The sequence below is a fragment of the Hemicordylus capensis genome, chromosome 5 (assembly GCF_027244095.1).
Source record: "Hemicordylus capensis ecotype Gifberg chromosome 5, rHemCap1.1.pri, whole genome shotgun sequence".
In the NCBI taxonomy this organism is placed as follows: Eukaryota; Metazoa; Chordata; class Lepidosauria; order Squamata; family Cordylidae; genus Hemicordylus; species Hemicordylus capensis.
The window spans coordinates 112,947,177-113,091,355 of NC_069661.1; the positions used below are offsets into that span (position 1 = coordinate 112,947,177).

At 42.4% G+C, this 144,179-nt stretch overlaps 3 protein-coding genes across 6 annotated transcripts; 1 reads left to right on the forward strand and 2 right to left on the reverse strand.

Moving 5' to 3' along the window:
• Positions 1-21,637: 21,637 nt before the first annotated feature.
• Positions 21,638-109,473, forward strand: CCDC149 (coiled-coil domain containing 149). Of its 4 annotated transcripts, none has more exons than XM_053257497.1 (13): positions 21,638-21,828; positions 34,092-34,253; positions 34,569-34,607; positions 46,013-46,120; positions 68,085-68,201; positions 69,232-69,404; positions 71,592-71,664; positions 73,049-73,133; positions 78,257-78,401; positions 81,205-81,281; positions 90,946-90,978; positions 95,837-95,941; positions 101,722-109,473. In XM_053257497.1, exons 1-13 carry the CDS (start codon positions 21,781-21,783, stop codon positions 102,288-102,290), a joined length of 1,734 nt encoding a protein of 577 aa, XP_053113472.1. In that variant the 5' UTR covers positions 21,638-21,780; the 3' UTR covers positions 102,291-109,473. The 4 variants fall into 4 exon arrangements, with proteins under 4 accessions (XP_053113472.1, XP_053113470.1, XP_053113471.1 ...); XM_053257495.1 differs by lacking the exon at positions 21,638-21,828 and adding an exon at positions 21,953-22,176; XM_053257498.1 differs by lacking the exon at positions 21,638-21,828 and adding an exon at positions 22,073-22,327.
• LOC128327999 (metallothionein-1-like) lies at positions 67,593-67,778 on the reverse strand. The gene has a single exon (XM_053257499.1). It carries the CDS (start codon positions 67,776-67,778, stop codon positions 67,593-67,595), a length of 186 nt encoding a protein of 61 aa, XP_053113474.1.
• A 1,517-nt stretch (positions 109,474-110,990) lies between the features above and the next one.
• On the reverse strand, positions 110,991-113,475 carry SOD3 (superoxide dismutase 3). The gene is made up of 2 exons (XM_053251710.1): positions 113,319-113,475; positions 110,991-112,114 (listed from the first exon to the last, which is right to left on the reverse strand). The coding sequence occupies exon 2, from the start codon at positions 112,094-112,096 to the stop codon at positions 111,356-111,358; it is 741 nt and encodes a 246-aa protein (XP_053107685.1). The 5' UTR covers positions 112,097-112,114; positions 113,319-113,475; the 3' UTR covers positions 110,991-111,355.
• Positions 113,476-144,179: the final 30,704 nt, after the last annotated feature.

A 144,179-nucleotide genomic window follows, 5' to 3' on the forward strand; every position in this document is an offset into this window, starting at 1 on the left:
GCCCTTGCGGCACTGGGCAAATAGAAACAACAAGGCATGCCCTACTGCAGTGCTTGTATTACAGGGACATTCATGTCACCTTCATTCTACCATTACTACAAGACTACCCTGATTGTACGGACTAATTCTACACCTCCTTGCTGCTTTCTGATAGCAACCCTGCTACCACCTACAGAATGGCCAGATTCTGCATGGCAGCTATTAAAATTCGGTGGATGATTACCTCCCCCTCATGCCTAGTGCCCAGCTTTATGAACTAGAGTATAGTCTCAGATGGTGCCTCAGAGCTCTTCATGACAGCCCTACATCCATTAGTTCCCCAACTCCTGGACCTTTGCTTTGCAGACCTATAATTCCCCTGGATGACTATGATGCATCTGGATTTAAATCTAACCTCATGCACACTTTATGTCTCCATTTGGTATGACCATCATCTGGTTTTTACCTGTTTCTTAATTATGTTTTCATATACTTTTCATTTCTTCATTTTATACTTATATGACTATCATTTTATAATATACTTGTTAGTTCTTTTTATAATTCCTTTTAATGATGCCTCTTTAGGAAATTATCTAAATTACACCTATTATTATTACACTCTGAAATTATTCAGAAATTATTACACTCTGTTACTAGCAAATAGTAGCATATCCTGGCTCTTAAAATGTAACGTACAGGTTTTAATAGCAACTGCCGCTTTGGTTTTAGGTATTGTATCATCTTGGATACTTCTAGTTACTTTCTCTTTTAATATGTAATCAACCTTATATTTTATGCTGGTCCATGACTGTAATAAAGATTGATTTGATTTGATATATTTTATGTATCATTTCTTTTAGCAGATAAGAAATTTTAGGTCACCTCTAATGTAGCTAAATTTTGCATCTTAGCTTCTAGACTTGGGTGTCAGATGATAGCCTTGCTCTAATTTTTACTATTACATGTTAAGTATTATTGTATGTATTCTGTTTAGTTGTACAATCTGTTTGTTCTTTGTGCTGGTCTATGGCTGTAATAAAGACATTGGTAGCAATGTGGTGATTATCTTTTTTTTTTTTTTTTTAAAGGATGCTGGGATCGGATGGTGGTGCTTGAAATGTAGGGCTCCCTCCGCTACTCTTTCCCCAATGTGGACAAAGCTGTTTCTGACATTGACTCCTGTTTGTGCTTAATAGTGCTAGATATTCTAAGCACTACCATTCAAGCAGAGGGAGGGAATCCCTAGTGAGTGTGTGTATATGTGTGAAAGAAAGAGAAAAAGAGAGAGATCCCCCTACCCAGGGACAGTGACATACAACTGGGAGTCTTAATACTGGTCGTCTTTCTCCTGCCCTCACTATTTAACATTGTTATACGAATATACCTGTATATATTCTGTACATATATATTTCCCAGAACTGTAAGTATATATCTCCTAGAACAAGGAATGTTATTGAAAAATTATTGAAAAATGACTGACTCTTTGTTCTGTGACTCTAAATTATAATCTTGTGTTCTGAGCCTGATAAGCCTGAACTACACAGGCTGCTGATACGTTTCTGGGCAAAATACAAGGTGCTGGTTGTTACCTATAAAGCCCTAAACAGCTTAGGCCCTGGGTAAGAGAACATCTTCTTCACCATGAGCCCCACCGCCTGTTAAGGTCATCTGGAGAGGTTCATCTGCGGTTGCTACCAACTCATTTGGTGGCTACTCTGGAACGGGCCTTCTCCATTGCTGCCCCTGGACTTGGAATGTGCTCCCTATTGAAATAAGAGCCTCCCCATCTCTGACAGCTTTTAAAAAGGAACTGAAGACACATTTATTCACCCAGGCTTTTAATTAGATTTATAGTTTTAATACTTTTAATATTGGGTTTTCAATGTTTTCAATAATTTTAATTGTTAAATTGATTGGATGTTTTAAATGATTCTAATTGTAAACTGCCCAGAGACGCAAGTTTTGGGTGGTATAGAAATATTTTAAATAAATAAAAATAATAATAAGTAATAAGTAATTTCATAGTTATTCTGTGAACTTTTTACTACATCCCAGTTCTACTCTCTTGCAGAACCTTTGTAAATGGTATGTGTTGGGGTTTTTTTAAACTTTGGGGGCTAGCTTATTTTTCAAATGCTGATGCTACTGTGTTAAAGTAAGGATAAAATATAATCTAAAGTAAATAAAATAGAAATCTTATCCAAAAAGATTAAAGGTTTTTTTTTAGCAGAAACAAAAATGAAATACAAATTAGACTGGTTAACATCCAGACTAAATAATTCCCAAGTAATCCTATTGATATTAAGCAGTCCTTTAGAGTAACTCCAGAGTACTACCACTGAGTAACTTAGTCTGGATATCAGTCACTGTGTTTTATATAAACTACGTGCAATGGTGCAATTTGTTTTCATTTTATAAATACCCTAGAGGTAAAAACAGATTATCACAGTACACATGGTACCACTTGGTAATCTTGCCCTATTCATACATCTTATGGAGAGACAGCCATTTCCCAACACTGTTTTATTTAAAGATGTTACATTCACTTATTTAAAAAGTCCTGAATTTCTTTTTTAAAATGACCCTTAAATTTGTCTTAGATTTACACACCCAGCTGAAACTGGTAGATGACACAAGGAAATATGCTTTCTCTGCACACTTTTAAACTACTAATCAGGGTTTTTTGAGGGGTATCTTAGCTCTTCATTACATTTTTAACGTTCACCTAATCAGCTAACTGAATGTTAGCTGCAGCTATATAAAATCTTATACAGCCCAGTAATTTGGCCACATTGTGAATGGCTGTGCCATCATCCATCAATGTCATTGCATGCCAGCAGTAGAGATCCACCATTTTCTAGTGCATTATAGTGAACTTGTATATAATTATTATGCTTTGTGAGGCTTCAATATTTTTTCTTTAAGGGGGCTGTCTTTTATCCAAAGAATGGTTGATTGTTGTGTGACTACTATGGTTGTCAGAAAGATACCTAAGAAGATCCAGTAAAACCCAGTCTTCTGTATCTTGACATTAATAGTGGAAAAATAATGGAAACATTTATAAGGGAGAAGATTGCAATTCAGTTAAGGCTGTGATTTAGAAAGGGACAGTCAGCATGGACCAGTTAAATGAAGATCATGTGTGACAAATGTATTAGGGTCATTTCAGCGCATTACTGAATGGATAGAGATGAAACCATCAATATAATTCATCCCGATTTCAGGAAAGCATTTGTTAAAATGACTGCATTGGAGATGGATTTACAAGGTCAGGCAGCTGAGGACAGGGGACAACATCTGAAATGGAATACAAATTGGTTTAGGCACAAGAAGCAGATGGTGTCAGTAAGACGTAACAATTCATGGTGCAGAAAGGTAGGATATGCATGAATAAAAGTACTGAGCACTGTGTGATTCATCTGTTGTGCTGGGAATGTGGAAACAGACAGAGTTTTGTGTCAATTGAACCAAGCACGTTGTGAGCATTTTACTGGGTGACTGATTGAAAACTATTGGGGCAATGCAAATTTGTCATACAGGAATCCCATGTAGTCAACATACTAACTTCCTCAATGGGCAGCAGGAAATTGCCTAAACTTCACAGGTTATTAACCACCTCTACCTGCTCTTTAGCACCATCTGTGCACCCGATTAAATACCAAATAGAAACAAATGCATCAAAATGTGGGTCAGAATTGGAACAAAGAGCTATATCACAGGTGCAGAAAACAATACCCCTTTCTATAAATAGTATTTATTAGGTAAGAGAAATCTGGATTTACAACATGATTTATCATTGACATGGCATGTCAGATGTTCAGGCACTTCACATCAAAGAATGTAGTAGTCCTTGCAACAGCCCTGTAAGGTAGATCAGTATTAGCTCCATATTTCAGATGAGGGGAGGAGAACATAAGAACAGCCGTGCTGGATCAGACCCAAGGCCAATCCAGTCCAGCATCCTGTTTCACACAGTGGCCCACCAGATGCCACTGGAAGTCTACAGGCAGGAGTTGAGGGCATGCCCTCTCTCTTGCTGTTACTTCCCTGCAACTGGTATTCAGAGGCATCCTGCCTCTGAGGCTGAAGTTGGCTTATAGCCCTCCAACTAGTAGCTGTTGATAGACCTCTCCTTCATGGAGTTCTCCAAACCCCTCTTCAAGCCATCCAGGTTGTTGGCTGTCACCACATCTTGTGGCAGAGAATTCCACAAGTGATTATGTGTTGCGTGAAAAAGTACTTCCGTTTGTTGGACCTAAATTTCCTGGCAATTAGTTTCATGGGATGGCCCCTGGTTCTAGTCTCATGTGAGATGGAGAAAAATTCCTCTCTATCTACTTTCTCCACACCATACATGATTTTATAGACCTCTTATCATGTCTCCCCGCAGTCATTTTTTTCTAAACTAAAAAGCCCCAGGTGTTGTAGCCTTGCCTCATAAGGAAGGTGCTCTAGGCCCCTGGTCATCTTGGTTGCCCTCTTTTGCACCCTTTCCAATTCTACAATGTTCTCCTTTGGATGTGGTGACCAGAATTGTATGCATTACTCCAATTGTGGCCGCACCAGTTTTGTATAAAGGCATTATAATATTAGCAGTTCTATTATAGCAATAGCAATAGCACTTACATTTATATACCGCTCTATAGCTGGAAGCTTTCTAAGCGGTTTACAATGATTTAGCATATTGCCCCCCAACATTCTGGGTACTCATTTTACCGACCTCGGAAGGATGGAAGGCTGAGTCAACCTTGAGCCCCTGGTCAGGATCGAACTTGTAACCTTCTGGTTACAGGGCGGCAGTTTTACTACTGCGCCACCAGGGGCTCCCTTTATTATCAATTATTATTATTATCAATTATTATTATTATCAATCCCTTTCCTAATGATCCCTGGCATGGAATTGGCCTTTTTTACAGCTGCCACACATTGAGCCAACACTTTCAACGAGCTGTCCACCACAACCCCAAGATCCCCCTCCTGGTGAGTCACTGACAGCTCAGATCCCAACGTATACGTGAAGTTGGGTTTTTTCATCCCAATGTGCATCACATTTTACACTTGCCAACACTGAACAGCGTTTTCCATTTTGTCGCCTACTCCCCCAGTTTTGAGAGATCCTTTTGGAGCGCCTCACAACTGGTTTTGGATTTCACTACCCTAAATAGTTCGGTGTCATCTGCAAATTGGTCTGCTTACCCCAACTTCTAGATCATTTATGAATAAATTAAAAAGTGCCGGTCCGAGTATAGATCCCCGGAGGACCCCAATTCTTACTTCTCTCCATTGTGTTGAGCAGTTCAGAGTATTCTGGCCTACATTTTAAAAAATCAGAAGCTCAAAAGCCACAGATAATTTCAATGGATTATTGAACATAAGAACATAGGAACAGCCCTGCTGGATCAAGCCCAAGGCCCATCTAGTCCAACATAGTATTTCACACAGTGGCCCACCAGATGCCACTGGAAGCCTACAGCAGGAGTTGAGGGCATGCCCTCTCTCCTGCTGTTACTCCCCTGCAACTGGTACTGAAGGTGCACTACATGTTTTAAGTGGAGCTCTCTGTTGAGGCCAGAATCAATGTAGTACCTCAGACTTGTAGTAAGACCAATGTAGTAGTAGGCCCAATGTAGTAGGCTCAAACTAGACATTATGCTAAATGAACAGCTGCAACTGAAAACAGCAGCCACGTGTTTTGCTCCTCAGCACAATTCCATAATAGAACTTGTCTTTATTCCAATGTCACACCATCCCATATTTCTCTGCTCCTTCTGCCAGGGATGGCCATGATATGAGGTGGCCGTTTTTGTTTTAGGACTGCAAGCTTCAGTTGCTTGATTAATGAACTAAAACTTTGCAACCCAGTCCCAAAAAGATGAAAGCCCCACAGAGGTCACTTGGACTTATTGCCTAATAGCTGTGCATACAATTTCTGCCTTCGCTGATTAATCAATGAGAACAAATTTTAACCAGTGAGGCTCAGAGTTACCATAAGGACATCACCGTCATTTTGTTGAGGGCACCTAAGTTATGGTGTGATACTGGAACAGAGTGTCATAAAATATATTTTCCCCCACAGGTAATTGTGTGGGGGGGATCATTTTGTTATGTCTAACTTCTTGGTTTTCACTCTGTCTGTTCTCTGGAGCTAGTTTCTCACCCTCATCAACCAGGAGCACAGACAGGAAACCTCTTCAGCTGAAGATGTCTTGGCCGCTGCCTTCATGGCCCAGGTGAGATTAAGCACTTCTGTCCCTTGTCTTTTCCCTGACCCTGTTCAGGGAACGGCAGAGGAGCTTTTAAACAACAGCTGCTGTAGATAGAGAAGTGTACCTCAACTCCCTATTTTTACCCTCTATGCCTCTTCTTCCCAAAGATACAGTTGGAGCCTGTCCTTTTTTTTTTTTTTGCATCTGGTCATTCTAAATGTATGTGAGGCCTCAGTTGACTGTTACGGTTTCCCTTCAGAACCAAAACTGGCCTTTGTTATCAACAATATCATTATTTGGAATTCAGATCCTCTTTGTAGGCTCTTCTCTTTTCTATAAAGTCTGAATGCAGCCTCTTCTTTCCTCTAGATATTACATGCTAAACAAAAGATGGCCTGCTGGGAATGGTGGTTCCATGACAGAATGTTATGCAAATAGTATCTCCATTTATCATTTTATGGCTGAAAAAAAGGTCCTTATGTAATGCTGAGTTCAGCAGTACCCATGTGCAAATGTGTGGTTTGTTGGCAATCAATCGTGGGGCTTTAAAATAATCAAAATCAATTAAAGAGAAACTTTGTAACACAACTGTGAGGGGGGAAAAGTTTTGTTTCAATTATACTAATGGGTCTCAGCTGGAATGAATTGATGGGTCCCCACTGAAATCAATGGAGCTGATAATCTGCGGGAGCAGCCTTAAGGATTCTGGGAAGCCATTCAGAAATTGTGGCAAGACTCCAGGTAGCACCCACATCAGAGCGCCAGCTACTATTTGCAATATTCCTCCTAAAACCACTCATGTTAAGAACACATGGCCTGCCTTGCTGGATCAGTCCAAAGGACCATCTAAGCTAGCGTTCCGCTTCCAACAGCAAGCAGACAGAGGCCTTGGGGCATGCCCAACAAAATGTTTGCTTTTATAGGTTGTTTTTCATCTACAACAGCCCTCAAAAATGGCTTACACTAAAACTATTATGCAAACAATGGATCCAAATGATATCCATACACTCACAACGGCATCTCATTAAAAAGTATCTCAGCACATAGAATACTGAGAATAGAATAAGAATGTCTTTACAGATCTCCTAAAAATGCTAATGGAGACAGCCTGATGAACTTCCATGAGGAGACTGTTCTACAGGGTGAGTGTCACCATCTCCAAAATAATATCTGTTTCTGGCAGAAGTTAATCTTATCTAAGCTGGTAGTGACACACTAAGGAGCATTTCTTTATATCTTTCAGCTCTTGCTGGAGGAGAAAGTGATCCTTTTAATATCTGACTTGGACCCAGGTCACTTAGGGTTTTCAAGCTAAAAAACAACATCTTGATTTTAGCTTGAAAACCAGTACAGTTGTCACAAAACAGGTGCTATATGATAATTGTAGGTATCACCAGATAAAATGTGTGTTCTTTCTGGATCAGCTGAAATTTCTAGACTACCTTCAAAGCAGCCCATGGAGAACCCCTAACAGTACTCACATCAAGAAGATATTGGAGCATGTACAACAGGAGCCAGGCCCTTTGTCTCCAGAAAGGGATGTAGCTGGCGTACTAGCCCAAACTGGTAAAAACACTTCTGGCCACAAATGACACCTGGACATTGGAAAATATTCCAGATCCAAACCGCTCCAAAGCTGTAAGTCTGGTTTCTAAATAGGACTGTAACTCCATCAAGGACAGGCATAACTCCCAGATCAGGCTTCCCTGCCATTGACTGAGCTTCAGCTCATAGCTCATTCATCCTTATCCAGGCTATCTATCTATCTATCTATCTATCTATCTATCTATCTATCTATCTATCTAAAATATTTATCCTCCCTACCCTGCCACCACTAAAAAGATGCTCAAGACGGTACAAAAATTAAGGCAATTTTAAAAAATCACTATCATGCCATTTATTAAAAACAACCCCAAAATTGAAACAATCTAAAGAGTAAATTAATCAGCAAATATACAGCATCGCTTACAAACAGTGGCTAAGTAATGAAGTGCTCATGCGTCTAGGGGCTTCAGGGGAGCAATGGGAACCCTTTTGCAACTCCCACTGCCCAAGAGCAGGTGTACAAGAGCTTTTAGATTCCAGAGCACTCCACAGGCTCTGCAAGAATTGAACTAGTGTTCCTGAACTCTGCAACAATGCAATAAAGTCATTGAGGGTCCCTTTCTTCTCTTGTTCTCTGTTGTCCACCACAGAGCTTCTGAAGAGCCAAATGAGACATGGCGTGGGAGTTCAGAGGCTGGAACTCCCAAAGTCTTTCTCTTCTTCAAAAGCAACTATGGGGCTAAAGTGCTTTGAACAGTCATTAGGATTTGCTATCAGATCCTAGACTTCAGTTTGTTTGTTTGTTTGTTTGTTTGTTTGTTTGTTTGATTTATATACCAGCTATCCTAAAGCAGCTCAGGGCAGTTTACATTCAAAATTCAAACCATTTAAAATATTAACAAAAAACATAAAATAAAATATTAATGCAGAACTCTGCTTAAAACCATTTAAAACCTCCAAAAATGTTCTCTGTAGTTTATTGGACAAGCAGTCAGCTGTCTTTGGAGCTGTCCAAGGTCTAGTGGAGTCAATGGTTGACTGGAAATTGTCTCTTTCCTTGCATTCTCCCTGCAGCCTGCTCCTTCCTCCTCACTGACTTCCAGACTTCTATTATTGCTCATGTGCCCAACCAAGACTCAGTGAGTGTTTCCTGTAGCTGTGGCGCTGCAAAGGCCTCAACTGGAGAGTGGGTTTTTAAAAACCAATTTACCATCCTGGAAGTATGGATGGATGAAAATAGATGGATGGCCAAGAGATGATGATGATGATCCTGCTTTTCTGTTTAAAAACTACACAGACTGACTTACAAAAATGAAAAACAAATGTAAGAAATGACATTCAATCACAGCAGCAATAAAATAACATACCATAATAAAACAGCAGTTCAAAATCCCAGAGTAGCAACACATAGGTACATTTCCAGTTTAAAAAGGTTGTTGAAATAATAATCAGTCAATCTTTATTACGGTCATAGACCAGCATAAAGTATAAGGGTGATTACATGTTAAAAGTGAGAGTAGATAAAATGTGATTACATATAAAATGGTACATATTAATACTAAAAGGACTAAAAATACTAAAAATAGTAGATAATACACCAAAAGCATGAAAGCCTAAAAGCCTGAGAAATAGTAAAAGTCATAAAAATGCATGAAAGGAATAAAAAAGGGTGGGGGCATAAAATTGGATGTAATAAAGTTAAAAGACATGAGAAGCTGAAATAATAAGATCTTTCAAATATGTTCAAAAACAATCATTTTTAGCATAACTATCGATTGTTTAGCACTAAATTCAAAACAGCAGATAGTGACTAATGTTAAATAACCAAGGATTTTTAATAAAAAATATTAGTGCTCAAGTAACATATTAATCTGTGATGTGGCTTTCATAATGACTGAGAGAAAGGAACCAACATAAATGAACAACAGTAACTAGACATATTGTCCTGTTGACATACTGTGTTTGGACTAAAGGAATATACAGAGGATAGTACAGCACTTCCCAAACCTTTATATACATAATTTGGTATTCAATATTAAAATTTATTTATTTATTTGTTTGTTTGTTTGTTCATTCGTTCGTTCAATTTCTATACCCCCCTTCCAAAAATGTCTCAGGGTGGTTTACATTAAAACAAAACAATTAAAATCAATTAACAGTTGATTAAAATCAATTAACAGAGACTATAAAACAGCATAAAACAAGTAACCATTAAAACACTGAACACAGTGTAAAAACCCTGGAAAATCAGGTTACAGCAGATTAAAAATATTTATAACAATTTAAAAACCTTGGATGGCCAAGCCAAGCAGATAGGTTTTGAGGGCTTTTCTGAAGGCCAAAAATGAATTCAGATTACGGATTTCTGCAGGGAGTGCATTCCACAGCCCAGGAACAACTACAGAGAAGGCCCGCTTCTGAGTTGCCACCAGATGTACCGGTGGTAACTGGAGATGGACCTCCTCAGATGACCTTAATGTGTGGTGGGGATCATGCAGATGAATTAGAGGTGCATTTTCCTCTACTCACACAAGTTATACATGTCCCATACATGTCCCCCCCCATCACTTTCTGAACAATGGGCAAGCACCCTCTTCACAACTGACACAGAGAACACAGTTAATATTTTCTCCCTTTATACAGGCTGATTACAATTAAACTAACTGGCCCTGTGCAGAACAACTGTGCGCTAGGACTTTATTGCTCTCCTTAAAGCCCCGCCACAGCCCCTGCTTTATTGCTTAGTGTCAGCCACCCCACTTGAAGCCACCACTCCCCTCCCCCACTCTCAGCCACCCCTCCCCTCCACCACTTTCAGCCACCCCACTCACAGCCACCATTTCCCCTCCCCACCACCACCTTCAACCACCCTATTCACAGCCATCCCCTCTCCCCCACTCCCCAATCTCAGCCACCCCACTGACAGCTACCTCTCTTCTCCTCACCACCACTTTCAGCCACCCCACTCACAGCCACTGCCTCTGCTTCACTCCCCCACCATCTCAGCTCACCCAACCTCTGCTCAGTCCCTCAGCTCCAATCCCTGGTCTCTGACACTCTGTCGAGTCTTGACACAAGGAGGATGGCCAAGCCAGGGCAGGAGAGAGTATGGAGGGCCATCTGTGCAGGCTGGATAGGAAGCCATGGCTTGGCCGTCCTCCTCACGAGGAGACTCGGTGAGGCATCACAGGCTGGCAGTTGGAGCTGAGGGAGTGAGCTGCGGCTGGGTGAGCTGAGTGAGTGAGTGATGCCATTGCTCCTTCTTCAGCCCTTCTGCTCCTCCTTGGCAGCACACTGCCCCTCCATCCACTCCCCAGCCTCCTTTCTCTCTCTCTCTGTGTTGTCAGAACTCTCACAAGATGTGCCATGTACCACAGAATTTGTTACATACATCATTAGGCTTTTATAAATGTTTCATTCAGGATGGAAATATGAGATTTTACATTTAAATACGTCAAATGATGGATCAGAAATTGATTCCTTGGCTTCAGTATCTGCAGTTCCAACATGCGAAGGCTCAATGATGTCTTACCTCTGGCTGTTTTATATGGCAGATTTTATAACATCCCATATAGGAATAGATTATGCCCGTGTGGTAGTCTGGAAACTGAATCAGTGTTCCATGTCCTTTTGCTTTGTCAATTTTATCGGGATATTAATCAAGAATTGACTGTTCCTATCCTGCATAAGTATCCAGGTAGATCTAATGGTTCTTATGTTTTTCTCTTCCTTTCAGATAAAAAACCTGAAATTTATCTTAACATTGTTAGATTCTGTGTAGTTTCCCACAGAATTCAGAAGATATGCACTGACCAATCAATATATCAATATGTTAATGTGTCAGTTCTCTGATTCTGTCAATAACTTGTTAATAATGCCAATGAACAGGTAGCTGTTATATTGTATTTTCTTGATTGACCCTCTAGGAGTAGACTCTTTTTAGGGCATGGTTTTATTAGTTGTATACTGGATGGATGGATGGATGGATGGATGGATGGATGGATGGATAGATAGATTGATGGGCTGTTAAATTTGTATACCGCCTTTCATTAAAACAATCTCAAGGTGGTATGTATACATATATACATATATGTATATGTATGTGTGTGTATATAAATAAAATCTTATGTTCTGGTTGCTGACTGTAATAAAATGATTGACTGACTGATCCAACATGCTGATGTGCAAAAATTAATTTAAAACAATGGACATTTACAATACAATATAGTTTGAATTATTGACTCAGAGGATTAAAAAAGGATCAATTAAGTATTACTTATAAATTTACTACTTAGCTAGATATAAAAATGAATGGTTATCAAATGAAATGGGAGTCTAATTTAGGGTAATTGTTTCAGAATTTGAAAATGTCCAAAAATAAAAATTCTTGGAGGCACATTATTAATGGATTGAAGAAATAACTGAGTATCACCAATTTTTAGGTTTTGCTTTATTTTGTTATATCAAAAACACTGTGCTATAGGAAGCTAAACAATTCATGTATTAACTGCTGTTAGACTGGTAATTAGCAGGAACTGGGAAAAGACTAACTCTCAAGAGTGGTTACTTAAAGCATGGAATTCAGCCTGCTTCGTTAAATTAACTAATTGTATGAGGACAAGGGAAGGAAGACAGCAAGAGGATAGATTTGTTAAAAAATGGTCCCTTTATGTTAATTATTGAAATAATACAATTCAAGATAACACACAACCATTTATGATATTAGGAGTAATTTAGGACAAGGGTAGCTGCAATATTAAAAGCCTATTCTCAATATTCTCGCAACCTATCCTGGGGTGGGGTGGAAGGCAGGGACAAACCTACCTCCCCCACAGATGACTCATGTTTGTTGGTGGGATGCACAGATTGTGTGCCCACACGATCCGTGCTGCTTTGAGCAGCACAAATCTCTGGAGGCCGGGACAATGTGTCCCGGGCTCTGGATATCCCACAATGCACCATGTAATGAGTGTAGTGCATTGGGGATTCCCCCATGAGTTGGATGCTCTAGGTGCCCGACCTTGTGTGCACTTGGACTTCGTGCAGCCCAAGCGCACATATGACTCCGACCCTGGGGTTAAGGGCACACTTGTGCCCTTATCCCTGGCTAATGGCTGGAGTAAAAAGTCAGGCTACCTGGGAGGGCAGCACCAGGATCGGGATCGATCCTGGTGCTTCACACAAGCAGCCCAATCTAGGCTGGGCTTCCCTTGTAAGAACAGACTTACTGTCATTAAAGTAATTATAGATGTTATACGATTAAAAAAAATTAAGATAAGGCTAAATAAATCATTTTAAATTGTTTTTTCTGTTTTACAGTATATCTTATTTACTGTTGTTTTCTCTCTTCCTCTCCTTGATTGTGGTTTGTTTTAATTATATGTTTAGCTTAACATTTCTAGTATAATTGGAATGCTAGATTGTTGGTATTGGTATTAGACATTTGTATTGGTATTAGACATTTGTCATATTTACGGTTTTGTATTTATTAATAAATGAGAGTTCAAATAAAATTCCCTCCTGGTATCCCACATTTTCCTTTTCTCAGTCATTCAGAACTCGGGGTAGACCCATGTTTTCCTGGCAAAGGGATTTTCTCCCCACCTGAAGCACTAGTTGCAACAAAGAATCCTGATTTGTTCTTGTTCCTCCATGTCTTGGGATGATTTCACTCCCTATATGGAGCATAGAATGGTGCATCCAACATGGTGACAATTTTTCAAGTTATTCTTCATCCCATCTCGTGCCACATTAGGGTGCCTTGACATACAGACTGAGAACCACTGGTATGATGTATATCTTAAACAAATGAGAAAGCTGAAACAGAACAGTAAAGAATGTAAACCACTTTGGAAACTTTTGTTGAAAAGTGGTATATAAATATTAGTCATATTCTTATTTATAAAGAGGAAAAAATAGGATCAGATTAGAAGACATGATAGAAGGAAAGGTAGATAGAAAGCAGAAAATGAGAATGCTAGTCCTAACGTTATTACAACAAACATAGCATGTTCTTATTTACCTACCGGTAGGTTAGGTAACCTAAGGAAGTATTTATTTATTAACAGACTAACAGAAACTATAAAATGATAATAAAAGATGTCACTCCAAGTCCTTAAAAGTCTCATGCGATCAATAGCAGGTGATTTCTTCATCTGAGAGTACCTCACTCACAACCAGGTACGAGTCAAGAGACTGAATCAATAATTTTCAGGTACAATACAGGTATCAATCTTCCCTCTTCCTGCACTGTGGCTAATAACTTGAAAGTGAGTGCGATTTAAGTTGTGAAATAGTAAGGGGAAGAAGTAACCTCCTTTCTGAGTGCTGAGGCAGTGATTCAGTCCCTCCTCGTGGTTGTTTTAAAATCTAAAACAAAGCTGAGAGATCCTTTCATAGATTTCTCCCACCATATCCAGTTTGGCCCTAATAAGAGTGTTGAGCAGGAGGAAGTGGGGAGGCAGGAGACAGGTGGTGGGAGGAGTGAGGAGAGGGGAGACAAAGAAACAGGAATCTGGGGTGGGGGGTCAGCAGCAAAGGGGGGAGCAAGAGATAAACAGAAGGCTCTGAAGCAGGAGAGAAGGGGCAAAGGACACCTCTTCCCTCAGACTTCCTGCCCCCACAAATCCTTGCAACTGCCCACTTCTCTTTTACTTATTAGCTAAACAAAAACTCCAGATGAGGTTGTCTCCACTTTTGATGGGCATCATCACGATTCTAATAGAAAAAGAAAAGAGAGAAACGAAAAGGAAAGGAAAGGAAAGGAAAAAGGCCTTATAAATAAATAAAGAATGAATTAATGAATATTTCAGTCTGCTATAGTTATGTAGAATGATGTATCAAAAGGGAAGCTATATGGGTCCCCTTCACACCAGTACAGTTTTTAGCATGGCAGTAGTAACTATCCTATACAGTTCCCTGTGCCATTGGCATAGGTGTCATACAGTTCACTTATGCCAATTCCCTGAGACAAGCGATGTTCTAAACTACACAGGCAAAAAAAGACAGTCCACACCTGCCTTTGTATCAGCACTGGCCTACAATCAATAACTCGTGCAGATGTTACCAAACTAAACACACAATCTTTCTGGAGTCCTTTTCATTTTGCACTCATCTCAAACTTATGAATCCTCCTTTATTCCATACATTTATATATGAACTTTTATACTCAAACAAAGAAGGTCACCAAATTTGTGTGCAGTAAAGATAACAGGATTAAAACAGGCCACCTATCTTAAAGTGAAGGGCACCGCTGGAGGAATTTAAAACCTCAGAGAACAAAGATAGTTGGAAGTGATCATAAATAAAGATAACTGAGGAAAAATACAACCCTGCCAGCACGCCAGGAAAAAAGAGCTTGGAAGGCAGAGTGCTGTCTTTGGTGATATTAAACACTTCTAAGCAGCAGGCTAGGGAAATTTCTAGCATATATCTAGGACCAGGGAACATGAAGAGAGTGTCGCATTGTCAATGTACATGGTGCACTACTTTGCAGAGTCACAGAAACAATGTAGATGGGATTCCTAACTCATAGCCCACCAACATTCAGGCCAGTCAATACCCATTCTGAACACCTTGCCCATTCAAGAGTCAGTCTTATGTGTGACTGTTTGGGCTGATTCACACAACTATGTTGCAAATATAAACCCAGGGGCGTATCTAGGGTGGGGCAGGCAGGGCACGTGCCCTGGGTGCCACTTGAAGGGGGGGCGCCATTTTTTAAAATTAATTTTTTTTTAAAAAAAAATTGCTGCTGAAAACAAAATGGCCATGGTGCATGCTCAAATGGCCTCTATGATGCCCTAGGCCATGCCAGGCCTCACAGAGGCCATTTGAGCATGCACGGTGGCCATTTTGTTTTCAATGGCCATTTTCTTTTAAAAAATTTTTTTTAATGGTCACCGCACATGCTCAAATAGTCCCTGTAAGGCCCTAGAGGCCAGCGGGGGGGGGGGGGCAGAGGGAACCTTTGCAAACCCCCCATGGCCTTTAGGAAGCCCCCCAAAGGGGCTACAGGTAATTATTTTTAAAAATTAATATAATATAAGTCACTGTACACATATTCAGATATGTGACGTATGTGACCTTCAGACTTGTATTTTTCAGCTGATATTATGGTAAAGTTATCTGAAAGATGAGTGTCTGGACAGGGGGCGCAATTTCAATGCTTGCCCTAGGCGCTATTTTTCCTAGATACGCGTCTGTATAAACCCATCCAGACTAACCCTGTGTGTGACAAAAACCCAGGGTTTTTGTCACACACAGAGCGGCTCCATAATTGTTGGCAACCCCCCTTCTCCCTGTGCTTTTCCACCCGCAGCATTCAGGCACATTCCTTTGGGAAGCACAAGTGGTTGCAGAGGGAAGGGGAAATCACTGAAAATTGCCCCTCCCACCTTGCATGACAAAAACCCTGGCCCCCATACTGTAACTTTTCCACACTGCTTCTTGTGAAGGTGTATAAGTCTGAGTCCTTTCAGTGAGGGCACTGAAAATTTGACATTTCCTCCTCAGTGAAATCAACCAGGCTCCCTATCTTTCCACATTTAGGTAATTGTTGGAAATCTTATTTGGACAGCTATTTAATTTCCATGTTCTGTCATTAGATGGTTCTATGCGGATGATATTGCAATGTTGACCTTACTTGTTTTCTTGTTTTTACTGTTATTTTAAATGCTGAAGTTGTGCTGTTGATATGCTTTCTTGCTTTGGCATTAACTGTTGTTCTTGGGTTTGTTTGTTTTGTTCCTGTAAGCCACTTTGGCTACAAACCTCTGTGGAAAGGCAGGATATACCTTTGATTAGTAAAAACACACAAATATAACAAGTCTTTTGCTGCTTTTTTGTAACACAAGCCAGTTTTAGAAAGGGACAATCCTGAGTGGAGAAGCAGCAGGGAGAATGAGATGTTTAACTCTTTCCTCGCCTGCTGTGTTATGCTCTTCTCTCATCGAATTTCAGATATTGCTTATCCTTGCAAGGCAGGCACATCTGGAACCAATGGGGAGGAATCTGGAGCTGAAAAGTGGCAGGTGAGGAAAATGTTAAGCACTGCTCCCCTCCACTGCTTCTTTGCTCAAAATCACCCTTCCTTAAGGTGAATTTATTTTACAAAAAACACCCATCAAGTCATTCTTGCACAGATTTAAATGGAACATGTATTTTGCATTTAAAATCTTTACATTTTAAATATTTAAAATTGAGGAGTATTTTGCAAAATGCTCCTAAATGACATTTCTATTGTTTCTGCTGGAGAGTTGAATATAACTGTAAAGACTGCATACTCCTACATCAGACCTGCACAACTTGTGGCCCACTGAAACAAATACAACACTCCAGCCATGTAATAACACCCTGCCTGGGACTCAATAAACCTCCTCCAAGAAAATGAGGATTGTCAAGTACTGAACAGGCCAAATAACATTTTGTTGAAGCAGACTGCAAGTTGTGCAGGCCTGCCTTACGCGAACAAATAGATTATCTGGTAAACAGATTGTCTGGTAAACAATACACCCCTTTCATTTGTATATGTTTATATCAACCAAGGCAGAAGAACAAAACAATTGCATCTCACCTCACTGACTGTAGTTTTAAAGCGCTGGAGGACTTTGCTTAGGAATATATTCAGAAAAGATACAGCAGAACCCTGTCAGGTATAATGTCAGAATGGAATGTATTCAGGAAGAACTATGGGCAAGCAGCTCAGTAATTATGTATGACACATTATGATTCCTCATCACGATGACTCAACAATTGATGACTCACAGGGCCTGCACAAGTTGTGACCTACCAATCTGAACACAGACCCACTAGCAATCTATTATGGTCTGCCTGGGGCTAGACAACCTAACTGTTTTTGCAGATCAGAGCAGAGAACAAAAAGGATGCTTACTAAGCCCACAGTAGGCTGCTAGACATGGCTTGATGAGCTGCATTTGGCCCATCAAGGAACATAGGAAGCTGCTTTATGCTGAGTCAGACCATTGGTCTATTTAGCTTCAGTGCTGTCTACAGAGTCTGGCAGCAGCTTCTCCAAGGTTGCAGGCAAGGTTGCAAACATCTCCAAGCCCTATCGTGGAGATACCAGGGAGGGAACTTGCAGCCTCAGATGCTCTTCCCAGAGCGGGAATATTAAGGGGAATATTTTACAGTGCTCACACATGTAGTCTCCCATTTAGATGTAAACCAGGGCAGACCCTGCTTAGCAAAGGGGACAATTCATGCTTGCTACCCCAAGACCAGCTCTTCTTGAACTACCTTGGTGGTTCACAAGTTGTGCATATGTAACAAGTTGTTACATATGTACATTGCACTTAATGTCCTCATCATGAAATTGTTGGGAATTCTCTCTGGTAGGAGAAAACCCTTTTTCATTATAGCAGAGTGCACAGAGGCACAACACAGCAGAATTTAGTTAGGCATGCGTGTATGCTGAGAGTAAAGTAACTTGGAGCCAGTTCATAGTTTCAAATCAATATAAATGGTATTTATTAGAGAACTCCATTCTAGATAGGAAAGTGAGGAGTTAGGATCTCTAATCTAGCTAATTAGCTGGATGCAGATGGATTCTGCATCTCTGCACACATGGTGCAGGGAGAGGAGCTTGCATGTTGCAAGATAGAAGGAACAGGAAGAGAAGGGAGAGAGGAAGTGCAAAGGAGGAAGGAAGGAAGTTAGTCCCTAAGAGTAGCAATCTACATTCCAAAGGGATAGTGTCAGAGCAGTAGAGAAGGGATGACTAATGTCTTGACCCTCTAGCCCTCTGACTCACTAGTCTGTCCTCCACTGTCTTTAAGACAAGAGACAGCGCAAAGTCCTTCACTTCCAACAGAAATGATAAGCATCCATATGTAAGGCAGCCTCTAGGCTGGTTATTATTGCTTTTTAATCAAATTTAATGTTACAGTATATTCTGAAGAGAATATCTAAATCTAGAGATGGACAAATTTAGATTTCCAAGTTTTTATATCTTGGTCAGAGACATGACTGCAAACAATGCTGACTCCTGAAAATACAGAGATTAACTGAAATAAGCCCATGTTCCTTCAGTTTAGGTCAAAAAAGAAGAAAGAAAAAAGACTAAAGCCCCTGACTGCTAAGCCAAGATATTTAGCTCTGTTGCAGACAGCAATTTCAGACATGGGTATAACTACAGTACTGCCTGGTGCAGTCTTTTAGTTACTGTGAACTACCAATACTTTTAGTTTCAGTGTGTACTACCAACACTCGTGATGTGGCTTGCGCCCACGAGTATAATTGCAGCAGCATTCTGGACCAGTGGAAGCTTCTGAATCATCTTCAATGACATCCCCACATAGCATGCATTGCAGTAGTCCAATCTGGATGTAACCAAAGCATGCATGTCTGGATTCATTCAGGTCTGACTTCTCCAAGTATATGATGATGATAGACACAATTCAAAATTCAATTTCTCTCCCCACCTGCAAGCAGAAGCAGTGCAGTCCAGGCTGTTTTGATTATTCCTTTTAGTTCTGACATGCGAGTTCTATTGCAGGCTGATCTGTCCTGTAAAATCTGGGTAGATTGTGTTGCCTGGCAGCAGTCTGGTGGAGAAGATGATATTGTTCCCTCCTCCACATCTATGCATCACACAGCATCATATTTATATATTAAGATGTTTTCTACACATCTCATGGGTTCTGAGGGTTTAAATACATCCTCCTCTATTTTTAATCAAGTCAATAAGTCTTTTAGGAGAGATGGTGCATTAGGCTACCCAGGAAGCTCTTTGACCTGGATTTTAAAACAATATCAGATTGCACCTATGTGCACAATTATTCATCTGTATATTCCTGATCGTAATTTTGTTGACAATTTCATATTACTCCACAGTCCTTGGATGTCTTCTCAGGAGGCCACTGCTTCTGATGACACTCATCTGATATCCATAGGCCTGGGCCCCAGCTGCAAAAGACTGGGGATTCACACTGCCCCAAACTTAAATATTAAAGGATTTTCAGTACTGTTGGATTGGATTCAAAAAGCTCATTCATTCAAGACATCATTTGTTCTGCTCCAGGGAAAACCTTCTCATGTATCCTTATTGCAATGTGTTCATAACACTGCAGGATATTGTTCTGGATGTTATACTGAGTCAGGAAAGATGGAAACGATCTTAAGCATCTGCTGGAATTACTAAGAAATTTTTCTGAGTTCTCTGGCATGGAGACAAGAAAGGCTTAATTGGTAAAAGTGAGTAATTACTGGGAATAATAGCCCTCTTCAGGTGTTATGTGTACAGTGTAACAGTCATAGCACTGCCCAATAAGCCCTAGCATGGTATAGCCACGCATCCCATCGTCCATAACAGCATCCCCATGATGCACCATGCACTTGTGCGGTACATTGTGGTATCTCTGGGGGCCGGGATGACACATCTCGGCCCCTGACTCTCCCCGCTGCCTGGGCGCACAGCGGGCCTTCTCGGTCGCTGCCCCAAGATTGTGGAATGCACTCCCTGCTGAGATACGATCCTCCCCATCTCTGGCAATTTTCAAAAAACACCTGAAAACCCATCTTTTCACCCAAGCTTTCTCAGCTTCCTAATATTTTGGGGTTTTAATTTCTGGTTATTTTTAAATTGTTAAAGTGTTTTTAAGTTTTTGTATATTTTTCTAACTGGTTTTATGTTATTGTAAACCACCCAGAGACGAAAGTTTGGGGCGGTATACAAATTTGATAAATAAATAAATAAATAATCTGGGCACACGGGAATCATGCCCAGCAATGCCGCTGGGAAGATAGGTTTAACCTGCCTTCCCGGCAGCCTGCTCTGGAGCCCTTCTCACAGATTGTGCGAGAAAAACCCTGAGAGAACATGTGTGCCCAATTTTTCTGCACCGCCAGGACATCTAGGACCAACAAATGGAAGTACTTTTTCACACAATGCATAATCAGCTTGTGGAATACTCTTCCACAAGATGTGGTGACAGTCAACAACCCAGATGGCCAGGGGCTTAGCAAGGTTGGAGTGGGCCCAGAGACAAGATTTTAAAATGCCCCCCATCACTGCAGCTCAGCTCATGAAGTACAGAAATCTTAAATGAGGCTGAATAGTGGTAACAAAAAGCATAGTAATTAACACATATCTCCACGCATACACACCCTTATGTGCCACAATAGAACATCATCCTAAATTATTTTTTAAAAAGTTTTGTAGATTGTGGACGATGCAAGTCATTTAATGGTACTAGAGAAAGACGTGCTGTTCTGGTAGCTCCAAGTCTTAACACTCACATCAATTTTGGAGGATGCATACAACTGAAGGAAGCCCGGGCGGGTGCGTGGCTGTGGGAGTCAGTCATGTGACTTGCCTCAGGGGGGGGCCCAAGGCAGTGGGCCCCCAGACAACTGGCTCCTCTTGCCCTATTATAGTCACACCTCTGCCAATGGCTTTAAGAGGGCTTTGGATAACTTTATGGAGGAGAGGTCGATCATCAGCTACTAGTCGGAGGGCTATAGGCCACCTCCAGCCTCAAAGGCAGGATGCCTCTCTGAGTACCAGTTGCAGGGGAGTAACAGCAGGAGAGAGGGCATGCCCTCAACTCCTGCCTGTGGCTTCCAGCAGCATCTGGTGGGCCACTGTGCGAAACAGGATGCTGGATTAGATTGGCCTTGGGCCTGATCCAGCAGGGCTGTTCTTGTGTTCAGGAAAAAAAGTACGTTGTACATGCTCAGAGGCACGATGCCTAAGGTGCCAAATTATTCCGCTCTTCCCCCCACCCCAAACGCAAAAAGGTGGCAACGCCCTAGGGGCCTAGTTGAGGCTTAGCCATGGCTCTTTCCGAAGAGGGCTCCTCCGGCAAGACACGGGGCCAATTGCCGGCAGGAGCATCAGTGTGCAGGTAGCGGGCGAAGCTCTAGCTCCGGCCCCGCCTCCAGGCTAGCTCGGCGGCAGGCTGCTCTCCTCCGAAGCCCACGTCGCACAAAAGCAGCTAGAGAAGGAGGAGCAGCAAGAGCAGCGTTGAGACCCGCCTGTTTGCCAGCAAGGAGCCGAGGCCGCTCAGTGCTGTCCGCCGCCGCCGCCGCCATGAATTCCAACCGCACCGAGAGCGACTGGCAGGGACTGGTGAGCGAGGTGAGAGGAAAAGGCCCCCGGCTGGAAGGCGGAGCTGCCTTTCCCCACCACCTCCTCCCAAAACAGCCCCGGTGCCCAAACGAGAAGCACCCGCCTACACCCAGCGCGCGCGCGGCGGGAGCAGGGGGGGAAGTAGGAGGGAAGAGAGAGATGCCAGCAGCCCTTCATCAGGCTTGCCTTGCAACCCCTCTTGCCTGCCAGAAAGCGTTGCGGCAGTGGGTTGGGTTCTCCAAGCCAGCTCTTGAAGGTCCCCTTCCTCCCCTGGGTGGGGGGGGGTGCCGGCGTTTCCGGAAGCGGCTAATCCCCTGCAATCGTCGTGGGAATCTAGCTTGCCTGCAGCACGCTGTTGTGAGCTGCAAAGTAGCATGGAGCTATTGGAATGTGGTCTGCCTTTTTAAATGCGGAATTATTGTCGTGCGTGCAACCCCATGATCCCATCCGCGTCTATTTCCTCTGAAGTCCGGCCTCACAGAGTTCCTTGAGGCTAACTCCCATGTTGGTGCGTGCATAAGAAGGGTGGTCGCAGGCTTAGGCATATGACCAAGTGGGCTGTGGGCCAGAAAAACGCTTGCCACAATAACTGTCTTATTCCTTGAAGTGCCACAAGGCGAAACTTTGTTGGTTTTGTTGCAACAGGCAAACGCTGTGACACCTTTGGAATTAATTATGTCTATGGATACTTATCTGTGAGTAAGCCCCAATGAAGTCAGTGCAGTATGCTTCCAGGTCTGACACACATAAAAGAGGGCTGTACCTCTGATAACAAACAGTGTTGCCCACCAGAAAGCACTGAGGCAATACCACAGGCATGCCACTTTTATTCCAGTCTGTATATTTGTGCCTTATATGATTATGGCTCTTTGGCTCAAACAAACTTTTAGACACATTTTTTAACTCTTTGGTGTGTAAATCAGAGATTCACAAAACTTCTCTTGATCTGGAATTTCAGGAGCCCTGTTCACATGACATAACTGTGATGAGGGAACACGGGTGGTATCGAGGATCTCCATATGCTCCGGTACATGTCTGGTTTGCAAAGGTTCCTGGCCCTGTGGAGAGAGTTGTACGCATGTAGAGTCAAAGCAGTATTCTACTATTGAACAAATGTAGGTTAGGATGAGGCCTGCTGCTATAGTCCTGCTTCATGTATGTTCAGTCACAGTGGTTATGTCATGTGAATAGGAATGGGATTTTAGCCTCCTTCCCCATGGTGGAAATATGAGTAAAATGTTAACAGTGCAGAGTCAGAAGCAAGGGGGCACAGTATTTTCAGGTTGGCTCCAGTGTTTTTGCTCTCAGGAGTCACCTGTGAATTGTCAAGCAATGTCCTGTCTCGTGCTGCAAGCTCCATGCCTGAGACTTGGATTCTGGTCATCAGGAGACCTGACAACCTATTTTCTTGCCAAACCTTCCTCCAGAAGCTCAGGTCTTCTCTGGTTCTTTATGCTGGCCCACACTGTTTGCTATATGAGGGGTAAAAGAAAGAGTGTTCTGCCCCTTCTTTTATCTGGTTCAACATAGCCTCACATTTCTCCCTTTGGACTGTCAACAGCTTATTTTTTAAATGGTCCTCCTTTACCTTAAACATGTGTACCTTCATTTAGAAATGTTTAGCAAGTAAAAATTTATATAGTATGGAGAGAAAGTAACTGAGAAAGCTTTGCCCACAATTCCTGTATGCCAAACTGTTGTTAAAAATGCAACAGGGGAAGCTGAAGAAAAGAGCTGAAAATCTAAGCTTGTTCATATAGGGCATAATTCTTGTCAAGGCTAAGTTTCGGGACCTATTTTTCAGTGTTCGAACTTCAACTCTGGAGTGATGACGTGTAAATTTGGGTTAAAGAAGGCAGTACTCTAGAGTGCACTACCCTTGCCCTGAATAGGTTTTCAACACACCCACCCCGCGCAGATTTCTCTGTTCCTTTAACAGCTGCATAATAGGAAAAACTTCCTCATGGCATGCAGAGGGACAATGTCACCTTCAGGGACTGAATTTGCCTGCTGTGTAACTTTTAAATGCACAAAAATCCTGCCAAGTGAAAACATAAATGTAACTCCACTGCTGGAAACTTCATCAAATAATGTCAAACCAGCTCACTAAACACTGTGCAATGGATCTCAACATGGCTGATGCCCTAGGTTTTACTTCAGTGCTGGTGTCCTCCCAGAACTGTTTTCCATTTTTTAAGCTACTGGTGGAACACTTTGGTTCCTGATATCATTGCACCCACTGATGAGTAACAGAGCCAGCCCCTTGATCATGGGGCTAGCAACTCTTCTAGAAAGTGAGCATTGTCTTCCATCTCTCTCTTCACTTTTGGACTCCTCATATTATTTTGGGCCAGCTTTAAGGTCCTGAAAGAATGCCAGGCAGTTGCATTCCACCATTTAAATAAGGGTTATGGCCAAAGGTGGTGGTGCTAAATGTGCATGAAAGAGGAGGAAGTGTGAGGCTATGGCACCAAGCCAAAGACCACCTGCAAAAGATGCTCCCCAGTTAAACTACTGATGGTTAGTATAAAGGTAAAGTGTGCTGTCGAGTCGGTTTCGACTCCTGGTGACCCCAGAGCCCCGTGGTTGTCTTTGGTAAAATATGGGAGGGGTTTCCTATTGCTTCTTCCCGCACAGTATGAGATAATGCCTTTCAGCATCTTCCTATATCGCTGCTGCCAGATATAGGTGTTTCCCATAGTCTGGGAAACGTACCAGTGGGAATTCAAACCGGCAACCTCTGGCTTGATAATCAACTCACTGTGCTCATATTCGCTTTAGAAAACACCTTGCTATTGCTGGAGACTATCTAGTCATTGTCTTAGAAGTGAATGAATGTGTCTTGTATTTCTGGGAATTACAAATCTATTATTTTTAGAGGTGGCTGTTGAAATAACTTTCAAGTGCTGTAGTTACGTAGCCACTTGTGATTTCTCAGAACAAAACAAGCCTATCCATATATTGGCTTATTAATAACTAGTAATTTTTTAAACATTGTTTCTCCCTCTTTTTGGTGCCTTGCCTATCAGCCACTGGTCCACAGGATGGCTTTCAAAAAGACTTGTCCCATGATGGGAAGTCTGTTTTTAGAAGTTGTCTTCACCAAAATCTATAGGCCGATCTTCAAATTTTAATATGGCTTTGTCTCTTTTTAAATCCTTTTTGGATTAATAATGGGTGTGTTCAGTAAGCTGTGGTGGCGCACTGGGGGAGCAGCTTGTCTAGGGAGCAAGAGGCTGTTAAGTTTGAATCCCTGTCAGTGTGCTTTGCAGACTGTGCCTAGTAACTACATATTTGTAGTCACTTATATTGGGCAGCAGCGATATAGGAAGGTGCTGGAGACGGATGCTCACTTCAGTGACAACGGCAAAGGCATCATCTCATACTAAGCGGGAGAAAGGCAATGGAAAACCACTCCTATATTCTACCAAGAAAACCACATGGCTCTGTGGTCGCCAGGAGTCAACACTGACTCCACGGCACAATATTTCCTTTTTAGTAAGTTGAGGCAAAACTACAATTGCTGGACTTGAGTGACAGTCATTTGAAACAAGTTTGTTGATTTTTGAGCCATTTTTCCTTATAAGTCTTTCAACCTTATGCATTGTTTGTATTGCCAAATCATTCCAAAGCTCTTTAACCTTGAAACTATACAAAACCTGAGCTATCCCATTTGTTTGAGCACGCCACAGGGGTGGCAGGTGAGTGGGGATCGGGGCAGGAGGCAGTGGAGAGAGAAAGAGGAGAAGCAAAGAGCTATCCTCCCACTGATTTTATCCCTCCCGAAGTAGTAGTAATCATGATTGCATAACAAAATTATACAAAATACCCTAACATTAGTTAAAACAAGAAAGAGAAGTCTATTCTATAAGCAAATGTGTGGGCACTATATGTATTACTGGTAAGTGAAAAACTACTTGACTGTAGGTTATTTGAGACCTTGGTGTGTGTGGGCGGGGGGGCAGGGAGTATAACTCAGAGGAGGATATGGGATAGAAAGCAGGAACTGCACACTTTGGGTTGTCCTCTTTGCCTGGAGGCAGTGGTGACATGAAGGATTATTTTTCATAAGTTTTTGTAGCCTGATCCTCTCTATGTTTACTCATAAGTAAGTTTTGCTGAGTCTAATAGCTTACTCCCACTGTCATTGTGCATAGGATTATTGGGAGTAAGCCCCATTGAACTCAGTGAGATTTAATTCTCAGTAAATGAGGCTGTTCACACATGTGTGCAAAACCGGGCTAAGGGAGCCCAGCCTGGTTTTGCATGCACGTGTGAACTGCCAGGATCGGGGCGATCCTGGCAGCACCATGGCGGCAAACCCGCCTATGAAGCCTCCCTTGAAAATGGGGTTGGGAAAGCGAGCACTCTCCTAACCCTTTTTTCCTGCTTGTGTGTCAGCCACGGCTGCTTGTAGCTGTGGCTGGCAGACTTGGGAAGGGGGGACAAAAATACCTTACCTCCCCCACAGACAATCTCCGTCACTTTGCTTGGTGGGTGGATTGCCTGCTCAGACAATTTCCGGCTGCTGCTGGCAGCAGGGAGGTTTGGGGGCCGGGAGGCCCCCGGAACTCCCATAATGCATTGTGTGAGTGTACCCCCCGCCCAGTGACATCCTTCTGATTATCTGTGGGGAGGTAAGCACTTTCGGGCTTCCTCCCCAGATAAGAGGGTAGCCCTACTCACTGATTGTGAGAAGGGCTTCTGTGAGACGGGTGTCACGATTGGTGAAACCCGCCTCCAGAGGGTTTGCAGGGAGAGCGGGCTAAGAGCAGGGAAGCAGCAAATGAGCAGGGAAGCAGCCCTGGGCAGCCGCAGCGGCCACCCACACAACTGCTGGCTCCATTACGGAGCCAGTGGGGGCTGTGGGGATCAGGGCCCCCCGGAAGCTCCAGCATGCCCTGTGCGAGTGCGCAGGGCATACTGGAGAGACCCCCGAGCCAGGAGGCTGCTTTTTAGCCTCCTGATCAGGGGTCTACTCAAGAGTTGCCATGGCGCGGAGCTGAGCTGCGGCAACACATGAGCACAAAGACAGGGTTAGCGGAGTGCTTGCTCTGCTAACCTTGGCTAAGGGCAGGGGCAATTAAGCGGGTTACCCGCTTGTAAACCACCTTAGATCTCATTAACGTCTGTACAGAAATGACCTCATAATCTGATGAAGCTGGGGTATTTGTCAAGGTTTTAAATTTCGCTGCGAGCCCGCTGGTTTACATTACCAGCAAAAATCGGGCTAGGCTCTCCTAGCCTGATTCTTGCTGGTCGTTGGAATAGCCCCACTGTGTTCTAACCGGATTTGGGAGCTTTGTGTGCTCCCATTTTCGGTTGTGTGGAAGCAAGGTAGAAGGAAAACCTGGGTACAAGTGATGGTATGGAAGCAAGGTAGGAGGAAAACCTGGGTACAAGTGATGGTATGGAAGCAAGGTAGGAGGAAAATCTGGGTACAAGTGATTGTATGGAAGCAAGGTAGTAGGAGATGTCCTCCTACCTTGCTTCTATACAATCACTTGTACCCAGGTTGTCCTTATACCTTGCTTCCACACAGCTGTAAATTGGGAGCACACACAGCTCCCAAACCCGGGTAGAACGCAGTTTTTGACTGTGTGAATGAACTCTCTGATTAGTATACATGTATGAAACACTGGTTTGTTAATTCACAGGTTACAGTTTTAGGCATGCACTTTAAAAAAGAAAACCCTTCGTGTAGCCCCCACCCACCCCAAATGACATGTGAAGAGGCTATTACAGGCCTTGTCAAATTTTCTTTGAATCTAGGAACCAGCCCCCAAATATGAGAGCCAGGCAATGGATACTTGACAAAATTATCAGACTCAGTGATGGACATGGTGGAGTGGGAAGGTAGATGAAACCCTCCCTTTATCCCCTTTACAAGTAACATAATTGGAAGAGAACTGGGGCTGTCAGGGACAAATAAAGATTAAATAACTCTGCCTCTGAATAGCATAGTCTAAGTGCTACAACTAAATTTCTAGGCACCATGGCTCCCTGGTGCCTTGGATTTGTCAAGCCCTAGGCTATTATATAGGATGGTGGGATATTCTTTGCATGTGCACAAAAATAATATTTAAAAACTGATAGGAAGTGGAGATGGCAGGATTTGAAATGGGAGTATTCCATGCTCTTATAGCTAGGCTCACTCTAGCAGTCCTGCTAGTCAAGTTACAGTAGCAGGAAGAACTGAGATAGACTAGGAAGCCAAGGAAGATGAAAGTCTCTTGGATTCATGATAGGTGGCAAAAGAAGTCAAATAGTCTAAGAAGACTTGGGTCAAAGCTAATCAGTGATGCTGTAGTCCCATTTTTAAAGTTTATCATGCTGTTAATGTGTATTTTATTTATCAGAGGAAGAAAAAAATTTAAAACCTTGACAAATACCCCGGCTTCATCAGATTATGAGGTCATTTCTGTACAGAAGTTAATGAGATCTAAGCAGATTTGTCACTAAAAATAGCTATGAACAAATAGTGACCATTTGATGTAGAGGACAGCTGTTTCACCCTCTTGTACTGTCAGTCCCTCTCATTCTGTTTTCTTTAAAGCACTTTGCAGGTTGGGAGACAGTTCAGGCCGTAATGTAATATACCTGTCTTTACTTATTATGATCGCGTAGCAATTATAGTCTGCTTATAATGGTGAATTGGTGGTTGATAAAAGTAACGAGACAGCTGTGGAAAATTATTATTTTGGAGATACTTAGACTGAAAGAGCAGCATATAAGATGCTGATAATATCAGCTTTTAAAAAGAGTATAAATAATTTGAGTTTAAAAAATATTTGAAAGCATTAAAGAGATTCATTTTTGCAAAAATATAAGAATGTTACAGAAATGGCATAAACCTGAGCCATTTACATTAATGATGGCTTTTTTTGCCCATTAAAAATGGTTTTCTGCACTTTTAAATTAGAGGTTTAATGCATTGGCTTTAAAGAGTAAAAAACATTGTTGCTTTTTTGTTTTAAGCTTCATCCTTTATGCAGGCTATTCCCCTTCCTGGAGAAAAGTGATCTTGCTTCTCTGATCCATACCCCCTAGAATAGGACTGCACAACTTTGGCCCTCTGTTGGACTACAGAGGCCCAAAAGTGAAAAGTGATCATGCTTCTCTGATCCATACCCCCTAGAATAGGGCTGCACAACTTTGGCCCTCTGTTGGACTCCAGCTGCCATCATCCTTGACTATTTGGGCATTGCGGCTGGGCATAATGGGAATTGTAGTTCAACAACAGCTGGAGGACCTATTGCAGTCAGTGTTCCCTCTAAGGCGTGCGCATGCTCACAAGTTTTTTGATGTCCGCTCAGTTAATTTTAGATACCACTCAGGTTGAATCAGGAAGGCCCCACTCTGAATGGATGTGTGCACCCACTGCCTCGATACTGCCGCCTAGAACAAAACTCATTCTGCACACAGATTAAAAATAAATTAGACAGAACAGTGACTGCAATGCACTTTTTGTGGGGTTGTCCCTTGAGAAGACAACTTGGACTAGTGAAGAATGATGTTGCTCATCTCATATTCAGTCTGGCTGGTGAGAACACATTCAGCCAGATCTGTAGCAACTGCACTCAGAGGTGAACCTAGGTAATTTTGGAGCATGGACCTAAAGGCCTTGGGAGGCCTCCACTCCCCTGCAAATTGAGCATCATCAGGCTCCGCCCAAGACAGACTAAAGATTATTTGGGGGCCATCAGGGGCTGTGGAGGCCAGGGGCGTAACTATAATAGGGCAAGGAGAGACAGTTGTCTGGGTGCCCACTGCCTTGGGGGCCCCCCTGCCTTGGGGGCCCCCCAGAGGCAAGTCACATGACTGACTCCCCCAGCCACGCACCCGCCTTGGCTTCCTTCAGTTGTATTCATCCTCCGAAACTGATGTGAATGTTAAGATCTGGAGCTACCAGAACAGCACGTCTTTCTCTAGTATCATTAAATGACTTGCATCGTCCACAATTTACAAAACCTTTAAAAAAATAATTTAGGATGATGTTCTATTGTGGCACATAGGAGATATAAATATAAATATAAATAAATAAATATAAATTTTAGTATGCTTTTTGTTACCACTATTCAGCCTCATTTAAGATTTCTTTACTTCATGAGCCGAGCTTCAGTGGTGGGGGGCATTTTAAAATCTTGTCTCTGGGCCCACTCCAACCTTGCTATGCCCCTGGTGGAGGCCCTGGGTTTCAGCCTGGAAGTCCAGGGGTAAGAGCGCCTCTGACTGCAGTGGCTGCCAATCGGCTCCCAGACCAATGTTCTCTCTAATTTTTTTTGTCTGTGTGTGGAGTGAGTTTTGTGCTGGACGGCAGTATCAAGATAGTGTGAGCACACATGCATTCAGAGTGGGACCTTCCTGATTAAACCTGAACAGGATCTAAAATTAACTGAGTGGACATCAAAAAGCGTGTGAGCGCATGCGCATGCCTTAGAGGGAACACTGTCTCAGACCCAAGTCAAGGGTGCTGCTTCTTACCTTTAAAGCCTCACATGGACCCACATACTTCAGAAACAGTTTCTTCCTCATACATTCTGTGAGACAAACCCTTCTTCATGTGCCCGTACCATGTGAGGTGAGAACATCTGGGGATGTTCAGAGACTTTAACATGATTGCTCTGCGTTATGCAGTTGGCTCCCCAGTGGGATCTAAAACAGAACTGTAGTGGCTTTCTGGAGAGCTTGCAAAGCCCTACCTTTTCTTGAAGTAAGATGACTATTGAGGTGGGTTTCCTGGTCCTGTAGTCTTGCTGCTATGGAATACATTGTTTTGAGTGTTAATGGCACTGTTGATGATAAAGTTGTGCTGTTTTTTAATTCCTTTTTCATTTGCTTTGTTAGAAGTTGTCTCAAGTTTTTCAGAGGCAGGACACATGTATTTTAGGTAAATAAATCACACATACAATAGTACAGTCCTGGAAAAATTCGCTTTGATGATTCTGTAAATTGGCTCTAATAAAGTTGTTTAGTGTTGCATATTTTATTTTATTTATTTATTATTTATTTAACACAATTTTATACTGCCCCAAACTCAAGTTCTCTGGGTAGTTTACAATAAAACAATAAAAATAACCAATAAAAAGATTAAAGAATTTCAACAGTTAAAATTTAAAACGTTAAAACTATTAAAATACAATTAAAACAATATCTAATTAAAAGCCTGTGTGAACAAATGCATTTTGACTGCCTTTTGAAAAGTTGTAAGAGATGGGGAGGCTCTTATTTCAGCAGGAAGTGTGTTCCAAAGCCTCGGGGCAGCAATGGAGAAGGCCCGTCCCCGAGTAGCCACCAGACGAGCTGGTGGCAACTGCAGACGAATTTTAAAAGAGTGCCCATCTGATGGTATAAATGCTAGAAATACTAGTTCTTCTCCCCAAGGATTATTGTTCAAGTTTTAGCTCACTTAATTATAGATGATGTGACAGTGATTATTTCTTGTCAATATGCTTGTGCATAGTGTTGCCAACATAATTTACGTATAGATCAGTAACTGACTGTGGTGAGAATTGATGCTGGAGAGTTACAATATTTTATTTCGGATTTTAACTGCACCCATGACAGTAGCCAGATTTGTGTGCTAAAATCAATATTTTTGTTTATCATTTGATGTATATTTATATGTATATTTATATATATTTATTGGCTTAAATTGGTTGTACTTGTTACAAGTAACAATGTGGCACTTGTAGCTAGAAGCTTTCAGAACCTCACTAGTAGAGCAGTAATGCAGGCTTCCATAGAGATTAAATCAGAGTTGGGAATGTGCACATTTTGTAGGTTTTCTGCTGCTCTCCTTTTATTGTGCTTCTAACAATGTGTTGTGGACAGTGCCCCATTTCAGATGATCTTTCAAACCACGGTTCGCATATTGGAAAGAAGCTACAAGCTTCCCCCCCCCCCCAGAAGATTCTCCTTTCAGTTTTCTGTTTCTTGCTAATTATAGTTTGTTGTGATATCTGGGTTAGCAAACTGAGAGGCTGTTCTCATGAGCAGCCAGGAGTGGGCTAAGGCAGCTAAGCCCACTCTTGGCTGCTCGTGAGAAGCAGTGGGAGGCGAGCGGCTGCTGGCGCCACCGTGGTGGCAAACCCGCCTGTGGAGCGGAGCTTGCAGCTTAAGGTTAAGTGCATTATGGGAGTTCTGGGGGCTGGGGTGATGCATCCCAGCCCCTGATCCTGCGTGCTGCACGTTTGGGCATGTGATCTCCGTGGTGCCCATCACAGATGGAGGGATTGTCTGTGGGGGAGGGAAGCATTTCAAGGCTTAGAAAGAAAAGGAGTCCTTGTGCAAGGGTAGGATGGCTCTGGAAGAAAGGAGTGTGTGGCCTTGCAGCTTGTTTCCAATCCTCCAAACCATGGTTTGGCAGATTGTCTGAAATGAATTGTCAAGTACATTATTTCTCCTCCCTATATTGCAGTTAGGGGATTGAGGATGAGATAGTAAGGGCATGCCCAAGGCTACCTACTGAGTATGTGGCTAAGGTGAATTTTTAATTGGGATCATCACAGCTCAAACGCCTAATCACTTTGGTATGTTACTTCCAAGTTACAATGTCAATTCAATGGTTTATAAAAAGGCTCTGATTCTGAATGTCTTTATAATCATGGAATTGGCCATTCTTAAGGTATCACTAAAGATGTAATGTTGCTTTCTTGAGAGTAGTGCCAAGGCATCATAACCCAGAATGTTTATGGAGAGAATTCAACTTTCCTTCAGCTGCCAGTAATAAGATTAATCCAAGGTGGAAGTGTCCTCTTGGAAGTTCATTTCCTTAGAATGTTTTTTCATTCCCTTTATGTGCCTTGTGCATCTAAATGTTCTGTCAATGTACTAATATTTCTTCAAGTAAAATTATTGATCATTGACTGGTAGAAATAAGGGGTCTAGGACAGAAAAAAAATCCCATCAATGCCCCTGGTTTATGAAAATATTCAAATAGCGAGCAGAGTAATATGAAACTTTTTAATGTAGTGTAAGTGTAAACAGAAATAAATTCTGCAGTTGAACTTTTCCCAACTCTGAGAAACTGTACAGGGCATCTTCACAAAGCAGATGTGTTTTTTGGGTGGTGACGGTAAGTATATATATATCTAATAATGCATCATGTAAATGAGACAAAATTGTATTTGAAAACATGTGAATCATCTAGGTACACTCATAAGCCCTATGTCATGCATAACATGCAATTCTGTCCTTCTTTTCATGTAGTTGAAAACAAAGTTGAGTCTAAAATCAGTCAAGTGTGCAGCATTCACTTTCTTATACTCTCTTGAAGTGATGGTATATTCAAGGATAATAATAAATAGGGGATTGATCCTGTACCTGCTGCACAGCATAGGATTGCTGTTAGAAGTAATGTGTTCTATAGGAACTTGTGAGATCTGTTTTAAGCATAAGATGTGGTGATTGGCAATGTTTTAAAGTTAACATGAATGAATAAATCCACAGAGGGCGTAGAGGGGCTTTGTTGTTGTTGCTGCTGCTGCTGCTGCAGGAGTTGTTTTCTTCAAGTCAGTCTTTGGAGTGTGCTGTCATCTTGACTTTCCTGTTTTTCTCCATGAGTTATTTGAAGAAGATCCGTGTCCCAAAATTAAGTTCCATTACTGAAGCTTTAGTGGAATATAATGATTTGCTGCTACAGATTAACATGCCTACTCCTCTGGGAATGTTTATTATGTATACAGTGTTTCCTTGGGGAGGCGGACTCCTTTACATATATTTTTTAAAAAGAAAAAGGCATTGCCCACAGGTGTTCAACATAAAAGATTAGAAATATGGGAAGGGGAGTGCAACAGACAAGAGTGAGGAAATGGAGGAAGAGAACCTAGGAAAGGTGAGTCTTCAGACATTTTAAAAATATTGGGACTTAGGGAAATGCCTTTATGGTGGGAGGAGGGCATGCCATAGGAACAGAATATAATAGTGTGCGGAAAGATAGATATTAAAGATGGAGAAGAAATCTTAGGTTTGGTGAGTAGTAGAAGGTTGCCTGCAGCATGGAAGGAATGTGGTGGAGTTTCTTCTTCCCTGTATAGTATTAATTTTTGAGTTACGAAAGAAAATGCATTCCTTTTGGCTGAATACACTTAAGCCTGCAACATTTAGAAGCAGAAGATTATTTTTCAGTCTTAGCCTAAAAACTGATTTAGTGTGTGGTTTCTTTGAAACAAATCCTAAATGTTTTCCTCTTCTGACAGCAGCGTTTTTAAACAATACAGCCTCCTGATTTTTGTTTTAAGTACATCCATTTTTCCTTGCCTCTCTTGCAGTATCTGGTGTGTAAAAGGAAGCTAGAAAGCAAGAAGGAAGCATTGCTAATCCTTTCCAAGGAGCTGGATACATGTCAACAGGAAAGGGACCAATACAAACTTATGGCCAATCAACTACGGGAAAAGCACCAATCGCTGAAAAAGAAATACCGGGAACTGATTGTATGTAGTTGATTTGAGAGAACTTAATATATATATAAATATTCTTTGTTATGGATACAGTGAGCCTTTTTAGGCTTTTCCTTTAAGCTCTGTGCTCTTGATAAATTTATTATCCTTTTTTAAAGTACTAATTATACAGTTACAATTCTTAAAAGCACAAAGAAAAGCTTCTACCTTTGAACAAGCTTATATTTCAAACCTCTTAATACATTGACTGCAATACTGTAAAGCTTCACTAAATTACTTATTAGTACAAACTTGATTACTTTATAAAATCTTGTTCTTCTAGTGACATGTAACTGTCCCTTCTTATAGGATGGGGATCCATCTCTTCCTCCTGAAAAAAGGAAACAGGTAGGTTTTAATTCTGTCTGCATATATGTATAAATTAACATTGTGCTATCTCATTGGTTCTTTTAAAGGGGTAATGTTAATTACTGCATTGGATTGGTTTGATTGCAATATTTCACATGGTTATGTGCATGTAAGCATTAACCATGCTAGCATGGTTATGTGCTTACATGCTAGCATATCCTGCTCTTCTAGCTAAATGTGTTAAAAATCCAAATAAAATGAAATGTTTAAAAATCCACTCATCAACAGTGAAATTCAAAGTGCAGAGCTTCCTGCTTTGAGGAGCAGTTGGTTAGAATACCGTCAATGTCTCTTCAAAGTCTCATTCTGTGAATGTTAACAGAGTAAAACATCAGATTGATCTGTGGCATCCAATAAAAAGGCCTTTGCAGTTTGCTTGAAAGCCGTGAAGAAATGAGCATGATGAGTACTGACCAGAGAGCAAGTTCCACTGAGTTGATTCCATGTTTGGCAAAGCCCTGCCCGCACGTGTGTCACCCTTGCCTCCAAAGACCAAGGCATGGAGCAAGGCCTCCCTGAAGACCTAAACCCTCTGTATACAGGCAGAAAGTGATCTTTAAGTTGACCTGTACCTAGACCATTTAGGGCTTTAAATCTTACAAGCAGCACTTGGAACTATTAATTTCAATGGGCTGTGAAATGCATTGATTGATTAAGTGCTGTCAAGTCAGTGTCAACTCAGTGACCACATAGATAGATTCTCTCCAGGATGATCTGACTTCAACTTGGCCTTTAAGGTCTCTCAGTGGTACATTCATTGCTGTCATAATCGAGTCCATCCACCTTGCTGCTGGTCGTCCTCTTCTCTTGCCTTCAACTTTCCCCAGCATTATGTACTTCTCAAGCAAGCTGGGTCTTCGCATAATGTGTCCGAAGTATGATAGTTTGAGCCTAGTCATTTGTGCCCCAAGTAAAATCATGGATCGATTTCTTCTGTGATCCATTTGTTTGTTTTCCTGGCTGTCCATGGTATCCTCAAAAGTCTTCTCCAGCACCAAAGTTCAAAAGTGTCAGTACTTTTTCTGTCTTGCTTCTTCAAAGTCCAGCTTTCATAGACATCCATAGAGTGTCATGGGAAAAACCATTGTCTGAACGATTCTAATCTTTGTAGGTATAGACACGTCACGGCATCTAAATATCCTTTCCAGGGCCTTCATTGCATCCCTACCAAGTGCTAGTCTGCGGTGTATTTCTTGACTGTTGGATCCTTTACTGTTGATGGTCGATCCTAAAAGGCAGAAGCTATCCACCACTTCAATGTCTTCATTATCAATTCTGAGGCTGGTTGTTGTACTGGTTGTCATTAGTTTAGTTTTCTTTACATTTAATTGTAGTCCCATTTTTTCACTGTGCTCCTTGACTTTCATTACTAGAGCTTGCAGATCATCCTCATTCTCAGATATCAAAGTGGTGATAGTGGAAATGCATACACATGTTAATATATATATCCCATTTATTTAACATATTTTTATACCACCCAAAACTCATGTCACTGGGTGGTTTACAACAAGATAAAAACAAAAGTAAAACATTAGTTAAAAACAAAAACAAGAAATGTAAAACACAACAATTCAAATTTTTTTAAACAATATTTAAAAACAACATTAAAACAATCAAAACAATATCAGTTAAAAGCCTGGGTGAACAGGTGCGTCTTTAAAGACTTTTAAAAAGCTGTCATTGATGGGGAGGCTCTTACTTTATTACAGTAATCCAGTCTGGAGGTTATCAGTAGATGTACCACTGTTTTGAGGTCTTCCATCTCAAGAAACAGATGCAGCTGGTGTATCAGCTGAAGCTAATAGAAGGCACCTCTGGCCACTGCCTCAACCTGGGACATCAGGGAGAGACTTGGATCCAGAAGCACCCCTAGACTCCGTGCCTACTCCTTCTGGGGAAGTGTGACCCCATTCAGAACAGGCAGATCAAAATCATCCCTTGGGTTTCGACCCCGCACAATGAGTACCTCTGACTTATCTGGATTCAGTCTCAGTTTGTTATCCCTCATCCAGCCCATTACCGCCTCCAGGCAGGCATTTAGGGAGGTTATGCCGTCTCCCGATGATGCTGACATGGAGAAATAGATTTGGGTGTCATCAGCATACTGATAACACCCCACACCAAATCTCCTGATGATCTCTCCCAGTGGTTTCATGTAGATGTTAAACAACATTGGAGACAATACGGAGCCCTGAGGGTCACCATACAAAAGTTCAGATTTTGAAGAACAACAGTTTACAAGGGACAGCATCTGGAACCTGCCCGAGAGGTAGGACTAGAACCACTGCAGAGCAATGCCTCCAACTCCCAACCCGCTCAGACGCTCCAGAAGGATACTATGGTCGATTGTATTGAAAGCTGCCGAGAGGTCCAAAAGAACCTACAGAGTCACACTTCCTCTGTCAATTCCCAGTTGGAGATCATCCATCAGGCCGACCAAGGCAGTCTTCACCCCATAGCCAGCCCGGAAGCCAGTTTGAAATGGGTCAAGATAATCAGTTTCCTCAAAGACTGTCTGGAGCTATGTGGAGGGCAGCAGCCAGTGGGTGAGTTTACCCTATTCCTGACTAGTGAAACCTTCTTGTATAGCTTCTTGATATAGAACCTATACCTTGCCGAAGCTGGTTTCTAAAAAACTTTTCAAAATTTTATGTGAAGGGTTTGTGCTGTTTCCTGCCTGAAACCTTGAAGATCTGCTGCCAATTGGTGTAGACACTATTGAGCTAGACCGACCAATGGTCTGACCCGTTATAAGGCAGTTTCCTATGTCCTTATGAAATGGACATTGTGACAAAGTTACAGGTACTATATTGGGGTGGGGGTTGTTTGGAACAGAGAGCATCTGAATGAAGCAGCAAAGGGCAGGTCAGTGTAATAACAGGAATGCAGAGGAAGCAATATAATGAATGGCACGATGTTGAATGGGTAGATCGTAGTGTTGTGTTTTGTTTTTGGCCCGAATCCAAACCACCCCCATTTTGTTCTTTGTTCGAAATCAGCCAATCCAAAACACCACAATTTTGTTCTTTGTTCAAAATTGCAAAATCCGAATCCAAAACGTTTTGGATTTTAAAAAATGGCCCCAGGGCAAAACTAGTGGGTGGGGGTGGTAGTGCCCAATGGGTGGAAGCTACCACCCACATTTCAGAAGAACTGGGCAAAGGGCTGATTTTTGGTGAATTTTTGAAGTTGAAGATTTTTCCCATAGGGAATAATGGAGGTTTCAGCAAAAGTATAGCTTCAAGTTGGGTGGAAAGGGGTGGCCCAAAGCAGAGTTGGGTGGGTGATAGTGCCCAGTGGAGGTAAGGAAGCTGCCAGAATTATTTCAAAGGAATTGGGCAGAGGGCTGATTTGTAATGATTTAATGGAGTTTACGCATATTTAAGGTTCTTCCCCATAGGGAATGATGGAGGTTTCAGCAGCCCCATAACTGCACTTGGGGGGCACCAGGGTGGCCCAGAGCGAGTGGTAGTGTAGAGCATAGAGGGTGCCAACTGGGTTATGTTGTTTTTGAGATGTTTTGAGTATAGATTCTCTGGTAGCATATAAGAATGGATTCATGGTTTGTTGTTGAAAATCTCATATGCTACCAGAGAATCTACACTCAGAACACCTCAGAAACAACAGAACCCAGCACCCCATGGGTTAGCAACCCATGGGGGTGGTTGGCACCCTATATGCGCTACAACACCACTCACTCCAGGCTACCCCAGTGCCCCCCCAGGTGGAGTTATGGGTCTGCTGAAATCTCCATTATTCCCTATGGGGGGAAACCTTAAAGATGCATAAACCCCAACAATTCCTAAGAAATCAGCCCTTTGCCCTATTCCTTTGGAATCTGGGTTGTGGCAGGCACCCCTTGGGGCAAACCAACCCACTGTTTTGCCCCTCAGACCCCCTTTCTGCCCCAAATCTGCCCCAAAGACATGTCAACTACAGAAATTCTTTAAAAAACCAGCCCTTTTTCCAATTCTTTTGGAATCTGGGTGGCAGCAGGCACCCGTTGGGTCGCTACCACCTGACCCACTCTTCTGCCCCCAAAGCCCCCTTTCTGCCCTGAATTCACCCCAAATAACATCAACATCACACATCAACAGCAGGAGAGGTTTGCAAAGAACCAGGCAGATTTCAAAGGTCATGCACATCCACCCCCCACCCCCCTGCAGAAATGCAATTGATCTACACACAACAGTGTGAAACAACAACAAGGAAATGCACACTGTCCCATGCATTGTGCACACTGCCCCACTGGCCAATGAGGGTAAATTTTACCCTTAAATTTCCTTAAAAGGAATAACGAGCGATTTCAAAATGGAGTTCCGAAACAACAAAATGTTTTGTATCCGAAACAGGGATGTTTTGTTTTGGCTACAAAATGTTCTGTTTTGATCATTGGGTGTTTTGTTTTGTCTACAAAACAGCCGAAATGGCCTGTTTTGTGCACAAAACGTTTTGTTTCTGAAACAAAACGCACATCCCTAGTAGATCGACAGAAAGTGTACCTGGAAGAAAAATAGTTAGGGATGCTGGAGTTCATATCTTTTGTTAAGCAAATCATCCAGGATATCTGTATAATAGGAACTAATAATAGGCAATACCTTCCTGATAACGGAGAATCTTGCCCTAGCTTTTGGGATACAGTCCATAAGAATTGGGACGGTAATATCCTCCAATTTGGGGAGGGTGGAAAAACATTTTGGAGCCAGTTTGCAGTTTGAATGAGGAGATGAGGCAATTTGGGACTGTGAGTGAGCTGAAGCTGACTGCGACTGAAAGCAGAATTAATTAATTTGCTGCCTGTTGAGGGAGTGCCTCTTTGCTTCCAATACGCTCTGCTTGTATAATTGTAAATAAAACAAATAGTTACATTGTCTTTATAATGACACCTCTCTTAAGGAAATGAAATCTAGAATTTCTCATTGCTCAGGGAAATAGGAAACGCAAAACAGTGGCTTTACTTGATCTACCCTTAACTTCATTCCTTTTTGAAGTCCAGTGTTTAAACATTCTTGAAGGTGTCCAGAATGACAAACTTGAGCAGGCTTCTCACTTTATAAAATCTTGTCTGATTCTTTTTACTGTGCATCACCATATGGTTTTTTAAGGAATGCATTATTTGGGAACCTTGTCTAATGAACATTTAGTATTTCTTCAGAAGCTGAATTGTATTTCTTATAAAACCTGATAATCAGCTGGTGAGCTTATTTTCCTCTCCATTGCATTTTGGCTTCATTTTGTTTTTTATTGGGGATTCCTTGTTGCTTGAGCTTCAAAAGCATTTTATTTGTGTGGAAAGACTGTGACAGGTAACTTTCATCACTTGAAAATTAATGCATGAAAGTTTGTTTTTATAACAAAAATGTGGTGCTAGCAGATATCATCAATTTGTGTGGTTGCTGTTCAGCTCAAGGGTCTCTTACTAAGCAAAGCAGGTTTTACTGTATTAAGTTGGGTGCCACAATCATACAAAACCATTGAAGTAGAAATTGCAATAAAAATTGCTATCAATCACACTTCTAAAGTGTACTTGATGTTTCATCAGATTTTTCTACCTGTTCTCCTTTATTCCATATGTCTAACTTGAGATGTGGCCTTAAATGCTGGAAAATAATTTTACGCTTCTAAGAGATTTAAGCACAATTTGGAAACTTGTATCCAAATATTTGTCATACTGTTGCCTCTCGTATTTGCCCCTTTTGGTTTCCCCTCCCCTCCACACATAACCCGCTTTATGGGATGTGGGTGGAACGACAACTTTTGTGTGTGTCACCTAAGATTTATGTGCAGAGGACTGAAGGGTGCATTAAGTTTGTGTTACTATCCATCATGCTCACAATAGTCTGAATCAAAATAACTTTTATAGCCGGGTTTCAGAAACTGTGTTAAAGGAATCAAATCTAAGGGTAGTAGATGGCTTGGGGAAAATGGTACTTGGGATACTGTTTTTCTCTTCTCACTGGTTAAGATTCTACTCAGGTCAGTAATGAGAGAATGAATCAAATTGCCATATGGCCAGTGCTCTTTGGTTTCTATCGGTTTAGTTTGAGCTCCTACTGCCTTGTTCCCATGAGTTCCAATGATTGTGTTTAACAAAAGAACCAGCTTTTGATACTGCTTGAGGCCCTTGATGAGAACTTACTTGCAGTGTAACCCACTTAATACTGCTGAGGCTGCTAATGAAACAACATTGTCATGGAACAGAAGCAAACTGCAGAGATTGCATATGGTGCTGTAAATCCCTTTTCTTGCTTATTTTTGTTGTTGTTTATTTCCCCCAATGACTATTTTGTTCATGATTGGGAGGGAAAATTGTGTTTTGTGATTTGTGTCGAGGTGGATGGATGCAGTCTTTAAGTAGCATCTGGAAGATGCACGTGCAGAGTATAATTCAGAAGAAAACAAATCTGATGATAGCCAGGATAAGAACAGCTCTGCTGGATCAGGCCCATCTAGTCCAGCATCCTGTTTCACACAGTGGCCCACCAGATGCCGCTGGAAGCCACGGGCAGGAGTTGAGGGCATGCCCTCTCTCCTGCTTACTCCCCTGCAATTGGTACTCAGAGGCATCCTGCCACTGAGTTTTGAATTTCACTACCCAAATTAGGTTGGTATCATCTGCAAATTTGGCCACCTCACTGCGTACCCCTGCTTCTAGATCATTTATGAATAAATTAAAAAGCACCGGTCCCAGTACAGATCCCAAGGGACCCCACTTCTTAGTTCCCTCCATTGTGAAAACTCTCCTTTTATATCTACCCTCTGTTTCCTGTCTTTCAACCAGTTAGCAATCCACACACGTACTTATCCCCTTATCCCATGACTGCTATGTTTCCTCAGGAGTCTTTGATGAGGAACTTTGTCAAAAGCTTTTTGGAAGTCCAGGTATACTATGTCAACTGGATCACCTTGATACACACACTTGTTGACACTCTCAAAGAACTCCAAAACGTTTGTGAGACAAGATTCACCTTTGGAGAAGCCATGCTGGTTCTCTTCCAGCAGGGCCTGTTCTTCTATGTGCTTTACAATTTTATCCTTGAGGATGCTTTCCATCATTTTGCCTGGAATGGATGTTAAGCTAACCGGCCTGTAATTTCCTGGATTGCCCCTGGATCCCTTTTTGAAAATTGGTGCTACATTTGCTACTTTCCAGTCCTCCGGTACAGAGCCCGATTGCAGGGATAAGTTATATAAGCCCTAGCGAATTGTTAATGTTTAGTTTTTCCAGACAGTTTAGAACATCATCTCTTGTTACTTCTATCTGACTCAGTTCTTTAGCCTCCATCCCTGAAAAGCCTGGTTCAGGGACAGGTATATGCTCAGTATCCTTTGCTGTGAAGACAGACGCAAAGAACTCATTGAGCTTCTCTGCAACCTCCATATCCTCCTTAATAATCCCTTTCACTCCGTCATTGTCTAAGGGTCCAACCACCTCCCTGGCAGGTTTCCTGCTTCTGATATATTTAAATAAGTTTTTGTTATTCCCCTTAATACTTTTAGCTAAATGTTCCTCAAACTCTCTTTTTGTCTCCCTTATTGTCACCTTGCATTACTTTTGCCAGAGTTTGTGTTCCTTTCTGTTCTCTTCATTTGGACAGGCCTTCCTATCTGATCTCAGATAGGATCAAGTTACCTATCTGAGATGTATCAAAGTACTTGTGTGTACCTGGTGGAATTTTTTAAAATAATTTGAATAGCAGATTTCTATGACATATCATAAACTGTTTTTGGAATTACTGTTAATTTCAAAAGCTTGGGGAGGAGTATGGCTGCTTGAAAAACCAGTCCAATGCTCTGTTAAGTGTGATAAGGGTTGATATGAATGCTTGGTAGGATTCATCAGTTGATTACCTATCTGTAGCTGTATAAAAAATTGAAGCATTTATCTGATAATCTTCTATATGAAATGCCACAGCCAGGGAATATCCTAGGCTGTTTAAACAACTCTGATATTTGTCCTTTCCATCCTGCTCACTTCAGAACTATTAATACAGTTTCTTACCATCCTAAAAGAAGGAATTATAAGACATTAATATTGGACGTTAGCATAAGGTTGCCACCTTTTTTCTGTAGCTGTGCATTTTAACATAAGCTTGATCTGCAGCTGTTAATGATTAATAATATTTATTGCCATGCCATGAAAAACTTCATCTGTTAATTCCAAAGTTTAGGAAGAGAAGGTTTAAGAGCCTCTGATCTTTATAATATAATCAGAAATTATTACAAATGGTAATCATGTATTGGCAAGTATAAATAAAATATTCATAAAATTATTTTTTACTCACCAAATGTGTTTCATCTATATCATCTTTCATAGTGGCTAGTATTTTCTAAGTAGTCTATACATTTAAGACAACATACGTTTTCCCACAAATTCATTGAAGCAACTGATAAGAATTAGTTAATCAAAGAATTAGTTACTCAAAGATATTGTTCTACCTTTTTGGTGTTTTTCAGCATATCACACATTGGTTCCAATGTATACATGCATCAGCTTGCATATATCTGCAGTATCTTCCACATATAGATGATATACCTTTCTTCATACAGTGCTTTAGTATAAAGGGATAGCACCTCATTTTTAATTGCTGTTCAACCCAAATAGCTCGTGCCCCAAAGTAGCAGAGATGTTCACAAGATGGATTTTGCATTTCAGTTCGAGCTCGAAATGAAATGCAAAATCCTTGAAATGTTTTGTTGAAAAACTCAAAATGTTTTGAGTCTGTTTCATGTGTTTTCAGTGTTTCGGCTACAGGGCACAATGGGTAACTCAAAACACTCCATTGTTCCCCATGATGGATACTACCTACCACCCAACCAGTGCTCCCTCTAAGAGGGATTCCCAGATTTTGTTGGCTACAACTCCCAGCATCTCCAGCTGCAATAGCCTTTGCTTGGGGGTTATGGGAGTTGTAGTCAACATCTGGGAATCCCTGTTAGAGGGAACACTGTACTCAACCCAACCCACAAAATAATTGGGCAAGTGGCAAATAATTGGGCACCACACAGCCCATTTGGTGTCCTTTTGTTCCATGGGGAACAGTGGAGTGTCTTGAGTTCCCCAATTGTTCCCTATGGCCAGAACAAGCAGCATTGTTCCCTATGGCCAGAACAAGCAGAACCATTGTTCCCTGTGGCCAGAACAACAGTGGAGTGTCTTGAGTTCCCCCATTGTTCCCTATGGCCAGAACAATGGCCAGAACAAGCAGAACAACATTTTGCAACCCTGCCTTGAAAAACACTGCAGAAGCACACAGTAAAAGGGAATCTGTCCCTCCCGACACAGAACATACATTTCAAAGACAGGCCAAAAATGGCCAAAAAAAGACTCGCTGACCCAGAATCCACTGCCAGCCATAGTGCCTGCGCTGCAGTAACATAATTGGCACAAGTTGCTCTCACACATAATTTTGACTCCTTAGTTCAGCACTGCAACAGTTGCCATAGCACAGCATCAGCCTTAGCAGCAGCGAGCATAAACATAAGCTCAACTAGAGCAGTGTCTTCAGCCACATTTTGACTGAGTATACCTTGCAATGCAGATTGCAGAGCAGTGAGTGAAACACAAGTTAGTCTCAAGGCCAGACATGGAGCTCATCTCACAGCAATCCTCAAGAAAATAGTACACACACAGAGAGCTGAGCTGTCCCTGTCCATTTCTCGCCACAAGCAAAGCAAACTACAATTCAAGCAGGCACCCAAGTTCTGCCTTTGTCAATCTGAGATCCAGCAAAACCAGATAGTTATAGTAGCAATAGTACAGGAAGTATATTATACTTAGTGCTGAGGGGAAAAAACCTACTTTGCTGCCTGCCTGCCATAGAGAGACAGGAGGACAGAGCAGTCATGGCCTGATAGACCAATGGTCTGACAAGAAACAAAGCTTTTATTACTCTTACCATGAGAAGAACTCTTCTTTCTCCTCCTCCAGCGTACATCCCTGCCTGCCTGCATCTGGATAACACCACGGCCTCAGATTGGTGCTGGGCCCTGGGTGACAGCCTGAAACATTGGTCAGGGTACCAGTACATCATCTCATCATTGGCCGTGGCATGCGTGCGTGTCTGCATATGCCAACAGTACTAACCAGCACTGTGACACATCTGGTTTTGAGATCAGCCAGGGTGGGGCGAGCTACAAGTGGTGTTGCAGCAGGTGGTGGTAACCATGAGTCACTCACCTTCTGTGGCCCCGCAGCAGGAGGTTGGCTTTCAAGAAGACCAGCTGCTCCAAGTCAGCATCCATGCGTGCACAATGGGGTGTCACCACGTCTCTGGCCATGGAGAACACCCTCTCACTCTGGACACTGCTTAGCAGGTAGAAGAAGAACTGTCTGGCAACTGTCGCTAAGTCCAGCAGACTTGGTAATGAGTTGCCCGAAACTGGATTGGCTCCATCTCCCAGCCTGCCACCAGCTTCTGCAGGTACTGCAGAACACACTGATCAGCACTTTTGCAGGGCTTGGTAGGCTCCTCTTGTACCCCTGCCAAGGCTCCAAGAAAGTCCTCTGTGAATCACTGGGTGGAACTCAGAGGCAGAACTACTGTCTCCCTTGGCCCTCCAGTGACACCACGCTGCTGGACCAGGCAGTGGTGGTGATCCTGGCTTTAGGGGTGGACTGTGCCCAAGCAGTAGGTGCTCCAGTTACCTTCCTCTTGGTCATGCCCACACCTCCGCTCCTCATCTAAACTCTTTGACTAGGAAGTCCCTCCATCTGGGCAGCTGGTCAGGAGTGCCTGCTTTGTCCTTAATCCTTGGGTCTCATCAGCAGGACAAAGCATGTGCTGCTGATGCACCCAAGGGTGTTGTGAGCTGATCCACACCTCCATTTCTAAGCTGACCTGCCAAGAAGATTTCTTTCAGGTATCTTTCATAAAGGCCCTTTACCCAATCCAGTGCACACAAGCTGTGAAATAACACATTTGCCAGTGGATTGCACCTAGTGATGAGGTGTGCTCTATACTGTAAGTGTATTATATAAGTGAGAGATAAAAGTAAATGACAATATTGCTTTTCATAAACTTTACATCTTAAATATGGCCTTATGATTTTTAACCATTGGTATTAATCCCTGAAAGCAAATAATGTATGGCAGGGCTTTTTCTCCCGTGGTATCAAACAGTATTTCTGTTGCCATCTGTCTTTGTTTACATACAGCCTTCAAGCTTTATATGCATGCCTGGTTGATTTATTTTATTTTTGCAGTAATTTTAGTTATAGGGATGATGCTTTTTGGACTAATGGAGCGTTGGATACCATCACCAACAGTCAAACTAAATACAAATGTATCACTGAATTAAGCCTGATTATATTTTTCTGTCCCGAAATAATAATCCAGTTTTATTCACTCATGCTTGTCTGATGAAACTCTGTCATTTTTCTAGGCTAATCTTGCCCAACTACTGAGCAATTCTCGGGATCAAAATAAGCATCTGGGAGAAGAAATCAAAGAACTTCAGCAGAGGTTGGGAGAAGTACAAGGAGACAATAAGGTATTGTACCTCCAGGGGAAAAACACATTTGAAGTGAATTAGTACTAGTCTAGCATTCATTTGCTCACTGTAACTGGAAAAAACTCCTTGCTTGCAGTTCTTCAGATTGCGATAGCCAAAAGTAACCAATAATATGAATTTCACTAATGCAGCTTAGGTACAGTACTTTTGAATGGTGTTATAAATGTGTTTTCCAACTCATACTTTGGAAAGCCTAGAATAAAGATTCTACCATGTTAAATAATAATACACATTTTTATGTTCTTGGATTTGAACCTTTAAGGTAGACTTCATTCACATTTGTGGTGTATTGGGTTTTTTTTAAAAAAAACAAATCATATTTCATAATAGAAAAAAACTTCTTTAAAAACAGTTGTATTTTTCCACCATTTTCCAGGTGATTCCCTAAAAACCAGTGTCTAAATATGAGTGTTTTATCCAACTCTTAATTGTCAGTTCCATTACCCTAGTATTGTGTTCCAGATAGTTCTGGAATTTCTCCTTGTAAAATGCTATTTTATAGTTGGAGAATTAAAACACCACTGATAATGTTTTAATTCCATTATATACAATTTCAAGGATTGAAGAAGAGAAACATCAAAATATAATTTGTTTAGGGTGCCACAGAAATTTCTGATGACACACTTGGGAGAATCTAAGAAACTTCTACTTCTGGTTTGTTGTCTACATTTAAATCAGATTTGAACATTCTAAGGTGGACAATAAAACAGTGAATGCACCACTGAGAGACCTGGTCTTGTGGTAGCAAGCATGACTTGTCCCCTTAGCTAAGCAGGGTCTGCCCTGGTTGCATACGAATGGGATACTTGATGTGTGAGCACTGTAAGATATTTCCCTCAGGGGATGAAGCCGCTCTGGGAAGAGGAGAAGGTTTCAAGTTCCCTCCCTGGTTTCTCCAAGATAGGGCTGAGAGAGATTCCTGCCTGCAACCTTGGAGAAGCCACTGCCAGTCTGTGAAGACAATACTGAGCTAGATAGACCAATGGTCTGACTCAGTATATGGCAACTTCCTATGTTCCTATAAGCCAAGTTGAAGACAGACAATCCTGGAGAGAATCTATGTGGTTGCTAAGAGTCAACACTGACTTGGTGGCACTCAATCAATCAATCAATCAATCAATCAAATCAAGGTGGACAAGGGGCAAGAAAGGCAAAATGCTAGCTGTGAGTTATAGCATTTTGGGAAACTAGTTGGAAGTGAAGAGAAAAACCGATTTCCATTCTAGTGTAAGAGGAGCTTACCCCATTCTTGATGCTCTTGGTTCACCACAGCATCGAGTGATGACTTACATGGGTCCTGCGAATTGATTTGTTTTGTTTTAAATTATTGGATTATTGACAGTTGTGTGTGTTGGTTTTTTTAAAAAATTACCTTGATGCCCTATGATTAAACTATAAATTTTGATTGCTGACTTTCAGTTCATGTGTATCTGAACCATAATCACAGACAGAACTTTCATATTGCTTCTCATTGTTAAATCAGAGAGTAGGTGTAATGTAGTGGCTAAGGCTGTGAACTAGGTTCAAATCAAACTTGGTTCAAATCTCACATTGGCTGTTACCTCACTAAAGTGTGCCGTCAAGTTGATTTCAACTTCTGGCGCCCACAGAGCCCTGTGGTTTTCTTCTTGGTAGAATACAGGAGAGGTTTACCATTGCCTCCTCTCGTGCAGTATGAGATGATGCCTTTCAGAATCTTCCTATATCACTGCTGCCTGATATAGTACCAGCAGGCACTAGGGGTCCTTCAGTAAGTTTCAGTTCTGTCTCAGCCTCAGTCACCATCCTTACTTCATATATGCAATATGGAGAGGTCCACCTTACTGGACTGTTGTAACTATTAATGCAGAAGTGTATCTGAGGTACACTGAAAACTAGGGTTGTGCATTTTGGTTTTTTTCTGTTTTGTTTTGGCCCGAATCCAAAACACCCCCATTTTGTTCTTTGTTCGAAATCAGCCAATCCAAAACACCACAATTTTGTTCTTTGTTCAAAATTGCAAAATCCAAATCCAAAACGTTTTGGATTTTAAAAAATGGCCCCAGGGCAAAACTAGTGGGTGGGGGTGGTAGTGCCCAATGGGTGGAAGCTACCACCCACATTTCAGAGGAACTGGGCAAAGGGCTGATTTTTGGTGAATTTTTGAAGTTGAAGATTTTACCCATAGGGAATAATGGAGGTTTCAGCAAAAGTATAGCTTCACGTTGGGTGGAAAGGGGTGGCCCAAAGCAGAGTTGGGTGGGTGATAGTGCCCAGTGGAGGTAAGGAAGCTGCCAGAATTATTTCAAAGGAATTGGGCAGATGGCTGCTTTGTAAAGATTTGATGGCGTTTACACATCTTTAAGGTTCTTCCCCATAGGGAATGATGGAGGTTTCAGCAGCCCCATAACTGCACTTGGGGGGCACCAGGGTGGCCCAGAGCGAGTGGTAGTGTAGAGCATAGAGGGTGCCAACTGGGTTCTGTTGTTTTTGAGATGTTTTGAGTATAGATTCCCTGGTAGGATATGAGAATGGATTCATGGTTTGTTGTTGAAAATCTCATATGCTACCAGAGAATCTACACTCAGAACACCTCAGAAACAACAGAACCCAGCACCCCATGGGTTAGCAACCCATGGGGATGGTTGGCACCCTATGTGCACTACAACACCACTCACTCCCGACTACCCCAGTGCCCCCCCCCAGGTGGAGTTATGGGTCTGCTGAAACCTCCATTATTCCCTATGGGGGGGAACCTTAAAGATGCATAAACCCCAACAATTCCTAATCTGGGTTGTGGCAGGCACCCCTTGGGGCAAACCAACCCACTGTTTTGCCCCTCAGACCCCCTTTCTGCCCCAAATCTGCCCCAAAGACATGTCAACTACAGAAATTCTTTAAAAAACCAGCCCTTTTTCCAATTCTTTTGGAATCTGGGTTGCAGCAGGCACCCGTTGGGTCGCTACCACCTGACCCACTCTTCTGCCCCCAAAGCCCCCTTTCTGCCCTGAATCCACCCCAAATAACATCAACATCACACATCAACAGCAGGAGAGGTTTGCAAAGAACCAGGCAGATTTCCAAAGGTCATGCACATCTACCCCCCCACCCCCCTGCAGAAATGCAACTGATCTACACACAACAGTGTGAAACAACAACAAGGAAATGCACACTGTCCCATGCATTTTGCACACTGCCCCACTGGCCAATGAGGGTAAATTTTACCCTTAAATTTCCTTAAAAGGAATAACGAGCGATTTCAAAATGGAGTTCCGAAACAGCCGAAACAACAAAATGTTTTGTATCCGAAACAAGGATGTTTTGTTTTGGCTACAGAATGTTCTGTTTTGAGCATTGGGTGTACAAAACAGCCGAAATGGCCTGTTTGTGCACAAAACATTTTGTATCCGAAACGAAACGCACATCCCTACTGAAAACCTGAAACACACTATATAGATGCTGATTCTCATTACCTTAAACAGAATGGCTCAGTAGACATATCACACCAACATATTTGTGCTAACCATTGTTGAAAGTCTAAATCATAGTTTAAATTTCCAAATATAAATTAAGCAGACCATTGTTTGCAGCTACTTGTCTGCTTTCGTGTTCCATTTGCTCAGCATACAGTGGTGATTGGACAATTCAGAAATCATCTTGGTTTGACATGATGTCTGAATGGAGCCGGTGCTTTTTCAACTGAGTTGGTTCACATGTTTGGCTGTGTGTCATCAAGTGTTGACATCAAGTGATGTACCTGTAGGCCCTTTATGGAAGTCCAGGGCAAGCGCGCTGCTCATGTGCGGGAGAAAGCCCGCTCTTCCCACACACCTCCTTGAGGAACTTCATTTTGATTGTGTGAAGTGCTTCAGAGCGTCCCGGAAATCAGTCTGCTGGAAGGAGAAACCCAACTGAAATCACTAAGAAGAAAATGAAGAGCCAGGCTAGATTGAGCCCCAGACATGTACTGTAATCAGAACTACCCAGCAAGTCAGAAGCTGACAAGAAAGCCCAAACTCCTCTGAGTAGGGACTAGTATAGAGTCCGATAGTAGATGTGTTTTTCTAGTTTTTATTCTCCCTGACCTGCTCTGTTAATAACTGTTTTGAATTTGTATTTTTTACTGCAAAAGTAATGTTTTAATTGAACCAATTTTCCTAAAAGTAAATTTACTTGTTAAAAATAAATAAATTAGGAGTTTGTTGATTGTCTCCACTAGGGGTGTGCAATTCGGGATTTCGGGTGATTCGGCTCGGACCCGAACCGAATCACCCCTGTTCTGTTTTGTGCCCGAATCTGGGTCACCCGAATCACCCTTGATTCGGTTCGGATTCGGATTTAATCCGAATCCGAATCCGAATCGATTCGGGGGGGTAAAAAGGGGCCCAGGGGCAAAATTTTGGGGTGGGGTGGTAGTGCCCAATGGGTAGAGTCTACCACCCCAATTTCAGGGGGATTGGGCAAAATCCTGATTTTTGGTGAATTTTAAAGTTTTAGTGACTTTGGGGCAGTTCGGGGGCATAGCATGGGATCTGGGCAAAAGGAGTGGGGTGGGGTGGTAGTGCCTAGTGGGTGCAGGCTACCACCCCAATTTCAGGGGGATTGGGCAAAGGGCTGATTTTTGGTAAATTTCTGAAAATTTCATGTCTTTGGGGCAGATTGGGGCATATTGGGGCAGAAAGTGGGGCCTGGGGCAGTATAGTGGGGTGGGGTGGTAGTGCCTAATGGGTGGAGGCTACCACCCCAATTTCAGGGGGTTTGGACAAAGGGCTGATTTTTTGAGAATTTTTGAAGTTTTAGTGACTTTGCGGCAGTTTGGGGGCAGAAAGTGGATCTACCCCAAAATAGTGGGGTGGGGTGGTAGTGCCTAATGGGTGGAGGCTACCACCCCAATTTCAGGGGGATTGGGCAGAGGGCTGATTTTTTGAGAATTTTTGAAGTTTGGGTGTCTTTGGGGCAGATTGGGGGCAGAAAGTGGATCTGCCCCAAAGGAGTGGGGTGGGCTGGTAGATAGTGCCTAATGGGTGGAGGCTACCACCCATCCCCAATTTAAGAGTGATTGGGCAGAGGGGTGAATTATGGTGAATTTATTTGTATGAGGTTTGTCTTCATAAGGTGAAGTGTGCTAAATTGATTACTTCCTCATATTATTCATAGTAAAGGAAAGTGTGAAAAAGTGAAAGTGGGGTCATGAGAGTTGTTTAATTGAAAAATATCTCATTTGCTATGATAGAATGAGAATTCACACCTTTTCTGAATCAACCGTGAACCGAATCACCCGAATTTTTCATGCCCGAAATTCGGGTGATTCGGCTCGTGCCCGAAAAATATCGGGGGACATCGGGGGTGATTCGGTTCGGCCCCGAATCACCCGAAATTGTTCGTTTCGGGCACAGATCGTTCTGTGCCCGAAATTTTTTGCACATCCCTAGTCTCCACCCCACGCCTATAAGCCTTTCCACACTACTGAGGAGTTTTTTGTTTTTGTTTTTTTAAGGGCTGTTGTAGTGGACCCAGACATACCAAAAGTCTGCTTGATGGCAGCAGTAAAAAGGTTAGGAGGAATATAGGGCTGTTCCTCTACAAAGCTTGACAACCCTATACTCATATTTTGAGTTAATCATCACTGGCTTTCATGGTTGTTATTAGTGTTTTGTAATATATCTATCATTAGAAAAAGATGCAGATAGCTTTCTTTTATGTTATGATGTAGTATTTTATATTGTCCTAGTAAATCAGTATTTTAGTAAATCAGTATTTTCCATAAATGCAAACATCGCTATAAAAGTTTGATTTATCAGAAATGTATTCCAAGTTTGATATTTTAAAATGACAGATTGGAGCATACCAGTATGTGTTTATATATTTTTCCTTTATTATTTCAAAACATTGCCTGCTAATCACCACTTTAGAAATGTATTCCTAAATTTGGCACTTCATAAGGAGCATTACTCTAAATCTAGCCTTCGGTATTAAACAAATGCCAGTTGTCTCTGTTAACTGATATTTGTATAGAGTCAAATGTGCTTAGTAATTATGGTTGAAGCTTTGGGCACATGGAACAAAGATCTGAAAGCTAGCTTTTAGGGAATGCCAACTAGCAAGTGGTTTGGGCTTTGAGCTAATGTGGAAGCAGTTTACAATGGATTGGGAGGTGATACTGCAGATAAAGAATCCCAGCGGTACAATAGCCAACAATGAAGTCTAACCATTTGTAGCACAAAGGGTAGGCAGTAGATGGCCAGGGGGCCAATTTGGCTCCCGATGCTTCCCTTCATGCTTCATTACAGACCTGATCCCAAAGCCCTTTCCCCCAATTATGGTAAACACACCAGGTGCTTTCACTTGACACACAAAGGGCTCTTGAAGCAAATATTGTCTGTATATTGTCAAATATTGCTGAGGTGCATAAGGAATGTGCTCTGCCCAAATACAAACCATTGTGTTTATATTGAGGAGCAGGAAGTTAGAACCCTTTGCCTTTGATTCAGTGTTGCTGGCCTTCAATTTAGAATATGTCTGCTGTTTAAAAATTAGATGCAGTCATTTATCCCTGGTCAGCATTTACACACAATAATATATGAGAAGAATAGAACCTTGACTTAAATCTGTGTCACTAATTATAAATTGGTCATGAAGAACTTTTATTTTTATTTTTTTAAGTACAGCATTTAGCAGAGACATGCTGTTCATGATGGTGGTCAGTGTCTGGGTACAAATTCCATGTGCATTTGGGCTTGTTCAAGGTCTTTTTGGGGGGAAGCATTCTGATCAGTGCCTCCCAGGATGAGCTATACCTGGGATGTCTACATGTGTACACATTGGAGTTAATCCTCCAACTGAAACACTGAAACCTTATTTGCACTCAGGGATTCAGCCCAAGTGTAGCTAGTGTCTTGCTCTTTCCCCCCGATCTGTGAGAACTTCAGGCCATTGTACTTCAGAGGAGAAAGCTTGCTATAGAAGGTTACTTGCTATAGTTACTTGCTATAGAAGGGAGAACAAATGGATGAGAAGCAGCTGTCAGCACAAGCAAAGCTAGCCCAAGGCAGAATCTGTGCAGCCCCCAGAAATCAGCAACCACTCTTGAATACACCTTGAGTGTTGTTAACCTTTATAAAATTGCCTCTTTTATTCTAACTTTTAATATTGGCCCTCTGATTTCAGTTCATTTATATGTTTATTGACCAGCAAAAGAGAACCTCCTTATCCACTGGGGTTCCGTCCCATTGTGGCGAGGGGGGTGGGGTTGGATAGCAAAACATCAGATAGTGGGGCATTAGGTAATGAGAATTGAGGAATTATGTTCCTGGGGCAGTGATAAAAGGGACAAAAAAGACTGAAAGTGGGGGAAATTTGGGGAAGTGCCCTACTGTGCTCTGTGTGTCCCCAGCTGTCCAGCAATGCCCCCGCAAGTGCAAAATCACAAGTCCCCCCCCAATCATGTTTTCCCTTGCCCCCCACAAAAACAAGCCACAAAATGTCAGGCAGAAATGACCTCGGAGGTCATTTCATTCCTGCCCATCCCCAACTTGTGGATGCACAAGTCTTGACCCCTTAATTTGCTGGATTTTTCCGTGTATACTGAGGTCAGGTACAATTACCCAACCATGGATATGTGAAACCGTGGATACCAGATCCGCAATTAATGAGGTTTGTCTGTACACTGCTATCATTTTGTTGGGAGGGTTAGCTAACCCCAAGTCTGGTCTTTGTACTTGTTCTAAATAAATAAATACGTTAGGAGACATAATAAAATAAGAACAGCCCTGCTGGATCAGGCCCAAGGCCTATCTAGTCCAGCATCCTGTTTCCCACAGTGGCCCATCAGATACCTCTGAGAAGCCCACAAGCAAGAGGTGATGGCATGCCCTCTCTCTTGCTGTTGATTCCCTGCAATTGGCATTTAGAGGCATCTTGCTTCTGAGGCTGCAGGTGGCCTATAGCCACTTCCAGAGTAGTAGCCATTGATAGACCTGTCCTCCATGAATTTGTCTAAGTCCCTTTTTAAAGCTATCCAAGCTAGTGGCCATCACCACATCCCATGGCAGAGAATTCCATAGATTAATTATGTGCTGTGTGAAAAAGTACTTCCTTTTGTTAAGTCCTAAATTTCCTGGCCTTCAGTTTCATGGGATGGCTCTTGGTTCTAGTGTGAAAGAGGTAGAAAAATTTCTCTCTCTCTGCTCCATGCATAATTTTATACACCTCTGTCATGTCTCCCCATAGTTGCCCCCTTTCCAACATAAAATGCCCCAAATGCTGTAGCCTTGCTTCATAAGGAAGGTGTTCCAGGCTCCTGATCATCTTAGTTGACCTCTTCTAGTTCTTTTTTAGTTTTTTCTAGTTCTACAATGTCCTTCTTGAGATATGGTGACCTGAAGTGTATGCAGACCTTCAAATGTGGCCACAGCATAGCTTTGTATAAGGGCATTATAATATTAGTATTTTTATTTTCAATCCCCTTCCTCGGTTCGGTTCGAGTCTGGATCAGACTTAAACCTGACTGGACCAGTTTAGTCTGGCACCCCTTAGAAACTGCCCCCCCCCGGGTTTGGTTTGGTCTAGGGGGGTTTGTGTAGTTTTTTTAGCCGGGAATCTAAAGGTTAAAAAAATAATAATTAAAAACTGTGAAACCCCCGAACTGTTGCGGGGGAGGGGGTGTCAGTCTGGGTTTGGACCGAACTGGGGTTGGTTTGGTTCTACCCCGGAACCGTCGAATTGTTTGCACATCCCTACTTATGAGATCACCCAGCGTACTGTGTGTCCGTGTGTGTGTCCCTATCAACTTTGCAATGTCTGGACCAATATGAACCAGATTGTGTACAATTGTAGGGACACATAGGGACACCTCAACATCATAGTTTGTGATGATGTCATCCACCCCGGTTCAAGATGGCAGACATATGCATATTTGAGGTGCAAGTGGGCTAACTTTGTGGACTGCCTAACCAATTTGAACCAAATTTGGTAAAGTTGTAGGGTTGTTCACAAACGTCTTGTATGCACAGGGCTTGATTCCTTTAAAAAGTCTGCTCCTTCACCGCCCCAACGCTTTTCTGGGCATGGCTTTCACTGCTCAAAAGGCTGCATGTGGCTGCAATGCTGCTTCTAGCAGCCTGCGCATGGCATTAGCATGTACATGGCTGCTGTGTATGCACAACAGCCATGTGTGTGCTGATGCTGCATGCAGGCTGCTGGGAGCCATGCCCGGAAAAGTGGCATGGCGGCAGAGGAGCAGGTAAGGTCCTGCTTACCTGCTTTTTAAAGGAACCAACCCCCACCTTGCTGAACTGGTTTGAATGCTGGCACTCAAACTGGTTAGGCACTTCCCTGAGGAGGCACCAAACAATTTTGGACACATCCCTATACAGTTGTAGTGAGTGACACATAGAGACACCTCAGTGGCAGCATCATTTGTAAGGATGTCATCCACCCCAGTTCGAGATGGCAGACATGTGAACGTTTAAGGGTGAAGTGGGCAAACTTGTGAGGATGGTAATTATCAATTAAGATGATAGTGAAAGGAAAGTAGGCAGATGAGTTCTTACTAGAACATCTTTTTTTAAGAAATCTGCTTGACACAGAAAGTTAAATATGTGAGTCTCCATAGAGAATTGTGGCCACAGTATTAAGCTGTGCATTTGTATTTCTGTGGCTAGTATATAGGCCATAAGGAGGCTATTCTCATGAGCAGCCAAAACCGGGCCAGGGCAGTTTAGTCCGGGCTTGGCTGCCCATGAGACCCGCCGGGAGCTGCTTGGCTCCTGGCAGTGCCTTGGTGGCAAACACGGCTAAGCAGCCGGGTTCTTAAATGAGGTTAGGGAGCGAGCATTTGTGCAGTGCATTGTGGGATTTTTGGTAGCCTGGATGATGTGTCCCAATCCCCATACCTACGTGCTGCCCTTCACAGCCATGGACCATCTGGATGTGCAATTTGTGTGCCCAGCAACTCCATGTTGATTGTCTGCGGGGAAGGTGAGCTTCTGCCGCCTTCCCTGCTGCCTGCCCTCAAGCCCTCTCACTCATTTGTGAGAAAGGGCTCAGTGAGTAGTAGGCAGCTCCTGGGGGAAGTTTGCGAATCTCTAATTTTGTGAAAAGGGGAAAGGCCCCGGTGCCAGCAATAAATGGGCAACTCTAGCGAAGCATACCAAAAAGAAAAGAAGTTTTGCTGGGGACCAAATGCAAGTTGTTGATCTTCGGTGTACATCTGGTGTTACTTTCCAAAGAAATAGCATACTAGTTACTTCAGCCAGCAAACATTGCTCTCTGACTTGAAGGCATTTACTTGACCTGCTAGCAGTATTTTACTTTCACTTAGTTTGGGTAGTGGACATTCAAGTCCTGATGTGCTGGCAGATTGTTAATTTTGTTGCAGTTGTAGATAAAGCACTGTGGTAACAACAGCAGCTAACAACAAACAGTAATTTCTGTGTCTTGATGATAGCTGTGCCTTCATCTTTTCCAAAGCAGGGGAACCGGATGCCCAGATGGTCTTTGCCAGTGTAACCTCTGGCAAGAGATGAACAAGCAGCTGCTTTTGTAGCCTGAAAAAGATACTTTATGGATGAACTCTGCCTGGATGTGTGTGATTCATACAGTTGTTTTTCTCTGAGCAAATGGAGCAGTAGCGGGGGAGGAGGGGAAATTTGCAGTTATGTCTGCTCTTAATGTGAAATTGGAAGAGAAGCTTGATAGTGTGTGTGTGTGGGGGGGGGGGTAGTTGTACAGTTGCTTTAATCTTGTTAATGACAATCAAGAGGACTTTGGGAGAGGAATGTGTTTAGGCTTATGACCCCACCCATGGCTGTTGCTAAATTAATTGTTTAAGTACAAAAAACAAATTGTTTGTATAATCTTCTTTTAAAAAAATAAACATGGAACTAGCCTTTTTATTTATTTAGTTGCACCTCAGTTGTTAAGAAAGCAACCAAAAATGTTTCCTGACATTCTGTTTGAGCCATTTGTGACTGCAGTTAACAGAGTTCTGGTGACAGATACATTGCAGCTTGCAAGCAAGTAGAGTTCTAAGGCTGTTTATTTTTATGACAGATCATAATCTCTTATCAAGTCTGACACACACTATCAGAAGTGCTCCTGGATGCAGTGTGCTTGAGGTTTAAAGGCATTTTTGTTTCATGCTGCCACTGAGAGAGTGTGCTGCTTGAACCATAAACAAAATAATAAAGAAGCCAATATGTTTATATTGCTACCTTTAAAAAAAGGCTGGTGTAGGAGAGAATAAAATCTGGAGTCCTTCAGAACCTATTCTTTCTGGGGAAGTGCAACCTCAGCCAGAACAGGAAGCTCTATCCTATCTTGCAGATTATGACCCCTCAACAATGAGCACCTCCAGCTTGCTTGGATTCAGCTTCAGTTTACTATCCCTGATCCATCCCATTATTGTTTGTAGGCAGGCATTTAAAGGGCTACCACCACTGTCATTTCCTGATGACAAGAAGAAATAGATTTGGGTGTCATCAGCATATTGATAACATCCAGCACCAAATCCTCCAATGACCTCACCCAGCAGTTTCATGTAGATGTTAAAAAGCATTGGTGACAGAATGGAGCGCTGAGGGACTGCATATAGCAGCTCCCATTTAGAAGAGCAACTGTCACCAAGTGCCATCATCTAAAATCTACCCAAGGCATAGGAGCAGAACCACTGTAAAACAGTGCCTCTTATCCCCAAATTCCTCAGGCGATCCAGAAGGATACCATGGTCAATGGTGTTGAAAGCTGCTGAGAGATCCAAAAGAACCAGCAGAGTCATACTCCCTCTGTCAATTCCTAGCAAAGGTTATCTGTCAGGCTAACCAAGGCCGTCTCAACCCCATAGCCTGCCCTAAAGCCAGTTTGAAATGGGGTCTAGATAATTTCTAGATAAAGCCAGTTTGAATTTCCCCCAAGAAACTGATTATATGCTGGGAAAATCTCTCTCGAGTTCCACTTTTCTTCTCCATGAAAAATAAGTGACAGAGTGACTGTGTATTCTGTGTTTGTTGGAACATGGCATTTTCCCAAGCACCTGATCTGTTTCCAGAAATAATGAAGGATTAAACTCATGTGACCAGGTGTATCACTATTGGCCCCCAGAGCTTCTCTTCCATAGGCTCCTGCTGCATAGATTTCTCTCAGCCAAAAAGAAGACTAGAGTTACATGTGATGGGGGAGAGGGAAGAAGGTGGTGAATGTTGGAAAGTTAAGATCTCTGCATCTCCCCACAGAAAAAAAGTTTTGGATTGCATGCATGCATGCATAATAACTTCCAAACAACTACAACAAATTGATTAGAATAACTTTAAAATGACTGTTTCTGTTTGAAAGGTTTATTTCATGTTGGAGCATGAGATAATTAACTTTTTAACTGCATTACTTCAAATCTCATTTAGTTTGAAATCAACTAACAGTGCACAAAAGGACAACATTTATTTGTTTATTTACTTAAATCAACTATAGTTGCCATAGTTGTGTTGAATGTGTAGGCTTCAAATGGTAAATTGTTCAAGCTAATGCAAAATGGATGAAATTGCAAGATGGCAACAGAAGTGGAAGCGCTTAGACTTCAGCAAAAATGTACATCATGTACTTCTTAACCTTTTGCAGGTAGGCAAAAATCGCCTATATTTCATGCTGCAGATAAAGAAATTGGCTCTCTAAGAGCCACCTGCGGATACATGAAATTGTGATTCGTGGATAACAAGGGTCTCCTGTATTTTATTAAACTGCATGCTGTTCAGAATTGAACCCATCCATTATCATACCCTTTCATTAAAGGGTAAGATCCATATTTGACTTTGTACTAGGTAATTTGCCTTCTGTGTATGTTTATGAACATACTAGGGAGTGCTGTCTTCATTTATTAAAGACAATCATCCTGATCCAACAAGGGAGATGCACATTTGGTTTGCTTGTTTGACCAGGAATCATGTGGATCATGATTGTGTACATATGAGTATCCAGTTGCACAATGATGCCTACTTGGATATGAGGAATCCAGTGCTATCCTCCAGTCAACAAAGGAATACATATTCCCGTTCAACCTGTCAGCCAGCTAATTGTACACAAATCTGTATATATTACTTTACACACTCCCAAGTACAAAATACCCACACTCAGGTACATACATGTAGGATTATGTGCATGCCTCCCTTTATAAAACTTGAGTTTGCAGACTTATCCTAGCCTGATTGCTATTTCCAGGTTTTTCCCCTGGATAAAGGGGAAAATATTCAGGTTTCTCCCCTAGAGATACATCTAGAAGGCTAGTCTATCCATTGGGTGAGTGCAACCATTTTACCATACATTTTGTTGCACATCTGTGCCTGATGTGTGTTAAAATTCTTCTTACTTTGCAGGACAGTACAGGCTACCTTGGGCAAAAGGGCTTAATCTGCGATAGTGGGGTAACTTGTACCAGCTGAGCTAGGAAGTGGTTGTATGAACACTGTGGATAAGTTTCTACTTTCTAAATGGCCATCTGTATTCAGTCCTGTTCTAAGAGTTGATAACACTTCTAAAGATGTAGAAATTATAAACTACAGATACCTCTAGCTCAGGTTAGTCTAATCAAGGTTAGTAGACATACTTTGATCTCACTGAGACCCAGAACTACATATTATGAAGTAATCCAAAGCTGTGTTTGCCTGGTAATGCTAATAAAGGGGTGCATTTTTAGAAGTGGATTGGGAGGCAAGAAGGGATGTTTATTTATTTATTTTATTTTGTTGTTGAATTTATATACTGCCTTTCATTAAAAACAATCTCAAGGCGGTTTACAAAAGCTAAAAAAACATACAGTGAAATGACAATAAAAATTTTAAGCTAAAAATATAAAAAACCAAATTTAAAATCTATAAATCCAGGGATGGTTAATCCCTTCCCTGTCCTCACATAAGCCACACTGCTAGCTCCCTTCTCTCTCTCTCTCTCTCTCTCTCTCTCTCTCTCTCTCTCTCTCTCTCTCTCTCTCTCTCTCTCATATTTGTATACTGCCCACTACTGAAGTTTCTAGGTGGTTTACAACAATAAAACAAACAAAAAACTTTTAACAATTAAAACATAAAAATATCAAATTAAAATAAAAACTACCCAATAGATAAAAAGCTTGGCTGAAGAGATGTGTCTTTAGTTCTTTCCTAAAGAACTAGACAACAGCAATGGAGCAGCTCTGACCTCAGCAGGAAGTGTATTCCACAGCTCTGGGGCAAGTACAGAGAAGGCTCTTCTTCTCTGCTCATCACCAGACGAGCTAGTGGTACTCATCTGATCACCAGACGAGCTGGTGGTACTCTCAGATGAACCTCCCCTGAAGATCTTAATAGGTGGCAGGAATCATAACGAAGAAGTTGTTCTCTTAACTACCCTGGGACCAAGGGCTTTATACATGTAAGTAATAACCAGCACTTTGTATTTTGTCCAGAAACCTATTGGTAGCCGGTGTAGTTCTTTTAAAACTGGAGTAATATGCTCTCTTCAGGACATTCTGGAGACCAATCTGGCAGCAGAATTCTGCACTAATTGCAGTTTCCGGACTACGTACAACGGTAGCCCCACGTAGAGTGCATTGCAGTAGTCAGCATGTGCACCATTGTCTTAAGGTCATTCATTTCCAGGAAAGGGTTTAGTTGGCAAATCAGCTGAAGCTGATAGAAAGCACTCCTAGCCACCGCCTCCACCTGAGGTATCAGATAGAGGGTTGGTTCCAGAAGTACTCCCAAATGCTAACCTGTTCCTTCTAGGGAGTGTAACCCATCCAGAACTGGCAGATCTATCCCATTTCCCGAACTGCGGCTTCTCAAGTTCTCGTTGTTCGTAATTTCATTATCTGCAGAAATTGGCGGGAACAGTACCTTCCCGGCATTATAGCGTTGGTTTTAATAAAGCACTAATATACAAAATAGGAACTCCGAGGCCTTGGAATGCCTATGGGATGGCGATGAGGCCGGTGGGTGACACATTTTGTCACACGGCAGTTTCTCCAGCATTTTAGGCAGCAGTGGGTGTGGTTAAGCTCTTTTATCAAATAATATAGTAGGGTATCAGAGCAATATAATGAAAACCTGAGAGGAGGACTGAAAGGAGCTGGGAGAAAACAGAATTGAGCTTCTTTGTTTTAAATGGAAAGAAACCTAACAAGTAGCCAATGTTTTATTGTTTGTTTGTTTTATTATTTATACCACCCTTCCAAAAATGGCTCAGGGCAGTTTACACAGAGAAAAAAATAAGATGGCTCCCTGTCCCCAAAGGGCTCACAATCTAAAAAGAAACGTAAGATAGACACCAGCAACAGTCACTGGAGGGTACTGTGCTGGGGGTGGATAGGGCCAGTTAGTCTCCCTCTGCTAAATAAAGAGAATCACCATGTTAAAAGGTGCTTCTTTGCCATGTTAGCTGGAGTTAGTTAATATGAAACCAATGAGTGAGCCATGGAATGGCTCTTCCTCTCCTCCAGGACATTATTTCCACTCTTTCCTCAGCAGCCTCAACCATGATTAAATGTTGCATCAGTGCTGATATAAGCCATGGATCACATAATTGGGTATCCTTTTATGCATTACTGTAGCAGTACAGCAGCTGCTTCCCAGTGTCCCCACCCCCCACCCCCACCCCTGGTTTGGGTAGCATTTGAACCACGTTTAAGACTGAACTTATGAGAAGTCTGGAAAGAGGATGCACGCAGTTCCCTGGGCTACTCTCAGTCTTTTAACTGTGGTTAAGAGATCACCAGCATTATGTCTGCACCAGCCATTTGTGAGGTTCTTCCTAGCTGTTTAAAACTCAGAGACTTGAGTCTTTCTCTTTTGCAGCTACTTCTGGTCCACTTCCCAATTGCTTTCTCTCCATGACTTATTAGTAATTAACAAAAAAGCAAATGAAAATTCTGTGTTCAAAAAGAGTTACAAGGTTAATCCTCCTCACCCCCCCTCCTTTTTGCTGTCAGGGTATGCAAAAATAGCCCAATTTGCCAAAATGAAAGCAACATGGGGGTCAGTGCCTCATTCAGGGCTGCAAGTCAGTCACCCTGTGGAGCTTGTCAAATGAAGAATAGCAGCCACACCAGCATGGGCTTAATGGGGCTGAAGCAGAGGATCGTGGGTCATTTGCATCAGCAATATTTTAATTGGCCCATAGGTACTACAGTGATTGGCATACTGAAATTGCTTTAGGTAACCTTAATACGCGATGCTCAATTTCAGAAGAGTGATTTCCTAATTCATGAAATATAATGATGTGCATTAATTCTGTAGCGCAGCTGCAAAATGTTAAGTCATGGGAGATTTCACTGCAGATTTCTCATGGCTGTGCATCAGTTCTACAAATTGGACCACTGAGATGTAATTCTTTTCCACCCTCCCAGCTACGCAAAGTGCAGTGTGTGTGTGTGTGTGGAATTAAATAGTTGCAAACCCTGTAGCCTGATCATTCTGTGGGCTTCTTGTGTACTTTATTTTCAGTCCTCAAAATCTCTTTTGACAGCAGCTTTGAACATGGTTGGATACTAATTGAGTTCATGCTACTTTGCACACTTACTATCAAAGATCATGTTAACTGTAGTGAAATATTTGGGGTTTTCATATTAGGTACATCTTGCCTGACAATGGCATTTAGAAACTTTTTAATTGCAGTCATCTTTACGAACTTTAATAATAAATCAGCACACTATTGCGTCTGAGTCACTGGACTAATATTTACCAAAGTCTTCATAGCCTCGGCTGGCTTGCAAATTTCACTTCCTTGAGAGTAGGTACAATAGAACTCAATGGAATGGTTAATGGAACTGGCCCTGGCCCCAGCACCCCAATGTTTGGGCTTTGAGGGGGAATTAGCCCTTAAAGGTGGCCAGCTCCACCAGTTTTAATTCGTGCAAACGTTTGGCCTCAATAAATGACTGGATTGGGGCAGGATATGGTTTCAAAATCAAAAGAAGAATTTATTTTGCGGGGTGGGGGGGAATACAGAAAAGAGAATTGTATGATTAAAGCTATATTAAAATATGTTTCTAGATAAATTTACTACTATGAGGCATTTTAGCTTAAAGTCTAATAAAAATAGGTTTCTAAGTAAACCAACTGCAATGAGGTATTTTAGCTTAAAGTCTAATTGTATGAGATCCCAGGTGGGCAAGAGAAAGAGGCTTGAGAGATGGGGGTAGCTTGGATTTAAGAAAGAGATAGATGTGGGGCTCAGGAGTGGGGCAAGCATTCAGTTTCACCTGTCCTGGATGATGGGACTTCTGGGCTGCAGAATCTTGCTCTTCAACATGTTGGGGAAGCAGGAGAATTGTGGAGATTAGTAGAGGGGGAGATGCCCATGAGAAAGGTTTCTCCGTGGGTCCAGCTTCCTATGGTTCTGAGGCAAGCTGGATGGATCAGCACAAGGACCGGTCCATATAGTGATTTCAGGCTCTTTGTAGATTGTGAGAGAGCATAAAAAGTGCTCAATGGAGTCCCAAGTACAGCATATGATGGGAGTATACAAGGAAGCACGTAGATCGCTTGTTGGAGTCCCCAGGTGGCAAGACCAAAGGAGCACCAGAGAGTGCTTGTTGAAATGGAGTCCCAAGTAAGAGGCATGAAGGAACACACTGGGTCGGGGAACTGGGGATACTTATATCCTAAAACGTGCCTTGGGGGCACATTCCTGCTGTCGTACTTTGCTGATTAGGAGGGCCAGGATGGGCCTGGATGAAATGCATTGTGTCTGATTCTTCTTCTTGGGTGTAACAATGTGGGGTTTGCCTTTTTGCAAGTAAGGCTGGCTGATTGTGATGAAAATCAGAGTATGCAGGTGCATGAAGGAACATCTGTGCTGATACGGGCTCTACAGTAATCCTATCAATACTGTCAATAAAATCCACCTCTAGGCCCACGTCACTGACTCATCTCCTTTGTGATGGGGAGAACATTATAATTCTACCTTTTCTGCCTTTCTTCCTGCTTGGCATGATTAGCTCGTTCCTGTAAAAGGAGTGAGGTGGTTCACTCTAAGTTTAGGGTGGCCTTGGATGCCAGTAATAGTTATAGTTAACTTTCGAGTCTACTTAGCTGGGGTCCCCAGTATAGGGAGTAACCGTGCATCTGGACCCCCATTCCAATTTGCTTTGTTTACAGCCAAATCTAGGGGTGACTAGCCCATTGCCAACTAAGTGACCTGTCCCCATGTGTATTGTAAACTGAGAGCTCACATTGTGGTGCAGCTCCTGAACATATCCAGAGTGCAATCTCCAAGCCTGGACATGCAGCTGAAAACAGGGAGGCGCCTGGGAACTGGGTAGAATAAGCATGGCTGGTAACAGAACTTACTGAGTAAACATACCTAGAATTGGACTGTAAACATTTTTTTAACAGATTATTGCTGCTTCTGACAAGGAAACACAAGGAATCCGTGATACCACTGACTGTTTTGTTCAGTTGCTATCCTTGTAAAAAATTAATTTCTCTATTCCAAACTGAAATAAATCTCAAGGGTCAGTGTAGACATAATGGTTGCAGATCCATGTTTCCAAATTCACATCTGCCGTGTAGAAACTCTGTGAGTGAGTGTCTCTGTGTGTGTGTGTGTGTGTGTGTGTGTGTGTGTGTGTGTGTGTGTGTAAAACAAAAGGGACACATGGGTGAGGAGTGCCTAATCCTCTCTTTGCAGCCCCTCTGCCAAAGAGTGTTTTTTCTTATAGTCATGCTTGCTTCTGGTATTGGAGCCTGCCTGAGGGGAAATTGCTGAATGGTGGATATGGATAAGTCAGGTGGCAGGAAGATTGACCCCTTCTCTCCTGTGCATCCTTTAGCTACTAAAAATAGGGCAACCCCCCCCCCCTTTTCCTATGTGATTGAGGTGGATCAAGGTTTAAATACTCAGTTTGGCCACCATTGTATCTAGTTTGACACTAAGCATGCAAATCTTCATTTATTCACATCTTTGCTTCTTCCTTTGTCTCTTTCTTTTCTTCCATTTTCATTTTGTTTGTGTAGTTACGTAATTTTGGTCTATGAGCCTCAGCTGTTGTTAGTGTTTATAGCACCATCCGTGTGCGTGGTGCTCTGCAAAGAATAAGAGGACAGGTCCTTGCCTTTAGGAACCTATAATCTAGATATAGGCATGTGGGAAAGAGCAAAAGAAAGGGTGGGGGGTGGAGGCTGGGGTAAGCAGAAGAATATGCAATTGCTTCTGTTACATATACTTGAACCTTGGTTACAGCAGGACTAAGGTGCCAAAGGCTTCAGCTGAACATACAAACTGTCTCCATGGAAAAGTAATTTGTTTGAGGTGATAAGCAAGTTCTTCCCTTATTGCTTGGTCTCTCATGGCTTTTCACACATGAAAGTCATCATTTGAGATGTCAGTGTTTATGGGACACAGTTTATAGAGTCCTTTTTAATAAAGCACTAATATCAAAAATATAGGCCTTGGCATGCCTATGGGATGGAGATGAGGCACAGTGTTTATGGGACACTGTTTTCCAGTGTTTGCCAGTTTTGCAAACCTAACCAATTGGCAATCCTCTCTCTGCATTGCCTTCACATAGAAAGCTTTCTCTTCTACCAAACTAAGAAGGTAGCTATTCACATAAGTATGTTGACTAGTCCTTCTCTGAGTCACTCTATGTATTTATAAATCCAGGGCTGGATTACACATACTGTTACTAATCACTTGAGGACTTCAGCATTAAGTATTAATTTGAATGTTACTCTTCCAAAAGCCTACAGGACAAAACAAACTAGAAGAGGCACAGAGAGGCTATTCTCACAAGAGGGGAAAACCAGGCTAAGGGAGCCCTGCCCGTTTTCCCCCCATTGTGAGAACCACTGGGCTCACAGGCGAGCCTGGTGGTTCACCCCTCCCCTAAAATGAGGTTAAGGAGCAAGTGCTCAGCTAACCCCATTTCTGTGTGATCACGAATCGCCATGGCACGGCTCCACGCCGCAGCGACTCACAAGGAGACTCCCAACCAGGAGGCTGACAAGCCTCCCAATGCCGGGTTCCCCTGATCCCCGCCGTCCCAACTGGTTCTGTGACAGAGTCGGTAATCATGTGGGCGGCCAGTCCGGCAGGGTGGAATGCTCGTGTGCGGGGAGCCTGCTCTCCCCGTATAAGCCCTTCAGGCTCTCCACACTGCTTGTGTGGAGAGCCTCAGTGTCTCCCCATTCTTTGATTTCTGCTGGATTTTTTCTTTCTCACTTTTTATTTAAAAGTGCATAGATTGCTTATTTGTGCTTTAGACACTAGGAGAATATAAATATAATTGTATATTGGAAAACTGTAGATTAATCTACACATACATATAAGCAACAACATTTGTCTTTGCATGAAATTCAAATAGGTAAATTCATGCAGAAAACCAAGGGAAATGGAAATAGGTAAATCAAAATCTTTGTTTGGTGGCAAATCAGAACTGGATCTTCCTGCCTCGAGACTCTGGAATGTGCTCCTTGTCAGAATAAGAGCTTCCTCATCTCTGGCTGCCTTAAAACGTACAAACAAACAAAAAACCCTTGACATACCCGTTCTTTCAGATTTTTTAAATTGTTTTAATACTTTTTTTGCTTTTTGTTGTATTTTTAAAATTCCATGTAAACCTCCTGGAGATTTTTATAATAGGTGGTATAAAAATGTGTGAAATAAATGACCTCTGCTGACTGGGCAAAAAGGCAACATTTAAAGTGGTGGCTCTCTATATTTCGCAAAGAGAGAGCAACTGTTACTGCTCAAGTCAGTATAGTGTACCTCCCAGTGGCTATTACTGGTGTCTCCTTTGTGTTTCTTAGATTGTGAGCCCCTTTGGGACAGGGAGCCGCCTTCTCATTCCTTTTGCTATTGCTTTGTGAATTTTTTGTTGGAAAGCAGTATATCATCATTATTAATAATAATGCAGCAGTTGGTGTACAGAAATAAGTAATTAATACTGAAGATACTGGGAATGTGGAATGCCTATAGTTATTCTTATAAAAAAGAATGTGTGAGAATGGAGGCTTTTGCTGCATCCTTGATCCCCCCCACCATATAAATAAGACATTCCCTTATTCCCAATTTCCACATTATATTTTAGGTGTATATCTAAGAATGTAAAGTTTTAACCTGACAAACATGTGTTGTACAGATATGGTTTTCAGGGACCTTGTATGTTTGATTTGTATGTTTAGAGCAAAAAAAGACAGAGTGTGCCCATTCTGGATCAGCATCCACCCCCCACCCCATCCGCAGAGATGTTGTTTGCGCCAGGAGGGAAGCTCCTAGTGCCAGCAGTGGGAGTATTCTTCCGGGGACAGATAGGAGCTATAGGAGGGGGAAGCTATAGGAGGTTAAAGCTCCATCCTCCATGCTTTAAAAAAAAATTATTATATACATATAGTTTTATTTCTTTCACATCTAATGCTAGAAAATGGACAGACAAATATATAACTGGAGAATAAGGTTACATTCTTGCAGGTAGTCAAATATACAGATCAAAGTTCAGGGAGCAAGCAGAGGTTTACTTGCAACAGCTGCATTTGGTGGAAGGGGGCCCTTTGCAGATACAGCCCTGGGCACACTTGGCACAGCCCACTGGGCAACAGGAGCAACAGCTCTTTTTGCAGCACTTGCAGTTTTTGCACTGGCAGTTGTTGCCACAGGTGCATGCACCACCACTCATGCAGGGACAATCTTGAGAATCCATCCGGCTGGGTTTTGCTCGCTCACTCCGGAATCTGCTGGGAGGCTTAGGTGCACATGGACCGCGATTTGAGCCTCCCTTCTCCATGCTGTGGTCCCAGTTCAAATTGGGGCCACACATGATTGCAACTTACATTTTAATTTTTAAAAAAACACCTGGGGGTTTCAATCATGTAATGATTTATAGCCTCTAGTTTGGCCCTTATTGGTAAAGCTGGGTTTGCCTCAGTGAAATTACCTTTATATTCTTTTACCCTCCTTCACCTTCCCTTATTATGGTGCTAAGACAACTGCCTCTGGTTTCTTTCAGCTCCTGAGGATGACAATAGCCAAACAAAGACTTGGAGATGAGGAAGTTGGCGCACGTCATTTTGCACCACATGAGCGTGAAGATCTTGTCCAGCAGTTGGAGAAAGCACGAGAACAAGTAACTAAATCGTGAGGGGGTTGTGCATGATTGTACATTTTGTCCTCCAATATGGATTAATAACCTCTGAGTTCTTTCTAGGGCAGCTAGCCATAAAAACATGAGAGGAGCCTTGCTGGATCAGACTAGACATCCATGTAATCCAGCATCCTGCTTCCCACAGTGGCCAACCAGATGCGAATCTATCTTTAATTATGTGAGAGGATGCTTCATCTGAACGTTTCCTCTACACACAGTCCAGATAATGATGCAGGATGAAGCACCCACATGCATTTAAGGAATGACACATTGGAAGGGGAGAGAGATGCATGCACATGGTATGGTTGGTTTGGTCAAGCAACATATTGTCCAAACTGGCCCAGAGAGAAGCTTTTCTTTCTGCATTGAGTAGAACTTGTGGTCAGCCACTAAAACTGATTAGCAGTAGATTCAGGACAGACAAAATAATGTACTTCTATAAACAATGCATAATTATTAATGTATGGAATTCAATGCCACAAGATGGCATGATGACCACTAACTAAGATGATCTTAATAGAGGATTAGACTGATTAATGGCTTTTGGCTAGGAATTCCTCATGTCATGAGGTCTACTATGTAGAATCTCTGTTATGAGATTCCCTACAGCTACTCACTTACTACTTTAAATAGTATTAAAGTAGTAATAGGGATCTCATAATCCCCCATTCCACTTTTTCAAGAATTATAAGTGGTCCAGGTGTAAACAGTTGGATCTACTTCTACTGTGTCTCATTTTCACCTGAGTTGCACTGAAATCAGTGTGACATATCTGGGCATTAATGCGAGCACAATCTGAAAGCTTAATCCAATATTGTTGACTCTGGAAACATTGTTTTGCAGAGTTTTTTGTAAAAAGAGGTGACTTCTAAAACAATTGCCTGTAGAGGCAAAAGTAATTTTGTATGTCATGTAACAGAGTCTTCTATAGAATTCTATAATATTAGTAGGCTAATAAACTATGTAGATTAATCTAGTACAGTAGTGATTTTGAGCTTGGCTTTCTTCTCAGATTGAGACCCTGCAGCATGATCTTCAGGCAGCACTAGATGAGCTACAGGATGTAAAAGAGGAGCGCTCTTTTTACCAAGATAAATCGGACAGATTAAACCAAGAGCTTAATCATGTACTTGGGGGACATGTAAATCGCATTATTGATATAGATGCTCTCTGTATGGAGAACAGGTGAGTATATTTAGATTTTCTCATGAAAATGAACTGTAAGCCGTTCACAATGGTAATATCAGAAGTTCAGCCCCAGTAAGATTTTATTGTTCTCTGTTTTGGTGGTGGTGGTAGTAGTAATAGTAGTAGTAATAATAATAAAGTGCTCCAGGGGACTTTTAAGAGCTCATCTGTATGTATGTATGTATGTATGTATGTATGTATGATATTCATATATCCCCTGATGTGTATCTCTAGGCGGTGTACACAATTTAAAACAACAAACAGGTGTGTATTGAGGGTATTAAAAGCAACCAGAGATGGAAGTGATCTTATTTTGACAGGGAGCATATTCCAAAGCCCTGGGCAGCCACAGGGAAGTCTTGGTCTCGAGTCACCACCAAATGAGCCGGTGGCATCTGTAACCGGACCTCCCCAGATGATCTTAATAGGCAGCCAATAGGGTTCATTGGCAGCCAATGCAGTTCTTTTAATATTGTGTTATATGGTTCCTTCGGGTTCTCCAAGAGACCAGTTTGGCTGCTGAATTCTGTACCAATTGTGGTTTCTGGACTATGTACAAAGGCAGCCCCTTGTAGAGTGCATTACAGTAGTCGAGCCTGGAGGTTACCAGGATTTGCACTGCTGTTTTAAACCTTAAAACCATTGTTTTAAGGTCATTTACCTCCAGAAATAGGCGTAGCAGATGTATCAGCCAAAGCTGATAAAAAAGCACACCTGGCCACTGCCCTACATCTGTACTACAAACATAAATAAGTTTGGGGCTGCTGTGAAACTAGTTTGACTCATTGCTTTCCATAGAGAAGTTTGACTACTCTAGTTTTATGAGGCTGCTAACCATTCTTCATGAGAGATCTGTAGCCCCTTCATTAAACTGCAGCTCCCAGGATTCCTTATGAGGACTGTAACAGTTAAACAGGTATGAAATTGGTTTAAATGTGTAGTGAAGATGTGCCCTCAGCTGAATGTTTATTTACTTTTCAGAGCTTATAGTTATTATTCTGTTTTAGCTTATACATTGGGCTACTTAGAAGAAGTGACAGCAGAGCATGATGGTGGTCCTGCTGAAAGAACAACTATACAGTCATATCTTAAAAGTGGCAATGCAGAAAATTCATGCTACTTCTGTTCTCTACCCCAAAGCTTAGACGCCTCACCCTAGTCACTAAGCAGAGTACATGCTAGCCCTGATCAGGGTAGTCATCTGGAATATCATTTTATGGTTAGGACAAGGGGCTGCTTTGAATACTACAAAGAGGAAGCATAAATGACTGATGTTCCCTCTCCTGCCCTATCTGGTTCTCATGGGAGGAGAGTGTGGTTCTATCACTGCACTGGAAGAATGCACATTTTATCCCCAAGAGTAGCAGACGAAGCAGCAGCAGCTTCAGTTCATGCTTCCTCTTTTTATTATAATAAAAACACTCCCACAGTCTTTATCACAAAGCCTGTTCCAGATGCATAACCTAGTCTGGTGGCTGTGGGCCACCTCCAGCCTCAGAGGCATAATGCCTCTCACTACCCGTTGCAGAGGAGCAACAGCAAGAGAGAGGGCATGCCTTCACCTCTTGCCTGTGGACTCCTCAGAGGCATCTGGTGCGCCACTGTGTGAAAGAGGATGCTGGACTAGGTAAGCCTTCAGCCTGATCCATCAGGGCTGTTCTTATGTTCTAACCTCATATACTGGGCTAGTATGTACCATTTTTACCTGAATCCAGGCCTAGCATTATTCGAGTGAGGTACACACACAGTGGAAATGCAGTACTCTTTGGCAGAAATCTTTTCAACTTTTTCTAGACTGCACTGCAAAGCTTCCCAATTTACCAAGCTTCATCTTACCTCAGGGGTTGGGCAGAATATTGATTCTGATGGACAGCTTGATTGGCAGTTGATTTGAGAGGGACCAAGGAGCGCTGTTGTTGCCACAGTACCCTCCATTCCTCTCCCTTGTTGTGATATTTTGAAAAATCTATACTTTATTTTGCCATTACAAACCTCTTTATTCTGAACTTCAGATACATCATTATCTGTTCATTTCTTTCTATTGCAAAGCTTTTAATACCTTTTAAGATGCTTTCATGAATAATAATAAAACTATATCTAGTTTTATGTAGTCAATAAAATTATATATAGAATAATAAAATTATATGAGATAAATATATTATGATTTGTTCTTCAACTTGTCAGATACCTTCATGAGCGATTAAAACAAATTCAAGAAGAGGTCAACCTTCTCAAATCGAATATTATGAAGTATAAGGTAAATTTGGGGTTTGCAGTGTAATATGCTATATGTTTCACACGGCAGAACACTTGTTTTCTGCTTGTTATACCTTCAAAGAGTGAATTTGACATTGTATTAATTCATTCTTTAGAATAGTGAAACCCCACTACTTTTTCATGGTCATAAAGAGCAATTGAGTAATTTTAGTACCTGTGTAATTGACCCATTTTCTTTTACATAATGTTTTTGGCAGTTTTAAAACATTATACATTCTGCTAGGATTGGAAGCATTAATCGATTGCTTGTTAGGATTAAATTACACATTATTTTCTTGATTGAAAATATAAATTTCAATTAGCATTGTTCCCTGGAAGAATGAATTTACTGCTGAGGAAATTGTTATAAACAGTTCCTGTATGTTTCTTGATCTCACTGAAATATGTAAGATGATTTCCCAATATAATCCAATGATTTATATGTCATGTTTAGTTGAAAATAGTTATGGGATCTGAAAATGGCTTCTGAAATTTTCACTTGTATTTCGATATGTGTAATTTTAATAACCAAGTTCAAAACATGGGGTATAAATGTATGGTGGTCTGTATCGACCATTTGTAATGTTCTGCCACGTGTTGAGAAGAATTTGAGTACCCTCTTGTTCCCTTGGGTTTCTGACTGAGTCCAGATCTGTGGTAGAATCTTTCTGCGCACTTGGCAAAACTTTGCCAACAACCATCTTAGCTAATATGACATGCATTCTGCGACAATGAGGCTCTTCTCACGATCACGGAGAAGAGCCTCTGTGGGGTTTGCGAGGAGAGCGGGCTAAGCCAGTCTGCTCTGGGCAGCCGCCCACACAACTGCTGGCTCTGTGACGGAGCCGGCAGGGGCTGGGAGGATCAGGGGCCTCGCGGCCCCCAGAAGCTCCAGTATGCCCTGCGCGAGCACGCAGGGCATACTGGAGAGACCCCCAGAGTCAGGAGGTGGCTTTTTGCCTCCCCTTCGGGGGTCTACCCGTGAGTAGCTGCAGCGTGGAGCCGCGCCGCAGCTACTCACGATTAAAAAAACTGGGTTTGTGGAGTGCTCGCTCTGCAAACCCGGTTTAAGGGGAGGGGTTGTTTGGCGGGTTAACAGCTGGGAGGCAACCGGGCTCTCCTGCGAGCCCGGTGGCTCCCACAATCAGCCGAAATCGGGCTAGGCTCCCCTAGCCCAATTTCGGCTGATCGTGGGAATAGCCTCAATAGGTGTCACAGAAAAGGGTGGTACACATTCACTCAAAGGGCTTTTAAAGATCTGGGTGCTTGAAAGGCAAACGGGGGGGGGGGAGAAGATCTCTTTACTTCTAATTAAAAATATTTCAGTGGTAATATATTTTTTAAAATCACTATTTCTTGGTTGGTTTTTGTCTTTGTTGGCATAGAATGCTCTAGAAAGAAGGAAAAATTCCAAGACCCATAGCAAATCAAACAGCAGTGCACTAACTGGAGTCCTTTCTGCAAAGCAAGGTATGTCTTAAATTTTTCCTTTTGAAACTGAAAACTGTTAGGTTTATTCTGAGGGTTCATTGAAAATGGCAAAGGTTTTGTTCCCAGCAGAAAAAGACTGTTGGTACAATTTCCTCACACAACCTGTCCCCACTCACAAATCAGAGCAAGAATAAACAATGCAAGAGACAAGGAGCTGTTCTCCCGTTGCTTTATAACACAGCATGTGATATGATGCCATCATCTTGCACATTTCCTCATCCCAACCTTACATCATTGACTGGCAGAGTGTGAGGATAGGCAAAGTGTGAAGATGTGATATGCATGATGTGATATGTTTCACTGTGTTTATACCAAATGTTACCAGGAAGAACTTGGTGCTTATTGTAACTTTCAGTTCTGCCCTCAAATACCAAGCAGATTGTGGGAAGAGGCAGATAGGTTTTTCACTAGGGATGTGCACAGAACCAAAAAACCCGGTTCAGCTCAAATGAAACTGTATTCGAACTGAACCGGGTCTGATCTAGTTCCGTGCACACTCAAGCTGCTACCACCCCCTTCCTGCAGCCGCCACCACAGGCAGCACTTTTAAGTGCTTCACTCCCACCCCAACTAGTTTTAGGGAAGCCCCCTGGTCCCCCCTTTACTGGTAAAGGGGAATCATTACCTGATTCCACTTTACCAGTAAATTCTGATCCAGCTGGAACCAAACTGGGCCCAATTCGATTTGAGCCGGCTTGCACACGCCTTTTTGTCACTGTTCCTCCAAATACCAGCTCTGCCCTCACTTGAAGGCAATAAAACAAAATTTATGTATTTCACCAAACAGTTGATAACAGTCTCAGTGTAATTAGAAACAATGCATAACATAAATTTGCACTGATGATGCTATGTGGACACAAAAGAAAATGTTTGCAGGAAACTGGTTTGGAAAATTGATTCAGGAGTGTATCCAGACTACTGAAATTACTACGTAATGAGGCAACATTTATTTAATTATTTAATTTTTTAAAATGCTGCTTCATGCAGAACCTTAGCAGTTCTCATAAATGAAAAATAAATAAATAAACCATTAAAAACAATTAAAAAGTGGAACAATTTAAAACCATTTAAAAATAACTAAAAGCCAGGCTAAAAAGATGTTTTTGTAGGACTCTTTTAAAGGCTGGTAAAGGTCTTACGCCTCGGATATCTGTAGGAAGCACATTCCAGAGCCCAGGACTAGCAACAGAGAAGGTCAGATCCCAAGCTGCTGCCAGATGAGCTGGCGGCGGCTGGAGATGAACCTCTCTCAATGACCTTAATGCGCAGTGGGGATCCTGCTGATGAAAGATCTCTCCCAAGTAACCCGGTTCTAATCCATTCAGGGCTTTAAAGGTAATTATGAGCACTTTGTATTTTCCTGGAAACATTTCAACAGCCAGTGCAGCTGTTTTAAAACAGGTATAATTTGGTTTCTCTGAGAAATCCCAGAGACCAATCTGACTGCTTTATTTCGAAGTTTCAAAAGGCAGTCCCACATCCTATCCTAGCAGTAATCAAGCCTAGAAGTTACCAGTGAGTGCACCACAGTTTTGAGATCATTATCCTCAAGGAATGGGTGCAGTGTTCATATCAACCAAAGTGTATATAAAGCACTGCTGGCCTTAGCCTCAACCTGAGAACCAGGGTAAGGCCTGGGTCCAGAAGCACTCCTGGACTAAGTACCTGTTCCTTTGGTGAGGGTGCAACCCCATCCAGAACAGGAGTTTCTGTCACATCCTCAAATTATGACCCCTTATCATGAGTACTTCCATCTTGTATGAATTCAGCTTCAATTTATTATCCTTCTTCCATCTTGAAAAACTAAAAAATAACAAATTGCCAGGGCCAGATGGCATCCATTCAAGAGTTCTGAAGGAACTCAGATGTGAAATTGCTGATTACCTAGCAAAAATATGTAACTTGTCTGTACAATCAGGCTCTTTACCAGAGGATTGGAAAGCAGCCAATGTAACTCCGATTTTCAAAAAGGGAACTGGGGGGATCTGGGAAATTACAGGCCAGTCAGCTTAACTTCGGTGCCGGGTAAATTGATGGAAAACATACCTAAGGCCAAAATTGTTAAACTTATATAAGAAAAGGCCTTGCTGAAGGGCAACCAGCATGGCTTCTACAAGGGCAAGACTTGCCTCACTAACCTTTTGAAGTTCTTTGAGAGTGTCAACAGGCATGTGGCTAAAGGCGATCCAGTTGACATAGTATACTTGGACTTCCCAAAAGCTTTTGACAAAGTTCCCCACCAAAGGTTCTTGAGTGAACTTAGCAGTCATGGGATAAGGGAACAGGTTCATGTGTGGATCCGTAACTGGTTAAAGGTCAGGAAACAGAGGGTGGGAATAAATTGACAGTTTTCACAATGGAGGGAAGTAGGAAGTGAGGTCCCCCAGGAATTGGTACTGGGACCAGTGCTCTTTAACTTGTTCATAAATGATCTAGAAGTTGGGGTAAGCAGCGAAGTGATCAGATTTTCAGATGACACTAAATTATTTAGTGTAGTGAAATCTACAACAGATTGTGAGGAACTGCAAAAAGATCTCTCCAAACTGGGGGACTGGGCGACAAAATGGCAAATTTAGTTCAGTGTAAGCAAGTGTAAAGTAATGCATATTGGGGCAAAAAACCCGAACTTCATTTATGCACTGATGGAGTCTGAGCTGTCAGTGACTGACCAGGAGAGAGATCTTGGGGTCATGGTGGACAGCTCATTGAAAGTGTCAACTCAGTGCACGACAGCTGTGAAAAAGGCTAATTCCATGTTAGGTTATATTAGGAAGAGGATTGAAAATAAAAATGCTAATATTATAATGCCCTTATACAAATCTATGGTTTGGCCACATCTGGAGTACTGCATACAGCTTTGGTCTCTGTATCTTAAGAAGGATATTAGAGAACTAGGAAAGGTGCAGAAGAGGGCAACCAAGATGATTCAGGGGCCTAGAGCACCTTTCTTATGAGGCTAGGCTATAGCATCTGGGGCTCTTTACTCTGGAAAAGAGGCAACTAAGGGGAGACATGATTCAGGTGTATAAAATTTATGCATGGAGTGGAGAGGGTGGACAGAGAGAAAATTTTCTCCCTCTCACAACACTAGAACCAGGGTCACCCCATGAAACTGAAGGTCAGAAAATGTAGGACCGAGAAGAGGAAGTACTTTTTCACACATCGCATCATTAATCTATGGAATTCTTTGCCATGGGATGTAGCGATGGCCACCAGCTTGGATGGCTTTAAAAGGGGCTTAGACAAATTCACGAAAGATAGGTCTATCAATAACTACTAGTCTGGTGGTTGTGGGCCACTTCCAGCCTCAGAGGCATGATGCCTCTCAATACCAGGAAGGAATTCTGGTGGGGGGAGGGGGAACTTCCACAGGCTTGCCCCCCTCCACCTCAGAGAAGCCCCCCAGAGGGGGTAAGTTTAAATTTTTTAAAAAATTTCCCCAGTAAAAGATCCGTGACCACCCCTGGACCAAACAGGTGGGTGGGTTCGAGGGGGTGCTGGACTGAACTGGTCCAGTTTGGACTCGAACCGAACTGGACCAGCTGGTTCTGTGCACACCCCTATGGTGGACTAGATAGGCCTTGGGCCTGATCCAGCAGGGCTGTTCTTATGTTCCTACGTTGTTACCGCCTGTAGGCAGGCATTTAGAGGGACAATGCCATTTCCCGATGATGATGGTGTCATAATCTCCTGATGATAGAGAAGTAGATTTGGGTGTCATCAGCATATTGACAATACCCTGCTTCAAATCCCCTGATAATCCCACCCAGCCCTGACAGACATGACACAGTAGCCCTCATTTCACTGAGCAACTGTTTCCATGTGACAACATCTGGAATCTACCCAAGAGATAGTAATGGAACCACTACAAGGCCATACCTTCTATTCCCAAATCCTCCAGACGATTCAGAAGGATATTGTACTCAATGATATTGAAAGCTGCAGAGAGATCCAAAATAACCAAGAGTCACACTCCTTCTTTCAATTCCATGATAAAGATCATTCATCAGTCTGACCAAAGCTGTCTTAGTCCCATAGCCTGCTCTAAAGCCAGTTTGAAATGGGTTTAGATAACCAGCGTCTTCCAAAACAACTTGGAGTTAATCAGCCACTATCCTTGATCACCTTGCCCAACTAAAGGAGGTTGGAGACTGGCCTATAGTTATCTATAAATGAGGGTTGTAGTTATATATAAATGATCTTGGTCAGGCTTCTTAAGTAAAGGTCTCACAATCACCTTCTTCATACACGGAGGCACCCTGGCCTCCCTCAGTGAAGCATTTATTATGTCAACTAGGCCATCTCTAACAGCTTCCCTACTAGATTATATAAGCCATGTTGGGCATGGATCCAGAGGACAGGTGGTAGGCCAAACACCCTCAAGGAACTTGTCGTCCTCCTCAGGAGTCACAAATTGAAACTGATCAATTTTAATCAAACTAGAGGAGATACTGGACACCTCTGCAGTAAATCTCTACTCCAAAAAGGTTATTAAAAGGGTGTCATAGCATCATAGCTGGATGATGAAGACTTCAAATTCAAGTTCAGAGAAGAGGGAATCTGAGTCAGTCTCCTTATAACTCTGAACAGCATTGTCACAGTGTAAGGCTTTAGATGGGCTTTATGTCGAGTCTTGTTGACATAAGATGTTCTTTTGAGAAACTAAGATTGCAACTCAAGCTAGCGGGCTTACGCTTCTATTTGCTTTGAAAAGAGGTTTCCATGTATGCATGAACACCAGGGCCTTGGCCTTGTGTACTAAATGCTAGCCAAGCGGTGCTACTTGGGCCACCAGCAGGATATATAATCATGCAGTCTGACCTGATTGTATGGGCAGATGATACACACATTACCTAGAGCAACATAGGAGCATCTGTGGACACATATAGGTGTTTCACTCCAGGTAACTTGTAAATGAGGCTAGAGCCTTTTTTTGTATGAGGGCTAAAAAAAAGTGTCCCATCATCTCACAGGATCTGCTATCATGGGGTAGTAATAATAATGATTTGATTTTTTAAAAAAGTCAAATGATGTGTCATTTCTGTAGTCATGAACTGAAGTTTGCTTGCTTGCTTGTTGGCATTTCCCCCAAATGTTTTTAGTTCAAGAGCTGTTATCGGAAGATCATGGATGTAGCCTACCAGCCACGCCACAGTCCATCTCTGATCTTAAATCTTTGGCTACAGCTTTACTGGAGACAATCCATGAGAAAAACATGGTCATTCAGCATCAAAGGCAAACCAACAAGTAGGTACTTGCACTAGTGATTAACCGAACTTAACCTCAAATCTGTTCCATGTTGGAATTGGTGAGTCTGGACCTGTGTTCTTTTGGTCTCGGAGGGGATTCTGTGATTCCTTTTATTGTGGATGAGAGTGAGGACTGGGGGAGAACATTTTGAAAATATGAGTAGCGATTTAACAGCACTGAGTCACTGCTAGTAATCAGAAGTAATTCAGTGCTCTCAAAGGCATATCAAGGATAGAAAATAACCAGTACCTAAGAAAGGACAGAAAAATAGTTGAGGACTGATTAGGCTTTGAATAATTCATTAATGCTGAGTTGTGATACTAAGCCAAGCAAAATACATTTCTAGAGAGGTAGTCCTAGCAGTGTGTTTAAATGCTTTTGACAAAACATGCATCTTGTCAAGTAAAGAAAATAACTATTTAAATAAAGCCAACACCAAAGGGAAAAGTATAAAGAAAATATTTTAAAGTTCCTTTAGCCTGATAAGTTTGGATTTTGCCCTGTGAACATACAAAGCTGCCTTATAGTAGGTCAGACCCTTGATCCATTTAGCCAGTGCAGTCTTCTATAGTGGCAGTTCTTCCAGGTCTCAGATGGGGTTGTGTCCCTCCCTGCCATTTCCTCTTGGTATTTGCTGCTAAAATTCTGGGATCATCCATAAAATGTATCACCCTTTAAGAGGACTTAATAGTCTTCCTTGCTCCTTCTCATACTTCACCCATTTTAACCAGTGTCCAGTTCCTGATTTCTCTCAGCTTTGATACCCATTTTGCTCTCCTCTTTGTTGGTTTCATACTCCACTGATCTCCACCCCTAGAGTGTCAGTATCCTACTGCATCTCCTCTCTTCTGCGACAGATCTTGTCAGTGTTTCATAGGATTTGTGTATATACTGGATGCATCACATCAAGGGATCAAGGGATTTGGGGAAAAGGTGAAAATTCTGATACATTGAAATGAGGCACAGAAGCTAATTCACATAGCTTGCACATGTATTGGGGAATGTGAGTGAGTCTTGAATATTGTGAAGATAGTTCTGACCTGACATGCAAAATAGATGTGTTTTAATCTGAATTAAATTAATTTATACATACTACTAAACAGGTTTGCAGTCTGCAAGCATTACTCGTACACCACAAAATGATCATGCACTTCCCCCTTCACTCATTATTAGGTGATGTGCAGAAGAGTATATGTGTTTAGAAAAATGTATTTATCTCTCCAGCACTTAAGCTTTCTGATGTTTTTCAGTTAAGATTCTCATGCAAATCCAACATCTATTGAAATGCAGTGAACTGAAAAAATATAGCTTGTTTTTTGCTTCATAATTCAGTGAAAGTCTGGACCTTCTGTCTTGAAAAGTACCCGAGAAAACTGCCAGAGTTTGCCAGAAGGTATAATTCCCTGTGCTTTTCAAGTGGGAGAGTTTTCCCCACTTTCTGGCAAATTAATCATTTTTTCTGGGATTTTTTATTTTTCTGGTAGTCTAGGCAAGGTCTGGAATCTGCCTGTAAAATTGCATGTTTCTGTCTTTCATGGTATGGTCTGGGAGTTCCATGTCAATGAGTAAGCAGATATCTTATGAAACGACTTAAAGTTTGCAAGCATGTTAAGATCTTATGCTGCTATGATTCTAGTATTTTCCTCTATGAGGTCTCATGACCTATGTTGTCTGGTGGGAGAGTTTCCCCACATTTTTGGAGCATTAATGCATTTTCCCAGGGTTTGGGGTTTTATTTTGTAGTCTGGGAAAAAGGTGTGGAACCTACCTGCAAAGAACAGCATGTTTTTATCTTTCATGGTTTGGACTGGGAGTTTCATGTCAGTCAGAGAGTGAGTCAGTGAGGACTTGCAGTTTGCAAGCATCTTATCTCATTGTGACTCTAGCCTTTTCCCAACTCTATGAGATCTCATTCCTCATGCTTTCCAATGGGAGAATTTTTCTGAATTTTCCAGAAAAGTAATGAGTTTTTCCAGAGTTTCAGATTTTTCTTGGTAGTCTGGACAAGATCTCGAACATACCTGTGAAAACTGCATGTTTCTATCTTTTGTGGTTTGGTCTGGGCATTTCATGTCAGTCAGTCAGTGAAGCCCAAGCAATATATTATACTAGCTGGGCCAGGCGCAGAGCATCAGTGCCTCTAGTTCGTTGCCGTCCCCCACCACATTTTCTTGCCCGCCCACCGCCATTTCTCTGCCTGCCCGCCACCACCGGGTTTTTTTCTGCCGGCCAGCCAGGTCACTACCACCACCGCCATTTTCTTCCCTCCCACCTGTCCTTGTTGCTATTTGGCAGCTGCTTATGGACTTTCGTGAGAGCTGCCACAGATGGAATTAGCGACAGGTTTGCATAAGAGAAATATATATTTCTATTCTATTCTATTAGTGTTAATGTTATTTACTGTATTAATATTAAATCAATATTTAATGCTTTTCAACCTAAAAGCATTTCAAAGCAGTGTATATAACAAATGAAAATAGAAAATCGTTTCCTCTCCCAAAAGTTTTCACAATCTTTCAAAACAAACAAACAAAGATGCCAGGAACAGCCACTGGACGGATGCTATGCTGGACTGACTAGGAATAGTTGCTTTCCTCCTGCTAAATATAAGACAGGCACCACTTTAAAAGGTGCCTCTTATCCAGTTATATATTTCTCTCTCTCCATGCCAGCTGCATGCGTAAAGCCAAATGTGGACTTTTATTCTATTATTTTATTCTATTATTTTATTCTATTATTGTGTGTTCCTTGTTTTGTTTTTTTAAATTCTCTCTCATGAAATACCATAACTTTGTTTCAGAATCTTAGGCAATCGTGTAGCAGAGTTGGAGAAAAAGCTGAGAACTTTAGAAGTCTCTGGTTTGTGGAGTCTTCCAGGTTAGTAAAACTTAACAGTGGTTGTTAATTTTTAGGTGTCTGAACACACTGGACATTTTAAACACACACACATAGTAAGAAACTTGAAAATCATGTTACAAATACCTTGTCTGCAAACTTCTTAGAGCCTCTGTGAGAAAACCTATATGGAAATCTTGTTATAATGAACTAGACATTTTTGAAACTGAACCTTTTAAAAGGTGTTTTAGGCCACATAAACCACAAGTCACTTTTGAAAGCCTTAGCTCCGTGATAAGTCATGTATTAGAGCTGGTCTACATGTTCAGAAGAACTGCAAGGTAAAATGTATACCATTTCAGAATGCCACTAGGAGATTATATGACTGAATGATGCCCATGACTTTGTTTTACTTTTTTTTTTTTAAACTCCCTGTGTTTCAAAGAGAAGGCTAGGCCAAAACCTTTATACCCAGTATGGTAGCTTTACTATGTAGGGGTATGTTTGGATATAAAAGCATTCAAACATGCAGGTCCCTTCATGCATTCTGAAGTGGTACAGTTTTGGGAGGACTGTGTTTTGTGTTATTTATTTATTTTTTAGCATGCTTATAGATGTTAAGTTACAGTGTAGTGAAACACGGGGGATGAAAGCTGAATTAATACATCTATTGTAAAAACATACCATTCAGCTGCTGAAAAACTGCAGCTATAGCTTTATTAATAAAATGTGTTTTCTTCTGTAGGTTATACTATTATTTAGCATACTCCTGAAACTGGGTAGAGAAAATTAGAGTTCCTTTTGTCACATCTTATTTCTTAAGGACTTGGATTTTCTCTTTTGAATTACATCTGTTATGTGAAAATGCATTAAAATGTAATGAGAAAACCAAAATAAATATGTCTACATGCAAGAAAGGTCTTGTGCTTGGCCAGATTCTACAAGAGACTCTACAATTCTTCTCAGAAATAGCTGCAATATTTGGTAATCTCGTGTTGCATTTTCACATATATTCAGATGTGGGTAAGACTTTCTACAATCCTTTTTATGAGTGGACATATATATTTTGGTCTTCTCATTATGTTTTTATGCATCTTCATACAAAGGCATTATTCAGAAAAGATAATCCTGGTCTTACTCCTCCATCCAAGCCAAACCTTCAGTAATTGGCCTTTTCTATCTTTCTATAGACCTCTTCAAACATCATATTCAATATATGTACAGTCTGTATTCATTGTTCACATGTACAGCTCCATATCCAGGAAACTGATTATCTAGGTGCATTTCAAACTGGTTTTTGGGTGGGCTATGAGGTGGAGACTGCCTTGGTCAGCCTGATGGATGATTTCCAGTGGGAAGTGCTAGTCTGTTGGTTCTTTTGGATCTCTCAGTGGCTTTCAATACCATCGACCATAGTATTCTTCTGGACCATCTGAGAGGGTTGGGAGTGAGAGGCACTGTTTTACAGTGGTTCTGTTCCTACCTCTCTGGTAGATTCCAGATGGTGTTGCTTGAAGACTGCTGCTCTGCAAAGTGAGAACTTAAGTATGGAGTTCCACAAGGCTCCATACTGTCTCCAATGCTCTTTAGCATCGACATAAAACCACTGGGAGAGATAATCAGAAGATTTAGTGCAGGATGTTTATATGCTGATGAGACCCAAGTCTATTTCTCCATGTCGTAGCCATTAGGCTTAACACCTGCCTAGAGGCAGTGATGGGCTGTTTGAGGGATAACAAACTGAGACTGAATGCACATAAAATGGAGGAGCTTATTGTGTGGGGTTGGAAGGAGGCAATTTTGATCTGCCAGTTCTGGACATGGTTACACTCCACCAGAAGGAACAGGTACACAGTCTGGGATTGCTTCTGAATCTAAAGCTATCTAGTGTCTCATCAGGTTGAGGCAGTAGCCAGAGGTGCTTTTTATCAGTTTCGGCTGATACGCCATATGTATCCATTTCTTGAGGGAAACAACCTCAACACAGTAGTACATATACTGGTAACGTCCAGAATTGACTGCTGCAATGTGCTGTATATGGGGCTGCCTCTGTATGTAGTCCAGATACTGCAGTTGGTGCAAAATGCAGCAGTTAGGTTGGTCTCCAGGTCATCTTGAAGAGACCATTTTACTCCTGTATAAAAAGAACTACACTGGCTACCAATATGTTTCTGGGCAAAATACAAGGTGCTGGTTATAACCTATAAAGCCCTAAACAGCTTAGGCCTGGGGTATTTAAGAGAACGTCTCCTTCACCATGAGCCCCACTGCCTGTTAAGATCATCCATAGAGGTCCATTTGTGGTTGCCACTGGCTCATCTGGTGGCACAGGCCTTTCCTGTTGCTGCCCCAAGACTCTGGAATGCACTCCCTGCTGAAATAAGAGCCTCCTCATCTCTGACAGCTTTTAAGAAGTCTTTAAAGACACATTATTCTCCCAGCCTTTTAACTAGACTTGTGGTTTAAATGGTTTTAATGTTTTAATTTAATTTGTTTCATGATGTTGTGAACCGCCCAGAGACATAAGTTTGAGGTGGTGTACAACTATAATAAATTTAGTAAACTAATAAATAATATGCACATACAGTTCTTCACATGTTGTGTTCAACACATACACCAGTACACTTCCTATCTGTACCATGCATTTGAGGGATCTGTTTCCAGGTTCACTTTTTAAATGAACACATGTACAGTCATACACACAGACACATGTATATTTCTACAGACACCTGAACACATATACATCATAATGTCTGAATAGGACTTTTATCTCTCTCTTTCCCTTCTGTAAATCAAGTTATGGACTTGTAGCCTTTCCTGGATAGTTCAGCTACCCTAAAGGGTTTCCAAGCCCTTTTTTCCTCTTCTGCTCCCAGTCCAGCCACCTGCTTATCCCTCCACTTTCTCTCGGGAAGTTGTGTTAGGGGTTCACTGCCACCCCCTTGGCTCACTGAGATGCCTGTTTTTGCATGGTCCCTAAAATTCTAAACTGTCATTTTGCACAAGCCTATATTATGCGAAACGTTCTACCATACACTGGCTGCTACCTCCCTCTTTACCTTCCAGCCTCATGGAGCTTGATCCCACACTTCGCTTCTCTTCACTAAGGTTCACATGAACAAAGATAAATACAGTAAGGCTGTAATCCTTTGCAGACTTACTTGGTAGTTTACTCAATTCCTTGAGTTCAATGGAACTTGCTAAATAAACATGCACAGCTTTGTATTGTAAATTACTGAGAAGCTGTTTAGTTTTAGATGATTTTTAAAAATTATTTTCCACTATTCCTTCTATAGATTGTCCTTGGGTTTTTTCGTTGAAGATCAGACTTGGTGCAGTCACATATCGCAGAATTGCCCTTTGCTGGGCTTCCTAGACAGGAAATAGGGCTGCATGTAGAACTGTAGGTTTTAGCATCTTGGGATCCAAGAATTCAAATGCAGAATTCAGCATCCTGGCTTATATTTTAAATGTAAAATTTCTAGCCTTTATGGCTGCAGTGCATGTTGAAATCTTCGCAACTAGATGGGATAGGATTACCTGCCTAGCTCTTTACCATGATTCCCAGAAGTAGAATCAGTTATGCAAGACAAGCAAAAATATGCAGTTTGCAAGGTTAATGCAGATGGCAGAATTTATATTTTTCTTGGTATAGAATTTTGATTAATTTTTGCTGCATGGTATACATAGCCCTTGGTATGCATGGTATACATAGCCCTTGGTATGCATGGTATATCCTTGGTATGCATGGTATACACTGCATGGTATGCATACATGGTATACATAGCTGCATGGTATACATCGTCGTGTTTTCTATGGGCTGGGGTAGCAGCAAATTGAGAGAGGGTGGTTTGAACTATGCTCACTTCCATTCAATGAAGAAACAGTTAAGGAATATGATTATACATAGGGCTGTGCTGAATATTTGTCTGCTTTGATTTTAGGCACAAATGTCGTGTTAGGTATGCATAATTTTTCCTAGGGGCAGGGGGGACCCTTAATTATTCACTGTAGCCATTGTTTCCCCTGACTAGTGCTTCGATGACAATTTTATGGGTTCTCTCCTCTAGCATGATCCCTATCAGTGCGGGATCCTGTAATGCAGGGATTCTCAACGTTGGGTCCCCAGATGTTATTGGACTTCAACTCCCATAATACCCAACCACAGGCCACTGGGGCTGGGGATTATGGGAGTTGAAGTACAATAACATCTGGGGACCCAACATTGAGAATCCCTGCTATAATGGATGTTCTGACATTACCTTGCTGTGTAGCCAGTCGGATTTGCTGATGTCATTGAGGGCAAAGGAGCCCAGTTTAGAGTAAGGGCAATGCTTCTTTGACTGGTCACATGTACTGTATAATCCCAGCCAACTGCTCTCTATATCAGCTTCATGATTGAATACCCCTATGCACCGTTCAAAGTATGTAACAAAACAAAAAGCCCACTGATGGGACGGTGCTTTGTGCCACGTAGGAATTGTCACAGAAAACATGCATGTATTTAGGCATAGCCCTGTTTATGTATTTCTCTTAAGAAAGAATTATGTGCTCTTTCTTTTCTGTACCAGAGGGGTTTGATATGTTGTTAAGTTTCTTGAAGTGAATTGGAATATCTCTTTCCACACACACCTTTTAAGGAGTACTGCACCACTCATATATTTGCAGCAATGTAGTGAATTGGAAAATAAGAAGTGGAAGGCTCTTGTGCTTGCTGCCTGATCCTAGGCCACCACCTTTTGCCTGAAATTCAGTGAGATGGGAAGAGGGGATTGTATTAGTTTGAGAGAAGTGTTAGCAGTGGGCTTCAGTTCTTCACCACATGAACAAAGAACAGAGCATTGTATGTTATGGACACTTGCTTATGTACCATCCTTGTAGACTTTAGGTTCAGAAGTCTTACTGTTGCTTGTAGACTCTGATTGGTGGAATAGGGCATATAATGCAATGGTAATAAAGTATGCACATATCGTTAACCTGGATATTACCTGAATGTGGGCTTCTGTACTGCTTCTCATTTCCTATAGGATCCCTGAACAAATAAATAACATAAATAACAACATACAGTTCTTTTTTTATAAATATTTTCTTGACTTAAAATTATCACTACTACAAAATAATCCCAACTGCATTCCTACTCAAACTTGAAGTCTTAAACACGTGAAGCTGACTTATACTGAGTCAGACCAATGGTTCATCTAGCTCAGTATCATCTGCACTGGCTGGCAGTGCCTCTCCAGGGTTGCATACAGGAGTCTTTCCAATCCATTCCTGGAGATGCCATGGAATGAACCTGGGACCTTCGGCATGCAAAACGTGTGGTCTATCATTAATCTATGGTCACTCCCTCCGCTATGTGTGTCTTGCTCTCTGCATGTAGAAAGGGGGTTAAGGAATTTAAATAGCAAATTGTAATTCAAGCATCGTCCTCTCCAGATATTCAGAACACAGATCTCATGCAACTTCAGCAGAAACAAAGATAAAGGGGCCATCGTTGTTTACAATCTCCAGCCCAGCACATCTTAAATGACCTCTTTTCTCCAGAGATTTATATCATGACCATCAACAAATAAATTAAAAATACACCCTAAAGCAGATCTTGTAGAAATATACCTGTGTTTTATAGCACTATGGTCGACTTTTTGAATGTTAATATTACCACTGCAATGTTTCCTTGATTAATCATTTAGGTTAATTGATTAAGAAACTTTTGATCAGCTACAAAGATTATCTGGATGTATTGGATAGTAGATTTTTATTTATTATTTAAATATCGTTAATACAAGTACCTCCACAATTATTGGTAATGTGTATCATCTTAGGAAAAGAGACGGTTTCCTTCTCCATCACAGGAAGGAATCTCCCTTTAAGAAAGATATGCCTCCATGTAAATGCACTCCTCTAAAAACAAATGTCTTCTTCTTCTTCAGAACTATTGCTGCCTGCATAGTTAGTTATTTGATTGTTCAGTGAACATTCATATAATTATTCAGCTAGGATTTCTTTAAGTGGTAACAGTCCTTAAAAACAATAAATCTACCTTGGCCTGCCAAACCTTTATGAACTCAAAAGATTACGAATTCCATACTAGATTGTTCTTTGCATGTTAAAACATCAAAACCCATTGGCTGACTTCTTCACTAGGTGCACATGTGTAGTGAAAAACCATGAATGCGCTGCTAGTGGCCCTGCTTCTCAAGTTTGAATGTTTGTGGGGGTATTTTTGCTGATCCTCCCCTCCCCCCAGAAGCATTGTGCACAATCCATAAAAAGGTCCCTAAGGACTCCGTAAACCTCAGGGTCCTACTTCTGGGCACAGAGTGCACTTCAGGAGGAAGGGGGATCAGCTTCCCCTTTCTTCCAGTTATATCCATCCTGCTACTGACCACTCTTTAAGTATTCCTTTAGTCTTAGCTAATCATATTTCATCTTCTTACCCTTACTTTCATCTGCATATTATGTATAGCAGTTAGGCCTTTTATTAACTGAAAAGCTTGCAACAATTACTTATAATAGGCTCTGTCCTGCACATATTATATGTGACATGTAACATGACAACATGTCAAATAGCCTTATCACTTAACAAAGAAAGCCCTATCCATATATACCTTAAAGGACTGTACAGCATATTTGTTGTCGTGGGAGTGGGATCACCCTTCCCATCCCCTGTGCATGGCTTAGCCATGATGGCTGTCCCACCTGCACCAGACATCTGTGCAGACAGAATCCAGTGCGCATAAATATGATCTGCATAATGTTTAGTCACACACTTTGAGGGGGTAAAGATCTTACAGATTGGACCAATGTGCGTTGGTCACTGTGTGCAGACCCCATTCAGATGTCATGTTCAGTGCAGACATACATACATACATACTCTTCTGTCTACGCCTTAGCATAGGGCTTTTCCTCTAAGAAATGCTTTTGATAAACTATGGGCTCTTTCTTTTCTTTTTTGTTACTCCTAAGTATTTTGCTCTGGCATTATGACATTTAACATCTTAAGCTGTTAGTGTATGAGTAAGAATGATATTTTATCTTGCTTACATTTTATTGTATGCCTTAACATATGGATTTTTTTAAAAGTTCCTCTGTTTTGTTCCTAGGCTATTCGCAAGCTCAGACACCCATTAATCTCTTCTGCCACTTGCTGTTGTGTATCCAAAAATGATTATGTAGATAAGGCCCAGAAATATAGATCCAGTAAATTGATTCCTTTTATTGGCTCAACTAGGGGATATAAATTTGAAGGAAGCTTTTAAACTATACTCTCTCTCCTTCAGGCATAGATGTTCAGAGCTAAAATAAAATTACGTTGTTTTATACTCCCAATAGTATTTTTAAAAATGTGCCTTCTATTGTTCAGATAAAAGAAAGTGGGAGGCTGTATTAGACCATGGCTGTAGTTCTGATCATAATTGCCCTGAAAGTCAGTCCCACTGAACTGAGAAATAAGTAAATAAAGCAGCCGTGGCTAACAGACTCAAGGAGGGGAGGGGGGATCCCCATAATGCACCACACTCTTGTGTGGTGCATTATTGGAACTCTGGGGGGCGGTGTGATAGATCCCGGCACCCCGACCCTCACAGCTGCCAGCAGCAGCCGGTGCTCGTCTGGGCAGGCGATCTGCCCACCCAATGAAGGTGGAATGATCATCTGCACGGAAGTAAGTTCTTTAGGACTTCCTTCCCACAAACCCTGTAGCCCTTTCTCACTGCTTGTGAGAAAGGGTTTAGTTGCTTCTACCCAGGGTCTCCTCCAACCTTGCTTCCACACAACCTAAAATTGAGATCAGAGACAGCTCCCAAACCCAGGTAGAACACAGTTTTCACTTGTGTCCTCAGTGTGTATGCTTGGTTTTTTAATGGAGGCAGGAGAAAGGGGATTCAAACCAGTGATCTCCTTTCTCTAGGCTCCTTTCTACAGCCTAGAGCAGGAGTAGGCAACCTTGGCTCTCCAGCTGTTGTTGAACCACAACTCCTATTATCTGCAACCACACTAAGAGTTGTAGTTCAACAACAACTAGAGAGCGAAGGTTGCCTAACCTTGGTTGCACCATATGACTACACACATTGCCACCGCAAATAATGTTTTGCTACTGTACCACATTGGGACAATTAGATACAGTATTTCTTATAACTTATTACAAGGGGAATAATCTCCTGTGGAATAATCTCAGAGTGCCACTTCTATCCCAGATTGGCATCATCCTTGTATATAAATCCCATGTCCCCACAGTTGTAGATTTCAACCCAGGTTGTCTTAATACTGAGCCCTCTTGCTTCCTGTGCAATCAGCCCTCTTGTTGTCATGGCATGCTTGCCAGTATGAGCTCTGTCCTTTAAGGCTGCCAAATAGTATCTAAATACTCAGCCAAAGGCCAGTCGCTGTTGATCAGACCCCATAAAGCCCTTGCCTCTGAACTTGCTTGTCAGTCTATGAAACTCATCTGTTGTGTGAGAACATTGCCTAAGGGTCCACTACTTATTCTTAATGACTGCTATAGATTTTATCCCTGCCTTGTTTTGATTGCACACCTGCCTCTGGACCCTTTGATCCTGTATGGTTCTTCTAGACCCCTGTCCAGTTTTGACTCTGCACCTGCTTCTTGACTGCTGACTTGAAATTTGACCCTTGCCTGAAGTGAAACCATGGTTCAGCATGCTGAGCCAAACCCTGCTCCAAGGTATGTCTGTGTCTTGAGAATTACCAGTGGGAGCTGCTTCCTGCGTTGGAAGCAGAGAGGCTGGAGAGATGGGTAAAATACCTTGGACAGCTTTGTAGAGACATAGAACTTAATTTCAGTGACTGACATCCAGACTAACTTTACACTAGTGCGACTAACAAAGATGCATCCATGCAAGAAGGACCATAGCTGAGCCGATACTCAGAACTACTCAGTCTCTTGTGCTTTTGGCCCACTAACACAAGTGTTGTGCTTGCACAGCAAGAATAGCAGACAGCTTTGCATCATTCCCTGCAATATATATATAGATGGAGGAAGAATATGAATACGATGGTTATTTATATGCCGCTTTTCAACAATAGATCCCAAAGCAGTTTACATAGATATTTATAAATAAGATGGCTCCCTGTCCCCAAAGGGCTCACAATCTAAAAAAGAAACATAAGATAGACATCAGCAACAGTCACTGGAGGGATGTTATGCTGGGGATGGATAGGGCCAGTTGCTCTCCCCCCTGCTCAGTAAAGAGAATCACCACTTTTAAAAGGTGCCTCTTTGCTCAGTTAGCAGGGGAAGAGGTTTCATAGGAAGAGACACACCACAAGTTGCTCAAGCACACCTTGTTGTACCAGTGCAACACTAGTCTGGAACACAAGCAGCCTACTTAGCAGAACTAGCTATTGCAACATACTTGCACTAGACCAGCATTAGTCTGCATGTCAACCACTGAATGAGAACCATTATCTGTGAATTCACTTCAAACCATCATTTCATATTTCAGTTTGCAGTCAATTTTTAACCTAGGCCAACACATGTTGCTGGTCACACTCTTAATTTGGTCTTCTGTTCTGAGCAGTTCATGATCAGCTAAACTTTTGGCCTTTTAAAAGAGAACAATAGTAAACGTCAGAATGATAAGACAGAATATCTTGCGCTATTATTTCTCTGTTTAGACATCAAATTAATATTTATATAATAATAACTGTTTTCTTTCCTTCCTTTTTTTTTTCTTGCTGCCTGAAGGCCTGAGCTACAATGTCTCAGTGGGATTTGGGAGTAGGTTCTGCTTGACATATGTATTTTTAGTAACTAATCTTAGCGGTGCATTAAATATTGTCACTGCATGTAAATACATGGAAATGTTATCTGAATGTTTTTTATATCTGTCAGATTAAGATGTTCATCTGAGTAAGTTAGATAGCCCCAAGAGAAATGGAGATCTCTGTGTAAAATTATTTTAATTGGGGGAAATGGTAATAAGGAAGGATGCGAAATAGTTCTTTATTTAATAATTGTAAGTTGTACAGAATGATGTGAATTTTAACCTTTTCATTTTTTAAAAAAACAAGATAAGCAATATCAAGATTTCGCCTCCCTCACCCCAGCTTGGAAATTATGAGTGGGAATAGCATCCAGGTAGTTACTAGAGCATTGCTATCCAGTTTCTGTCCCACACAATCAAGTATAATGATACATATAGTCATAGATGTTGATAGTTTATAATAAAGATTGTGGACTTACCTACACCCCAGAGTTAAATTGCTTTAATAGTTAATAGTGGAGCTCTGCTCTTAGAGCTTTTGCATGTTTCCCTTGACACCAGGATATAATCACAATGATATCCCGATGGCAACTTTGCTGCCACCACAACCTGCCGTAGTGTCCTCATGGAGTGTCATCGTCATGCTGCAAGTAGCCACATTCCTGGGTCTCTGCTGGTGCGGCAAGACTGCCCATAATGATGGTGCAGTCAGTTTCTAAGTGTTTGTGATAGAGGGATGGCAAAGTCATCATGAAGATGTCATTTTTGATTAATTCAATTAATTCTGCAACTCAAACCACTTAATTTATAACTTTAAGTAGGCACCCAAATACTGTTCCAGCTATTTGGTTGGTGTATGAGACATGCTAAGGAAGAACATAGATGGAAACTGAAAAAAAGGACACGCTTGTATGCAGTCCTTTGGACAAGACCTATTTACATTTCTTGTTTGTTTTTAAAAGATTCATTGATTTATTTCTACTCTTCTTTTTTCCATTTGTTAAATCTTTCATTGTCCATCTTAATTACCAGATTTTCTCAGTTTACAAAGGAAAGGTGCATGTAAAAAGGATGAATATCTCCTTGTTAGCCTTTTGGGACCCGAGTCTGCAGGTTTTCTTCATCAAATTTTCCTCCACATTCACAACAGTTTTCCTTCAGCTTTCTGCTGAGGTTAGCAAAACACAGTGTTATGCACTAAAGAAATGCAAAATCGATGCAAAAAATGAACAACAAAGCACCAACCGCTCACCCTTGGAGGGGAGCAGCATTCAGATATGGCCTCTGGTGCAGAGTGTAGCTGCTTTCCATAGGGCTGGGCTAATATGAAAGCCCATGCTGAGGCTCTGTCCTGCACCAATAGTGCTCCATTTTGCGGGGAGGAGTGGCACTCATGAAGGGGACATACTATGGCATAGGCTCATCACAAGTACTCCGCCACTGAGGGAAGAAGCTCAGGGGCGTATCTATAATTGAACGAAAGGGTTCAAAGAACACGGGCCCCCAGCTCCTGAGGGCCCTCTAGGTCCACCCCTCCCTATTTTCTTCATTATCTCCCTCACTCTGGGAGGCTGCCAGAGAGAGTGCTGAACACGAGCCTCCTCTCCCCTAGCTACACCCCTGAAGAAGCTACTTTGTGTCCATTCCTAAGCCACTGGAGTAATGTAGGGACATGATGTGTGGGAGACTAGTCTTTGCTTTGAAGCCTTTGCTTTGAAGCTGTGTAGATATGGAAACAATCAGTACATCAAGCATGCATAATGGCATCTGGATGCTATTTAAAAGAAATGTCCAGCTTTTCCTGCTGACCACTTCTCTGCGCAAAGCCACCCACCCAACTGCTTCCCCCTCTGCAGGATTCCTTTTTCATGCTGAGGTTCCAAGTTCATCAGAGCTTTTGTTAGATGGGTTTATGATGAAACATAGTTAGTCCTTCAAATTGGCAGAACTAGTCTATCTACTTGTTTTTCCCTGAGAAATGTCCCTATTTCACTGACTTCTAACAACTTTTCCTTATGCCAAGATAAATTTCCCTCTGTCAGTGCATATTGTTTGGGACAGGACTGCAATTTCTGCTCATGATTAAATGTCCATGGAATCTTCTGCTTTTCACTGTGTCACTACACAGTGTTGATTTTATTATTTTGATAGCTGCAACAAGAGGGAGCTATTAGGTCTAGAGTAGAAATAGGCCACCCTTTTAATACTGATAAGGCCAAAAAGCCATTAGACAGTATTCTTGACTTGTCCTAAGCTAGTGCCTACAGGACCATTTTGATAAACACTTAGTTGTTTCTCTATCAGAAGACTTGTAGCTATGTTTTCAGAGGTGACTCATGATGGGTTTTGAACTTTGGAAGGAGACAAGGAGTGGATTTTCAGAGGCCAGATGCTGAGAAAATGGTTCCTTAAGGGTGTGTTGAGCTAGAAGCACCAAGTTCCTAATTTTAAGTTGGAAATCTTGGCCTGAACAAATGCCAAAGAAATGCTCTACAAAAATGTGGAGTGGTCTATGTAATTTTGCAGATATTTCTAATTGATTGTACACAGGATCAAAAAAACATGTAGCAGTAATATAATAGTAATTTTTGTATCCTGCTTTTCCTGTAACTCCATTTATCTCCATAATCGTTACAACAGTTCTAAAAGGTAGAGTAGCATTCTTCATATATTATAGGTAGGAAGTAGAATTGAGAGAGAGTGAAGCTTTTTCTAAACCTACCCCGTGAGTTCATGGATGAGCTAAGATTTGAACTTGCAGTATGTAGCTTATGCACTTAACCATCTACCATGCACCAGTAGCTTGAGCTTGCTCATCTGTCTTGTGGTTGTCAGATATTCATGATTCATCAAAATGATTTTGGTACACACACCTAAATCACATATCTAAAAATGCTTATTTGAAGTGACGATTACAGTAAAAGATTTCCAAAACAGACTGATCCTGCAAAGATTTCTTCCTTTTTCTAGCTTACTGGGAATACAATCCTGCTTCTTAGGGCCTCTTCTGATGTAACGGGTTGTGCTCACTGATTTGCTTTTTAAAAGTGATCCTGGGAGTACATAGAAATAGAAGTTGTACATTGGAGATATGCCTTTGGGGGGTGGGGGGCAATTCTTTTTGAAGCCAAATCCTAGATTTAGAGAGAATCTTGTAGGCCATGTAGTCTAGGACTGGCCCAAGGACTTTTGGCGCCCCAGGAAAATCCTTGCTGCTGTCACCCCCCTTTTTCCCCCCTTTGGCACCATGACAATTTTTTTACCACCACTGCCTCCTCTCCCTCCTTCTCTGCCATTGCCAGAACAGCTGACTAGTGAGCAGGCCAGAGAAGAAGAGGAGGCGCAACAGCAGGGGGTACAGGATGGAGCTTATGTGGCCACCCCCTGGCTGCTCTGGCTACTGGCCGTTCCTGCTTCTGGCAGGAAGAGTGGGAGGGAGGAGGAGAAGAGGTGCGGCAGGTTTATAGAGCTGACAGCAGACTCACCAGCTTTTCTGGCCATGTGAGTGGCCAAAGAAGCCAGTGAGCTGGATGGCAGCCACGTCCTGCACCTGTCACCATGCCTCTTCTCCTCTGGCCCACCTGCTCTTCCTGCTTCTGATTGGGAGCTGGAAGCAGGAAAAGCGAGTGAGCAGCCAGATGAGAAGAGGAGGAGGCAGGAGCAGTGGGGAAGACGGGCACCTTGCCCAACACCCCATCCCAGTGCCTGCACTCACCACTTTGGCAAGGAGTGTGGCAGGGTCCGTGTGGAGTGTGGTGGTACTTGGGCAAAATGGTGTTTCACACAGGCTGCCGTGCCAGGCAGTCACCTAATTGGCCTAACGGGCAGGCCGGCCCTGACTTAATCCATTCCCCCTGCTTGATATTTATTTATTGATTTGGTTTTATTTTATTTTATTTTATTTTATTTTTATACCACCCTTCCAAAATGGCTCAGGGTGGTTTGTAATTGCAGGAAACCCAGAGCTAGATAGCTATCTAGCCTCCACTTGAAGACCTCCAGTAAGGGGAGCCCAGGGCCCTCTTAGATAATTGGTTCCATTGTCATACTTCTCTTATTGTTAAGAAGTTTCTCCTATCATTAAGAAGTTTCTCCTAAAGCCCCTGGTGGAGCCCCTGGTGGTGCAGTGGTAAAACTGCCGCCCTGTAACTAGAAGGTTACAAGTTCGATCCTGACCAGGGGCTCAAGGTTGACTCAGCCTTCCATCCTTCCGAGGTCGGTAAAATGAGTACCCAGAATGTTGGGGGCCATGTGCTAAATCATTGTAAACCGCTTAGAGAGCTCCGGCTGTAAAGCGGTATATAAATGTAAGTGCTATTGCTATTGCTATTGCTATTGCTAAAGTTCCATCTATGGTCTACAACTGGAATAAAAATAAGTCTAGGATCCATCTCTTGCATCTATCCTGGAAATGTCCAATGGGTAATTTACAGTATCCCTTAAAAGGAAATGGGAAAACAAAAATTTTAAGTAGGAAGAAGATCTGAGTAGCTGAATTTGAAACTGGATTTGAATTTGAATTTGTGTTTGTGTTTGCTCCTATTTTGGCCAATGACATACATATCTCAATGTATTTTGCCCCTTTTGCGCTCCTTCCAATAAATTTTTTCCTGGTGATGCTACTGAATAATTGTTACATGTTTGATTTGATAAATTTATTAGTAATTTTGTTTTGTTTTGTTTTTTGTTTGCTTATAGCATAGTTTTTTCTGCTGTAGACAAGAGTTGTTGAAACAAGAGTTTCAGAACATTTTGTTTTGGAATGTAATATATGACTTTTTATTAAAAGTAGGTTCCCTGTTTAAAATTTCACATTAGAAAACATTCCTATGGTGTTGCTGAGTTAATGCTTCCATGCTCTCTAAATTTTAGGTGGCAAGGATACCATAACTTTTAATGACCCTGCTCTTCCAGTTATCCAGAGGTCTCGGTCACCATTGCTAACTTTCACTGATAATCTACAGCAGGAGAAAGAAGGTAAGAAACTGGGGTCATAGGGAGAACATAGTGTAGGTTGGTGTCTCCCTTATGCTCTGTAGCAGAGGATGAAGATTCAGTAGTTCAGAGCTGATCAACACCGTCTCCTTTTTTGCATGACCAGGGTAACATGGGAAGCAAGCTCTAGGCCTTGTGGAAAGAGCCCGTGCTGCTTCTCCTCCCCCTACCACCATTGCCCCTTCCAGAAACTGGGGTAGCACTTGCATGGGAATGAGCTGCAGTATCACCCTCCCATGTGCCTCCGATTTCTCATGGTACTCTGATAGTGCAAGGAGATGGGTTGCAGTAGCTGTTATGCTGCCAGGGGCCAATTATGCAGAATTGCATGGCAAACTGAGGCTGTGGATTTCACTACAAAGAAACCTAGGTTTCTAATAGATTTCACTAAACAGACTGGGAGTGGGGAGTCATACTTTTAATCCTTCCCTATGCTGGAAGATTTCTCTGCATCTAGTGAAGCTACCACATCAGGAAGAAAGATTTAGTGTAGTCTTCTCTCTGAAGTCGTTTACTACATGCAAAGGATTTTTCATCATAGGGAACATTCAAAGATATGATTCCTCACTGGGTCTGAAGTGGTACATTCCAGTACACTATCACTCATTCTGTGTAATCTATAAAAAGGCTGTCAATTAAATTCATCATTACTCAAGAGGAGTGGATTAGGTCAGAACAAACAATAATTTATCACGTTCTCTCTTTGGACTGGAGAAGAATAACAGTGAGGTATAAATAACTAGGGAAATGCCTGACATTATATGACAGGTGGGATATTATGAAGGGGAACCTGTATATCACAGGTACCCATGTGAAAATGTCTTCCTCACTTAGCAAATGCAAATATTAAGTGCTAAGGCACACTAGTGTCTTGCAGAGCTTTTTATGTTTCCTAACAGTAAACCAGTTCACAATTATAGCCGCAATACACCAAGCCCTGTTATATGTTTACAAGTGGAGGGTGTATATCTTTTCCCCAGGCAGTACTACTTGTACCTGAATGCTGACTGATTTTTAGACTGAAAGGATAGTGAAAGATCATGCCCTTCTGGATCTGGAGAATTAGGTGTGTGTTTTTCAAAAGCTTTTCTCAGTTACAGCTTTGTCAGTGATCTACAGCCCAGCTCTTTTAATGCTAAATAGCACTTAGCATTGGGCCAGTCTGGGCAGTAATTTGCACCATCTGGGGTAGCACTTGCATGGGAATGAGCGACAATATGACCCTCCCATGTGCTCTGCCAGTCAGTCAGTCTTTATTATGGTCACAGACCTGCACAAAAACGTAACATCTTCCAAAACAATGAAGAATATCAACATTAAGGAAGAAAAACTACAGTAATGGCAATACTGCCACATACAAAGACCAAAGTAGATATCTTAAAACATCCCATGTATCCTGGGTTTCTAATGCTATTCTGATAGCATGGAGTGTGCACATCCTTGCCCCCACCCCCAGTCTGCAGGGGCACCTCTCCCTAATTGCATGGGGGAGACATGGTTTGTCCAAACAATTTCTAGCATGTGTCGAGGGGCAATTGGGACAAATTGAATTAGGAAGAGGCACATATCCATATTGTGTGTGGTGGGCCAGGGGGACAGAGTATCATCCCAACTGCCTGTGTCATGAAAACAGTAGTTTCTGTGATTCATAACTGGAAGAAATTTATTTTATTAGCATCCTGCTTTTTGACTGGCATCCTCAAAGCACCTCAGACTTTCTTAAAATACTAGTTTTGTTAAAACGGTTATGTTTTAAACAGTAAAACCATTAGCAAAAATATGGATCAATGAGGAAATGTATTGGGGGGAGAGGTGAACAGGTTTAAAAACAGATTTTAAAGCACTAAAAATCAAAATCAAAACAAAAAATAAAGAGAAACACTCTGTTGGATGGCATTGAATAGGTGCTGAGGTGGCAGAGAAGTAAGACTTCTTCACTGCCATTGTTATCACAGAATAGGCCCTGTACTGACCTTTTACTTGTGCTTGGTCAGAATTGGTCTGTCTTCTGCCATTTGCACTCTAGTCCTCATCCTTTACATTTAATTGAAAACAATGGAGATGATCTGCTTCCATGCAGTCAGAGAAGATTAGGTGCAATCATGTCAGTCACCTTCATTACAGAGGTCAGTCAGGGTGTCGACAAGACCATCAGAACATTAGTAAGAAAATCCCCCAGAGATATCAAAAAACCATCTGGATCCTTAAGGTGTCTGATGGTGGGCCATCCTAATGGGTCCTCCATCTCTGCAAAAGGTTAGGCTACCTTTATTCTAAAGCTAACCAGGCACAACAAGCAAACCATTTCATCCACTCCCAGGCCAATACTCTTTTACCCAGAACAGAACTCCATGCTAACAACATTATAAGGGTATTCACATGACTGGACAGACAGACAGGCTGGGGAAAGCTGTGCAAAGCATACCCCGCCCCCCAGTACAAGCCCACATTGGTGTGAAGCATGGACTGCACTCCCACACAATCCACGCTGCTGCATGCAGCATAGATCTCTGGAGGTCAAGATGTGTGATCTCGGCCTCCATGTATCCTACAATGCACTGTGTGATGAGAGTGGTGCATTGGGGAATACCCCTGTGAGATGGGCGCTCTAGGTGCCTGTCTCTGTGTGTGCTCAGGCTATAAGCTGTCCGACCACATACATGATCCTGGCAGCCGGGTTAAGGGCATGCCCGCAGTGCCGGATAACATCTGACTGCAAGGTTGATCTGATTCCATGCACACACATTGGTCAGCTGGGCTTTCCACCGCTCCAGTGGAAAAAGCATCATAGTTTGAAGTAGCCTATTAACCATTCTATCATAAAAGATTGCATTTTATCATAAAAGCAACCTAATCTCAATTATCTAGCAGGCTCTGGGGACAAATTAACAAGTAAGCAAACTTCTCTCTCCAGACCTTGCAGCCATTTCTGAATCTGCTCTGGAGGTCCCCCATCTATCTTGAAAGCATTTGAATCAGTTGTAATCAAGGCTATTTATATATTACACACAAACATTGTACCAAGAAAATGGGAAATTCAGCATTTTAAAATATGAATATGTGGTTATTTTTCTTAAGGCTGTGAGTTTGCATGCTCTATATTTAGCTATATAGCACCGTCCACATCCATACTGTGTACAAAGAATTAGAGGACAAGTCCTTGCCCTGTGAGACTTACCATCGATATTCAGCACATGAGAAACAGAGACAGGGGAATAAAATGGGGGTGGGGAAGAATTTGTGAATATTTCAGTTACACATACTTGAGCTTTTTTACAGAAGGGAGTGAGGACTAAGGCATTGTGCCAAAGGCTATGTGGAAATGGTAGCTTTTAAGAAGGGATCTGAAGGAAGTAAGAGGAGAAATTGTGCAGGCATTCTGGGAGGCAATTCCAAGTATAGGGGAAGCAACAAAGAAAGAGTGCAGATGTTCGGGACAGGACAGTTTGAACAGCTGAGAGTGGTAGACCTGGAAGAGTGAAGGTCACAGATCAGGATTGTAATGGATTATCAGACGTTAGAAATAATGAAGGATGTGGTCATGGAAGGTAAGGACAAAGAGCTTGTGCTGGACCTGGGAGTGGACAGGAAGCCATTGAAACGATTTGAGTAGATGATGGTGAATGCTTTTATCAGCAGAGTGCTGAATGGAAGTGAGGACATAAAGATGAGCCAGTGGAAGATTAACAAGGAGGAGGTTACAGTGGTTAAGGCAAGAAATAACCAAGGTATAAACTAGAGTTTTTGCTAAGCAGCAGGGAGGAAAGGCTATATTCTTGTGATATTAGTAAAGGGAGAAGTAACACAATTTGGCGACAAACTGAATATGGGGAACAGTGAGTGAGGAATCAAAAATAAGAGCAAGACTTTAAGCCTTTTCAACAATGCAGATGGTGATATTGTCAATGGACAAGAAGAGAGTACAAGGAGGGGAATTTTTTTGGCAGCATGGTTTGGCAAGAGTGGTAATAGGGAATAGAAGGGTAATAGACATGCAGAAAGAGGAACTAATGGGCCACAACTCAGTGGTAGAGTATATGCTTTGCATGCAGAAAGTCTTAGTCCCTGATAACTCCCACTAAAAGATCTCAGGTGGGAGGACTTGAGAACCAGAATGGTCACTGCCAGATAGGAATAGATCGTATCAAGAGCCATTGGTCTGACTCCATATAAGGCAGCTTAATAATGATTTGCTTGATCCAGCCAAGCTTTTTTAAAAAGTTCAGTAAAATAGTTGAACATGGGTCTTCAAAGTGTTTAGTCTTCATTGGTTCATATAGAACTAACTGTAGTAGGCTTGAGGATAAAAATGGATCTTACAGTTTGTGCACATATTAAGTTCAGGAATGCTCCATGTATTTACATATGAACTGTACACTAATATGCAGAAGTGTGCAAGCATGTGCTCATGTGTTGCAATTCCACAGACATGCAGAGAAAGCACTGAATCTGGTCTTGGATACATAATTCACCTTTCTCTGAATTATGTTCTTATGAACACCTTACGACCACAGAGCCATGTGGTTTTCTTGGTAGAATACAGGAGTGGTTTACCATTGCCTTCTCCCGGGAAACACATCCGTGGGGATTCGAACCAACAGCCTCCTGCTTTCTAGACAGGTTGCTTCCTCACTGTGTAGCAGTATAATATCCCTTGCTATCCTTTACTTATTATTTTTTAAATAACTCTGTAGTGCAGTTAGCATTTCCAGTGGGAAATAAAGTTTCCTTATTTTCTTCCTTAATTTCTTGTCTTTTTGTTTTTGTTTCTCACTTTTTCTCCTGCCCATTTCCCAGTTTCATTTGCCCCCAAATATTAGAAATATAATAGTTAATGGTGACCATACTAATTAATACTCAGGAGGGTTCAGATATCTTTACTTCAGACTCTCTCCAGAATGTTTAATTTTTTAAAAAACTGTGTGTTATGAATTAATGAGCTGGAATCAGCTCCATGTTTTGTTTTCTATAATTGACTGCCCTAATATTAGGGCTAGTTTGTTCTGTAGCATAGACATGTGGGATCCCTCCATACTTTCTTTCAGACTTCTTCCCATGCTGTTCAGGTAATAGGCAAAACTAATTATTTGCTTCCTTACTACCTAACTGGAATTCGGTCAAACATAGGTTATCATTTATGAAGCTGAGGAACCACATCATTGGTCCCTTCACATGTGGTTCATAGAATAGCTTTAGAGAAGCCACATGGAAGCAGTTCCTCTGACAACTGTGAGTAATGAACAAACTGAATCTTACTAGACTGAAAATTGAACAGAAGGTTCCATGGTGGAACATGAGCTATTTATTAGAGTCAAGAATTCTGAGCTGTTGCACTCTGACTCTTTAGAACTGACTCTTTAGAACTCTTTAGACTCTTTAGAACTGCAAGGGCAGCAATAAGAGAGGAAGCATGAGTGACTTGAACTTCTTCCTTGGTCATTTTTGAGTATTGTCTGATGAGGGGAGGCCTGCAGATTTCCATGGGGAAATGCACTCTCTCTATCCCTGCATCCCTTGTGGATGCGATGCAGAATAATTGTGAAGGAAGAAAGTGCCAGACTCTTGCTCTTTCACTTTCTGCTTCCTTCAGATGTCTGAAGCAGCTCTGGCCATTTCTGAAAAGGATATTCTTCATGAGGACTGACCACAAGATAATTTATTGTGTGCAATTTGTATGTACAAATTTCTTGTTCAGCTCCAAGATCTGGAAACTGTGCTTTGTATCCTCAGAATTATGTTCCTGTCCCATTTTTCTCCACTAGGAGAACAAACAAGGGAATTGGAGGGAAAGTGTACTATTAAAACTGAATTGGCACTTCCAGAGGAAATGGCTGCAGTTTCTGATGATTCCCACACAAATCAAAACAGTGGTAAAACAACCAATTATTTTCATTCATCATTACCCCTGTTGCCTTCTGAGGAAGATGATGTAAATAGGTTTGGGAATGAAATCATTACGCTGACAGAAGAACAGGCAGCTGTGGAACTGGAAGGAAGCAGAGCAGAATGCCTGACAAAGAGCCAGACTGCAGGTCAGCCAGATCTCAGCAGCTTATCTGAAGGAGAGTCCCCTTTGTCCAGCCCCCATCCCTTTGATTCCATAGAACCATCCAACCTAGAGAACAGACACACAAGTGAAAAGCAAGCTCCAGAAGAAGACACTGCAACCTCAGAAAGTGACACTGAGAATGGTAGTGACAAAAAAGATGAAAATGGTGGACTGCTGGACATGAAAGGCGATGGAGAACCTTCAACTCCAGACTTAAGTCACCTTCCAGATGATACCTCTGAAACTGTGAGGGACAACCCACCTGAACAGAGTGTACTGTGAATATTTTAACTATAGCATTTGTTTTGATGAAGGAATGTGTTACCAATTTTCAGACTTCTTCCATGTGCCTCCTTGTATGATGGCCATAAATATAGAGGCAAAGCAGTAAATTCAAAGCTGTCCTATGAAACTATCCTGTCCTGTCGTGTGTTAACATCAGATTAACCTAGTGTTCTATTTAAAACTTCTTTTCCTGATCAACATTTACGTAGGTTTGTTTTTAAAAACTAAAACTAAAGGATCAGGATTAAAATGATATCTTGCAAAATTTTGGCCTCTTATTTGCCATAATTAACATTACTAGATAGAGTGACATAGTTTAGAATAATGGTACTCAGCACCACATCATTATGCATTAACATGTCAGCTCTCTCTGTCTCTTTCGTATGTATATTTTTGGCACAGTGCCTGCTTGAATGTATCTTAATGTCAGGAGGAGAGGGAAAGTGTTCTGGGTTTGGTTAAACAGCATCTGAAAGCATAAAATGCAGAGACTCCACTGAGCAAGTTCTTTGTTTCTCTGATTTCTTTCTTTTTCTTGGCTTAAATATATAACAGCAAATTGTCTTTATAAAACAAGTCACTCTACATTCACAGTCTTTGACCACATGTGAAAAATCTTGACTTCCAAAGCTTTCCTTTCTCTCTGTTATACTCTAATTCTTGAATGAGCTTTTTCTAGTAAGGATGGAGGCATGTGTATGTGTATGTTGTGGGTAACAAGGGATGTTCTGGCTTTCCTGGCCATGTGTGTGTGTAGCTTCTTCCTCCCCCACCGTTGTCCCATGCCTTACCAGCCTGCACTTTCCCTCCTTGCATATTGCGATTTCTCTGTTTTCCCACTTCTTATCTGCTGTGTACCTGCTGTTCTGGGAACCTCAAATCTTGACTTCCTATAGCTCTTTGTTCCTCTAGTCTTGTTTTGGATAGTATCAGATAGAGTTCATATATTTTAGAAATGGAAGTTGAGCTCTTTTCACAGGGCTGTCCTTAGAGAGCCCTGGTGGGGTGCGGGGCCCAGGGCAAATCAGCCAGGGCGGGGGGCCTTTTCCAGTCAATACTAATGGAGGTTAAAAGAGTGGGGCCTGGGGCGGTCACCCTGCTTGCCATGCCCTAAGGACAGCCCTGTCTTTTCATGTCAAGATGACCTCTTTTGAGCCTGAGGAGGAGGAATTGGAAACTGGGTGCCTTCTCTGTTTTTGTTTGAACAATATTAAACTTGAAGTGTGTGCTTGTGAAGAAAGAAGATAAAATTTTCTTTCCCTTGTGAGCCATGAATCTTGTGGTTAGTGGTTGAAATTGCTCTTTTTCTTAGCAATTTCCCCTTTTAAATGTATTCCCGCAATAGCAATCAATTAGCTTTCAGTGGAAGAGAATCTTGAGGGCCTCCTGAGCCTGCAGAGCTGAGCTCTGATCATGCTGAAATGTTGTTTTCTGGTTCCTGGTAGAGAATGGCTGAAGAATATTTATTGTGGATATTTTGCAGCTGTTTGAACTAAAAGGAGGACTGCTTTCTGGATCATTCCCCCTGCCCCCCCCCCCCCCCGCCCCAGTTGGGAAACAATCTCAGCAGCTGTGGAGTTTGTCTGGGCCTGCAGCCGTAGAGGCAATTTTCCTGCTGGCTTGGGAACCTAATTGCCTGTAAATGTTCATTTCTCACTCCTAGAACTTAAAACCAATTGGAGAGAGGATTAATCCAGATTTAACAATGCTGCTCTTAAGAAGGGGGAAATCCTTCCTATATTGAGCCCTTATTTGACAAAATAAATATCTGCCAGCTGCACATTATTATAGTCTGCTTGTCAGCAGCTTCATATTGGGAACAGTGGCAGACCCAACAGTTTGGGTCTGAGTTAGCTAGCAGGTGTTGACTATGAGCAAGCTAGCTAGCAGGTGTTGACTATGAGCAAAGGACAGAGTGAATAAGAAAGTCCTGCCTTACGGAAGCCTAAAAAGAGCATCCATATAACCTGTAAGAACATAAGAAAAGCCTTGCTGCATCCTGTTCAGCATCCTGCCTCATCCTGTGATCAACCATGTGCATCTGGAAAGCCTGCATGTGAGGAAAAGAGGACAACTTTCCCCTCCTGCTGGTGTGTCCTAGCATCTGGTGTTCAGGGGCATGCCTACTCTGATCCTGATGCAAGTCATATAGCTATGAAGTCTGGTGGTCATCGATATCCCCATTCTCCATGAATCTGTCTAACCCCTTTTTAAAGTAATCTAGATTGGTGACCATCACCACATCTGGCGGCAGCAAATTCCATAGTTTTACATGTTTTATAAAGAAGTACTTCATTGTGTCTCTCTTGTATCTTCTAGCATTTAACTTCAACAGATGACCATGGGTTCTAATATTATGAGACAGAGGAAAAACTCTTTCGCCACTTTATCCACATCATACATAATTTTATACATCTTTCTCATGTCCCAACCCCAGTTACCCACCTTATTTCTAGGTTTAAAATGTCCAAACATTGTACAGGAGAACCTCATTATCCACAGATTCATCATCCACAGATTTGTCTATCTGCAGTTGGGTAAGAGACAACTGACCTCAGCATATGCATTGTGGGGTGGGGGGAACACATCAGCCTTGCTTATCCATGGGTCAGGGGGTGGCCAGAAATGACCGTGGTCATTTCTGGCTGCCATTTTGTTTGGCTCTGTTCCGGACACAAAATGGCTCCATTCAAAGGGAAAAGGGGGTGGGGGGGAGACTGTGATTTTAGGTCGACTTTTGCGGGCACAGCACAACTTGGGGGGGAGCAGCAAAGCATGGTAAGGAGCTCCCCCACGTTTCCCCTGGAAATATGGCCAATTTTCAGCTATTTTTATCAAATTTTGAGCCGACCTGGAACCTAACCCCCGTGATGCCATTGCCCTAATGCTTCGATATTTGCGGTTTTGGTATCCCAGGCTGCAGTCGAGAATGGAACCCCCATGAATATCGAAGTCATCCTGTAATCTTTATTCATAGGGAAGTTGCTCCAACCCCCTGACCATTGTTGCATGTTATATTCAACACATGGACAATCTGTGTACTGTGTGTACGCATAATTATTCATACATTATGTCAATACATGTACAACAGTAATACACTTCCTGTCTCTGCCCTGCATATGCAGGGGCCTGTACCCAAGTTCTGTTTTAAAACGAGTCAATCGCACAAAAACATGTACATGTGTACAGACACTTGTACACACGTGCAATAATGTCTGACTAGGCTTATGTGTCCAGAAGCTTCCAGCTGGCTGGCTGTAGCAGCTATTAGTTTTAACAGGTGAGTCAGTCAGAGAGTCCCTGTGCCAGCGCTCTCTTTATACCACTTGCTCAGTTACTCATACTCTGGCAACACAAGGATTTTTCTTGTGATGGAATAAGGGAGTCAGTGTGAGGAGGAAAAGGCTGAAATGAGAGGCTCTTTTGGCTGGCTGTAACACCTGTCAGAACCAACAGGTACTACGACAAGCAGGTGGCTTCTGACTATATGGAGGTTCTTTTTAGGCTTAAGTTTTATGAGAAAGTTCTGTATGTGCAGAACAAATTATGGTATTCTCAACACAGGAAGCTTGCATGCAAGTCTGTCTTTGCTTTTTCCATATGCTCCATTGCTGTATGCAGGTAATACAAGAATTTCCTGTGTAATATTCCTTTAATATTCTCTTGGTCTTGAACATTGCGTCATATTGTTGTTTGCACTCACCCTTCTTGAGCAGCACTGGTTTATTCTAAATTAAATGATTTTGTCTCCTGCATTAATAAAAGAAAGTTGAACCATTTATTAGCTTGCATAATTTCATTCCTCATAGTGCAGTACGGATGGAGCGGGGAGGATTACGTTATCTCTTAAATTTGTGGTACTGTTGCTTTTATTGATAGAGCAGCTGACAATGTTATCGACTTGGCACAGTGTTTGTGTTTTTATTGGTAAAATAACAGATAGCCTTATTGTCTCGATTTGTTGTTATAGGAATGACAAAACTGATACAGTGGGAAGAGTAATGAATATGCACCAAACTCATGAATATGAAGTTCTAGAATTTTGCTGATCATAAATAAGACATTTCACATCCCAATGTTCATTTCAAGATGTATATTTCTTTCTGGTTTTGTCACAGCCTGATAAGGACTGCAGCTAATGCTGATGAAGTTCTAGTATAGAAATGTAGTTGTGAAGAAAGGGCAGCTTTGAGACCATGCCAGGAATAGCCAGTGTTTCGCACTGCTTTGAACTATGGAATTAAGGTTGTCATTTGCAATTTTTTATGTGAAGTCTGTTTGGGAGTCCAGTGGTGTTAATAACAATTTTTTCATTTGAGCTCAGTGGCTTCAGTTCAGTTGGAAAGACGCTAAGATCTAGATACACTAAATGAAGGTCCTATATATGACTAGGACCGGGGAGACCCGAGTTCAAATCCCCATTCAGCCATGGGTGACTAGCTGGGTGACTCTGGGCCAGTCACTTCTCTCTCAGCCTAACCTACTTCACAGGGTTGTTGTGAAAAAGAAACTCAAGTATGTAGTACACCGCTCTGGGCTCCTTGGAGGAAGAGCGGGATATAAATGTAAAAATAATAATAATAATAATAATAATATGCGAAAGGAAACACAAGCCAGAACCAGGTCAGATCTAAAATATTCATAAAGAAGCATCTAGATATTAAAGTAATTGTGGCAGGCATGGTGCTTTCAAAAAGTATAACTTGGTCCCTATGGTCTAAACTTAAGTTATGCAAAGAGCAGGGAGTGATTCAGTGACCAGTTATCCTGGTGTAGCCCTTTAACTTCCTTGTGACTATGCCAGTGTAAGCTGTCCCTTAACATCCCAGCTATTATCCAAATCCACTGAAAACATATTTCCCTGTATTTTCTTCCACTGTAGTCACATGTAAATCAGCGTAACCATGTGTAATAATTATTTCCCTGTATCTGGGGTTCTAGTTATTTGAATGCTATGAAAATTCTGTCAGGTCATTCAGTTATACAATCTAATTTGGTGGCATGGGTGTTTGGGGAGACAAAGAGAGGAAGTTCCCCCACTATGCATTGAGCCAGTCCCATTGAATTCAATGGAGCTTCCTTCCAGGTAAATGGGTATAGGACTGCAGCTTTTATCCCCCTCCCATAGAAAATGTCCTGTCTAGTTGGGTGGTACCCATGCATGGTAGCTGAACTGCTGTAAACTAACTCCCATTGAGACTATTTCTCTCTTCCCTTGCCACTCCAGTTATTCTTGTGCATACATTCTTTTTGTTCCAGTGTTTTCCTTAAGCTTTGAAAGACCAAACCATATTTTAAAGAGATACAGGATTCCACCTCCACCCCACCCCCCATAATATCTAACACAGATGATGACATCATGCTATAAATCTTCCTGTTGCTGCCAATCTGTGATGTGATGTGAAGAGGGGGTGGGGAAATGTGCATCACAAAGACTTCATATCACATGTTGCGTTGTAATTCGCCCGACAAGAAAGAGAAGGCAAAGAGACATGAAGCAGCAACAGCTCCATTACACCTGTAGTTTGGCCTAGGCTTAAGTATCAACTTCACTGGCATGTGCTTTCCTGTATGTTTGTAATACTTTCACAGATTATGATATTACAACTATCTTAATTCAGGACCCCATAAATAGTAATGATAAATAAAAGTTTTCTTCAGTTTCAAGAAATAATAAAATGTCAATAGTGAAAAAGACTGATAAATTGCATACATAGTGTTTCTGATATGTAAGCACTTTTGATCATGGAAGTACATCACAGTGGATCATATGGGGCAATATAGCAGCAGGGTTGATTCTCACCAGCTGAGTTAACCAGGTACAGCAACCAGGTGTGGATCCCTACTCTGTGTTGTCCCCCAATTGCACCCCTTTATTTACTTCCATGTGGGTCCATTCATTCCTACATGAGGGGAAAGTGACACATAGGGACACAGGTATGGTGAGAGTAAAACCTACTCTCTGATTTTGATAGTGGGTTTCCTGGACACTATCAGTCACAGTGACCACACAGGGTTTTTTTTACTACCTGTCATAATGATGGGCATTGTGAGAGTAGACATCTAAAATCCAGTTCCCAAGGTCCCTAGTGTGACCAAGAAATTGAACCCAGGATTCCAAATGGCTCTCCTTGAGTTATCTGGAACAAAGGAAACAGAATCAATCTGAAACACATTGGGCAGTGGACTTGCCCCTTTCAAAACACTGAAGTTGCTAGAGGACAGTTTAACCCCCACATGAATGGTGTCTGGCTGCCTCCCTTTACTTTCTCCTATATAGGCAAATAGTTTAGGAAACTGAAAGCATAGTACTTGGGGACAAAATCTATTCACTAACTTGGTCCCCATGCAGTGCAAGGTGTCTCTGTGAACATAAGAGACCTCAGGCGTCCTTGCAACATGCAGGCCCTCCCTGTTACAGGGAGGAATTCTGCTTTTGACTGCTAACTTGTTCATATAAACACTATCCACAGAGATGTATATTGGAGGGGGGGTACACAAACTGTGGTAAATCAAATGTTTCTTTTTAAAAGTAGTATTGCCTTTTGTAACTTAAATAAGGAGAGGGGTAACCATGGCACATAAAGGCCTTTCCTCTCCCACCCTCCCCACACCCTGGGACTTTAAAGCATGCCACTCTTTGTTTTTTATTTTATCTGTGTTGGAGACTGGTGAGTTTTCAGAAATTCAGATTCCTTTCACAAGCTGAGATTTTTCTTTAAAGCATTTTCTTTTACTAGCATTATCTTACAGCTTCCCTTGCATCCATCTGCGAAAACCAATGAACACTGCAAAGTGGAAAAACCAAATGTTACATTTTAAGGATCTTGTGTTTAAAGAAGTATTTGATGAATCTTTCTACTGTGCATATGTTAGATGGTCATAAAGAAGCATCTTTTTTGTAGCAGAAGCTATTTCTTTTGTGATGGAAACTAGTTTTATGCATTGGGCAATTTTGTATAATGTATCAGAAGTTCTTTTAACCCCTGTACTCAGGAATGTATTAATAAATTAAGTGGGGAACATTTTGTAACATTCATCTGTTGATTATTAATTTCCTTTAAATGTATTTTATATTTATTTGCAGGCTTTGCTTTTTTTGCAACCCTGTCATCAAGTAAAATCACATATATATTTTTGTCAGCTGTAATAAAGAAATTTCCTAATATATTTATCTATACATTGTGTTGTCTTTTGATTTATTTTCATAAGCTGTGATACATTTAATCTGTTATGCCAGTTAGTATTAAACTGTAGTTCAGAGACCACCAGCACTTCCTGATGCCCTTTTAAATTATTTCTGAGACCATAGTGGCTGACATGCCACACAGCCTTACGAGGGCAGAGCAAGATCTTCATCCTTGCAAGCTTTCAGGAAATGAACTGAGTGTGAGGCTTGCTGAACAATGCAGGGCAGGAGGAAGCTATTTCACCTCTCTCCCCTCTCCGCAAAAGGCCTTTTCGTGGCCAGGAGCCAAAAAGGGTTTTTGTAGGGAGGGGAGAGAAGTAAAAAGTGTTCTTCACTTTTCACTTCTGATTAAAAGAAGTGAAACTTGAATCCCCCTTCACATTGCATTGTGAAGCAAGCTCTGTGTGTAGTTGGTTTCCTGGCTGCTCACAAGAATGAAGCTCTTGCTCCACCATCTAAACCCCGTGTGGCATATTGTCAACCAGTGAAAATGGCAGGGCGGGGGGGTGGGGGTATAAGCCATATATTCCTTTTGATGTTTCCACTACAAGCTGAAGAGGCATCCCAATTTTCAGTTGCCACCCCTGCCCCTGATGGTTTTGGGGGACATACTTTCCCCTCATATTAGCTTATACAGCTTTATTAGGTTGTGGCCACAGAGGATATGGGCAGTAGTGGGGTTTTCATTTGGAAGTCGTCTAAGCATCTTCTCATAGGGTGTCTACACGTTAGAAAATATGGTGGCTAGCAAAGGACAAGTAAACCAGAATAGTTTAAGAAGCACAGTCATATGTATTTACCATATTTGCTTCAAAAACAAAACGTGGGGGAGTTCATTGCACCAAAGACAACAGCAAAACTCCAGCTGATTTTTTAGCTCATAGATTTTACCCTCTGAACTTTGCAATTGACCTGGTTGCACCCCATACTACATATTTCTGAAACATTTTTTCAGATTTGTGAAAACAAATTTAAAGTGACAAAATCTTGCTCTGTTTTACTCTTTTTGTATAATGAACAACTAAGTGCCAATGCTCTACTTGTGCAGCAAAGTTCATAGCCTTTTTTTTAAACTCCCAAAAGCATATAGAATGTGTTCCCCACCCCACACCTATCTACATTGTGCAAACGGGATTACACAATTTGACCAGATGTGCATCAAATAGCAAGCTTCTCCAAATATTTTTCAGCTTCCTAATAAAAGGCTAGGACTGTTCTTGTAAAGTCTAGTTTCAAATGTAAACAGTGTGACAGCTACAGGACTGAACATAACTCAAACCAGTTAAGCAGCTTAAAAGAGTTAGGAAGCAAAACCTGCAAATATAAGCAGAATAAAATAATGGATCTGAAGTTTTAAAACAGAAATAATGTGCAAACTCCTACCTGAGCTCAGAGGGGAAAGCTGTTATCACAGTCTGCCAGCCTATTCTCAAACAGTGGATAGGTTGTGGAGGGGGCTGGGACATATGTATGCTTTTCAGGTATGTAGGAAAACAGAGTACATCATCTTAGTTGAATACATTCCATTTATTTTTACCTTTTTGTTCCTCTTGCTTTTTTGAGTTTGAGATTTTTTTAAGCGATTACAATATGAAATAAGCAGGATCACTCAAGATTTCAGTAGCAAAACAGTACAGTCCTCCTTACTATGTTACGGCTAAACTCTGAAGCTGAAAAAAAGCCAAATATGAACTTTGAAAGAATGTGCTGCTACTTTTTATTATTAATCTGCTTACAGAATGGAGAATGATAATAGAGCAAGAGGCATATCTTATGCTTTCTAAGAGAAGCAGAAACCCTTTCTATTGTTTAGTAACCAGCTTGGCAGATATGAAATTTATTGTGAGCTGCTGCCTGCCTCTTTGGTCTTCACCTAGGCCTGGCTGCTCTGTGCTCTTTTTGTGAGCCTCTTCCTTCGCTTCTCTGTAACCTCAGGAAACTTCTTTTCCCACAAGTTTGGGCCGCATGTTCCGATGACACAGCAAGCCAGACGTTTGCCAGCATTTCCATTCTCTAAACTGGCTTTGTTGTTTCCTTTCCCCATGTCATCTTCCTGCTCATGGATCACAACAGACCTTCCCATAATGGTGTATGGGCCAAAGAGAGTAGCCATGAGGTTGGACTTGTATTTTCTAATTTTGCCATCTTTAGAGTAGAAGTTCCCAAAGTCCCCAGGATGGCGAGGGTGATTGACTTTAAAAGGGTTGTAGTGTCCTCCAGCAGAGTCGCAGCCATCACTGAGATCACCAAACTGGTGAACGTGAATAGCTCTGCCAGACAGATTGGTGCCTGTGGGAAAGCCATCCAGGTAGAAAATAAACTCCAGTTTTCTCTCTGGGTAGGTCTGCCGAAACAAAACCTGCCCTCTCACCTGTGGTTTGCCTGTATCAAGTTTGGGGTTGGGCTTTACTTCACAAGTGGCATAAGCAGTCCAGTTGGATGTGACCAGTTCCTCATATGGCCATGCGTAGAGCAAATTCATCCACAGGTCATTAACCTTGTCCTGGATTTCCTTCAGTAGGTTCTCTCCATTAGTCTGGGCATCTCCTTCTGCTCCTAAGACATCAGATACACAAAGGACCAAGCCAGTGGCTAGAAACACTTGCAGGAACATTTTGGGGATATTCAGAGCCTGTAGAAGATTGCAAAGAGATGCAGAGATAAGCATCTGCTATAGAATGGAAGAAATAGTAAAGGCACAAATCAAAACTTGCATACTAAAGGTAAAGTGTGCCGTCGAGTCGGTGTCAACTCCTGGCAGCCACAGAGCCCTGTGGCTTTTCTTTGGTAGAATACAGGAGGGCTTTACCATTGCCGTCTCCCACGCAGTATGAGATGATGCCTTTCAGCACCTTCCTATATCACTGCTGCCCGATATAGGTTTGTACCATATTTAATTAAAATAATAACAACATTTATATAGTATAACTGAGGGTTCTGAGAAGAATTCGCATTAGTTATCAAGACCGGGTTACAGCCAATCCCGCTAATCCTTAAAACAAGCCTGCAAGGTAGGTCAGTATTATCCCCTTTGTTGCAGATGGGTGGAGGCTGAGAGAACAACAGTGACACAAAACCACCAAATGAGTTTGTGGCTGTGGGGCACTTTGAATGGAAGGAAAGCTCTGGTTCACAACCCAGCATTTTGGGTCAAGCCAGCCAAGATGTGAGAGATCCATGATCAGATTTTTCCAGTTGTTTTTATTTTTACCTAAAAGTAGCCAAGGGAGGTTCTCAGTTTTGACAGAGTGGCAGCACAAGTGGATGTGTGTGGGTGGAATTTAACCCTTTCTTCCCTGTTTCTCCAATTCACATCCCCTCTTCAAGCTGCTATTAAATCCACAGCAGAAAACATATAAGTATCAGTGATATACCTGTAGGTTTTGTGTGGCTGCTTACAGATAAAAACACAAATACTTGGAAATCCAGTCTCAGAGGCTTGAGCTTTTGCCACCACACTTTGCCATTCAGTAACGGAAAATGTATTGATTTGGCCCTAAAATATTTCACTTTTTGAGTGAAACAGCACTATCAACATTTTGTGGTAAACATAACAAACTCTTGCATGCACCACCAAGCCTGCCCTTTTTTCTCAATCATCCCCCACATCCCAAATAGTATATTTTCCCAACCAGGTTCAGTAACGAATCTCACTGGGAAATTCTGTATCTCAAGGTGAAGAGAGACATTCTAAAGAGCAGTGGAAATGGTTTGTATTGTTGCATTTCAGGTTATCAGGGCAAGAAATGTATGATCATACCGTTTCCACTGTACTTAAAGAATGTGTGTCTATTTCCACCCACAGTCTGTTGTAAAAGTGATTGCCATCTTCCTACCTTCAGCCCAGGATTTCTTCTGCAGTGTTTGTTTTCCAGTAGTACTTTCCAGTTGGCTGCGATATCCTCATGCAACTGATGGCCAGCAACCAAGCTCAGATTCCTTCTGCAGAATTCATGCTTATGAGCACTGCTTGTTTGTGTCAAAGTTAGGTAATACTAACTCATGGGAGTGGTTAGTAGAAAAACTGAGAGGCGGGGCAAGTGTTAATTGGCTGAACAAACAGAACCCAAATCCTTGCAGACCTTCCAGACAAAACAAAAAATGGCCTTTAAGTTAATCTTCCTGTTCATTATTTCATGTGCTAAGGCAAATTACCTTCAGCATGAAGTGACAGGGGAAAATATTGTTTTAAGGTTATACTGCTTTCTTTATTCAGTCAGTTTTTCCACACATACTTGCTGATGGGGTCAAACAAAATTGGTCAGCTCAATGCCAATGTATTTTGTTTTGTTGGTTTTAACTCCTTGGATGCGGCTTTTAAGAATAAAGCATCTGTGTTAACAGAGCCTGATTTACAGGCCCAAGTTGCTGTAATGATGAAAATCTAACTGTAGGAACCAGGTCCCGAAAGCTGTGTGTGATAAATACAGTTGTGTTTCCATTGTAACATTTAGTATATTGAGATGGTTTATCTGGAAGCCAAACCTTCTCTCTCAATTGTGTAATGCAGAGAATTTCCTTACTCCCTGAATATTTGACATCTATCTGAATTGTAGCCAGTTAATAGAGTAATACAGCTTTTGAAGTGAATTTAATGTTCCAGCACAACAAAATGTGTGGTGGATTTTGTACACTGAAACGTTAATCTAAATAGTGGGTTTTGTACACGGAAATGTTAATCTAAATAGTAAAGTGCTAAGGGCTCCTGGGGTAAGCTCACTTGCAGTGATTGGCTTAGCTGCCTACATATCACAGAAAGTCTGGGTTGTCATGAAAGTCTTTTCTGTCATCAGCTGAGCTGCTGTGTTTCTAAGGATAACTGCATGCTATTGATTGAGATGGTCTTACCTTAAGAGGTTGTGATTGCCATTGGCTTAGCTGCCCATTTGGTAGAGAGGGGTGAGGCAAACAAAAGGGCCGTGGAAAGGAGGAATAGACCAGGCAAAGGCCTGAGTAAGTAGCTTGGAAAAGAAGACTGGAAACCATCCAGATGAATAAAGAGCCAAAGAGAGGAATCTGAGAGGGGGAGGAAGAGAGAATTGGTAGAGAGGAGGGGGTTATGTGGCCAGGAGCTCACATAATAGCAGGGGGAGAGTAACTGGCCCTATCCAGCCCCAGCACAGTACCTCCAGTGACAGTTGCTGGTGTCTGTCTTATGTTTGTTTCTAGATTATGAGCCCTTTGGGGACAGGGATCCATCTTATTTATTTATTATTTCTCTGTGTAAGCTGCCCTGAGCCATTTTTTGAAGGGCGGTATAGAAACCGAAAAATAAATACACACACACACACACACACACCCCTTGCAGGTCACTCTTCCTCCTAAGATTGCTAATATAGAGAGTGAATGTTTACTGTTAAATGTGTTAAATAAAAATAAATAAAATAAAATAAAGGAGAAGCAGGACCATGCATATATAGGTCACAGGGGTAGTTGTCATGGCCCAGACCTCCGAGTCACAAGAATCAGAGGAGGAGCGGGAGGACTTGGTTGGGAGAGCAGGCTCAGAAGCACAGGAGGAGGATTTGGTTGTGAGAACAGACTCTGAATCTGAGCTGGAACAACAGCAGACAGGGGAATCTGAACAGCTGGCAGAGATGAGAGCTGAGGAGACTGATCAGGAGGAAGCTGGAATTTCACCTGTGTTAAGATGACGTCTCAAGAGAAAGGCTCACGGGGAGACACACAGGCGCAAGATCTCACAGGAGAGGGAACAGAAATGCTGAGTCAGGAAAGCCTGATTGGCTGCAGGTTATCTCGAGCCCTATATCAAGTGGATGCTGTTCCTGAGACGGTACTGTCAGCAACATTGCCTTCTGCAGACAGTGTTCCTCATACTTAGAATTGTTCACCCTTTTTTGTTTCAGCCTGTCCTTGTTCTGTGACTTCCTTGTTCCTTTGTTTCAGTTATTGCTCAGATATCATAGAGGGGGGTACTTAGTTTAGTTTCAAGGGACTTTATTTTGCTTATACTACTTTATCTTTGACAGTCATTCTTCGCTTTCGTCCATGCAGCTAAGCTGCTATTCTTATCTACAGAATTTCGATCTTGACTCACAGAAGTGGAGCTGGAGGAATCGTAAATCCTGTCGGGTCCACCATGCCAACAGATTTACGACAGTAGTGCACAGCTGCTCACCCCTCTCTGTGTTCATTGTATGTGTTTTAAGGTCTGAAAGTGTATGATAGCTGTTGAGTGTATATTAGGGAGAAAGATTTAGATGAATCTTACATGAATATTACAATTTCCATGTTATCGGGAACCCAGTTTTTTCAGGTTCCTGGTCATGTAAAGGGATCCCTGTGTACATACAGTTGTGCATTCTTCCAACCTTACATGTGCTGAACAGGGCACATCCAGGTATCAGGGAACCCTTGGCAAACTGCCATCCATAGACCCCCTTCCTACCAAGGAGTCCTGAAAAAAGTCACTGCCACCGTCATATAAAGGCTGTGGTGGATTCAGGGATCAGCAAACAGACCCTTCTGAGGGCTCTGGGCCTCAGCAGCTGCCCAGCGATGCTGACCTCCGATGCCAGCCCAGGTTGGTGCTGACCTCTGATTCCAGCTAGGCTGGGGGCAGTGTGCAGACAGCACTGTACTTTGAAGAGCAACTCCTCACTTGGAGAAGGGAATGGGAAACTGTTTACTAAATGCTTGAGAGAATCATTTCCTGCTTGGCTTTCCAGTGCAGTAAATTGGACTGGAGCATGTACAGGAGTCTTGGGTCTTACAGAGGAGTCCTGCAAGGCCACTGCTGTCACCAGTGAACCTTCCCCACCATTATCCCCCCCTCTTTGCAAGGATATGTTTGTTTTGAAGTGGGATGGCTGGAGGCAACAGCAGCAAGCCCATTACAAACCATGACCAAAGTCAAAGGAGATTTGACCTGGATTTCCAGACTGGGAGAATTCATATTTTGAACCCCCATTTCTAAAATTCACCCTCAGTTCAACTGCAGCAGAGGTTTTTGTTTTTACTTATTAACCATTTCCCTCTGTGGTGGTTCAGTCATATCCATGAGGGGAGCAACTGAGAGTATTCTCCTCCTTCTCCTTGTACCATCAAGTAAGCCACTATAGATGGGTTCAGAATAGACATCATGGTTGCAAGTAATGTAGTGTGAATTGCCAGCTCCTGGCAAGCACACACTCTGAGCCAGAAGCAGAGGTGGATTAACGTAGTAGCAAGTGTAGCATTTGCTACGGGCCCCGCATTTTTTAGGGCCCCCACATGCCCAGCTTCCAACTGGGAATTAAAGTTAAAACTTTACCTGTTTAATTTGGTCCATGTTAGATAAAATATCCCTTTCCTGCTAAATGTGCCTTGTAAGAGAAGGCCCAGCACAGCATCTGTCCAGTGGCTGTTGCTGGTGCCTACCACATTTTTCTTTTTAGAGTGTGAGCCCTTTGGAGACAGAGAATCATCTCTCCACTCTTTATTTTTCTATGTAAACCACTTTGAGAATTTTGATTGGAAAATGGTATATAAATGTTCACTGTTGTTGTAGTAACTGTGAGTTTGTGGCTTGGTCTCTCATACTAGAAAATATAGCAGATGAAAAAATTAAAGCACTTTACTATGCAAGTAAATAGTTTATGTTTTAATATTTATGTGCATTTTTTAAAATGTAGGGCCCCTTTATAACATATGCTACAGGCCCCGCACTAGCTTAAACCAGCCCTGGCCAGAAGTGTTCTCCACCTTCCATGTCATGCAACCCCACAGATGTTGGGTTGGCGAGAAGCACTTCACTCTGCCACCGGACATCTGAACCCAAGATTTCTAGTTGGGTTCTGGAAGTTGGGTGGCTGAGGGGGTGCTGTTCTCCATTTACACAGAATGTAAGGAACTTCCAGCTTGCGTCAGAAGCGCATGCTCGCTGGGAACCAGCAGTTCCGTTTTCACCACCAGTTGCCACCATAACATTGGAACCTGCTCTGTGCACTGGCTTTTTCATTTTGGGCCTAGTCCTATGATTCACCTTTCAAGTGCTGAGACCCCTGAGGGAGTGTGGGGGAGCTATGAAGTGTGGTTTAGCAGAAAAGTGAGAGCTATGGTGGCGCAGTGGTAAAACTGCCGCCCTGTAACCAGAAGGTTACAAGTTCGATCCTGACCAGGGGCTCAAGGTTGACTCAGCCTTCCATCCTTCCGAGGTCAGTAAAATGAGTACCCAGAATGTTGGGGGCAATATGCTAAAATCATTGTAAACCGCTTAGAGAGCTCCGGCTATAGAGCGGTAAATAAATGTAAGTTCTATTGCTATTGCTATGATCTCAATGCATTTCATAATCATTCACAAAACCAAGCAGCTGCAAAAAGAGCAAAGGTCATTGTGACAGACAAGTTAGGGATGCAATAACTTAAAGGGTATATAATTTGTAAGTCTGCATCTGTCTTTGTTTTGCTCAGACCTGTCTTCCTTCGGACAAAAATGCATGTTGCAACCATAAGTTGATGTTTGTTTCACCCCTGCCCAATATCCTGAAGAAGATCATGCCATTATGTCAATTTTGCAGGTAAGTGTCTATTAAGATGTAATTTGTGTCAAGAGTTCTTCAGAGTGGTCTTTGTGCATCACACAGATGGGCTTTCACGCAGCGCGAGAAGCATCCGGAACAGAAACTTCACAAGCTAAAAGCTTTCTTTCTTCATGCTTAGTATAAGTAGCTAGGCCCCACCCCCTGTACACCTAGGTCATGTGACCCTCTCCCTTCTCCTCAGTTCTTTTTTGTCCGCCTAAGGAGAAACATCTTAGGATACCTCACAGGTTATTTTATTCTGTCAGGAATTATAATTTTAATTTTATTCTTTCTTTCTGTCCTTTTTATATTTCCCCCATTTTTACCATTTTGCACTTTTATTTTATTCGTGTTTAGTACTATTCAGCCCTCTTTATTGAGGAGCGAACTGGGCTATTTAACACACTGTATGGCCGGTGTGTTGGCCTTTAAACTCTGTCAAAGGTGCAGAACAGCCTTCCCCTCATCGGACGGACACAGTTTCTGGTTATTCTGTCTGAGGGAGACCCACATTACTGTGGCCTGTGCACACTGTCAAAACAAGTTCTCTAGACAAGAGAGGAGAAACAGGGCATCTCGTTTACACTTACATCTGTGGGAGCAGGCTTTATCGGCAGGAGCTATGGAGCACTCTGACAGGGGGTCTGTGCTCAGTCAAGCTCCTTGGGCCACATCAAGTGAAATGTTTATTTAGCAGGGGGAGAGTAACTGGCCCTATCCACCCCCAGCACAGTACTTCCAGTGACTGTAGCTGGGGTCTATCTTATGTTTCTTTTTAGAATGTGAGCCCTTTGGGGACAGAGATCCATCTTATTTGTTTGTTATTTCTCTGTGTAAACCGCCCTGAGACATTTTTGGAAGGGCAGAATAGAAATCGAATAATAATAACAATAATGATGATGATGATGATGATGATGATGATGCCGCCAGGAGGGACTGTGACGCCCTCTGGGACTCCCTCTGCCTCCATTATGCCGGTTTCTGAGACGGTGCTGCAACAAGCCCCTGAGGTAAATCCGGATCCCGGTGCTGTTCCGCGTACAATGGCAGCCCCTGTGAGATCAACTACTGCCCCTGTCGGCCCCAAAAGGCACAAGAAAAAGAAGGATACGGCTGGGAATACTCTAGCACCGAAGACGAAGCCACTTTCAAAGAGCAGGGTATCGGCTACGCATGCACAGAACAGCACTGCCACAAATGACACAGAGCCTCCTACAGAGCCGGCTAAGAAGAAGGCAAAGAAGAAGCATAGCAAGCCCGGTTGGGACCATCCAGAAGGGGAACGGCGGCTAACTGGAGAGAGGCAGAGAGTTTCTTCCCTCTCCCCTGCCAGAGCGCACTCTGGAAACCAGGCAGAAAAGCCGCTCCCCAGTGACCGCTCTAGAGGGAGACTTCCCAGACGTGAGCAGAGCGCTCCTGTCAGTGATGCTCCTGCCTTTGACTCTGACTTTTCAGAGACAGGCTCAGAACATTGGGAATCCACTTACTCGGCAGAAGACAGTGGCCTCGATCCTTACATGCCTAGAACACTTGTTTACTCTCCCCATCACTCTATAAAATACTACCCGTCCTACGACTATGATGATACTGAGGAAAGTGATCTGGAGGGTATAGAGTATACAGGACATTGTCGGGATGCATATAGAGCCCAAGGCTATCGAAAGAAGAGCTATCAGGAGCATTCTAGAACCCCTAGTGAAGACCTTCATTCCGATTTTGCCTCACCCTATCGATTTAGAGAAAGGGAGATCCCACACTTCAAAGGAGGCTCCTCTTCATATAAGAAACGCTGTTACCCATCTTCTAACAGGTCAAACCCTAGTGCCTCACAGGTGCGCTCTCTGCCAGACCGTCGAGCCACTAACAATGACCATTCCCTACATACACCTGTGACCCCTACTCATCAGAACAATACAGCAGTTAGCACACCGGTCGTATACCAAAGAGATGAACAAGGGTCATCAAGTGCTCAGCTTTTGGGAGCTGTGATCCAAACATCATTAGAACCAGTTTGTCCGGTCCCACTGGAAAAGATTTTGGAGTCCTCTGACTCTTCGTGCGATTCTGATTCAGACTCTAGCACTTCCTCCTCGGATGAAGATGCTACAGTCCCTAGACGTGACTCCCTCAGACGAGATGGGGTTGAGCTGTTATCTACGTCTGGGGACTGCAAGTCCTTTCCAGCCTACATGTCAAAAGAGATTTTGGGAAAAACCATCTTCTGTCCAGGAAGTTTCAAGAGAGGTGGAAAATCTATACAGCATACACGTAGAAGACACAGCGTTCCTGCATAAACATCCAGCACTGAACTCTATTGCAGTAGAGGTGGCACAGACAAAATCAAAGAATAAGCTCCTGTCTACTCCAGTAGACAGAGAAGGCCGCAGGCTGGACTCTATTGGAAAGAGAGTGTACTCCACTTCTGCGATGCAGATGAAAATTGTGAACTACCAGGCCTGCATGTCCAGGTATAATCTTCTCCTATGGGAGAAACTAACAGAACATCTGGGATCCCTCCAACTGACACAGCATGAGGCTATCTTGTCTCTACAAAAGGAGGGTTACAAACTTAGCAAGCAGCTCCTGCATACTTCCAAGCATATGACAGACTCCGCAGCCAGATCTTTGACCACGTCAATCTCCTTGCGTCGCCATGCTTGGCTTCGGTTGTCCCACCTACATACAGAGGCACGTACCAGGATAGAGGATCTCCCATTCGATGGCTTGACCTTGTTTGGGGCTGAGACAGATGAGATGATGGAACGTATTCAGAAGTTATGAAAGACAGCGAAGTTTATGAGCTTCCCTTCGGCTTCATCGGCCCCCAAGTATAATAGATCCTTTCGTCTGCAACAGCCTTACCAATCCTGTCCTTCTATGCCCCAAGGCTGTGACCATTCCTTTTGTTACCAATGCTACACACAACCCAACCAACGATATAGGAAGCGACAGTACCAAAATGCCAAACTGTCATACGAGAAGTCCCAGCCCATGGCCTTCCAAAAACGGGCATGACTACCAATGGCTCAGTACCAGGCTGAGGCCTTACCTGAGTCGGTGGGAGGACATAACTTTGGACCCCTGGGTCCTGACCGTAATCAGACTAGGTTATGCCATAGATTTTGTACAACGTCCTCCAGATTCAGGCATAAGGTCTATGCCTTCGAGCCCCATACTCCAGGAATCGATAAGCACTATTCTTCTCAAAGGGGCAATAGAGAGGGTACCATCCCATTGACGAGCCGGCCTCTTCTCTCATTACTTTACCATCTCAAAACAGGATGGAGGATTGAGGACTATTTTGGATCTCCGCCTTCTGAACACTTATGTCAAGTATCACCGCTTCAGAACGCTCACTATTCCAGACATTATGACTCTTCTGATGAAGGGAATGTGGTTTGTGTCTCTAGACCTGGAGGATGCTTACTACCACATCTTCATTCGCCCAAAATGCCGAAAATACCTTCGCTTCCAGGTCGACAAAGAAACCTACCAGTTCAGGGCTATGCCTTTCGGACTTTCCTCAGCACCTAGGGTGTTTACAAAGTGTATGGTGGTCATAGTAAAACATCTGCAAGAGAGGGGAGTACAGATATATCCGTATCTGGACGACTGGTTACTGGCAGCAAAGTCCCCAGGCCGCCTCCTGGAGGACCTCAACAAGACCGTAGATCTACTAGAGCAATTGGGTTTGACCATAAACTACAAAAAAATCACAACTGCAACCCACATGCTGCATCAGGTTCCTAGGCATCATGTTGGACTCTGCATCGGCGACAGCGTGTTTGCCAGATGACCGCATCGGCAACATTTGTCACCTGGCGCGACACATTTACGGTCAGGTTTGTCACCCGGCAAGGGTTGTACAAAGAATGTTAGGTCTCATGGTCTCCACAACAGCCACGTTACAGACAGCCAGGCTCCATATGCGACTGCTACAATGCTGGTTTCTCGATGTCTTTCGACCGCCGAGAGACCACAATTCCAGAGTATTGCAGGTCCTAGCTCAGGAACACAATACTTTGATTTGGTGGATGAATGTTCAGAACCTGGGACAGTCAACACCATTTCAAAGACCTCCTCCGCAGGTCCAAGTGACAACAGATGCCTCAGAAAGTGGTTGGGGGGAACATCTTCAAGATCTTCACTTGAATGGCCAGTGGACCAGGGAGGAGTCCCTCCACCATATAAACTATCTAGAACTCCTGGCCACCTTCAAGGCCTTAAATGGTTTCCTACCAGAAGTGGAAGGCCTTCATGTACAAATAATTACAGACAATACCACCACCAAGGCCTATATCAACAGACAAGGGGTGACTGGATCTTGGTCCTTACTAGCTTTGTCGCTCGACCTCTAGCATTGGGCCTTGGGTCATCACATAGCCCTTTCCTCCATGCATGTCAAGGGTGTAGACAATGCCCTGGCAGACTCCCTAAGCCTCATAAGCAACACATCTCACGAATGGAGATTGGACTCAGACGTCCTACATACCATCTTCAGACAATGGGGGGTTCCCCGACGTCAACCTTTTTGCAAGCGAGGACAACCGACAGTGCCAACACTTTTACTCCAGAGCAGGAGAGGGAAACAGATCAGAAGGAGACGCCTTCATGACCACCTGGTCCAAGAAGTTTCTGTATCTGTTTCCTCCAATTCCTCTTCTCCCGTGAGTGCTCCAGAAACTGGACCTGGACTCAGCAGACTGCATTCTGATAGCTCCTTGGTGGCCACGTCGTCGGGACCTCTCGAAGGGCCTGTTCATACGACTTCCCCTCCTACCATCGCTGTTGTCTCTGTAGTGGGGTCGGATTCTCCATCCAGACATTGATTGATTGATTGATTGTTGCATTTTTATGCCGCCTTTCGTTAAAAAACAACCCTAAGGCGGTTTACAAAAGTTAAAAACATACATTAAAAAGACAATAAAAACATCCAGCTAAAAAATATAAAAACATATAAAAAACAGGCATAAAAAACAATACAAGTAAAAACACACAGAAGCAGCAGTAAAAACGATTATGTAAAAGCCTGGGTAAAAAGCCAAGTTTTGACAAGCTTTCTAAAAGCCGTGATGGAGTCAGAGGAGCGAATGGCCACTGGGAGAGCATTCCAAAGTCTGGGAGCAGCAACAGAGAACGCCCTGTCCCGAGTGCACGACAGCCGGGCCTCTGTCGGCACCCAGAGCAGGGCCCCCTCAGATGTCCTCGTCAAGCGGGCAGCAACCCTGGGGAGCAGGCGGTCCCTCAAATACCCCGGGCCCAAACTGTTAAGGGCTTTAAAGGTCAAAACCAGCACCTTGAATTGGACCAGGAAACGAACCGGCAGCCAGTGCAACTCTTTCAGAATGGGGGTGATGTGCTCCCAATGGGCAGCTCCGGATAAAACCCTCGCTGCCGCATTTTGCACTAGCTGCAGTTTCCAGATATTCTTCAAGGGCAGCCCCACATAGAGCGCATTACAGTAATCCAGCATGGGTAACTGTGGCCAGATCTGCCTTCTCGAGAAAGGGATGCAGCTGGCACACTAGACATGTGAATATTGTGCCTAACGGCATGGAGAATCCGGCCGTCTGGTCACCGGAATTGACAGAGGTGTTAGAGACTAGCAGGAAGCCGTCTACAATGAAGTCATATGCAGCGAAATGGAGCCGTTTTATGGAATTTGCAGCCTCGCAAAATTCACTGGACCCGACGCGCACAAGTCTAATAGTAGTTCTGGCTTATCTTTTAGAACTAAAAAAGTCGGGTCTGTCTATGTCCTCAGTTAGAGTATGTTTAGCTGCCATCTCAGCCTACCAGGAGAAAGGGGCCTGTAGCCACTCATTGTTTACTTTGAGGGAAGTTAAGCAATTCTTAAAGGGGCTAGCTCACATTCACCCTGATATGCCCCTGATTACACCTTCCTGGGACTTATAGTGTGTGCTTAGGGCACTTATGGGTAAAATGTTTGAACCAATGGCGACCTGTGACTTAAGACTTCTAACCCTTAAGACGGTCTTCCTTGTCGCTATCACTTTGGCAAGGAGGGTGGGGAAGCTACGGGCATTACGTTGTGATCCTCCTTTTCTATTGTTTCAAAAGGAGAAGGTTCTGTTTCGAGTCAATGTATAGTTTCTGCCCAAGGCTGTGTCTTCTTTTCATAGGTCTCAGACAATTTCCTTACCTGTATTCTTCCCTGATCCGTCCAACGACTCAGAACATAAGTGGCATTCACTGGATGTCAGAAGGGCTCTAGCCTATTATGTTGATAGGACAGGCCTTTCAGGACCTCTCTGTCCTTGTTTGTAACCTATGGAGAGCCACATAAGGGACATAGGGCTTCCTCACAATTGATCTCTTCATGGATTGTACAAACCATAAAATTGGCTTACCAGGTGGCTGGATGGACTCCCCCGAGTTCGCTACGTGCTCATTCTACCAGAGCAGTAGCTATGTCCACTGCATTTGACAGAGGACTCCCTCTGGAATCGGTCAGGCAGCTACTTGGGCATCACCCTCATCCTTCATAAGTTATTATGCCTTGGATGTTAGAGCTCATAAAGATGCTTCTTTTGGTAAATCAGTCTTGCAGGCTAACTGCCTTGTGTTTGTATTATTCTGCATTTCCATTGTTGTATGGTTAATATTATACTAAGGTTCAATAAAGTTGTGTTTCTTTCAATGATGTACCTACCTTTTTCCTCTTGCTGGCCAGCATATTTTCAAGTAAACACAAAAGGTCATGGGCTCTGCCCCTCCTTCATAATTATAGCTTGCTATGTCCCCATCTGTGTGATGCACAGAGACCACTCTGAAGAACTGCAGGTTGCTTACCTGTAACTGGAGTTCTTCATGTGGTCATCTGTCCAGTCACACACCCGCCCGGCCTGCCCCACTGCAGAGCTGGATTTGGCTATCTATGGAACTGAGGAGCAGGGAGAGGGTCACATGACCTAGGTGTGCAGCAGGTGGGGCTTAGCTACTTATACTAAGCATGAAGAAAGAAAGCTTTTAGCTTGTGAGGTTTCTGTTCCGGATGCTTCTCACACTACGTGAAAGCCCATCTGTGTGACTGGACAGATGACCACATGAAGAACTCCAGTTACAGGTAAACAACCTGCAGTTTTTAGCTTGGAGTCTTCCACCCAAAAGGCAGAAAATGACAAAAATACATTTTGTCAATTAGGGCAAATATTAAAAGTCAGAACCAATTCCCCCCCCCCCATCTGTCTATTTTCTGTGTGTTTTGTTAACAAATTTAACTTTTTGGTTTGATTAATGCCGTGCCTAGTTTGATCCTGAATAGTTATTTAATGCCATTCAGGCAGGTGACATATATGCAGATGCATGAAAATGTGGGAAGGTGTCTAAGAGTGTGTATGAGAAATGGACACAGAAAACATGTTACAAACAGAAACAACAGTTTTTAAATTTCCATTTCTGCTAATGATACTTAACATTTCTATAGCATTGGAGAGTGTTCCATGTTTTCCCCCCATTATCATAGTAGTCCTTGCAGCAACATTACATTGTTACAGCAACATTACGGCAACATTAAAGTGTGCCGTCAAGTCAATTTCGACTCCTGGCGCCCACAGAACCCTGTGGTTTTCTTTTGGTAGAATACAGGAGGGGTTTACCATTGCCTCCTCCCGTGCAGTATGAGATGATGCCTTTCACTATCTTCCTATATCGCTGCTGCCCAATATAGTACCAGTGGGGATTTGAACCGACAACCTTCTGCTTATTAGTCAAGCATTTCCCCACTGCGCCATTAGGCTACATTACATTGAGATAATAAGTACGTTGTCTCAGTAGTCCTTACAGCAACCATAAGACAAGTGATATTCTCCTCAAAGTGCAGAAGAGGAATTGGAGGTGGGGCAGCAACTTGCCTTAAAGGCTGCAGCTGAGGTGAGACTTGAATGAGGGACTTGCTAACTTGCCAGTCACATTGTTAGCCCTACACCCTCATAATTCCTTTTCAAACTGGACTTCTGATTAATATCTGACCATGGCTTGCCAGCGACTGTGTTCAAAACATTATTGGAATTCCTCCGTTCTGTGAGCTAGGGATTAGTCTTCTGCATGGATTAGAAAGGAGGTGAGAACAACTTTGGCAGGGAGCTAACCCATGAAACCATCGCCTACAGCAGATTGAACACCAGTGCAGTCCAAGGCAACTGAACAGACTGACTTTGATTTCTGTATAAGAAATGGAACTGTCACAGGCCCAAGATTACATTAGAAAGCTGTTAGTGTTGCTGTAATGTCAGTTAATGGATAGTCAGTGAGGGGTTCCCTCACACCACATTGTCCTTGTTTCTAAAGAAGCCATTTGACATTCTCTCTTTTCTAATGCTGCTAGAGGATGTAACATGAACCCAAGAAATTGCTATCCAGGTACACTCCGATAGCTTAATCCCAGCCCTGTTTACTGTGAAGTCAGTCTCACTGATATCATTGGGACTTAACTCCCAAGTAAATGTGCATAGGATTGCAGCATTTGTGGGACTGTACTTCCTGTCATCAGGTATGGCCATAATGGTTTCCCCTCATTTTGTAAGACTGGGGCACTTGATGCCCAGCACTGGTGCACCATGTGACCAGGAACTGAGCTTCAGAATGACCTGTCGAGGACATCTACAGCATTCCACCTGCTTAGTGGTGCAATGAGAACTCACCCAGTAGATTATCTGTTCCACCTTACCTTTCCTAAATATAGATAGGCTGTCTCAAGGGCACAAATCAATATCTCCCCTCAGAACTATTAGCTAACTATTAGCTGGGAGATATAGTAGAATTCCAAATGAGCAGCGATATTGCCCCTGTAATTCAGATGAGATTGAGTCAGTTGAACATGTGCTCCTGTGGTGTGCCTATTACATAGGCTTTAGGCAAAGATTAATTGAACCTGTTCTACAAAACTTGCCAGGATAATCGAATGAATTTTATGTCAAACATTTGCTAATAGATACAAATTTGTCAATCAGACACGCGGATGCGAAATTTCGTTGTTCTGCAATACGGGTTCGATGTACTCTGCTCGCTAATGGTTAGAACCAATGTACAGATATGTTATTAATTCGGATGTGTTTAAATTATAGAGTTCTTTTAGGTGTTCTGGTATTGGTCAAAGACCGTAATAAAGACTGAGACCAGGATTATTAAATGAAAGTTGTGGTTTGTCGGGACTTTTCCCCTACACCCAGCAGAGTGGGGCACTCACCCATCTGGGCAGCAAGCAGATCAACAGCCGGGGATTACCCGGCTGTGGACGAAGCGGACAGCAACCATGTTGGGAGGCAGGGGAGGGTGAGGAAGCTGGGAGGACGGCTGCCCTTGAATGGGCCAGAATGACCTGACAAGGCATTGCCTGGCTGCAGCCAGAAGCTAGCAGGTCCCTGCATTCTGCAGAGACCCTGCGGGATGATGCAGGGAGAGGAAATGGAGCCCTGGAAGGTGGCCCCTTTAAGAGCTAACAGGCAGAATACAGGAGGCTGGGAATGGAAGGCCGGGGGGGGGGCGGCTAAGAGGGGTGGCAGCTGACCCTGAGAACATATATCATGGGCTTGAAGCCAGTGATGAGAAGGCCAGTGGAGATCGAGGGTGGCTACCTGTATGGGCTCCCAGGGAGGAGCAAGGCATTCCCTTTCCCTGGGAGATGGAGGAGTAACAGGACGCTTAGAATCCCCTTCCCATCCTTCTGTGGCCTTTATGCCCAGGGTTTGTGAGGCTTATGCAGAGGAAACACTACATGGTTGTTCACAGTGGTCAAAATGGTCTGACTTCTGGTAAAGAAACCTAGCAGGGCATATATTATGTGACATGTACAGTTTAGACATTTTTAAGAGTAGGCATATACCTACACTTTTAGGTGTTAAGTGTACAAGAACTGCATGTTTGCAGGCACATGCATCATACAGGTACACTTGTCAAGGAGCCAGGTTTGACTGTGGTTCCCTGTCAAGGTTCCCAAACCAGGTTGCAGCTGTGTAGTGTTTCAAACAGCCCTCCATCGCTTTCATTCAGTCTTTCTCCTTCTAGTGTTACACTCCACTCCTAGTGTGTCAGACTTCTCTTTTTACCAAGCAGATCCAGGAAAAGTCTTTTATGAGGTTAATAGCCATGTGACATGGGAATACAAAACTTGATGGTGCTTTTGTAGTACCAGTTTATTTGCAAATACTAAAGTCAAGCAGATGGGAACAAGACACCCAATCAATCAATATCTTTGTATGCCACCTTTCCACAGAATTGTGCCCATGGAGGCTCACAACAAATAAACAAGCAGTGCAATAATAAATATAGTACTTAGCAAAAAATAAAATCTGGATCAATATATCAAACAGTTCAGTAGCAAATCAATACATAGGGAGAAATATAGCAATAGCAATAGTACTTACATTTATATACCGCTCTATAGCCAAAGCTCTCTAAGCGGTTTACAATGATTTAGCATATTGCCCCCAACATTCTGGGTACTCATTTTACCGACCTCAGAAGGATGGAAGGCTGAGTCAACCTTGAGCCCCTGGTCAGGATTGAACTTGTAACCTTCTGGTTACAGGGCAGCAGTTTTACCACTGTGCCACCAGGGGCTCCAGCCAAATATATCGATATTTCAACACAATCCCGTAAGTACATTGAAAAGTATAAAATATCAACATTCCAGTAACAGAAATAGTCCAACTCAATAACATCTCAAAACTGCTGGAGCCCTTCAAACGAAGATGTTATGTACCTGGGCTCCAAGCCACCCCAACCCAGGGAAGAATCTACCTGGACCTTCAAAGAGGGATCCCTCCCTGCTGAATACTGGCAGCAACACAAGCCCAGGGTTGGAGGCAGGTGGCCATGAGGGGGATAGAAGACCACTTTCTGGATGTCTATCAGGAAGCTGTGATAGGGCTGACTTGCAGCTTCAGACAGAAGTGCAAAAACACAGGGTTGCATCTGGTCAGCTAGCTAGCATGCCATGCCACAGGGTTTAAAGGAAGTCTCATGAGAAGCACAGGTTCTCTCACCAGACTGGGAGGGCTACATAGGGTTAGTTGGAGCCAAATAGTGCCAAGGAGGAAACAGGTGCAGCTAGAGGGACAGTCTCAGCTACTGAGAGGAGCGTGATTGAAGAAACAAGGCCTGAGAGGTAGAGGACATGAGTACCCTTAAACCCCATCTCTTTTGTTCTGAGGTAATTGGAGACTGGAGAACAAGGCAATAAATGACAGGATAAGGATAAGGGAGGTCTGGGCCCAGGTGTCTGTTCAACAATATATCTGCCTCTTTCTTCCCCTACCCCAGTCAAGCAGATCTTACAAGGTGCCTCTAGGAAAGAGATAGAGCTGGAACTGCTGAACAATATAACCCATGCAGCTTCCCAAGAAATGTGCTTGGGAAGCCAATGGCAAAACTCAGGCTTTAAACTCTTGCCTAGTCTGTATTGCAAAATAGATTCCATCATCTGCTACCTAGGTAGGTGGAGTGTGATCCACATTCCAGCCAGCAGCCACTAAAGGCCCTTAAGCAAGCACCTTCAATTATACAAAAACCTAAGAGGTTTAACTTAACCAAAAGAATGGCTTTCAATAATATTCTCTCATCAGTGATGGCTGTCTATTACTCCAAAGAGTTAGTGCAGTTCGTGGTGGAGGAGCCGCCAGAGCTACAGGTCACGACTTCATTTTTCCCGGAAGTCCAAAAACAACACTATATCGTCTGCAAAGGCTCTTAGTTTGTATCTTTGTGTCCCTATTGACAATCCTTGTATTTTGGTCTCTTCCCTTAACATCCTGCACATAATTTCCAGGACCAATATAAGTAATAATGGAGACAGGGGGCAACCTTGTCTGGTACCTTTTTGAATACTAAAATAATCTGTACGTTCTCCATTAACCTTAATGTTTGCTTTTTGTTCAGAATATATAGACCCAATCGCCCTTATATAATTAGCTCCAAACTCTACAATTTCCAGGGTTTTCAACATAAATTGCCAGGAGATGTTATCAAAAGCTTTCTCTGCGTCCAAATATAACATAGCCAGTTGTTTATCATTATGCTTTTCGTAATATTCTAATACATTTAAAACAGTTCGCACATTGTCCTTTATTTGCCTTTTGGGTAGAAATCCAGCCTGATCTTCATGAATTAACTCTACCAAGACCCCCTCAATTCTTTTAGCAAATATAGAAGCAAATAATTTATAATCATTATCAATTAAGGAGATTGGTCTATAATTTTTAACCAGAGTTTGATCTTGGCCAGGTTTTGGTATTAATGTAATAGTCGCCTGCCTCCATGAATCAGGGAACCAACCCTTCATCATAATTTCATTCATTGTCCATTGTAATGGTTGAGACAATACTTCACTAAAAGCTTTGTAGGATATAATAGAGAGCCCATATGGTCCTGGTGATTTCCCCCACTTTGCTCGCTTAATAGCATCCTTAACATCTTCGTTAGAAATTGGAAGTTTCAATATTTCCCGTTGTTTAGGGTTTAGTTTTGGTAAATTCCTTAATTTAAGACTTGTTCTACTTTATTTATAGCAACCTTTCTTTTTTATAAAACTCCTTATAATATTTATAAAATTCTCTTTTAATTACTGACTGTTGATTAATAATACCACTGGACGTACTCAGACTCATTATATAATTCTTTTGCTGTTCAACTCTTAATTTTGAGGCCAGATATTTACCTGGTTTATTTGCCTGTTTCAACATGGGATATTTCTGTTTTAATACCTTTAATTGTTGTATTAAAGTTTGGTCACCTTTTTTTCCAATTAGTTCCCCTTCCAAGTCCTTAATTTGAATCTGGATTAGGTCCTTGTTCTCTTTTTTCTTTTCCCCCCAGTATGCATTTTGTTGAATAAAGAAACCCCTCATCACCCCCTTACTTGCGTCCCATACTGTCTTCATTTGTAGATCGTCCTTTAGGTTTATCTCAAAATATTCTATAAGTTTTTGTAAACCTAATTTCACAATTTTAGAGTGATTCAAAAGAGACTTGTTTGATTTCCATTGATAGTTTTTCTTTATTCCAATTTTCCACTTTAATTCTATAGGGTTATGGTCAGAAAATATCCTTGGCAATATATCAATATCTTTGATTGTTATCAGCACATCTGCATTAGCCCAGATCATATCTATTCTCGTGTGCGTTTTATGTCTATCTGAAAAGAAAGTATACTCCTTATCAGCTGTATTTTTGGTTCTCCTTATATCATGTAAACCAAAGTGCTCAACCATATTAAAAAAGGCTTTTGGTAATTTCCCATCATTTTTTCTCAAGTCTGGAGCCAGTGTGATGTAGTGGTTAGAGTGCTGGACTAGGACCGGAGAGACCCGAGTTCAAATCCTCATTCAGCCATGAAACTAGCTGGGTGACTCTGGGCCAGTCACTTCTCTCTCAGCCTAACCTACTTCACAGGGTTGTTGTGAAAGAGAACCTCAAGTATGTCGTACACTGCTCTGGGCTCCTTGGAGGAAGAGTGGGATATAAATATAATAATAATAATAATAATAATAATAATAATAATAATAATAATAATAATATTGAATCTCTATCAGCCTGTGTTGAGACAACTCCATTAAAGTCTCCCATTAATATAATCCAGTGCCTGTCTCTGTTAGTTGCTTTTCCAATTTTCTATAGAAGTCCGCTTTTGCCTCATTAGGGGTATATATGCCCACTACTATATATTTTAAGTCTCCAGCCTTTATTTCTACTATCAAAACTCTTCCATAATCATCTTTATAGATCAGTTTTGGCTCTAAAAAGTCTTTTATATAAAAGACTCCTCCCCTTTTTTTCTTAATATCTAATGTTTCAAATTGCTGGCCAAGTGCTTTGTTTTGTAGGTATTTTCTCTCTCTCCTCCTTATATGCACTTCCTGTAAGCAAATCAAGTCTAATTTTCTTTTCTTTAGATCATGGGAAAAAAATTTGCATTTTGTTTTTATATTTAAACCATTTACATTTAAGGAAAAGAATTTTATTTCCATACTGACTGTTTATTTGTTTTGCTAATCCTCCCCTTATTTATTGCCTTGTGTCTTTTGGAGATCCCCTGAGACCTGAAGATCGTTCCTGTACCTGCAGAGAAATTGTTTTATTTTAGAGTCTTCGGTTAATCCATATTTCTTATTTTTATAGGTAAAGGCACCCGCTTGAGGGAACTTCCATCTAAAGGGGATTTTATTTTGTTTTAAAGTATCAGTCAAATCCCTGTAGTATTTTCGTTTCCTTAGAAGTCTCCTTGGGATTTATTTCATCACCATAATTGTTTGTCCATTAATTTCCCATTTATTTTGAAAATGGGCTTGTATAATACGGTCTCAGGTAGATTTTGAATTGTTGGATTATGCAATCTCTAGGCACTTTATGGGTGTCTGCAAAAGTGGCATTTACTCTAAAGTCATCTTCAATAAGTCCGTCCATATTAAGTAGATCTATCTGCAAAAATTTGGCTAATTCATTTGTCAGCATATCTGCTAAATTTTGAGTTGTGCTTTCTGGAATTCCCCTTATTCTAAGCATTTCCCCCCTCTGTACCAGTTGCAACATTGCAAGTTGATCAGCTTACTCTTCATTTTCCTTTTTCAACTCCGTTATCTCCTGATCTGCAGCGTCTACTTTTTTTTTGAAATTTGTTTCGTATCCTCCACTATCCTTTTATTTATTTCTTCCAAGTTGTTACATTTATTTGAGTTGTCTATAATCCCTTGTTTCATCACTTGTACCTCCTTATTCAGCTGCAACATATCTTGCTTTAAGACCTGTGAATCTGCTTTTATCTGTTGTATGTCCTCTTTAAGAGTTTGCATATCATGGACCATAGATTGTACCACTTCGTTATTTGCGTCTAATTTACTATTAATGGTTTGAAGTAACTCCCAAATTTCACCAGTGGACCTATCCATTTGGGGAATCGTTCCCACGGATAGTTTTCTGGCCATGTAAGTTTGTGGTCCAGTTGGAGTATTCTTATTCTTAGACATTCTAATATACTAACCATAACCTACAGTAACATATTGGATGTTTACAACAAAATTAACGCTTTAAACAATATGCACCTCCTATGACTACAAAAGGGAAAGTGTAATTTCCACTTTAATTCCACTTCACCCTTTGACTCTTTTAACTCTTCTTTGCTCAAGGTGTATCCATTTGTTCACTCTGTAAATATAGTCACAGGCTTCCCTTTCCCTCATGAGTGGGGAGAGCAGGCTTAGCCCGCTCTTCCTGCTCACCACCACAAACCGGGTCTCACGGATCGTGAGACCCAGTCTTATGTGTTTCCCCTACACAATCTCAAGTCTAGTGTATATATTATGCAGTTAAAATGCTTTCGATGGTTTGTTCTTGTGCCTGTATTTTGGAGACCTCATGGATGGGCACAGGACAGGCTCTCTCTCTCTCTCTCTCTCTCTCTCTCTCTGGACTTCTTTGCAATGAAGATTGGGTCATATTGTGACATCTAGCATCATCATCATTTTTATTCATACTAGATTGCTTGCACCTACAATAGGTGGTGCTGGTGCCACAGGCTCCGATCTGTTGCAGAAATATCAAAATGCACCAAAAAAATTGTGTACCACTTGTGTAGGTGGGAGGGGAGCCAAACCTCGCTGTTCCACCAGCAGAATGTAGTTTTGCACCCTTCCTTACTTTTATGGCCGGGTGCCAGAGGCATAACTAGGGAAAACGGCGCCCGGGGCAAGCACTGAAATTGCACGCCCCCCCCTGCCGCGTCCCCCCGCTGCCCCCCCAACATACATCTGACTGACACACATGTTTCAGAAAACTTTTATTTTAAAAATTTAAAAAATTACCAAAATTACCAAAATTTTCAAAATTTACTACATACTTAGGTTTTTCCTCACAACAACCCTGTGAAGTTGGCTTGTATCTCAAACATCAGAATTATGATGCAATGATTATTATTATGATTATGATGCCCCTCCCTCACGCCCTGGTTCTGTTCCTGACTTTCCCTTGTGAGTGACTGTATTTTAACAAAACGAAAACCAAGGACTCCAAAGTAATTCGAGGGACTAGGGTGATAGTGCTAAAGACTCCTTATTCTCCCGCTGTTAAAGAAAGACTCCCCTTTTTAAAAACTGCACGCTATTTACACCAGAAAAGGTTTCAAATGGAGGGGGAAGCATTTATGCATTTATGCTTTGTTTTATGTTACAATTTCAAAGTTAGAAAAACTATAAAAGGGCCATTTTAGAGAAGATATGCACTGCCTTAGTTGCAAATCCTGCTTTTTTGAGATTCCCTGCAATTGAATAAAGCGATAATATACACCTTTGCTATTTAAATTGGTTGGAGAGTATTTATGACAATAAAAAATGAAATGGCATTTCAGATGCAACATTGGTTGCCTAAGACCACTCAGATTTAACTAATCTTCATCACATTGACAAAAAGAGCAATTAAAATCAAAATCCATGACTAAAACCAAACCACTTTGGGGTTGTTTTTAATGAAAGGTGGTATATAAATTTAACAATAAATGTTTAGAAGTATATACTTTCACCCCCTGCCCAACCTACAATTAATTCCAGCTTATTTTCAAAGGGCTTCAAGTTTTATTTACAAATTGCTTGGCAGCACCAATGTTTAAGTAATCGCTAATTGCTCCTAATGATAGTTTTACTTATTGTTAAATTTATATACCACCTTTCATTAAAACATTCTCTGTTCATCTGATTTTCAGTCTGGTTAATTAAATCGGTGGAGGTTTAGACTTTCCTGATGGGCTGAAACAGCTAATCCATTTTGATGATGACATATAATTAAATTAGCTTGCATTACATAGTGAAAAAGTCCAGGAAGGGAGAGATGGGGGGATGTGGAACCCAAAGTTCCACATCCCCCCATCTCCCCCTCCCTGAACCTTTTCAGTCAAAATGTGGTTAGATTATAGGGAAGAGGACTTGAATGAGCAAAAAGGGGAACTGGTTCGGGCGTTCAGGAAGTTGTTCAGAAGAGGGAGTTGTTCAGGAAGTTTGCTCTGGTGCGTGTCCTCCTCTCAACGCATGCGCGACTGGTGGCGGGGCGGGAGGGCGCGCCGGGGAGTGAGAGTCAGAGACTTGGACTACGAAGACGCCATGGCGCCCAGTGCTGGATGAGCAATGCCAATGGGGGGCGCGCGCCGGGACCAGGGGAGGGGGACTGCTCTGCAAAAAAAATAAAAATAATAATAATTTAAAAAAAACTTTTTTTTCGGCAAATCGGCGGGGGCACTTTTTGGCGCCCCCTGCCAAGTGGCGCCCGGGGCACGTGCCCCCCTGCCCCCCCTATAGTTACACCTATGCCGGGTGCCACAGATGTAGCTCTGTCTGTTGCTTGTGGATGAAAAATGCTTGGGGGAGGGAGGGCAGGGCACATTTCTGATGCTGTTTTTGGCCCTTGTCTGCTGCCATAGTCTGCTGCATCTGTGGTATTACACTTGCTTCCTTGCTTCCTTGCTTCCTTGCTTGTTTGTTGCTGGCTGCTGCTGTTACCCTGCATTGGGAGGGGGCATGGTGGGCAGTGCATTTCATTGTTCTTGTTTCACACGTAAGTAGATCAATTGCATTTCTGGGGCGGGGATGGTGTGACACAATGGATGTGGTGTGTGACACAGTGGATGTGCATGACCTTTGGAAACCTTGTTCTTTGAAAAGCTATTGTTGTGGATGTGTGCTGCATCCACCTTATGCTACAATACAGTGCCCATTTCAGCCTGTGGGGTGCCTCCTAGGAGTGCCACAGTGGGTTGGGTGGTAGTGCCCCAATGGTGGTAGTGCCCCCATGGGTGCCTGCTACCACTCTGATTCCAAAGGAATAGGGCAAAGGGTAGGTTTGGATGGTAGATTAAGAGTGGGTTGGATGGTAGTGCCCCAATGGGTGTCTGCTACCACCCAAATTCCAAAGGAATCTTTGGAATGCCATTGAAAATGAATCCACTCTCATTTGCTACCAGAAAATCTACACTCAGAACAACTCAGAAACAACAAAACCCAGTACCCCATGGGCTTGTGGGTATGGGGGTGCTTGGCACCCTATGTGCTCTACACCACTACTTGCTCTGGACCACCCCATTAGCCCCCCCCAAATGGAGTTATGGGGCTGTTGAAATCCCCATTATTCCCTATGGGGGGAAAGCTTTAAAATGTGCAAACTTCACAAATTATTTAAAAATCACCCCTTTGACCAATTTCTTTGAAATCTGGGTGGTAGCAGGCAACCATTGGGGCACTACCACCTGACCCACGGTTCTGCCCCCAAAGCCCCCTTTCTGCCCTGAATCTGCCTCAAAGACATGCCAACTTCAAAAATTCTTCAAAAATCAGCCCTTTGCCCAATTTCTTTGAAATCTGGGAGGTAGCTTCCTTGCACCCATTGGGCACTACCACCTACAACAACCTGCCCTGGGCCACCCTGGTGCCATCCCCCTGGGGAAGTTATAACTAAGGCTGCTGAAATCCCCATTATAGCCTATGGGGAAAAGCTTAAAGACGCATAAACTTCAAAAATCATTTAGAAATCAGCCCTTTGCTCAATTCCTTTGAAATATGGGTGGCAGCTTACTTGCACCCATTGGGAACTACCACCCACCACACCACACTCTGGGCCACTCCAGTGTCCCCCACGTGGAGCTATAAGGTTGCTGAAAGACCCATTATTCCCTATGGGGAAAATCTTAAAAATGCGTAAACTTCAAAAATTCTTATTAAAACCACCCTTTTGCCCAATTTATTGAATAATTGGGTGGTAGCTTCCACCCATTGGGTACTACCCTTTCAGCACTACCCCCCCCACACACACACTCTTTTGGCCCTGGGACCCTTTTAAAAATCCAAATAAATTCGGATACAGAAAAATTGGGTAAAAATAGAATCTGGGGTGATTCGGGGGGGGGGGTCAGATTTGGACCCAAAACAAATCAGGGGTGTTTCAATTCAGGTACAAATTGAGACCAAAAAAATCAATCCATGCACATCCTTAGCTCCTGAGTACTTCTGTAGCTTGCTATGGTCTGTGACAGTCTACATATATGTAAATAGTCCCTTGTTATCTTACACTCATCACATTCCTAGAGCCTTTTCTTCTTCTGAAGTCTAGAATTGCTTGATTAATACTTTACTCTTTTGAGAGTTATTGGCACTCTTGACTTACAAAGCAATCTTCATGTTGCCTACAGTATCAACCAGTTATTGGAAATGTAATTCTTCTTTCTTTTTATTTCCACCCAACTATGCTGGTGATGTTATATATCATGTACATTGAGGAAGTAATATAATGGGTTACAAATGTCTGTGAGAAGGGGATATCCATCAGCATAGAGATCTAAAGCTCTCCTTTCTCCAGAATTGTCAATCCATTAATACATTTATCTCACCCCATGGAAAAAGGCCTCTGTAGCTTCAGTGTCAGTGCCCACCATTTCCACTACAGGTAGCTGTGCTGAGATGCCCATCTAGTGTCCTCTGATCTGGGCAAGTAGATAACCACTGCTGCCATCATTCATTTGTCCTCACTGCACGCCAGGGGCCAGGACCTTGCCATTTCTGGTTGGCAGGAACAAGGAAATCCCTATCTCTGTGCTCCTGTCCTTGCTCTCTCATAAGAACATAGGAAGCTGCCATATACTGAGTCAGACCATTGGTCTATCTAGCTCAGTATTGTCTTCACAGACTGGAAGTAGCTTCTCCAATTTTGCAGGCAGGAATCTCTCTCAGGCCTATCTTGGAGATGCCAGGGAGGGAACTTGGAACCTTCCCAGAGCGGCTCCATCCCCTGAGGGGAATAACTTACAGTGCTCACACATCAAGTTTCCCATTCATTTGCAACCAGGGTAGACCCTGCTTAGCTAAGGGGACTAGTCATGCTTACTACCACAAGACCAACTCTCCTCCTCACTGGCTACTCATGCTTACAGTTATGTTGCATTCCCTATCATTTCTACACACACACACACACACACACACACACACACACACACACACACACACCAGTTCTCAAATAATTATAATTTTTCATATAAATGTGTAAGGGCACAAGGACAATATTATACCTATATATAGATTTAGATATCAAGACCTGACAATTTGGCACCCTTTGATGATGCCCAAAATCTGCCACCCGAGGTGACTGCTTTATTCTACCTCCTAGTATGGTCAGCTCTTCTTGAACATTTGCAGATAGCATGCCACAGCTGCACTGCTATACCAGCTTGAAGGAACAATTTAAAAAAAAACAATGATTAAAAAACCCCCAGCATGAGGAGTCTTTAAACAGAATGTGCATATTTGCACTAATGGGCATGTTTGAACAGATTCCTAGCTCAAGGTCTCAGTTGACTTAAGGTTCCCTCCTATACCTTCGTTTAAAAGGCTCTGCTTGCCACTGACAATGAAGATGTGCATTTGGGGGGAGTTTAGTTGTTTATAATGAACACATAGCAAGATGTGTGTATTCATGTCTGAAGAAACTTTCAGGAGGAGTTCAGGTAGCGGAATGATATTCACTAGATGTATCTTGAAGGCAGTTATGAAAGGGGCATTGTTTCCAGTGTGGAAGAAAACAACATTTTGTAGCAAAGTGGCTTCCCACCTTTTTAAACAGTATTCACTCTAATGTGTTGATGTTGCAAGCTTAATTTAAACCCTGGGAGACTAATGAAGTTTAGCAGTATGCGTTAATTATTTTTTGTTGTCTTGGGTAACACAAGGTCCTAAATCCTATTTACAGCCTGAAACTTCAGAGGGGCCAAATCTCTGCTGCTACTTTAACGTCTTTTGATTTCATGTGGCTCTCCTGAGCATTGGAACGCTGATTTAAATTCCCCTGTGGAGAGTGCTTTTTAAAATCCAATGTGCAAGGATTCGAAACTGACAAAATTGCTCTCCGTTCATTTTAATTTTTAAATAACAAAGTCAGCCTTTGGAAAGGCATTGACTGATAAATTAGACATTATGAGCAGTCTGGTAATCTCTGGCGAACCACAATTTTTCTCAGCCTTAGGGCCCCCCCCCGCCCCACCCTGTTTGCATTATGGAGCTGATATCAGCTTACCTAACAGTACCACACTGGTTCATCTGGCACAAGTAGCAAGAATCTATTCCATGTTTCCCCCACCCCCACCTAAGATCTGTTGGGATGCAGGGCAAGGCCTTTTTTGTAACAGCCACCAGTCTTTGGGATCTCCTGCCCAGGGAAGCATGCTTGGCTGCATCACTACTGACTCCTAGGAGACAGGCAGAAATCTTTCCAGGTAAGATGGCTTGTCCAGGTAGCCGCTTTTTCTACAACTTTCGTGGTCATTGATGGACTATTTTACTGCTGTGTTATTATCTTGTTTGTTGACGGATATTTTTGCTTATTTTGTTGTTTTAATAGGGTGTGTGTGCTTTTCCCCCAATGTTGTTTTCCATTGCTTTCATACATCACACTGAATGTCTGGAAGAAATGTAACTCAGACAAATTAAAAATATAGAGCCAGATTCTCTGTACCTGCTCCATATGAACAACTTGGATTCAGTTTAATAATAATTTATTATTACAATAATTAATAATTGCACTGAGTGTCCTCAAAATGGCACATGCATTGAGGCTCTACACTAGGGGTGTGCACGGAACCGCAGAGCTGCGGTCCGGCACTGTGGGGTGGGTTCCTTTAAGGGCAGGGAGGGTTTACTTACCCCTCCCGCCGCTTTCCCCCCTCCTGGGCTCGTATTTATTGTAATAATTGGGGCGGCAGGATACCTCCCTGCCGCCCCTTGTCCCTCTGCAATGCCGCCTCCAGGACGGGGTTGGCGCACGTGCGGCTCTGCGAAGGGAAGATGCTGTTGCTGAGGGAATCACGTTTTAGAAGGTAACTACTGATGGCAATGGCAAACCCGAACGAGAAGCCGGCACAGCACCGAGCCTGCCTCCGGTGCCTCTCCGCCCGGCAGCTCCCCCATCCTGAGCCGCCACCAGCAGCCACTGAGAGGAGCTCCACCAGGGAGGACACGCCGCCACGCCCAGCCCACCCTCACTTCCAGCTCCCAGGTGACTTCCCCCCACATACAGTGTGGCCCAATGGGAGGAGGAGAAGGAAGGCAGCCACGCTGAATGTGGGGGGAAGTCACCTGGGAGCCAGAAGTGAGGGTGGGCTGGGCATGGTGGCGCATCCTCCCTGGCGGAGCTCCTCTCAGTGGCTGCTGGCAGCGGCTCAGGAGGGGGGGGCCACCGGGCGGAGAGGCGCCAGAGGCCGGCTTGGTGCTGTGCCGGCTTCTCGTTCGGGTTTGCCATTGCCATCAGTAGTTACCTTCTAAAATGTGATTCCCTCAGCAACAGCATCTTCCCTTCGCAGAGCCGCACGCGTGCCCACCCCGTCCTGGAGGCGGCATTGCAGAGGGACAAGGGGCGGCAGGGAGGTATCCTGCCGCCCCAATTATTACAATTAATACGAGCCCAGGAGGGGGAAAAGCGGCGGGAGGGGTAAGTAAACCCTCCCCGCCCTTAAAGCTACCCCCTCCACCCGAACCGAACCGGCCAGGTCTGGACCGGTCCGGACGCTCCAGAGGCCTTTACAATGGCCTCCGGACCGGTCCGGACCCATCCCTACTCTCCACATGAGCAGTGTGAAGAGCTGGATGGGGTTACGTGCACCCTGGGTGGCTGGACTGGCCGCCCACACGATTACCAGCTCTGTCACGGAGCTGGTAGGGGCGGCAGGAATTGGGGGCCTCCTGGCCCCTGGAAGTCCCAGCATGCCCCGCACGAGTCCATGGGGCATGCTGGGGAGCCCCCCCCCCCGATGCTGGGAGGCTTGTTGGAGCCTCCCAGCTGGGGATCTCCTTCTGAGTAACCATGGTGCGGAGCTGTGCTGTGGCGACTTACAATTGGAAAAACAGGGTTAGCAGAGCGCTCACGCCACTAACCTTGTTTAAGGGTGGGGGCATTTAAGAAGGTTTGCTGCTGGAAGCCACACAGCTCCCGTTGCAGCACACGACCTCCCAAAACCGGGCTGGGCTCCTTTAGCTCCTTTAGCCCACTTTTGGGATGTTGTGAGAATAGCCTCCTTATCTCACTAGTCATCACAACAACCAGCTTGTTAGGTAAGTCAATATTGGCTTTCATTCTGACACTAGCTAGTTGCACTACGTCTGGAGCTTGTATTCCAGAGTAGTGTTGCACTAGAAGTATAGATGAAAATGAAGAGACAAAAGTCCCATGGTACTGTAAACCACCTTGTATGTTATGTAAACCACCTTGAGATGCATATAAATATGAAGTGCATATATGCTGGAGATGGATATAAATATGCAGTGTTGGGCTAGGACCAGGGAGATGTGAGCCCAAATCCCCATTCAGCCATGAAACTCACTGGGTGACTTTGGGCCAGCTACTTCTCTCTCAGCCTAACTTACCTCACAAGGTTGTTGTGAGGATAAACATAACTATGTACACTGTTCTGGCATCCTTGGAGAAAGAGTGGGATATAAATGTAAAATAAAATAAATAATCTGTGCAAATCGTGTTACTTAAGAGTAAGCCAATTGGAAGTAATGTGCTTGCATAATGTTTTTTGCACAATTTTTTACATTAGTTGTGTAACTAGTGGGCACACAACATTACTGGGCTGATGTATCTTTGGAGGATATGTCAGCCTATGAATTTAAATAATTAACACATAGCTTATCTCTTGGAGTTCTTCCAACCTTACTGCTTCACAGTAGTTTCCCTCTATTTTTATTTTTACCTCCTCTGGGAGTCAGCAGCACACTTGCAAATCCTTTGTGCTTCTGCATTACAACTAATGGGCACTTCTGGTGCAAGAAGAAATGTAGGCTGGCTGAACAGTTGTGTACACACTTACAGTGCTGAAAGCAGATCTGGACGTCCTGTCCTGGTGTGTTACTCGTCCTCCTTGGAGTGCTGCTCACCATTACAGTAACTTTCATCTGAAGAGCTGTATGCTGTAACTGTGATGGTGGACAAATGCCCTTTAAATATACAGCACCTACGGTAATATAATATTCAGCTGCACATAATGATAGAAAGGCTGGCCTTTGTTTCTTGTTCTGCCAGATTATCTCCTCTGTGTGTATCTATGTAAGCTCTAATTCAGCTTTAAACTAGAGGCTGGTTCACATTAGGGTAGGAGCTGGGCTACCCACATATGCATGATCGTCAGAACCCATGCGAATCCTTCCAGCCCAGGTTGCTCACAGCAGGGTAATCCAGCTTTTACCTGAGTGGAGGAGAGGAGACCCTCACCCACCACCTTGATTATCTGGTCAGGAGAACTCATGCGGCTCTTCTACCCAGTTGAATGGCATCCTGCCTGCCCTCCCCCGCCTGGCAGCAATAGAGTTCTGTGCCCAGAGCAGCCATTAGCAAAGAACACGCTCCCCTGCAAAGCATACTGCTGATGCTGGAGCAGCTTTGGCAGGGCTATGAATGTCTCTTGCTCTTTCATGGCCAATGGGAGGGCAGCCACTTTTCATGAAGTTTTTCTATTCTGCTAACAGGACAAAGCAGGCTGTGTTGCAGAGACTGTCTTGGAGCACCTTCTATGGTGCTACAGGGAGTGCCACTGCCAAGTTCAACAACACACCCAGCAACTGCCTTGCTTGTGTGTTTTTTGAGTTTGCAGACTCAAACAGAAGTGATTCTCATCTGCTCCATTGCCCTCCTAAAGGTAAAGTTGTGCCGCCAAGTTGGTGCCGACTCCTGGCAACCACAGAGCCTTGTGGTTTTCTTTGGTAGAATACAAGTGGGTTTTACCATTGCCATCCCCTGCGCATCTTTCAGCATCTTCCTATATCGCTGCTACCTGATATAGGTGTTTCCCATAGTCTCGGAAATATACCAGTGGGGATTCGAACCAGCAACCTCTTGCTCCCTAGGCAAGTTACTTCCCCACTGCGCCATTAGGTAGCTCTCTATTGCCCTCCTACCCATCCCTAATGGTTATGTGAATGAGCCTTAGATATCACAGGAAAGGGAATGTACTAGGAAGTGAAACTTCACCATAGAAAAGCTCTCAGACCCCTTGACTTGATGGGGTCCTTAGACTGGTCAAAGCCCTTATAAGATTCTTGTTCACCAAAATAGAGTCCTGCCATAGCAGCTCCAGCATCAGCAGTTCTGTCTCTATGTGCAGGCCTCACTCAGATGACTTCTGCTGGAGAGAAGGGGTGGATAAGCCCCACCTCCCGCCCCGCCATCAGGCCTGGATACTGAGGTGACCCAGGAAAGAGGCTGTTGACCCTAATTGTTCTCGCCTCAGGTATGGACAATGCAGGGGTTAAATCACTCTTGCCCTCCTTCCCGGCTTCAAAGCTTAGAATAGAGGAAAGCAGTAATGAAAATGGAATCGTGTTCTGTTACTTCTGTTTCAAAAAGTGTAACATTCTGCAAAATAAAATAAACAAGGTGTTTAGAAGATAGCATAAAATGAGCTGTTCTTGAGGGCACATGGAGGGAAAGACTTGGACCATCTGCTACGCAGGACTTATTACTGGAATGCCTGTGACAGGGAAGTTGGTAATGTGGGAGGATAGGCGGTAGCATAAGATCACAGGAGGGGATGTTCTAATGATTCTACAGAAGTAAAGGCCTTCGGCTTAGAAAGCAGCATAAAAATAGCTTATGAAGAAGAATAAAAACACTATCTTTTGCAGCTATCCTCTTGTCGGCTGGTAACAAAGCGATATTCCATCTTCAACGCACACAATTCCTTCCCATGAGCTATCATCTATTTGTCACTCACTGGTCTGCTATCCCAAAGCCTACTGATATTATTAAAACTGAGGATTATAAGGTTATAAAGTGCTTTGTAGGAGCCAGATATGGATTGGGTGTTTTTATTAGAGGATTATCTCCCTCCCACCCCAGCCACTCTTTTTGTCAACAGGAACTAATCTGAATAATTCCTGATGGAAGTTTTAGTTGCACTAGTTACAGTATGTGATGGAAAGAAAGCTCAAAGACTGACTTTTAGAATTCATGAGCTGAACAGGTGACCGTGGCTCAGAGATGCACCAAGTTAGATTCTTACCCAACCTTAGAGCATCCTCTGGTTTTTAGTTGGAGAGAAAAGGTTATTGGTTGTGTCAGGAAAGAACCACCAATTTCTGCAAGAAATGCTGGGCAGGGTAGTTTGCCTGTGAATTTCAGAATCACGTCTCTGTTTGGCAGGAC

Bases quoted from the DNA above. Each gene is read 5' to 3' on its own strand.
- CCDC149 (XM_053257495.1), top strand. From the start codon at position 21,979: ATGCCAGCAGCCCTTCATCAGGCTTGCCTTGCAACCCCTCTTGCCTGC. The intron at 34,608-46,012 runs GTAGGTTTTAAT...TCATTTTTCTAG, and splicing joins CTCCTGAAAAAAGGAAACAG to GCTAATCTTGCCCAACTACT. The intron at 81,282-90,945 runs GTTAGTAAAACT...TGCTGCCTGAAG, and splicing joins TGGTTTGTGGAGTCTTCCAG to GCCTGAGCTACAATGTCTCA.
- LOC128327999 (XM_053257499.1), bottom strand. From the start codon at position 67,778: ATGGATTCTCAAGATTGTCCCTGCATGAGTGGTGGTGCATGCACCTGT.
- SOD3 (XM_053251710.1), bottom strand. From the start codon at position 112,096: ATGTTCCTGCAAGTGTTTCTAGCCACTGGCTTGGTCCTTTGTGTATCT.